The 139,663-nt window shown below is 53.5% G+C and overlaps 3 protein-coding genes across 13 annotated transcripts in view; 1 reads left to right on the top strand and 2 right to left on the bottom strand.

The window, feature by feature from the left end:
* NPR2 (natriuretic peptide receptor 2) overlaps positions 1–51,356 on the bottom strand; it is a 52,719-nt gene extending 1,363 nt beyond the window's left edge. The window contains exons 1-21 of one of the 2 annotated variants that reach the window (XM_084832683.1): positions 50,489–51,356; positions 24,980–25,182; positions 20,781–20,894; positions 11,697–11,832; positions 11,483–11,577; positions 11,132–11,258; positions 10,476–10,560; positions 9,015–9,135; positions 8,737–8,811; positions 8,546–8,623; positions 8,144–8,248; positions 7,855–7,926; positions 7,287–7,446; positions 6,871–7,032; positions 5,688–5,856; positions 3,835–3,981; positions 3,524–3,647; positions 910–978; positions 589–763; positions 365–463; positions 30–121 (exon numbers count right to left, since the gene is read on the bottom strand). In XM_084832683.1, the coding sequence (XP_084688809.1) occupies positions 30–121; positions 365–463; positions 589–763; positions 910–978; positions 3,524–3,647; positions 3,835–3,981; positions 5,688–5,856; positions 6,871–7,032; positions 7,287–7,446; positions 7,855–7,926; positions 8,144–8,248; positions 8,546–8,623; positions 8,737–8,811; positions 9,015–9,135; positions 10,476–10,560; positions 11,132–11,258; positions 11,483–11,577; positions 11,697–11,832; positions 20,781–20,894; positions 24,980–25,182; positions 50,489–51,248 (3,168 nt within the window). In that variant the 5' untranslated portion in view covers positions 51,249–51,356. The remainder of the gene's footprint in view (positions 1–29; positions 122–364; positions 464–588; positions 764–909; positions 979–3,523; positions 3,648–3,834; positions 3,982–5,687; positions 5,857–6,870; positions 7,033–7,286; positions 7,447–7,854; positions 7,927–8,143; positions 8,249–8,545; positions 8,624–8,736; positions 8,812–9,014; positions 9,136–10,475; positions 10,561–11,131; positions 11,259–11,482; positions 11,578–11,696; positions 11,833–20,780; positions 20,895–24,979; positions 25,183–50,488) is intronic. The other variant, XM_084832685.1, reaches the window with a different exon arrangement.
* A 36,810-nt stretch (positions 51,357–88,166) lies between these two features.
* On the bottom strand, positions 88,167–100,574 carry RGP1 (RGP1 partner of RAB6A GEF complex). Of its 7 annotated transcripts, none has more exons than XM_084832740.1 (8): positions 100,412–100,574; positions 96,167–96,303; positions 95,901–95,984; positions 94,985–95,134; positions 94,747–94,896; positions 93,558–93,685; positions 93,231–93,408; positions 88,167–88,896 (listed from the first exon to the last, which is right to left on the bottom strand). In XM_084832740.1, exons 1-8 carry the CDS (start codon positions 100,525–100,527, stop codon positions 88,673–88,675), a joined length of 1,167 nt encoding a protein of 388 aa, XP_084688866.1. In that variant the 5' UTR covers positions 100,528–100,574; the 3' UTR covers positions 88,167–88,672. The 7 variants fall into 7 exon arrangements, with proteins under 7 accessions (XP_084688866.1, XP_084688870.1, XP_084688865.1 ...); XM_084832745.1 differs by having other exon boundaries at positions 88,175–90,100; XM_084832744.1 differs by lacking the exon at positions 95,901–95,984.
* Positions 100,455–135,357, top strand: GBA2 (glucosylceramidase beta 2). 4 transcript variants are annotated; one of them, XM_084832731.1, is made up of 18 exons: positions 100,455–100,959; positions 101,417–101,508; positions 101,689–101,804; positions 102,137–102,355; positions 104,023–104,262; positions 112,063–112,165; positions 112,246–112,399; positions 114,350–114,475; positions 115,314–115,489; positions 115,713–115,817; positions 116,258–116,365; positions 117,174–117,325; positions 117,442–117,548; positions 118,629–118,771; positions 118,903–119,018; positions 119,355–119,546; positions 122,424–122,492; positions 134,445–135,357. In XM_084832731.1, the coding sequence occupies exons 1-17, from the start codon at positions 100,526–100,528 to the stop codon at positions 122,454–122,456; spliced, it is 2,616 nt and encodes an 871-aa protein (XP_084688857.1). In that variant the 5' UTR covers positions 100,455–100,525; the 3' UTR covers positions 122,457–122,492; positions 134,445–135,357. The 4 variants fall into 4 exon arrangements, with proteins under 4 accessions (XP_084688857.1, XP_084688859.1, XP_084688856.1 ...); XM_084832733.1 differs by lacking the exon at positions 134,445–135,357 and adding an exon at positions 122,949–123,035; XM_084832730.1 differs by lacking the exon at positions 134,445–135,357 and having other exon boundaries at positions 122,424–122,687.
* Positions 135,358–139,663: the final 4,306 nt, after the last annotated feature.

Below are 139,663 nucleotides of genomic sequence, written 5' to 3'. Positions count from 1 at the left end.
CTCGTAGCAGATTAGGAGGTGGGCCCCACCTTCATCTCCACGTCTCCCCTCAGATCCAGCTCAAAGCAGCTGAACTCGTCCAAGATCTCCTTGGTGGTGGAGGAGACGTGGATCTTCAAGGCTGCAAGAAAGCAGGCAGCGGAGGGTCAGTTCCTGCAGAGAGCCCCCCACACACACACCTCAAAACAGGGGTGGAGGCTTCTTTGCATAGAGGGCATATGAAGCTGGCTGGGCCAGGGAAGAGATGCCACCCCACCGGGGGCATTTGAGGGCAGCATCCCTGAAGGCTGTGCTGGTGGCTGGAACACCCCGTGGGGTGGTGAGTGCTGCAGGAATGCCAACAAGGCAAGAGAAGGTGGCTCACCCTCGCCATTGGACTCCATGCGTGATGCTGTGTTGACAGTGTCCCCAAAGAGGCAGTAGCGCGGCATCTTGAGGCCCACCACCCCAGCGCACACGGGCCCTGTGGGGAGAGGAAGGAGGGAGTGGTCACCTGGGGAATGCCCCCTGCCCCTGAATGGAACTCTCCAGGGTGGGCCAGGCAGCCCCATTGGAGCGGCTGGTGCTTCCTGCTTCTTTCGGACTCACCTGAGTGGATGCCAATGCGCAGCCGCAGCTGTTCATTGGGCCGGTGCTGAATGCGGAACGTTCTTACCGCCTCGAGGAGGGCGAGTGCCATGCGAACGATCTCATGGGCGTGCAGCTTGCCGTTCCGGACGGGCAGACCAGACACCACCATGTAGGCATCGCCAATTGTCTCCACCTGTGGGTTGAGCCCTGTGAGGCAGTGGCATGCGCTGGCTCAGGCCAGCTTCTACTGAGCAGTAGCACGGTCTCATCCTGGCTCCAGCCAGGGTGGGGCATGCCTGGTAGCCAACATGCATGACCCACAACAAAGTGTATGCTCACCTTGTAGACATCAAAGTTATCAATGATGGCATCAAAGCAGGTGTAGAGATCATTGAGGAGAGTCACCACCTGGGGCAGGGGGGAGAAGACAGTTGGCTACAGAATTGGACTCAGTGCTTATCAATGGGATCTTCTCCAACTGGGGGGAGGTGAGCGGGGTAGCGCAGGGCTCAGTCCTGAGCCCAGTGCTCTTCCACATTTGCATTAATGACTTGGAGGAGGAGGTGCAGGGAATGCTCATCACATTTGCAGATGACACAAAATTGGGTAGGATAGCTAATACTTTGGAAGACAGAAACAAAATTCAAAGGGATCTGGATAGACTGGAGCGCTGGGCAGAAAACAACAGAATGACATTGAATAGGGAGAAATGCCAAGTTCTGCACCTAGGAAAAAGAAACCAAATGCACACTTACAAGTTGGGGGATACGTGGCTCAACAACATTGCAAGCGAGAAGGATCTTGGAATTGTAGACCACAAGCTGAATATGAGCCAACTATGATGTGGCTGCAAAAAGGGCCAATGCTCTTTTGGGCTGTGTTAATAGAAGTATAGCTTCCAAATCTCATGAAGTACTAGTTCCCCTCTCCTCAGCACTGGTTTGGCCTCATCTGGAGTACTGTTCTGGGCATCACACTTGAAGAAGGATGTAGACAAATTGGAGAGGATTCAGAGGAGGGCAAGGAAGATGCTCAAGGGATTAGAAACAAAGCCCTATGAGGAGAGACTGAAAGAACTGGGCATGTTTAGCCTTGAGAAAAGAAGACTGAGGGGAGATAGGATAGTGCTCTTCAAGTACTTGAAAGGTCACAGAGAAGAAGGCCAGGATCTCTTCTTGATCATCCCAGAGTGCAGGACACGGAATCATGGGCTCAAGTGACACGAAGCCAGTTTCCGGCTGAATATCGGGAAAAACCTCCTGACTGTTAGAGCAATACGACCATGGAACCAATTCCCTCGGGAGGTGGTGGGCTCTCCCACTCTGGAGGCGTTCAAGACGAGGCTGGACAGCCATCTGTCAGGGATGCTCTGACTTGGATTCCTGCACTGAGCAGGGGGTTGCACTCGATGGTCTTGTAGGCCCCTTCCAACCCTACTATGATTCTGACAGGTGAGTTGGCTGGGGCTGTTGATTGGGGAGCTTAAGGTAAGAGGCATAGGCAAAGAGGATCTCCTTGGGGAAAGAGGGCTGCTTCACACATGCATAGGTACCACTCCATTTTGTGCCTTGCAGCTTAATGTAGGCATGTGCTTTTAGCTGTTGTGCATGAGGTGCTTTGAAGCCTCTTTCTCTGCTGTTTGATGCTTGTTGGCCCTTTCACACATGCAAATTGTATCACATTGTAGTTACCAAGTGACAAGCAGGCATATCTGAACGAAGCCTTGAGATGCTGCTGCAGGTGCCAGAGAACCTCGCACCTTCAGGGTTTGGGGTGAGAAATCGGTGTGGGACCCTGATCCTGATTGGGAGCGCATGCTAAATTCGGACCCTGTTTGTCTTTCCGTTTAACATGAAAGCAGCTCAAGACCACTTTTAAAAAGACGTGCCTAGTATAATATGAAGTTTGACCCTCACAAATTGCCATTCATTTGTTGAGTTTGGGTTGTTTCAGCCGGGGTGGTTGTCAAAAGGTGGGCAGGCATTGTTGGGCACCAGCTGAGGGCCCACACCACTGCAGGGGCCCACCGACAAGAGCCCCCTGGCACTGCTCCTCTTCACCATTGCAACCTGCCTGTTCAGCTGCCTCTTCTGGCCCAGACAACAGGGGCAGTGAGAAGAAGGAGCAAGAGATGCCCCAAGCGTACTTGCTCACTGATGCTCTTCCTGCCAAGCAAGCAAGCGGTAGAAATGACGCGAGCGTGGACAAGGTGCAGTAGCAGCTGGGGACCATGGTAGTGAGAAGGTCGACTCCTGGAGGAGGAGGAGGCCCCTTGAGGGTGCTTTGCCCATGGACCCTCAAAAACCTGGAGCTGGGACTGGGCTTGGCCCGCTATTCTGCATTTTAAAAATGTGGAGAAGTAACTGGCAAATGTCTGTAGACCCAGGTGCAAATGTGAGATGCCTCAACATCAGAGAAAATTCAGGAGCTTTGCAAGATGCCAGCTTCATCCTGGCATCCCAACTGATGTGCTTTTCTAGCTACCAAAATAGCTTGCTTTCAGGGTTTGGGTTTTGAAAAAGAAGCCATATCACAGCTGCTCAGGAAACGAGGGCTCCCCTGCCCCATCCCCAGTAATAGCATATTCATCCTGGACTTTGTCTGCTCTGGTCACTGGAGGAGGAAGCCCTTCAGTCTGCCCACTGCTATCCAGGTAAGCTGAAGTGAGTGACAAAATCCACATGGCTCAGGCCAAAGAAACGGAAATGCCTACCTCGAACATGCTTCCAGTCAGGCCGCCTTCTGCTAGCCCCACCTGACCTGCTCAAGACCAGACTACAAATGCCTGGAATCAGGTGCCCAGGTAGCGCGCTCTAGGAAGACGCGAGGGCTGGGTGGGGTGGGGCCAAGACCCCAGCCCAAGGATGACCCCCCCACGGGCTGGCCACACCATTGCAGCCAGCCTGGTGGGCCACCCCCCATGGCTCAGTCTGGCCCTGCTTGCCACAGTGACCTGCATGGGGGTGCTTTCTGCCGACAAGGAGGTGAAGCCCACGATGTCGCTGAAGTAGATGGTGACGCAGTCAAAAGCTTCCGCCTGCACCGTCTCGCCGCGCTTCAGCTGCTCAGCCACTGAGCTGGGGAAGAGGAGGGGGCAGTGAGTTGCTGGGCCGTCTGCCGGCACCTACCATCCCAGGGTGTGCTGGGAGGGGTACTGAGGAGGGTGGGTCCGCTGCAGAGATGGCCCCCTCCCCCATTACACCAGGCAGGCAGCGGCAAGTGCCCACCTGGGTCAGTGTATCCCCCCCCCCCAAGACAACTCACTGGGGGAGGATCTGATAGAGCAGGGCCTCTGCCTTGCGCTTCTCCTCCAGGTAGGCCTGGGTGCGCTCCTCGACCAGCTTCTCCAGGTTGTTGGCATACTGCTCCATGCGTGACAGCAGGTTATCCAGGATGCTGGTGCTGCCCTCCCTGTGGAGGAGGAAGGAATGTCGGGGGGTGGCAGCAGTGCAAGATGGTTGTCCCAGGACAGCCACTGCGATGCAGAGAGCGGGAGGAAAAGGTGCACCCCATACTGGAGCATTTCAGCCCCTGGCTGATCCTGCCTGAAAGGCCCAGCGTCAGGGGTCATAGAATAGCAGGGTTGGAAGGGGCCTACAAGGCCATCGACCCTACAAGGGCCCCTCATCAGCAGGCAAGGGGGGGGCTGTGTGCACCTGGCCGCTCCCCGCTTGGTGTGCAATGGCTTCGCAGGCTCCCCCAGGAGCGTGCGGGGCTGGCCACGCTGGGCCAGCCCCTCACCCACCGCCACTGCCTGAGCTAGCTCCTCTCTCTTTAGGAAGGGCAACACTGTTTTGCAGCAGTGATCTCTGGGGCTGGGGGACACGGCGCCCTCCCAGATTATGTGATGAGGTCTCCAGCTAAGGTTGAGGTGAGGGCACCTCTGCCCTTCCGACCCAGAGTGAATTTCTGCTACGAGGCAAGGAAGGGTCGGACTCCCCCATCACACACACCAATTTCGCCTTTAAGTTCACGTTTCTGTTTACTTTTGATTCAGTGTTTATGTCAAGTACTGCGCATCCATTTAGAGGGGAGCTGCGTTACGGGCTTTTCACTGACGCAGAGGTCAAGGCACAAATAAATCGTCCCGAAGTGGCAGCCCCCCGCCCCCGCGGGCAGTGAGATGAGCTGCCTCGCCAGCGGTGGCCCATACCCTGGGAGAGGGAGGGGGCACGCTAGCCGTCTTAGGCAGGGGCTGGAAGTGTTCTTCTCCATACAGCCTAAACCCCTTCATAGGAATAATCCCCAGGCCACAGTCGAAGAACATGTCCTGTGTTTGCACGTGGCTGAGGCATTACATACAAAATCCAAAGAGGGGTAGGGCGTTGCCATGTGGAATGTGTTTCTCTTTCTCGGACACAACCCCCTTTAAAACTGTAGTTCTTTTTTACTTGTGAGTGATACCACGGGCAGAATTTCTCAACAACTGAGTGCCGGGGCCACACAGAAATAATGGTTCATGGGCTGACGTGTCCTTGATGCAAAGGAGAGGAGAAAGATGCGATGGTCCAGTCCGGTGTAACTTGCCATATTGTCATCCAAGAGGCTGGTCTGCAGCAGGTGTCAGAAGGTCTCCCTGCATTTCCGGGCCCTGACAAGTTGGTCAGTGGTGGGCAAAAGACACTCTACACATGTTCAAGAAACTCACTCCCTTTTGATCCTTTCTCAAGTTGTAGACAGGCCTGACATGGAAAAGAAATTCTGGAACAACCCTGGCAGGATCCAACAAGCTGCCATATCCCCAGTCAGATTGACTGTCTCTAGGCCAAGAGGATCCACTTTGACCGGAGAGGCTTTTCAGCGTCTCAGGTAGGCAAGACCCTTTCCCCTCACCTGCAATCAGTGCCTGCTGACAAGATGCTGCTGCCAGGAACTGCAGCCAGGCCCTTCCGCACGCAAAGCGGCTGCTTCGCTGCTGGGCTGGGGCCCATTGCCACCCTTGCATTTGCATGTGGAAATGCAACCAGTTCACAAAAGTGTTCAGAACTGCCCACCTGGGCAGCTCCCCTTCTGTGTGGGTGGGTGGAGACAGCATCTCTGCCCCAAAGGCTGCCCACGCCAAGAGCGGCCCACCCTGCCGCCCCTGCCCGGCATCCCCCCCTGCCTCCAGCGCTCACCTGTTGAAGCGCCGGACAAAGATCTTGATCTGCGCAAAGTCTGGCCGCTCGGTCAGGTCCTGGGCCCAACAACGCTCCATCAGGACAGCCAACTCCTCGCTGTGCAGCCGCGTGTCGATGGTGGGTCGGAAGAAGGGCCTTTGGCTGTTGCGCACCTTCTGCACAATCTCTGTGAGGGGAGGTGGGTGTGGGGTGCACAGGCATGAATGCACAGTGTGGTGGAATGGAGGCACAGCTGGCTGGCGAGAGACAGCGATGGGGTGGGATGAGGACATGAGCGTCCTGGGGTGGCGGAAGGAGATGCGAGGGGACCGGGAAGACAGACACAAAAGGGGAGGCATCATCACTGGACGGCCAACAGCACACGCATCGCATGTGATCACCATCGAGCGGCACCAGCCAGCAGCGTGATCATGCCTGCACTGGAGAGGCGCCTGCATTTCTTTTCCTGAGCTGTGAGCTCAAGACCCCGATTCAGGTAGCACATCTGCAGCAACACTGTGAAGAGTGGGGTGGGCGCGGGCCCTGCTCCTCTTGGGCCATTTCCCCTGACCAGAAGCACTTGCATGCCCTCCAGCCCCTCTTGTTGATGGGAAGGGGGAGCCCATGGAGAGACCCGTGCCCCTGATGCAGCCACAGCCCACACCTGCTCCTGCGGAAGAGCTGTGCAAGCTGCCCCTTCCCATGAGTCCTGACAGGGCATGTAGAGGAGACCCCCCCCCCAACATCCTCTTCCACCAATTCCTGGGTAAAGTTCCCCTCGGTCTGCTGGACCAAGGCTGAGCCCAAACAGACACATGCAAGAGCGTGTCTGCTGATTTGCTGCGCATGATGCCTGCTGGGTTTGGAAGTGCAACTGACATTGTCCCCCTGCCTGTCACGTGGGCGCTGTGACTGCACGAGGGAGATGCCTTGTCTGGTTATGATTCTAAGGGTCTCTCTAGGGAACCACACAAGAGTGGAGAATCCTTCTCCAGAGAGCTCCTGTCACGTCCAGCCTGGCCATGGGCTGGAGTCGAGGAGGAGCGAGGGGGTGTGTCTCTGCTTAAGCCAGCCAGGGGAGGACACCAGCTTGGCCAGAGCAGGCAAAGGCCAGGGTTGCGTAAGCCCAGCAGACTGCTCCAGTGCCAGCCTCCCGACGTGGGCCCCCCGCTGTGTTCCCCGGGTCCACTCTCCTCCTCACCCTTGGGGCTGAGGTCCATGCCCTCGATATAGAAGGCCCCATTGCGCAGCGCAATCTCCTGGAGGATGATCCCAAAGCTGTATACGTCGGCTTTTTGCATAGCGAGTGGGGACAAAACCAGGTGGCCCTTTTGCAGCAGCTCTGGTGCTGTCCACAGCTTCTCTAGGAGGAGAAGTCCAGAAGAGGGGGAGAGGGGGGTCAGAAGGAGATCCTTGGGCTCAGTCTCTCCCCTCCCCACCGGCAGTCCACACAGCCCTCTTCAAACAGTGGTGTGAGTGTGTGTGTGCGAGGGGGGTCTCAGTGCTGCGGTGTGGTCCTTGCTCTTCCAGGGGTAGGAGTGGAGAAGGCGCGTGCTGATCAGGAGAGCGGGGCAGGCCAGGAGCCGCTGCCACTGCGCGCGCGCGTGTGTGACTCACTGGCATAGAGCGCGTGGCTGCCCTCGCTCTCGCTGCTTTGCCGGAAGCTGCCCAGGCCATAGTCCGTGATCTTGAGCACAAAGCGGCTGTCCACCACACAATTGGAGGACTTCAGGCTGCCGTGGAAGCCGATGATGCTGTTGTGCAGGAAGGCCATGCCCTGTGCGGGAGGGGGAGAGGGCCACAGCTGAGGAGGGGGAAGAGGGGCTTCCGAGGCAGGGGGTCGCCTGCTGGCTGGAGGGCTGGGCAGCGGAGGGTGGGGGGCCTGGAGAAGGCCGCAGCAGAGGAGCCCTGGGCTGGGGCCGCTGAGCCTTGTGGGGGAGGAGGGCGCTGCAGCGTCGGCCGTCTCAGGAGCAGCAGCGGCCCGAGGAGCCCGGGAGTTGTGCTGCCTGTGAGGCCAGGCCTGGGCTGGCGTTCTCCCAGGCCAGCTTGGGAAGCGCCCATCCCTGCTGGGGCTAACCTGGAGCACCCCTTTCCAGGCCAGGATCTGAGGTGGAGAGGAGCCCCCTTTCCCTGACCGACAGAGAGCATCTGAGCACAGATGGCTCATAGGCTCACAGGCCCTCACCTTGACAATGTCGTTGATGAGTGAGTAGCGGAACATCCAGTCCAGGTTGATGCTTTCGTTCTCCAGGATGTCCTGGGGGTGGGGGCAGAGGGGTGGTCAGGCCCTGGCCCTGGTTGACGCTGACCCCGGGTCCCGGCCACAGCCGCTGCTGTCCACACCGGGCAGCCAGAGGTGGCAGCCGATGCCGCTTCCTTGCCAATGTGCCCCAGCAGCAGCCACACAGGCCCTGTGGGTGATGGGGAGATGCCACTCTGACTCCTGCGCCACAAAGGGGCAGCTACGTCCTCACCTGCAAGCTGCCACGGGGGCAGTACTCGGTCACGATGCAGATGTTGGGTGGGTCGATGCAGGCCCCAATGAACCGTGTCAGGTGGTTGAACTGGATGTCTCGCATCTGGAGCCAAGCAAGCAACAGAGAGCCCATCAGGCCAGCATCCTTCTGAGATGGCCACAGGAGTGGCCACGGAAGGGGAGATGCTTGGGCAGGGTGGGATTTGGAGTCGGGGGACGCACTGAGCATATGTGATCTGTGTTTGCATTCTGGGATGCTGTCGCCCCCCCTGCACGTGCGCAGATGAGCTGCCCTGGTGGATCAGCAGAGTTCCACCACAGGCGGTCGCAGAGGCCACAAGCCCACCATCTGTGGCACCCAAACCCCCTCCTGCTTAACCTCCCCCCTCCCAATACATACGTGCTTTAGTTCGAAGAGCACCTGCCTCGTCAGCTCAATCCGCTTCTTATTGACATGTTTGATGGCCACAACGTTTCCCTGGAAGGCAAAAGCCAGGTTGGAAGGGGAGCAGGATGGAAGAAGGGGCGTCATGGCCCCCTGCCTTGCCTCCCGAAGAGCCCCAAAGAGGTGCAGAGAAAGCAGAGGCTCACCTTGAAGAGTCCCGTGTTGGCAAAAATCTGGTATTTGCCATGTGCCGTCATCAGGGAGCCATAACTGGACCCTCGCTGGCGGGGGGGGGGGGGAGACAGAAAGTCATACTGTGGCCTGGCAGCCTCCAAAGTGGCAAGGGGCTTGGGGCAGCTGCCAAGGCCAGGACAGAATGGCTGGAGGGGCAGGGGGCCTGGATGGGAAGAGAGCGGGAGGCCTGCAGTGCCTGATGGCAGCCAGAGGTCTCTGGGGCCTCCCGAGGGGAGCCAACAGTACCCACCAGAGACAGGGTGAGGCGGCTGCCAGCCCCCTTGTAGTAGCGCTCGGAGCTCCCAAACTGCAGCTCCTCCCAGCGGATGCGCCACAGCATGCTGGCCAACTCCTTCTCCAGCATGAGCTTCCTAGAGAAAGCGAGGGGGGGGGGGAGTCAGACTGAGGCCCACTTGATCCAGTACCCTTTCCCCAAACCTCATTTCGGGAAACCAACAAGCAGGGCAGAGGGTGATGGGCATGTGTCCCCCCCCCCGATGCTTTGCCCTGGCTCCTGTGCCCAGAGGTAGATGCCTCTGAAGATGGAGGTGGCACCAGGGGCCCTGGCCAAGCGCCACACCAGACCTCTCCTCCAGCAATGCTGCCTTCTCGTCCTGTTTAGGAACCTGCCCAGCAAGAGGCCATTGCCACCTCTCCTGCAAGAGAAGCCCCAAGGGGGGCTGCGGGACCCTTCCTTGGTGCCCACCACAGTACTCTGCTCCTGGCTCTCTCAGCCGCCTCCTGCAAGCAGGCCGCCCCGGTGCTCCGAGGCACTGCCTCCAGCCACGGGTGGTGCGCCGTCCCCTGCCCGCCATGAGGCACCCGCAGGGGCTCTGGTCACATGGCGCTTATTTTTATTATTATTTATTGCATTTATACCCCGCCTTTTTTTCCTCTTGCAAGGCACCCAAGGCGACTTACGTTATCCTCCTTCTCTCCATTTTATCCTCACAACAACAACCCTGTGAGATGGGTTGGGCTGAGAGTCTGTGACTGGCCCAAAGTCACCCAGTGAGCTTCCATGGCCGAGTGGGGACTAGAACCCGGATCTCCCAGCTCCCAGTCCAACACTCTTGCCACTACGCCACACTGGCAGGCGCTTGGGAGGCGCCTGCCTGGCAGTGCCACCATCTGGCCCAAGCAGAGCTGGTGTTCGGCCCTGCTGAAAGAGAGGCAGCCATGCTTCACTGGTGACCTTTCACTGGGGATCTCCTTACCCCCACCTCAGAAGCCCTGACGCATGCCTGGTTGTGGCTGCTTGGTGGAAATGTAAAGGCACTCTACACTTGCTCCGAGCCCCACACAGATTCCAGGGCTGAAGAGGGGCAGGGCTGAGCCTTGACTCAGACCGGGCTTCTCCCCAGCCTTGGATCGTGCTGCGTGGAGCGGGGCAGGAGGGCGCGGCGGGCCGATCCTTGCGCTGCGGAGAAGGACCAGGACAGGAGGGTGCTTGTGTGTGGAGCAGGTTCGAGGCACCGGTGACAGCTGGCGGCAGCAGAGTCCTGAGCAATGCCAGGTGGGTACAGGATCAAGCAGTTGCCCCGCTGCCCTGCCTGGCTGGGGGTCGGCCCTGGCTGGCTCCAGGAGCTGCCCTGCAGCCTCCAAGTGTGGGAGCATCCTGGCTGTCCCACGGCTGCCTTCCTGTCACCCACTCCTCGGTGCCCCCCCCAGCGGGTCTAGCCAGGGAGGCTCCTGCCTGTGGGGCACCTACCTGAAGATCAGGAAGCTGGAAACCCCAAACATGATGAAGGTGAGCCCAGCGCCCAGCGCCACAATGGCCAGTGTGTTGAGCGGGCCTGCAAGAAGCACCAGAGTTGCAGGAGCGAGTGGGGGCGGGAGTGGCGGCATCCTTTTGCACTGTCCAACAATGGCACCCCCACCCCTGCACGGGTCTTGGGCATCTGAAGCGGCACAGCCTGGCATACCTGGGGCCGGGGTGGTGGTGCTGTGGAGCAGTTTCCCTAGATGCCCCTCCCTTGAACCCCTTCCCAGCAGACCAGAAACAGCACAGAAGCAGAGGGGGGCAGGAGACAGAGTGGCGAGAGAAGAGGCTGCCCTGAAGGGGGGGGGCATCCATCTCAACTGGGCCCTGCTTCGCTTTGGCCCACTGTTGAATCGCTGAAATACAGGCGGGAGGGATTTGCCCGCTGACTAGCCCTGAAGGCCAGCTGAGACCAGAAAGAGGAGAACCAGCTGGCCTCATCCAGAAGTGCTCCAGCTGTGGGGGGGCGCTTCTGTGTGCGGGTTCTGAACCACACCCAGGGAGGCAAGACGTGCATGTGCCCCCCCCCCCGCTTTCACCCAGGGGCTGGTTATGGGGCAGCAAGACGGGGGCCCGGCAGCCCTTCCTCCTGCAGATGCACCCACTTTTCTCACAGGAGGGGTCGTCCACGTCGAAGCAGGGCGGGTTATCGAGCGGTGGCCCCCCCTTCACCCAGCGGATGGGCCCCAGCCAGTCCATCTGCTTCTCCGACCCCACGTAGTGTCCTACCACCTGTGGGGAGAGGGGGCGGGGGCGGGTCACGCGGCCAGAGCGCCCCTCCCTCCCGGGGACGCGCCCGGCGCTCTCGCGCGCGCACCCAGCGCCCCGTCAACCCGGCGCGGGCGGAGCCCCCCCGCCCCCCCGGCCAGGGGCCCCCTCGGCAGCCTGCCCGGCCGCCCGGCCCACGAAGAGCCCCGAGGGGCCGCCCGGCCGCCGCCCGGCCGCCCCTCCCGCACCTGGTACTCGCCGCGCCGCGCGTCTGCCATGGCCCACAGGTCGAAGTCCGCGTCGCGGTCGTTGTTGTCGTCCATGCTCACGGTCCCGGTGACGCCTGGGGGAGCGTGCAGCTGAGGCGCCGGGGCGGGGCGGGGGAGGCAGCCGCCCCGCCCGCTCCCCGCGACGGGCCCCGCCCCGCCCCGCAGCAGCCCGCGCCGCCCCGCGCGCCCGTACCGCGGAAGCGCCGGCCCTTCATCTTCTCCAGAATGCGGGCGGTGTCGCGCTTGGTCCCGCCTTCGGCGAGCGTCTCGTTCAGGGCCGTGGCGTACAGCAGCAGCCCGTCGTGGAAGCAGCCGGCCACCAGGTTCTTCTGTCGGGGCCAGAGGGGAGGGGAGGGGGCGGCGGTCAAGGCGCGGCGGGGGGCGCAGGCTGCCCCCTCCGCGGGAGGCCTCGGCGGGCCAGCTGCCCTCGGGCAGACCAGCGCCCGCCCCTCAGAGGCGCCTCCACACCAAGGCATTTTATTTACTTATTTATTCGTTGCATTTGTACCCCGCCTTTTTCCTCTTGCGAGGCACCCAAGGCGGCTTCCATTCTCCTCCTCCTCTCCATTTCATCCTCACAACAACAACCCTGGCTGAGAGTCTGTGACCGGCCCAAGGTCACCCAGTGAGCTTCCGTGGCCGAGTGGGGCCTAGAGCCCGGATCGCCCAGCCCCCAGTCCAGCACTCCTGCCGCTACGCCCGCTGGCTTGGCCTCGCCGCTCCAGCAGGGGCTGGGCCAGAAGCCTGGAGCCAAGCGGGCCTCATCGGCCTCGCCTCGCCTCCCGCCGGACCCGGCTTCAGCAGCGCCTGCAGGGAGCACGGGCGCCGGTTCCCTCGGGCGCCGCCCTTTCAGACAGTCGTGTCCGCCGACGGCCTCCGCGCAGCCACCGCGGGCGTCAGGGGCCCCGGAGAGGGCCACGCCCTGAGCCCAGGCACAGGTTCGGCCGGCTGTGGCAAGCGGCCCCTGGGCCCGCACCTCCCACCGGATTCCTCAGCAGAGGCTTCACAGCAGGGAGCCCGAGCAGGGCTCCCGGGCCAGCGACCCTCAGTCTCCTCTCTGCCGGCGCCTCGCGTTGCCCCTGCCTCCGAGGCGGCGCTGGGGCAACAGATGGCGGGTGGGGCTCGCCTGCGAGGCCCGTCAGGCAGAGAGAGAGCAACTGGCCACCCCTGGCTGGCTGGGGATGTGAGCCTGGCGCTGGCTGGTGACCCCTGAGCTGCCTCGCCTTGTTCCTCCTCCTCTCCTGGCAGCCCCCGGGAAGCTGCACAGAAGGCAGGCGGGGGAGGAGGGAGGAAGCCTGGGAGCAGGAACAGCAGTGCCCGCGGGGGGTGGGGGGTGGGAGGGAGGTGGTTTCCTGTCGGTACAGAGGGGCCCAGCCAGGGCTCTGAGGAGGGGCCCTCGGCCCCTTCCCCCATCTTGGGGCAGCATTCATTACCCCCACCCACCTTGGGGGCGTGGGAAAGGGGATGCCCAGGTCCTTGGCCCACCCCCTAGATAAGGCTTTGCCACACGGGAGGCAACTGTGCTCCTCCCTACGCAAAGACCCTCTTTGGAGGAGGCCGCGGCTCCATCGTGGCCTCCCTTGGGCAGCCAGCTGATCTCTATCGAGCGCACGACATCCTTTCCCACATCAGCACTCTCGGTATCGCCCCTCCTCTCCAGCCCCCTCCCCACAACAGCCCCCTCCCAAGCCCTCTCCCAACTAGCTTGTGCCCATTCTGTGATTACTTACTGGTCACATGCTGGGAAGCGCTCAGGAGCATCCAGATCTACCAGCAAACCACCCTTCACCCAAACATGCCAGTAACCAAGAGCTGTGAGATGGGGGGCTCCTGAACCCCAACATGCAGCCAGGACAAGGTGCAGGAAGGAGCAAGCCCCCTTCACAAGGCTTGCGAGCAGCTCTTCTCTGCAAGCTGGACGTCAAGGAGCCAGAGAGGGCAGAGGCAGATCTGGGCTCAGGTCACCTGTCCCTGGGACTTGGCGGATGACGGCTGCCACTCTCTCCCTGCACACCAGGCACACCAGGGTCCTCGGAAGAGCATCTCGCCAGCTGTGGGCAGAGAAGAACTGCACCCTGCTGGACCAAGGGGAGGAAGATGGCAGGCGGGCTCCAGTGCAAAGCGATGCGCTTCGGGGCAGACCGATCCAAACTGCCTGGAAGCTGATGGGCTGCACTGGCACCGGCCACGGCAGGAGGAGCCGCTGGGTCAGCATCCGGAAAGAAGTGGCTGGCAGAGCATGCAGGGGCTTGCGATTTCTGAGGAACATCTGGCTGGCCACTCTTGGAGACAGGAGGCTGGGCAGATGGGCCTTGGTCTGACCCAGCGGGGCAGGCCTCTCTCAGGCCACGCTGCACACCAACAGTACTGTGCAAAGCTAGACAGGCCAGCTCTGGCGGACGTGGTGGGGGGCTCCAGCACAACACGGAGGTGGGGCACGGGCAGAACCAGCAGGGAGGGGGATGTGGAAGCAGGGCTCTGTGGGAGAATGGGAGGGGTGGGGCTGGGGGGTGGAGAGATGGCCATGCTGACGGGAGGGCCGGCTGCAGAACACAGGCTGTGCGCGTGGACGCCTCCGGCTCTGGTCTCTGAGATTGCTGGCCAAAGGGATCTTCTGGCGTAGTGCTGTGCTTGAGGCCTCTCTCTACTTCTTCCCCACACCATGCATAATCTCATAAACCTCTGTCACCTCACGCTCACCCTTAGCTGCCTTTTCCCCTGGTTCCCCGCCCTCGACCCCAAACACTTGAGACTTTCCTCGGAGGGGAGGTTTAATAATTCTGTGTGTTCACAACCTCAGTTTGAGATAAATTACTTAAGCCATACTGACTTTGGAAATGCCATCATGTTCTGTTTCAGAAAATTTGATAATATTGCAATGTTAACAACATTAAAATTAAAAATATATGAAAGCCGTAGCCCGAGGATCACCAGGGCTGCAGTCCTAGGCACACTTGTCGGGAGGCAAGCACCACCAAATTAAGTGGGGCTCACTTCTGAGTGAGCCTGCTTGGCATCACCATTCATGGGATTTTCATGAGCCGATACTTTGCTGGCCAGCAAGAGCGCAACGCGATGGACTGAGGTGGCAGCAGCTGCCATGTTCCACCCCAGCCAGGCCTCCCGAATGGTGACTGACAGCCCTTTCTGTAGATTTATCACCCAGGGATGGCTGTATCCCATCGAGTCTCTCCATTCCGCAAGGACACGCGCCGCATGTTGTATGGAAGTCAGCCTCGTTTAGCACCAAGAAGCCTTCCAGCACCCTCACCTAAGTTTGGAGGCATCTATATTCAGCGTGCAAGCACCCATCCACTGAGTCCCTCTTGACATGGTGTTTTCAGCATGTGTTTTTTTATACCCTATGACTCTCCTCTGTCTCTATTTTTATTAACTTTTGTCTTCTGTTTGACGTAGCACGTTTAGATCCCTGCCCCTAAGGGGACCAGATGCTTCTCGGCTCTGGTTGGGCTCCCCACAGAAGTCAGTTTAAAGGCTGCTCTGCAGCCCTTTAGCTGTTAAGTGCTAGCAGTCTGGACCCACTGCAGTTCAGCCCTTCTCTTTTGTCCAGGCTCAGCTCATCCTAGAATGTTCCCCAGGGCCGAAATAATCTGAACCCTTCCTCCCACACCACCCTTGCATCGACACACGGAGACCCCTCATTTCTGCCTGCCTTGCTGGCCCTGGAAGTGGAACATGTATGAGAATAACAAAGCGCTTTGTGGCACCTTCAGAGACTAACGCATTGTCATGGCATAAGCTGCAGCTGGCAAGTGATTGCAGATATCGGGCTGGAAGATGAGCAAGTGAAAGAACCCCTGATGGTTGAGATGATGGGAGTCAGTCATGAGGGAAACGTCTTGCCAGGGTAGAGATGGGGGCAGAGATTGCACCTGGCTCTTCCACAGGGTCTGTATCTCCATTATGTGGTCTGTTGCTGCCGGTTAGTAGCAGTTTTAGGTCAGGGAGCTGCCAGCGATGCCCTCCTGCATTCCACGCAGGACAAACGGGCCAGTCCCTATGCAAAGGGATAAATGGACCCAAAACTGACATCAGAAATGGCAATACTCGGAAACCAGTCGGGGAATCGGTCAGCCTCCCAGGCCACACCAACCTGGTTCATACAACGCAACAGCCTGTGGGCTGTGGGGGCGAGCAGAAGAGAGCAGGCATGCTGCCTCCAGCGCGCCTGCCCCTCCCACTTGTACTCAGCAGCCCACAAGCAGCTCCGTCGTGGGTTGTTCAGCATGTTGTCCAGACCAGACTGCAGGATTGTTTCGGGGCTAAGCAACCCAGGCCATGACCCATGGCTTGTTGTTGGGTTAACTGCTGAGTCTGGGTTTGGACAACCCACTAGGCAACCTACAACAGAGCCGCTCATGGGTTGCAGAGAAGACATGGCGGGTGCGCTGCAGGCAGTGAGCATGCTCTCTCCCACCCATCCCCAACAGCCCATGGATTGTTTAACTCATGGACTGTCACGTCGTCCAAACCGGCCTTCAAGAATTACCTTGAGGTGGCCATTCTTGAAAAAAGGATTTCAACAGCTGCCACCTGCAGATCAGGAAACAGCTGATCTACAATTAGAATCATAGAATAGTAGGGTGGGAAGGGGCCTACAAGGCCATCGAGTCCAACCCCCTGCTCAGTGCAGGAATCCAAGTCAGAGCATCCCTGACAGGTGGCTGTCCAGCCTCGTCTTGAACGCCTCCGGTGAGGGAGAGCCCACCACCTCCCTAGGGAATTGGTTCCATTGTCGTATTGCTCCAAGAGTCAGGAGGTTTTTCCTGATGTTCAGCCGGAATCTGGCTTCCTGTCACTTGAGCCCATTATTCCGTGTCCTGCACTCTGGGATGACCAAGGAGAGATGCTGGCCTTCCTCTCTGGGACAACCTTTCAAGTACTTGAAGAGCGCTACCCTATCTCCCCTCAGTCTTCTCTTCTCAAGGCTAAACATACCCAGTTCTTTCAGTCTCTCCTCACAGGGCTTTGTTTCCAGTCCCCTGATCATCTTTGTTGCCCTCCTCTGAACCCTCTCCAGCTTGTCTGCATCCTTCTTCAAGTGCGGTGCCCAGAACTGGACACAGTACTCCAGATGAGGCCTAACCAGTGCTGAGTAGAGGGGGATTAGTACTTCCCGGGATTTGGAAGCTATGCTTCTATGAATGCTGCCCAAAAGAGCATTGGCCTTTTTTGCAGCCACATCACATGGTTGGCTCATATTCAGTTTGTGATCGGCAACTATTCCAAGATCCTTCTTGCTTGTAGTGTTGTTGAGCCACATATCCCCCATCTTGTAACTGTGCATTTGGTTTCTTTTTCCTAGGTGCAGAACTTGGCATTTCTCCCTATGAAATGTCATTCTGTTGTTTTCTGCCCAGCACTCCAGTCTATCCAGATCATTTTGAATTTTGTTTCTGTCTTCCAAAGTATTAGCTATCCCGCCCAATTTTGTGTCATCTGCAAATTGGATCAGCATTCCCTGCACCTCCTCCTCCAAGTCATTAATACAAATGTTGAAGAGCACTGGGCCCAGGACTGAGCCCTGCGGTACCCCGCTCGTTACCTCTCCCCAGTTTGAGAAGGTCCCATTGATAAGCACTCTTTGAGTCCGATTCTGTAGCCAACTGTGGATCCACCGGATCGTTGTTTCCTCTAGCCCACTTTGAGCTAGTTTGCTCATCAGGATATCATGGGGCACTTTGTCGAAAGCTTTGCTGAAGTCGAGGTATATGATGTCCACAGCATTCCCACAGTCCACAAGGGAGGTTACTTGATCAAAGAATGAGCTCAGATTTGTCTGGCAGGAGATGTTCATCAAGATGCTCAAGTCTGACCTCCTGTGGCTTGAATAGGGGACAAGCATTTGTATTGTACTGTATGTGCTAAGCAGCCCACCAATGCAAGGATATCTGTGTTATCACCCAACAACGGTTTTGCAAATGGCCAGTATAAGTAAGGGAATTACCACTGTCTGTAATCTTTGCATTTCAGTTCCCTCTGACCTCACTGTTTGCAAACACATATGTGTGTGCATGTGTGCGTATATATATACACACACACTTGAAACTCAGATAACATCTGGTGAACTGGACTATGATCCATGAGAGCTGATGCCATAATCAATTAGTTAGTTCTCAAGGGGTCACAAGACTCTTTGCTGACTTTGTGCTGCAACAGACTAACACGGCTGCTGCTCTGGACATTTCTGAGAATGTGTCCTTGGATGTCTTGGACTTTGACATCCCATCAGCAACCTAAATGTGCCTTCCAGTACCACATGACCACATTTCCCAATGTGGATGGTGCCCCCTCCCTCAATCAGCCTATGTTAACAGCGTGTGATGCCCACGACCTTTGAATTGGGCAGGCAAGTGACCCTGGTGTCCAGAAACCCATCACACATAAACACATGCTCCTAATGAAAATCTCCCCCTCCAGAGGGCTTCCAGCCTCCACCCCCAGAAGGTTCCACAAAAACCAGCAGGATGGATTTCCATGGAAATGCATTTAAGACTGAAGTGTAAATAAAACATCTGGATGGCAGTCCCGGCAATCAGCCTAAAAGCTGTTGGTTTTCCTGCCCTCCAGTAAGTTGTCTGGCTGTTCTTTGGACTCAGCTGTATCACTAGTCATTGTTTACCCTGATGGCAGAGAGTTCCATGGGTCAGCTGCAGATATATGGGAAATGGCTCCTTTTGTAGGCATTAAACCCCCTGAGTATTCATTTACAAGGGACTTTGAATCATAGAATCACAGAATAGTAGGTTTGAAAGGGGCCTATAAGACCATCGAGTCCAACCCCCTGCTCAGTGCAGGAATCCAAGTCAGAGCATCCCTGACAGATGGCTGTCCAGCCTCGTCTTGAATGCCTCCAGTGTGGGAGAGCCCACCACCTCCCCAGGCAATGGGTTCCATTGTCGTATCGCTCTAACAGGAAGTTTTTCCTGATGTTCAGCCAGAATCTGGCTTCCTGTCGCTTGAGCCCATGATTCTGCGTCCTGCACTCTGGGATGATGGAGAAGAGATCCTGGCCTTCCTCTCTGGGACAGCCCTTCAAGGACTTGAAGAGCGCTATCCTGTCTCCCCTCAGTCTTCCTCAAATGGGCCTTAGCCAAGAGCATCAAGGGCTCTCCTGGTGACTTTGCCCCCATGCTCACAAGGCCAAGTCCCACTCTAGCTGGGGACATGTCTGGCCATCCCAGAAGGGGGCAGGTGTGCCCAGATCTCAATTCAGGCAGCTGCACCTTGAACTGGTTCACACTGCAGGTTCACAGTTGATATCTGTCTGCCACCCCAATCCCTCACCTGCAGCCAAGCAACCCCACCTGGTGGGCCCCAGACACCATTCCTGAGGAACCTGGCCCTTCGGTCACTTCTGGGGAACATCAAGAGACATTGCAGAGAAACACCAATCTGCTACAGTTGTGGGAGCTCACAGGCAAATGGAGCAGAGCACTGGTTGGCCAGAACTGGACACCTGTGATATCGGTCAAGATCACCTTCTGGTCTTCAAAGAAGAATAACTATGGCTCACCCTTTTATTCTCATGGTGACTAACACAGATTAAGATCCTTCCATTGCCCAGAAATACTGCCAATATAAAAACACAGGGAGGTGCCTTCCACCGAGTCAAACCCCCACGGTCCATCTAGCCCAGTACTGTTGACACAGTACTGGCAGCAGCGGCTCTCCAGGGTTTCAGGCCGGAGTCTTTCCTAGCCCTACCTGGAGGTGCTACTGGGGATCGAATCTGGGACGGTCTGCGTGCAAAGTGTGTGCTCTGCCACTGAGCCACAGCCCCTCCCCAAAATCTGTCATTGCCCCACTCCTTCAAGAGAATGGCTATGGGGTAACACACACATTTAGAGGGATTTGCATTATGCAGCCAAACAGACTCCTGGTGAGAGGAAGGACACATAACGACCGTCAGCCCGCTTCTGAGTCACCCAACCCAGAGAGTGTCCACCACTGGCCTTGCTACCTGTTTCCTGGCCAGGAGAGGCCCACAAAGTAGCGTATAAGGATAAAGTCCATACACGGTGTAAACAAATAAAGTCAGAAGCCACTGTCCAGATAGGACCACCAGGCAGACCAGCAGCAGCCTGCTCCCGTGAGAGTCTGTCCCAAAAGTCTCCCCAGAGGCTGATCAGCCCCCTGGGCAGAGGGAGGGAGGGAGGGGCAGCCGGCTGAGCTGCCCTCCACGGTGTGTTCCGAAGAGGGGGCGCTGGCCGCCGTGGGGGAAGCCCTCTGGCCAGTTGCTACCTGTGACACTGCAGATTGCAGGGCCACCACACAAGGCCCCCTCTGTTGAGTCTTAAGGCATGTGGTGGGAGGAGGAAGTCCCTCTGATTATCCAGGGGCCAGACCATCGAGGGCAAGGTCGCGACCAGCACTGCGGACAGGACCCGGAAACCCATGGGTAGCCAGGGCAGTTGCTTGAGAAACAGAGGCCCTCTTGGCCAATGTCAGTTGGCAATCAGGCCACTGCATTCTGGACCAGAGGCAGCCCCAGGTTGACTTCACTGCAGTAGTCTAGTCTAGAGGTTTCCAGGATATGCACTGCAGTGGCTCAGTCCACATTTTCCTGAAGTGGATGTGGCTGATATCTCACCTGAAGTCATACAAAGGCCCTCTCGGCCACAGCTGCCACCTCCGGGTCAAGGAGCAAAGCCAGAGAGGCCATGGTGGGGGTGGAGATCTGCTCCTCTCAGGGAAACTATGGTGGAGCCCCTGCTGGGCTGATGAAGCAGAGGTGGGATGGCCTCCCCCCTCTGTGGATGCAGCCTCACCACCCCTTTCTCAGCAGCCTTTAAACACACCATGCAGGCAGGTCAAGCAAAAGCGGATTTAGGAAATGGGCAGAGAGATCTAGGCTGGAATCACATTGGGCGGATGCACAAGGGTTACCCGGGGAAAAACACCACCACCACCATCATCCTATGTCACACTTGGTGCTCCAAGCCAGCACCAGGTGAGGAGAGTCTCACCCTGGCTTATCAAGGCAATCCTTCCCTGGAGGCTGCCTCCTGGGTCAGCTGTCTCCCTGGACCATCACTCCCTGCAGTTTTCCTCTGCAGGTGTCACCCTGGGAATCTCCCATGCACAGTTCGCTGTTGCCCATTTGTAAAGGTGATGGGAGATTCCAAAGACGCCCCCGACCCTGTTCCCCAGGAAAGATATCTGACCCAGGAATGTGGTCTTCCCTGTCCCTTGGAAGGCACCCGCAACAGGAGAGTGGGGGTGGGGGAAGCAAGCAGATCAGTGGGGGACTTACCAGTGAGTCATTGAGCTCCACCTGAAAGTCCCTCCGGGCACGCAGGATCAGTTGGCTCTGGAAATGCCGGTATTCTGGGTTTTGGGGCTCATGGTAGGTGATCACCAGCACCGTCTGCAGCAAAAGCAAAAGGCTGTGAGGACGTGGGGAGAGCTGGTGCCTATGTGCCAGATGTGGGCCACCCTAAGACAGGCAGCAGGGCAGGCATTCCACAAGACCCACGGCTCCGACAAGGGGTCCCCTGAGGAGAAGATGCAGGGGGGAGAAGGCCAGCAGCTCTGCCTTGTCAGTGTCTCTTTTCCTCCCCGCAGCTACTGCTGAAACCGTGGCTATCCCTAAAGCAGATTCTCTCCCCTCCCGCCCTCCTCTCTGCTCTGTGGCAAAATGCTGCCTGCACCCCTCTGGCTCTCCTCCTTGCCTGCTCTTTGCCCTGCGAAGCACCTCCTCCCCCACAAAGCTCAAGACCTTGCAAAGCCCACCTCCAGCTCCCCTTAAACATACCTCCATCCTCAGCCCTGCCAAAACATCCAGCACTCAGCTCTAGAAAGGCCTGACAGCAGCCCTGCAAAGTGGGAGTGAGGCAGCGGCGGAGGACCCCTTTCCAAGGGGACACTGGGTTTCTGCCAAAGGTGCTCCCTTGTGGCAGAGGGGTGAGCACAGTGTCCTCCTCAGAGCCAGGGCCAGTTCTAGCCCTGCGTGGCCTCCCCATGTCATAGAACCATAGAATAGTAGGGTTGGAAGGGGCCCACAAGGCCATCGTGTCCAAGCCCCTGCTCAATACAGGAATCCAAGTCAGAGCATCCCTGACAGATGGCTGTCCAGCCTCGTCTTCCAACGCCTCCAATCTGGGCGAGCCCACCACCTCCCTATTGAATTGGTTCCACTGTCATGTTGCTCTAACAGTCAGGAGGTTTTTCCTAATGTTCAGCCGGAATCTGGCTTCCCAGTTCTTTCAGTCTCACTTCACAGGGCTTTGTTTCCAGTCCCCTGATCATCTTTGTTGCCCTCCTCTGAACCGTCTCCACACTTTGTCTGCATCCTTCTTCAAGTGCGGTGCCCAGAACTGGACACAGTACTCCAGATGAGGCCTAACCAGTGCTGAGTAGAGGGGAACTAGTACTTCCCAGGATTTGGAAGCTATGCGTCTATGAATGCAGCCCAAAAGAGCATTGGCCTTTTTTGCAGCCACATCACATGGTTGGCTCATATTCAGCTTGTGGTCTACAACAATTCGAAGATGCTTCTCGCTTGTAGTGTGGTTGAGCCACATATCCCCCATCTTGTAACTGTGCATTTGGTTTCTTTTTCCTAGGAGCAGAACTTGGCATTTCTCCCTATTAAATGTCATTCTGTTGTTTTCTGCCCAGTGCTCCAGTCTATCCAGATCACTTTGAATTTTCTTTCTGTCTTCCAAAGTGTTAGCTATCCCACCCAATTTGGTGTCATCTGCAAATTTGATCAGCATTCCCTGCACCTCCTCCTGGAAGTCATTAATACAAATGTGGAAGAGCACTGGGCCCAGGACTGAGCCCTGCGCTACCCCACTTGTTACCTCCCCCCAGTTGGAGAAGATCCCATTGATAAGCACTCTTTGAGTCCGATTCTGTAGCCAACTGTGGATCCACTGGATCATTGTTTCATCAAGCCCACTTTGAGCTCGTTTGCTCATCAGGATATCATGGGGCGCTTTGTCGAAAGCTTTGCTGAAGTCGAGGTATATGATGTCTACATCATTCCCATGGTCCTCAAGGGAGGTGACTTGATCAAAAAATGAGATCAGATTCATCTGGCAGGACTTGTTTTTGACAAATCCATGTTGGCTTCGAGTAATCACTGCACTGTTGTCAAGGTGCTTCCAGATGGATTGCTTTATCACCTGCTCCAGAATTTTCCCAGGGATTGATGTCAGACTGACTGGTCTGTAGTTCCCAGCTTCCTCCTTTTTACCCTTTTTGAAGATGGGGACAACATTAGCCCCCCTCCAGTCATCTGGCACTTCCCCCGTCCTCCATGATTTCTCAAAGAGAACAGACAGCGGTTCTGAGAGTTCTTCTGCCAGTTCCTTTATGACTCTAGGATGCAGCTCATCTGGCCCTGGAGATTTGAACTCATTTAAAGTAATTAGGTGTTCCTTGACCATATGCCTATTGATCTCAAGCTGCAATCCTGCCCCTTCAGCCTGTACTTCGCTTTTGCCAGGGGGGTCATAGACCCTGTTTTGGAAGAAAACTGAGCCAAAGTAGGAATTGAGCACCTCTGCCTTTTCTTTGTCATCTGTTATCATTTTGCCATCCTTATTTAATAGCTGAACCACCATTTCTTTCCTCTGCCTTTTACTATGCACGTAGCTGAAGAAAGCCTTTTTGTTGCTTTCAGCATCCCTCGCTAACCTCAGCTCGTTCTCAGCTTTAGCCTTCCTGACGCCATCCCTGCCTGTACTCTTCCTTTGTTACTTGGCCTTCTTTCCACTTCCTATATGTGTCCTTTTTTGTTTTCAGGTCATCCCTAAGCTTTTTGTGAAGCCACATTGGCTTCTTCTGTTGTCTTCCACCTTTTCTTCTTGTTGGAATTGCTTGTGATTGTGCCTTGAGAATTTCCTTTTTTAAAAGCTCCCACCCATCCTGGACTCCTTTTCTCACTAGCATCGCTTGCCATGGGACCTTACTGATCATTGTTCTGAGTTTATGAAAATCAGCTTTCCTAAAATCCAGGGTACGCGTTTGACTACACTCGGCTTTTGCTTCCCTTAGAACCAAGAACTCAAGTGCAACATGGTCGCTTTCCCCCAGAGTTCCTGTAACTGCTACTTTATCCACTAAGTCATCTCTGTTGGTTAGGATCAAGTCAAGGATAGCCGATCCTCTAGTTCATTCCTCCACTTTCTGTAGGAGGATGTTATCAGCAACACAAGTCACGAATTTCGTAGAGGGGCCATGTTTTGCAGAATTTGTCTCCCAACCAATATTGGGGAAATTGAACTCCCCCATTGCTACTACATTATGCTTCCTAGAAACATTGGCAGTTTGCTTTTCAAAGGTTTCATCCTTGTCTTCCAGTTGATTGGGTGACTGGTAGTAGACTCTGACCACCATGTTCCTTTTACACTTTGCTCCATTTATTTTAACCAGATGCTCTCGATGGGGCTACCAAGCTCCTCCTCCTGTGTTTCTGTGCAGAGATACGTATTTTTAACATATAGTGCAACTCCACCTCCCTTTCTGTTCCTCCTGTTCTTTTTGAACAAGTTATATCCTTCAACTGCTGTATTCCAGTCATGAGAGTCATCCCACCAAGTCTCAGTTATACCTATCAAATCATAATTTCCCTCCTGTATTAAGAGTTCAAGTTTGTTCTGTTTGTTTCCCATACTCTGGGCATTAGTATATAGACATCGAAGACCATGTGCTTCATAGTCTGGCTTTCTTCCTACATGTGTCTGTTGACTATTATTGGGCGCTATCAGAGCTGTTCTCTCCGTTGTGGTGCATACTCCTATGTCCATTGTTACCCCCAACTTTACCTCTCCCTTCCCCATAGGATTCAGTTTAAAGCCCTCCTGATGAAATTCTTCATGCTGTGGCCAAACACATTCTTCCCATCCTTTGTGAGCTGCAACCCGTCCCTTGCCAACAGCCCATCTTCCAGGAAGTGTAGCCCGTGGTCCCAGAATCCACGTTCCTCGAGTCACAGAGTGCCTGAGGTGCAACTCTTATGTCGCAGGAGAGCCCCTTGGCTCGGGGCAACTGCTCTGGAGGACAGAGAAGGGGCCAAGGCCTCCTGTGCTGCAGAGAAGGGGATGGCATAAAACAGGGGCACCGGTGCCAGGCGCACAGTCAGGGCAAATGGGATGCTGGGCCTCATCGGGGTGGAGCAGCCCTGTCAGGATGCCTGGTGCTGGAGCTGGCCGCCTAGTGCTCAGCTCCTAAAAGAAGAGCTGGTACGGTTCACTCCTGACTAACTCGGAAACCCTTTCCCCTAAATTCAGATATGCAGCGAAGGGCTGTGGCTACTCAGACATCAGAGGACAGCTCTCTGTACCTGCTCAGGGGCGAGCTCACCGTGATTGCTGATTCACAGCTTCCGAGGCAAAACCCGCCCTGGCTCACCTCACTCCTCACTGAATCTGCAACAGCCCCCGTCCTCTCCCTCCTCCAGACCTTCCTCCCCCCTCCCGCCCCCCAGCACTGTTTCAGGCTTACCCGGAAGGCCTCCCGCAGGCCTCCTGGGTCCTGGCCTTCCTTGTTCTGCCAGGGCTTGGCAGCCTCCCGGTTGCCCTCAGCTCGCAGGCTTTCTCCAAAGACGTCCACGTAGAAGAAGACATAGTCGCCGTTGGTCATTCTCTCGTACTGAGCCAGGCGCAAGACCTGGTGCAACATCTCCAATGGGCCACAGATGTAGATGACTGAGGGAGGAAGCACACCAGCCCAGAGAGAGGCGTGTCTCAGAAACAGGCTAGGATCAGGACGCGGGGACGGGAGGGCAGGACCCCGGCAGCCACATGCAAGCCACAGCGCAGGAGGAGGGGCAAGAATGATGTTCAGGAAGCTCCCCAACCTTTTAATGTTGTTGGTGATCTATCCATCCATCCATCCATCCATCCATCTATCTAAACACATAAAGCAAACAAACACATCACAGAACTGGAACTAACCAAGAGTGTCTGGATACAGGAGGTTTTAAGAGATCTGGTTCTCTGCAGGTAACTATAATGTTTGGTTGGCAAAAATACCCTCATGTTATATCATTCTGTATTCTATTTGACTGCCATTATGTTGCCTAAACTGAAGCACCTACACATAAGGGACGTATTGGCTGACCCAGCAAATCCCCGAGGGTTGCAGAAGTACAAAAGCATTAGGGAAAAAACTCTAATGGGGGGGCACCCAAAACAGCCCCAGAAGGACTCAGTGGCACAGAATGCTGCTGAGAGCAGCAGCCCCCTCCCGTGTTCCCCAGCCACTGGTGTACACGGCACCCTGCCTCTGGCATGGGAGGCGGCATAGAGCCATCAGTACCAGTAGCCAGTGAGAGCCTTGCCTCCCAAGATCTGCCTCTCATTCCCTTTCAAAGCCCACCAAGTTGGTGGCCATCACTGCATCCTGTGGTAGCACATTCCGTAGTTTAACTCTGCGCTGTGTGAAGAAGGACTTCCTTTGATCTATCCTGAATCTCTCACCGTTCAGCTTCCTGGGATAACTCCATTGGATTCTAGTATGATGAGATGGAGAAAATATCTCCCCGTCCACAATTTATAATTTCATACAGTTCTTCCTTCCTCTTTATTATTTTAAAATTTTCTTTCTAGTTTTTTTAAATTGCAAATACAACAATAACAAGAAAGGGGGGACCACAACAGAGAGGGAGGGGGGAAGAAAAAGGAGAAGGAGGGGTGACAGCGGTGAAAAGAATGTATCATAAAACACATCCATGCACAATAATCATTTACATCTCACCCTTAATATAAAAAGAAAAAGAGGGGAAAAGAAGGATTCAATACTTCCATTTCAAATGTACACCTCAATATAAGCACTCCATATTACTAAATAAACATCCATATGAAATTGACAGTTGCAGGAGATATGCCCAAGTGCGGTAAGAGCAGTCAGATTTTCTGTCTTTTGAATGATTGGTGGTGAGTGTTTATCCTTCCAGGCTTGAAGTATGAGCCTCTTTGCAACTGTAAGGACTCTTAGCATCCACTTTTGCTGTCCACTTATTAATCCCCACATCATAGGGATGTAATTTAAAAGCAAGTGGACACCCACTATTATCACCGATTTTTCACAAACAACATTTATAACAAGCGATAACTTCCAACCAAAAAGAAGCTACAACAGGATATGCCCACATCAAATGCCTCAATGAGGCATTGTCCTCCTTACATGGCCAGCATATGGCAGAGCCAGCCAGCTTCTTCTGAACAAGCCTCTGTGGTGTCCAATATACAAGTAGCATCAATTTTTGTTGAATTAGCCTCCGTTTTAGATGGACAGAAATAGCACACCTGGAAGCAGGGGCAACTTCCCATTGATTAGGCTGCATGGAGCACTCCAGCTCTTTATTCCCTGCCTCTCTGACACTCTGAACATCTACTTTACTACATTCCAAAAGCCTTTTATAAACAGCTATTGTAGGTTTCACTTGCTGTAAGAAACCAATTAATTCCTCCAACAGTATAGGAAGTGCTGAAGCACTCATTGCTAATGGCCCCTATCTAGACTCCAACAAATGCCGTAGCTGTATGTACTGCCAACTAGCACTGGACAAAAATGAAACCTAATCTGCAATACTGAAAATGGTCAAAACTCATCATCTGATCCTAGTAACTGATCTAAAGTATAATTCCACTATCAGCCCAACTCCTCTGTATAAAAGGCCATCTTCCTATTTTCAAACTGGATTCTCCCATAAAGTTAATTTAGCATGCGAATATGGATCATAGAATCATAGAATAGTAGGGTTAGAAGGGGCCTATAAGACCATCGAGTCCAACCCCCTGCTCAATGCATGAATCCAAGTCAGAGCATCCCTGACAGATGACTGTCCAGCCTTGTCTTGAATGCCTCCAGGATGGGAGAGCCCACCATCTCCCTAGGGAATCGGTTCCATTGTCATATTGCTCTAACAGTCAGGAAGTTTTTCCTGATGTTCAGCCGGAATCTGGCTTCCTGTCACTTGAGCCCATTATTCTGTGGGTTGAGTTTTGATTGATGTATAAATTTCAGGTAAGGAAATAAACCCACAGGGTCTCAACGTATCTCTGTGTAAGTTTTGATTGAGACCTAAGCCATCTTCAGATTGAACTGTATCCTGGAAGGTCTTCATCAATCTGGTCCAGAACTAGATGTACAACTGATTTCGTAGAATCATAGAATAGTAGGGTTGGAAGGAGCCTATAAGACTATTGAGTCCAACCCCCTGCTCAGTGCAGGGATCCAACTCAGAGCATCCCTGACAAATGGCTATCCAGCCTCATCTTGAACGCCTCCAGTGTAGGAGAGCCCACCACCTCCCTAGGGAATCGGTTCCATTGTCATATTGCTCTAACAGTCAGGAAGTTTTTCCTGATGTTCAGCCGGAATCTGGCTTCCTGTAACTTGAGCCCATTATTCCGTGTCCTGCACTCTGGGAGGATCAAGAAGAGATCCTGGCCTTCCTCTCTGTGACAACCTTTCAAGTACTTGAAGAGTGCTATCCTATCTCCCCTCAGCCTTCTCTTCTCAAGGCTTAACATGGCCAGTTCTTTCAGTCTCTCTTCATAGGGCTTTGTTTCCAGTCCCCTGATTATCTTTGTTGCCCTACTCTGAACCCTCTCCAGTTTGTCTGCATCCTTCTTCAGGATAATCAGTTGTTGCGGTACATGAGCCTTCGTCCATCGCTACCCCCAACTTTACATCTCCCTTCCCCGCAGGATTCACTTTAAAGCCCTCCTGATGAAGTTCTTCATGCTGTGGCCAAACACATTCTTCCCATCCTTTGTGAGGTGCAACCCATCCCTAGCCAACAGTCCATCTTCCAGAAGTATAGCCTGTGATCCCAGGCTCCAAATCTCTCTCGTCGGCACCACCTTTGTAGCAAGTGATTCACCCAGAGTATTTTCCTTTCCCTTGCTATCCCTCTTCTAACTAGTGGAAGAATGGATGAGAAAACTACCTGGGCCTCAAAGTTCTTGAGTTTCCTTCCCAAAGCTTCAAAGTCTGATGTGATTTCTTTGTAGCTCCGCTTGGTGGTACCATTTGTTCCCACATGGATGAGAAGGAAGGGATACCTGTCAGTGGGCTTTATGAATGTAGGCAGCCCTTCAGTCACATCTCTAATCTGTCCTCCTCGGAGACAGCATATCTGACGAGTCCATGGGTCTTCGCGACATACTTGGGTTTTGATCCCAAGTTTTTGGGAAGTACTAGTTCCCCTCTACTCAGCACTGGTTAGGCCTCATCTGGAGTACTGTGTCCAGTTCTGGGCACCACACTTTAAGAAGGATGCAGACAAGCTGGAGAGGGTTCAAAGGAGGGCAACAAAGATGATCAGGGGACTGGAAACAAAGCCCTATGAAGAGAGACTGAAAGAACTGGGCATGTTTAGCCTTGAGAAGAGAAGACTGAGGGGAGATATGATAGCACTCTTCAAGTACTTGAAAGGTTGTCACAGAGAAGAAGGCCAGGATCTCTTCTTGATCATCCCAGAGTGCAGGACACGGAATAATGGGCTCAAGTTACAGGAAGCCAGATTCCGGCTGAACATCAGGAAAAACTTCCTGAGTGTCAGAGCAATACGGCAATGGAACCAATTACCTGGGGAGGTGGTGGGCTCTCCCACACTGGAGGCCTTTAAGACGAGGCTGGACAGCCATTTGTCAGGGATGCTCTGACTTGGATTCCTGCATTGAGCAGGGGGTTGGACTCGATGGCCTTGTAGGCCCCTTCCAACCCTACTATTCTATGATTCTATGATCCCACACAGCAAGGAGTCTCCCACAACTACTACTCTTCTGGTTGTTGTAGGCCTTGGTTTCATCGCCTCTGCTTGACTGACCTTCAGCCTCTTGCTTGCTCTCATGTGGGTTCCCCTGTAATTCTTCCTCTGCAGGCTGTCCTCCAGTCTCATCCTAAGTACCTGGAAACGGTTCCATAGTTCCACTGTTTCTACTGGTGCAGAGCGGCTTCTAGTTCTTCTGCTCCTAACTGTCACCCTTTTCCAAGGAGTATCCTCTACTCCATTTTTCCTTGCCTCAGCATTTTCCTCTTCTGCCTCAGCTTGCTGTTGCTCTTCTAGCTTCTGGTCTTCACTTTGCTGCTGTAGTTCCATCGTTCTGTCTAAGAACTCTTCATCTTCTATTCCCTGGAGGGTCAACACTCGCCGCTCCAGTCCTCTTACCTTTTCTTCCAGCAGTGCAATCAACGTACACTTGCTGCACGCATAGGCCATGTTGATCTCAGGCAGGAAAACAAACATTGCACAGACCTTGCAGGTCACCACCACTGGAGAATCTTTTCCTTCCATAGTCTCTATTCCCTTTTTGTTTCTAGCTTTCTGATTGTACTGGGATAGCCTGTGCTATTCAATGGGGGTTAAAAACAGAGTCTCACTGGTATGCAAGTGTGTGTTACAAGAAAAAGAAATTTTTTAAAAAGATTTAAAAACATGTTAGGGGCCTCCCCCTTGACCTCCCCTGCCAAACTCCCCTAGCCAACTCCTGTTTGCTGTCCCTGATTGCTCGCTCTGATCGCTTGCTCTTTGGGAGCTTGCTTGCTTGTATAAGCCCTAGACCAGTTGGAGCAGCTTCCTCTGCTCTGCTCTGCTCTGCTCTACTCAGCTAGGAGGCAGGAAACTGAAAACTGCAGCGGATGAGACATTACATGCCAACTCTCTCCTGCTGCTAAAATTGCTAGTGGAGCCATTCCTTTCTTTTTAATATACCTAGATCCTAACACTATCCAGCCAGGAAGAGGTAAAGAATAATTTGACTCCAAAACAACTCATGGAAGAGTATTAAAATAAAAGATGTTTTCCAATAATTGGTATGAGTTAACAAATAAGCCTTATGACATAAACTAAGATCTGAAAAATTAAATCCCTGCTCTTAGATTGACAACTGCATCATCTTCAGAGAAAAATGGGGAGAAGCCACCCCCACCCCACCTAAACTTTTGAAATGCTGCATAAAGATTTTGAAACTACGTTTGGGGAATATTTAAAGGAATATGTAGTATATATATTACCCATGTCAAGACATTCATCTTAAGTATGTTTACCTAACCCCAACTACTTAAATTAAGTGTTGCCCTTCTTTCCAAGTCAAGAGATATTTCCACCTGTAATATATTTATATTCAGTTTAACCATTTGCAAGATATCTCTAGGCACCAATATACCAAGATACTTTATCACATCTGGATACCAATGAAATTGTCATTTAGGGCACGATCTAATGGGGATAGATAGCCCCCTGCAACCTTGGAGGCGGCCAACTACCCAATGCAGGGTGGGAGGAGTGCAGGGGGGACCCCTCCTCCATGCTCTGGCTGCCCAGCATTAGGGGCTAGATGGCCGATTCCAGCTGTCCAGCCAGAGAGGGTCAGAGTGCGGGAGGCCAGATGGCGCACAGGGAGCATCGTGATGATGCTTCTGCTGTCCCCGCCCCTCCCCAGGAACGCCCCCTTTCCCCTGCTCCAAGCTGCTTTGACGAGTGTGGAGCTGGGGACAAACTGCGCCTCTTGCTTAAGGCTTACAGTAAACCTCATTGCTTTGAATTCTAAAAGAACGGACTCAGCTGCGATTATTTCACTTGAAGCTGAGAGAATGTTTGACAAATTACTGCAAGCCTTAAATTATCCACTCCCTGTCTCTGGTGAATTAATCCCACTTGATCAGGATGCACAAATGTATGTATCACATGCTGAAGTCTATTAGCCAGAATTGCCATTAATATTTTAGCATCCACGTTGGTTAAGGACCTATAATTTGCACAGTTGGTATGGTCTTTGCCAGGTTTAGGGATAACTGATAAGCATCCTATAAAGAGACAGGTAACGTTCCTGATTCAAGAGCCATATGATAAAGGCAGAAAAGCTCAGGAGGCAAAAGGTCCACGTGGGTCTTACGGCACTCCGCCAGAAAATCACCCGGCACCAGGGCTTCCCCGTTCCTCCTATTCTCAGTGACACGCTTAGCCTTTTCCATTCACAGAGGCTCTGCAAGCAGTTCCTTCTGAAGGACCCAATCCAGAGAGACTTTCTCAGCTTCCTGCCTCGTAGGCTGCTGGCCCTTCCTATATAGTTCAGAAAATTTTTCTTAACTCGAAATCTATGTTTTGGGGTTGTATATATATTCTTATGATTATCTTTGATCAATGGAATAGAATTCCAATGTTTTTGTTGTTTTAGCTGAACCTAAAACCATTTTGATGCACAGCCCCTCCCCGCAAAGCATGCTCCCACCCCGAAGGGTGCAGCCACGCAATCAGCCCTCGCTCAGACACATAACTGTTCAACGCTGAATGGATTGCAGACTGAAAATTGTGAGGGGGATCGTTTGTTCAGGCGTTCAGTCGTGTCCGACTCTTCGTGACCCCATGGACCATAGCACGCCAGGCCTTCCTGTCCTGTGCTCTCTCCCGGAGCGTGCTCAAGTTCATATTCATTGCATCCGGGATGCTATCTAGCCATCTCATCCTCTGCCGTCCCCTTCTCCTTTTGCCTTCAGTCTTTCCCAGCATCAGGGTCTTTTCCAGGGAGTTTTCTCTTCGCATTAGGTGGCCAAAATATTTGAGCTTCAGCTTCACTATCTGTCCTTCCAATGAGCACTCAGGGTTGATTTCCTTTAGGATGGACTGATTTGACCTCCTTGCAGTCCAGGGGACTCGTAAGAGTCTTCTCCAGCACCACAGTTCGAAAGCATCAGTTCTTCGGCGCTCAGCCTTCCTTATAGTCCAGCTCTCACAGCCATACGTTGCTACTGGGAAAACCATAGCTTTGATTAGACGGACCTTTGTTGGCAAGGTGATGTCTCTGCTTCTTACTATGCTGTCTAGGTTGGCCATAGCTTTCCTCCCCAGGAGCAAGCGTCTTTTAATTTCATGGCTACAGTCACCGTCTGCGGTGATCTTGGAGCCCAAGAAAGTAAAATCTGTCACTGCCAAATTGGGTCCGGAATCCCCTTAAAATCCCCACCAGTTATCAAATGATCATACACGATAGTAGGCAGGTGACCAAGGGCACAATCCTATGCATGTTTAGACAGAGAAAAGGCCTACAACTCCCAGCAGTCTAAACATGCATAGGATTGCGCCCTAAGTCACTCATGAGACGTAGAATAGTAGGGTTGGAAGGGGCCTACAAGGCCATCGAGTCCATAATAAGCAGAACCACATTAGGCCCATAAACATTCACCACAGCAGTCACCGTATCAGTATATTTAACCCCCCCTCTGGATCAGATATTGCTTGTACTGCTGATATCAATGTTTCTGTGTATCACTGCTTCTTTAGGATTTTAGAATTGCCACCAGCACAAACGTCTCCTGCTCAGTCTTTGCAAGGCTTGTCTTGTCTTCTACCAAAAGATGAGTTTCCTGTAACAGCGCAACATTGGTCTCAAGCTGCTTCCCTTCAGTCTGGAACGCACGTTTTCGTTTGCTGGGAGTACCCAGGCCCCCAGCATTCCAAGTAATAACATTCAAGGACATAACAGTACACAGATTAGAAACCACCAAGAAGAATGCAACAAAAACAATTATATATGGAAAACACTTATTTACACCCACCATCCCATCCTTGCCATTCCATTCACAACATATGCAGAGCCTCAAGCATATAGAATCCATATGCTACATGAACAATATCACCATCACATATTCAAAATATCCAGGACTGTACTTATGACGCTTATAACAAGAAGCCAGACAAATCAGCTGACTAATAAGCCTTTATGCTAAGAGAGGTAAGTGAAAAGGGGAGGGGGGAATCCAGAAAACAACCAACCAGCCACATCCTACCCCCCAATAAAAGCAACAAAAATACCAAAAAAATTAAAACAGACCAAAATGCACATAAAGGAAGAAAAGGAAAGAAAACTCGGAAAAGGAAAAGAAACACCCCCACCCCCACCATGCTTTCTGGCCAAATGTCAGCACATCCTGCCCACACAGCCCCCCTCCTGTATCCCCCTGCCAACAAACAACTGTAGATCAAGCCAAGCATGATATTTCATCCCCAATGCCTGAGATATAAATATATGCACATATACATGTATGCAATATACATATATACACATATACATGCAATTCCAGTTCTGAAATGTAAATATCTCAAACTCAGTCAGTAGTAAAAAAAGGAGGGGGAGAATTTCACGTTGACACACACACATGTGCGCGCGCGCAGGGGGACACCTTGAAGGTTCTTGAAGCCTTGGGCACCCGTCCCTTCATTATTAACGTTTTCGACACCTGCCTGTCTCCTTGTTGCAAGCAGGCGTGGCTGTGAGCAATTTTTCCCCTCGGGGAGTATCCTGTTTTGCACTCACATAGCTCACCTCTCTTCCTTAAGTTCCCTCAGTTTGTCTTCTGGGTTTGTGAACTGCCAGCGCCCGAGCTTATTCCCTTTCTTCTTCTTCATCGTATGACGTCTGCATCTGCATTCCTGCCATACCTCCGCTCCCACTTCCGGGTCTTCCTCCGCCTCCTCCTCCTCCTCCTCCTCCTCCTCCGTGGGCCACTTTCTGACTCAGATCACTTCGCCAGGCTTCCCCCCAGCACCAGAAACAGGCCCCCGGCTCAGGCCAGAAGGGCCCTTTCCCCCTCTCGCTTCGGGCCACCCTTTCCCGGCCCGTGGGGCTCCCTCGTGGGACGAGGCGGGCCCCCCCGCACACACAGTCCAGAGGCGGCGGGGCCGCCACCCCCACCCGCTCCTGCTGCCTCCCAGCCTCTGCATGCGGGCCTCCCATATGAAAAGCGGGAGTGCCAAGCATGAGGAAATGGTGGGAAATGCCGGGATTTGCCCGAGTTGTCAAGGCAGCAGCTGTGCGACAGAGGCCCCCATTTCCCTTGAAGCTGCTTTCCTGGGCTTTATTCGGAAAAGTGGGGTTTGCCTACCATGTCTTTGGGTGCTTTTACGGTGCTGTTGCCTGCCTCCTTCATGGACTTCCATGGGGGTCCAGAAACTGTCCCCTCTCCCTTGTAGCCCTCCTGTGTTTTCCCACTCAGTTGTCCATCTTTTTTCTCACCACTTCCAGAGACAGCGCCTAGCGCTATACGTCAAAAGTCCTTGTGCAGCTATTCCAACTTTTTCCCCCTTAACTGATTTTCTGTGGTAAGAAAGAAGATGGAAGTAGTGAGGGGAAAACACAAATGGGAGGGGTACAATAGGAAGACCATGACGTCTGGACCCCCTTTAAAATTCTGTACATGAGGCAGGAGGATTACTGGAGGTACCATATAAAATCTGTGAGGGCGGATCGAATGCAATCATAGGCCGGAGCGCTGGGCGGAAAACAACAGAACGACATTTCATAGGGACAAATGCCCAGTTCTGCACCTAGGAAAAAGAAACCAAATGCACACTTGCAAGATGGGGGATACGTGGCTCAACCACACTACAAGCGAGAAGGATCTTGGCATAGTGGTCGATCACAAGCTGAATATGAGCCAACAATGTGATGTGGCTGCAAAAAAGGCCGATGCTCTTTTGGGCAGCATTCATAGAAGCATCGCTTCCAAATCCCAGGAAGTACTAGTTCCCCTCTACTCAGCACTGGTTGGGCCTCATCTGGAGTACTGTGTCCAGTTCTGGGCACCACACTTGAAGAAGGATGCAGACAAACTGGAGAGGGTTCAGAGGAGGGCAACAAAGATGATCCGGGGACTGGAAAAAAAGCCCTATGAAGAGAGACGGAAAGAACTGGGCATGTTTAGCCTTGAGAAGAGAAGACTGACGGGAGATATGAGAGCGCTCTTCAAGTCCTTGAAAGGTTGTCACAGAGAAAGCCAGGATCTCTTCTTGATCATCCCAGAGTGCAGGACACGGAATCATGGGCTCAAGTGACAGGAAGCCAGATTCCGGCTGAACATCAGGAAAAACCTCCTGACTGTAAGAGCAATACGACAATGGAACCAATTACCTGGGGAGGTGGTGGGCTCTCCCACACTGGAGGCGTTCAAGACGAGGCTGGACAGCCACCTGTCAGGGATGCTCTGACTTGGATTCCTGCATTGAGCAGGGGGTTGGACTCGATGGCCTTGTAGGCCCCTTCCAACCCTACTATTCTATGGTTCTATGATTCTATGCCCTGTCTCTACATTGGTTGTGCTTGGAGTCCTCTCTGTGGAAGCAGCCTTCGAAGAGGTCACCATGTCATGCCCCCACTTGCTCTACAACCCCTTAGGGGCCCAGATCCTGCATCCTGGGGGCCCAGATTCAGCCTCCTCAGCTCAACCAGGCAAATTTCTGCCTAGACCATGAGGCCAAACCAACCCAGGTGTGGCGGCCACATTGATAGTATTCCTCAGTGGGGAAAAGCCCCCCTGGGAGCCCTTCTTCTTCCATTCCTTTTGAGCCTGGAGAACTCCGCCCCATCACCCTTCCATTGGCATAAGAACACAACAACGTCAGAACTGGGCTGGGGGCAGGGGGCTGTCATGTGCCAGGCAAAGGGCCGCCAACAATGTGATGTGGCTGCAAAAAAGGCAAATGCCATTTGGGGCTGCATTCATAGAAGCATAGCTTCCAAATCCTGGGAAGTACCAGTTCCCCTCTACTCAGCACTGGTGAGGCCTCATCTGGAGCACTGTGTCCAGTTCTGGGCACCACACTTGAAGAAGGATGCAGACAAACTGGAGAGGGTTCAGAGGAGGGCAACAAAGATGATCAGGGGACTGGAAACAAAGCCCTATGAAGAGAGACTGAAAGAACTGGGCATGTTTAGCCTTGAGAAGAGAAGACTAAGGGGGGCTGGATAGCGCTCTTCAAGTAGTTGAAAGGTTGTCACAGAGAGGAAGGCCAGGATCTCTTCTCAGTCATGCCAGAGTGCAGGACATGGAATCATGGGCTCAATACGACAATGGAACCAATTACCTAGGGAGGTGGTGGGCTCTCCCACACTGGAGGCATTCAAGCCGAGGCTGGACAGGCATCTGTTGGGGATGCTCTGACTTGGATTCCTGCACTGAGCACAGAGTTGGACCTGATGGTCTTGTAGGCACCTTCCAACCCTACTCTTCTATGATTCTACGATTCTAAGAGCCCTGCGGCTGGATCAGATCCAGGCTCCATCTGGTCCAGTGTTCCGTTCACACAGTGGCCAGCCATCTGCCCCAACAGGAAGCCTGCGAGCAGGACATGAGTGCAGCGTCACCCCCACCCTTGCTGGCCTCCCTGCCCTGCCCCTTGCCCACCTGTGAGAGGCCACTGCCCCCTTTGCCAGGAGGCAGCCACTGGGGGCCAACTCCACAGGGTGGGAGCAGGGTCCTGGGGAGAAAAATTCCCTCTTGAGATGAGCAGCGCAGCATCCTGCAGGCCTGCAGAGTGCTGCCAACGGCCCAGCCTGAGGCCCTCCTCGCCCTCAGTGGAATCACAGACTAGGAGCCGGAGAACGCCAGGAGAGCCCTGAAGCTGGATCAGACCCAAGGGCGCCTGTCTAGTCCAGCATTGCATTCCCCCAATGGCCAACCGCAGCCCCCAGGAAGCCCACTCCCCAGGCACCTCCCCTACTGCCTGGACCCTCCAGGCACTCATCGCTTGGCAGCCCGGCACTGTGCTAGCTCAGCTGCCCTGCATCTCCGCCTCCCTAGACCTTGGGGTCCCTGACAGCACCCAGCCTGCCTGCATGTTTCAGGGGGTGGGTGACCCAGGTGCCTCCATGGGCTGTTGTCTCCACCCCCACAATAGACAGAACTTTGCAGGTCCAGAGGACCCCCCCCCCCGTGTCATTTGTTGAAGGTTTGGCCTGACGACTTCATGGGGGGCTGAGGAAAGCTGCGGGGCCGCAGTTGGGGCTGGAAGAAAAGGACCTCGCCCAGGGAGCCTCAGGGTGGGCGAGCGCAACGTCTGGGTGCTGTAGGGAATCTCTGGCTGCCAGTGCTGCCTGGCACAGGCAATGTGGCTACAAATGGCACAAAAAAACATGTTTGAGTTTGTGGTTGTGCAGAAAGAATTTGCAGGTTCCTGGATTCCAGCACCTTCTGCCTGGCTCTGTAATTGGAAACAGAGGGCCCCACTGGGCAGCTCCAGTTACAGGAAAGAGGGGGCGGCCCTTTGCCTGGCACATGACAGCCCCCCACCCCCAGCCCGCTGCACACGGCCTGCCGCACGGACGTGGGCTGCCGCTCCTCCTGCGACTGGGCCGAGCAGGGGCAGGGGGAACACAGGCCCTCTCAAAACCAGTCAGGAAGCACATACCCCTTCCCCCCATCCCAGGTCCCTGCTATGCTCACTCCAACCTGGTCCAGCTGGCAGGAACATGCTGTTGAGCAACACTTGGGAGAAAGCAAATGCCAGGAGATCAGGCACACTGCAGCCTGGACCAGCCGGAGGAGCCTTTGCATGTACTGCTCTCTCACACGCACAGATGCAGGCGCTCCAACAACAGGAGAACTCGCACTCTGGAGGTGCACACAGCCAAGCAGCAGCCGGCCACACTCCAGGGGCACGCTTGCTCACACACTCACTTGCATGAACGGCACTTTGCCTGGACTGCGCTCCATGCCCTAGTGATGGAATACTTCTCAAAGCCAACCCTCAGTGCAAAGACACAACTGAACAGCCACAGCCACTGGGGCTCAGCCCCTCCGCCCCAGGATGACACGAGAACATTCAGACCCAACCTCACCAGCACACACCATCAGCGCCCCTGAAAGCTCAGGGACTCATTACTGCTTTTAGAGGGGGAAAACAGATGGGAAACATATGAGCTCAGTGGCCAGGAAATTATGTGTCACCAGCACTGGCCTCAGATGAGCTCTGGCCATGTCCAGGCAATTAGAATCATAGAATAGTAGGGTTGGGAGGGACCTACAAGGCCATCAAGTCCAGCCCCCTGCTCAATGCAGGAATCCAGGTCAGCATCCCTGACAAGTGGCTGTCCAGCCTCATCTTGAATGCCTCCAGTGTGTGGGAGCCCACCACCTCTCTAGGTCATTGGTTCCATTGTCGTATTACTCTAACAGTCAGGACGTTTTTCCTGATGTTCAGCCGGAATCTGGCTTCCTGTAACCTGAGTCCATTATTCTGTGTCCTGCACTCTGGGATGATCAAGAAGAGATGATGGCTTTCCTCTCTGTGACAACCTTTCAAATTCTTGAGGAGCTCTATCCTATCTCCCCTCAGTCTTCTCTTCTCAAGGCTAAACATGCCCAGTTCTTTCAGTCTCTCTTCATAGCCCTCCCTTCATAGGGCTTTGTTTCCAGTCCCCTGATCATCTTTGTTGCCCTCCTCTGAATTCTTCCAAGTCCCAGTGGGAGAGAGACCAGAAGTGGGATTCAGGTTCAGCTGGAGGGCTACCATGAAGGTCAGCCTAATCTTCACATGAAAATGGAAAGAAAGCCCTTTTAGGGGCTTACAAGGGTCAAACATTTAGGGGCTTATACTGGTCAAACATATAGAAGGACAAGTCTTACTGTGGAAAAATCAGCATGGCTTCTGCAAAGGGATGTCCTTCCTCACCAAACTTTAGAGTTCTTTGAGAGTGTCAGCAAGCACATAGATAGAGGTTGTATATCTGGACTTTCAAAAAACCCTCTCCAAAGGCTCCTAAGTAAACTTAACAGTCATGGGATAAGAGGAAGGGTTAGAAGAAGCAGAAGCAGAGCGTAGGAGCAGATAGTCAGTATTCACAAGAATATAGTAAGCACTGGAGTTCACCAAAGACCTCCATTGCCTTACCACAAAAAGCACGAATCATAGAATAGTAGGGTTGGAAGGGGCCTACAAGGCCAGCGAGTCCAACCCCCTGCTCAATGCAGGAATCCAAGTCAGAGCATCCCTGACAGATGGCTGTCCAGCCTCGTCTTGAAGGCCTCCAGTGTGGGAGAGCCCACCACCTCCCTAGGCAATTGTTTCCATTGTCGTATTGCTCCAACAGTCAGGAAGTTTTTCCTGATGTTCAGCCGGAATCTGGCTTCCTGTCACTGAGCCCATGATTCCGTGTCCTGCACTCTGGGAGGATCAAGAAGAGATCCTGGCCTTCTTCTCTGTGACAACCTTTCAAGTACTTGAAGAGTGCTATCATATGTCCCCTCAGTCTTCTTTTCTCAAGGCTAAACAGGCCCAGTTCTTTCAGTCTCTCTTCATAGGGCTTTGTTTCCAGTCCCCTGATCATCTTTGTTGCCCTCCTCTGAACCCTCTCCAGTTTGTCTGCATCCTTCTTCAAGTGTGGTGCCCAGAACTGGACACAGGACTCCAGATGAGGCCTAACCAGTGCTGAGTAGAGGGGAACTAGTACTTTCCTGGATTTGGAAGCTATGCTTCTATGAATGCAGCCCAAAAGAGCATTGGCCTTTTTTGCAGCCACATCACATTGTTGGCTCATCTTCAGCTTGTGATCGACAACAATTCCAAGATCCTTCTCGCCTGTAGTGTTGTTGAGCCACGTATCCCCCATCTTGTAAGTGTGCATTTGGTTTCTTTTTCCTAGGTGCAGAACTTGGCATTTGTCCCTATTAAATGCCATTCTGTTGTTTTCTGCCCAGCACTCCAGTCTATCCAGATCACTTTGAATTTTGTTTCTGTCTTCCAACGTATTAGCTATCCCTCCCAATTTTGTGTCATCTGCAAATTTGATCAGCATTCCCTGCACCTCCTCCTCCAAGTCATTAATACAAATGTTGAAGAGCACTGGGCCCAGGACTGAGCCCTGCGGTACCCCACTCGTTACCTCTCCCCAGCTTGAGAAGGTCCCATTGATAAGCACTCTTTGAGTCCGATTCTGTAGCCAACTGTGGATCCACCGGATCGTTGTTTCATCTAGCCCACTTTGAGCTCGTTTGCTCATCAGGATATCATGGGGCGCTTTGTCGAAAGCTTTGCTGAAGTCGAGGTATATGATGTCTACAGCATTCCCACAGTCTACAAGGGAGGTTACTTGATCAAAAAATGAGATCTGATTTGTCTGGCAGGACTAGTTTTTGACAAATCCATGTTGGCTTCGAGTAATCACGGCATTGTTTTCAAGGTGCTTACAAATGGATTGCTTTATCATCTGCTCCAGAATTTTCCCAGGGCTTGATGTCAGACTGACTGGTCTGTAGTTCCCAGCTTCCTCCTTTTTACCCTTTTTAGAGATAGGGACATTAGCCCTCCTCCAGTCATCTGGCACTTCCCCCGTCCTCCATGATTTCTCAAAGAGAACAGACAGTGGTTCTGAGAGTTCTTCTGCCAGTTCCGTTATTACTCTAGGGTGCAGTTCATCTGGCCCTGGAGATTTGAACTCAAAGTAATTAGGTGTTCCTTGACCATATGCCTATCAATCTCAAGCTGCAATCCTGCCCCTTCAGCCTGCACTTCGCCTTTGCCAGGCGGGTCATAGACCCTCTTTCGGGAGAAGACTGAGCCAAAGTAGGAATTGAGCACCTCTGCCTTTTGTCATCTGTTATCGTTTTACCATCCTTATTTAATAGCTGAACAGCCATTTCTTTCCTCTGCCTTTTACTATGCACGTAGCTGAAGAAAGCCTTTTTGTTGTTTTTAGCCTCCCTCGCTAATCTCAGCTCGTTCTCAGCTTTAGCCTTCCTGACGCCATCCCTGCAATTCTGTGCTACCTGCCTGTACTCTTCCTTTGTTGCTTGGCCTTCTTTCCACTTCCTATATGTGTCTTTTGATTTCAGGTCATTCAGGCTTTTTGTGAAGCCACATTGGCTTCTTCTGTTGTCTTCCACCTTTTCTTCTTGTTGGAATTGTTTGTGATTGTGCCTTGAGAATTTCCTTTTTTAAATGCTCCCACCCATCTTGGATTCCTTTTCTCGTTAGCATTGCTTTCCATGGGACCTTACTGATCATTGTTCTAAGTTTATTAAAATCAGCTTTCCTAAAATCCAAGGTATGCGTTTGACTACACTCAGCTTTTGCTTCCCTTAAAACCAAGAACTCAAGTGCAACATGGTCGCTTTCCCCCAGAGTTCCTGTAACTGCTACTTTATCCACTAAGTCATCTCTGTTGGTTAGGATCAAGTCAAGGATAACCAATCCTCTAGTTCCTTCTTCTACTTTCTGTAGGAGGAAGTTATCCGCCACACAAGTCAGGAATGTCCTGGAGGGGCCACGTTTTGCAGAATTTGTCTCCCAACCAATATTGGCGAAATTGAAGTCTCCCATTACTACTACATCATGCTTCCTTAAAACATTGGCTATTTGCTTTTCAAAAGTTTCATCCTCGTCTTCTCCTTGGTTGGGTGGCCGGTAGTAGACTCCGACCACTAGGTTCCTTTTATTCTTTGCTCCATTTATTTTGATCCAGATGCTATCGATGGGGCTCCCAAGCTCCTCCTCCTGTATTTCTGTGCAGAGATATGTATTTTTCACATACAGTGCAAACCCACCTCCCTTTCTGTTCCTCCTGTTCTTTTTGAACAAGTTATATCCTTCAATTGCTGTATTCCAGTCATGAGAGTCATCCCACCAAGTCTCAGTTATACCTATCAGGTCATAATTTCCCTCTTGTATTAAGAGTTCAAGTTCGTTCTGTTTGTTTCCCATACTCTGGGCATTAGTATATAGACATCGAAGACCATGTGCTTCATAGTCTGGCTTTCTTCCTACATGTGTCTGAAGACTATTATTGGGCGCTGTCAGAGCTGTTCTCTCCGTTGCGGTGCATAAGCCTACATCGGCAATGGAACCAATTACCTGGGGAGGTGGTGGGCTCTCCCACACTGGAGGCCTTCAAGACGAGGCTGGACAGCCATTTGTCAGGGATGGTCTGACTTGGATTCCTGCATTGAGCAGGGGGTTGGACTCGATGGCCTTGTAGGCCCCTTCCAACCCTACTATTCTATGATTCTATGATCCATTGTTATCCCCAACATTACATCTCCCTTCCCCGTAGGATTCAGTTTAAAGCCCTCCTGATGAAGTTCTTCATGCTGTGGCCAAACACATTCTTCCCAGCCTTTGTGAGGTGCAACCCGTCCCTTGCCAACAGCCCATCTTCCAGGAAGCATCGGCCGTGGTCCCAGAATCCAAATCTCTCTCGTCGGCACCACCTTCATAGCCAGTCATTCAGCTGGAGTATTTTTTGTTCCCTTTCTAACCCTCTTCTAACTACTCATGACAAAGACTCTTGCCTTAGAGATGGCTTTAAAAGAGGATTAGGCAAACTTATGTGGGACATGAATGGCTGCTAGATAAAACCCCTAAATGCTAGCTCCATATTGAGAGGCATTCTACCTGTGATGGCCACATGCTGGGGCAAGCAACAAGGGACCCCTCTCTCCCTTGTGGCAAGAGGGCCGTGGCCCAGTGCTGGAGTTCCTCTTTACATGCAGAAGGTCCCCGGTTCGATCCCTGGCAGCATCTCCAGTAGGGCTGGAAAAATTCCTGCCTGAAACCCTGGAGAGTCGCTGCTGCCAGTCCATGTTGACAACGCTGAGCTGAGTGGGCCAAGGGTCTGACTCGGTCTAAGGCAGCTCCCTCTAGCCTCCTGCTTGCAAGTTTCCCAGGGGCATCTGCCCATCTTGGCCTGCTCGTGTTCGTTCCTCAGTCCCTGGAAAGGGAGTCTCGCCAAGGCATCCCACTGTGACAGCTTACGGCTCTTGGCAATAAAGGTAATTCTGATTCTGATCTCTCCAAGGCAGGCAGAGGAGCCAGAGCTGCTGCTTTCAGGGGGTGCCGCTGTCAGCCAAGCCCCCAAAGGTGCCGGCCTGTGCAGCAGGTGTGCCGCACACCACGGCCACCTCCGCATGGTGCTGGCCTTCGGGCTGAGCATGCCAGGGTTCAAGGCTCCTGCCGTTGCTGCTGCTCCTGCTGACCAGGTGAGCCCCTGCTCACTTCACGTCAGCAGCCCACGAGGGCGCGAAGCGCAGCAAGGAGCCACTGCCCGCCCAGGGTTGCAGCCTACCGACCAAGCAGGTGCAGGTGCTGTGAGCAGGTGTTTGCCGCATGCACATTTAAAGCGGGGCGGCCATCTACAGCCTGCAGTGAAGGAGTGGTGGGGGACGGAGTGAAGCCCGGCACGCCCTGCACTCTGCTGCTCTGAAGTCATGTTTCCCCAGCTCCGCTTCGATGCTAGAAGTGAGCCGGGCAGGAAGAAAATTGCTTACCGCGAGGTATGGGAGGAAGGGGTCTGGGGTTCACTCCCTTCTCCCCCCGCTCCTTTTTGTGTAAGAGGCAGAACCCACCTGCACTTCATACGCCAATAGGCAAACATGATTGTCCCATGTCTCTAACTGGCCTTATATTAGAAGGACAGGGCAGGAATGGGGGAGGGGGAGGGAAGGTGCAGGGACTGGGCATCACTCCACCCTGGCCTGCTGCCTGGCTCCATCCATCCAGCTCTCCCCCCCCCCCCCGTATGCACACACATATGCTGGCACCTTATTCTAAGCCTGGATTTATATAAGTTCTGCTAGAAATTCATTTTAGTAATAGAATTTGAATACGTAAATTTTATCGCCATGTTCAAAATTTGGAAGAACTCAGTTCTGTATGTTGCTGTGAAAATGGAAATCTGTCATAAATTTGCAGGTCTCAGCAGGAGAATTCAAGCAGCAAAGTGTGGTTTTCAGACATTCTGAATATTAAAGGGGATTCCCAAGATACCTATTAGGAATACAGAGCACCCTATAATGTCAATGGTGTGACAGAAATGAAAAACACGATCACTGCTTCATTGAATAAAAACCACAATTGGTAGGTCAAAGCCTGGATCTTGGGCGAAACGTCTGTAAACTGCAGGACTGCAGTGCTGGTGGAGAAAATGGCTATTCCCACGAGGGTTAGGCCGAGCCCTCCCAGCTTTGGGGTTGAGCAATTCCTGCCTGTCTTGACCAGCAGGGTAGCTTGACTTTTTTTGAGCACCCTCCCTAAGGAAGTCCAATGGGCATCGGCACTGCAACCTTTTCAGTGCCTGGTCATAGAATCATAGAATAGTAGGGTTGGAAGGGGCCCACAAGGCCATCGAGTCCAACTCCCTGCTCAATGCAGGAATCCAAGTCAGAGCATCCCTGACAGGTGGCTGTCCAGCCTCGTCCTAACCGCCTCCAGTGTGGGAGAGCCCACCGCCTCCCTAGGTAATTGGTTCCATTGTCATATTGCTCTAACAGTCAGGATGTTTTTCCCGATGTTCAGCCGGAATCTGGCTTCCCTGTCACTTGAGCCCATGATTCCGTGTCCTGCACTCTGGGAGGATCAAGAAGAGATCCTGGCCTTCTCTGTGACAACCTTTCAAGTACTTGAAGAGCGCTATCATATCTCCCCTCAGCCTTCTCTTCTCAAGGCTAAACATGCCCAGTTCTTTCAGTCTCTCTTCATAGGGCTTTGTTTCCAGTCCCCTGATTATCTTTGTTGCCCTACTCTGAACCCTCTCCAGTTTGTTGGCATCCTTCTTCGAGTGTAGTGCCCAGAACTGGACACAGTACTCCAGATGAGGCCTAACCAGTGCTGAGGAGAGGAGAACAAGTACTTCCCGGGATTTGGAAGCTATGCTTCTATGAATGCTGCCCAAAACAGCATTGGCCTTTTTTGCAGCCACATCACATTGTTGGCTCATCTTCAGCTTGTGAGCAACAACAATTCCAAGATCTTTTTTGCTTGTAGCGTGGTTGAGCCACGTATCCCCCATCTTGTAAGTGTGCATTTGGTTTCTTTTTCCTAGGTGCAGAACTTGGCATGTATCCCTATTAAATGTCATTCTGTTGTTTTCTGCCCAGCGCTCCAGTCTATCCAGATCACTTGGAATTTTGTTTCTGTCTTCCAAAGTATTCGCTATCCCGCCCAATTTTGTGTCATCTGCAAATTTGATCAGCATTCCCTGCACCTCCGCCTCCAAGTCATTAATACAAATGTGGAAGAGCACTGGGCCCAGGACTGAGCGCTGCGCTACCCCACTCGTTACCTCTCCCCAGTTGGAGAAGGTTCCATTGATAAACACTCTTTGAGTCCGATTCTGTAGCCAACATTATCAAGTTGTCAAGACACTTCCATTTGCCCAGGTGTTTTAAACAGCTGCAGTCCTGCCCGATAAATCCAGGGTTTTGTTACATGAAGGCTGTGTCATGTTGTGTTGTTTTATTATGTTGTATTTTACTTTGTACACCACCCAGAAATCTGTCAGGATGAAGGGTGGGTTAGAACATTTTACAATCCATCAGTTTGCTCCAACTACCACATGCTCCACCCAGCATTGTCCTTCATAGAAACCCTCCTTGTGAGCTCCACTCCTAGCCTGCACCAGCTCACAGCCTCCCATCTATGGAAACACAAGTTGGAAACACACTTGCTGAAAGTGCTCCAGGCAACATCTTTGTCATTAGGTAGGAAGGAACCAGGCCCTGCAAAGGAAAGTCCAGCGAAATGGTGATCAAGTTTCTAACTTGCTTCTCTTTAGAGTGTCAGCTGGGGTAAAGTAGACATGATGCGTCTTTCTTTGAATTGAGTGTGTTTCTAAAAATGCAATTAACGACCACTGTAGGGATGGGCTGATCATTACTGGCATTGCACCAGATGGTGGGGGGAGGTTAACCCTCCCCTGCAGTGGTCCCGTAGAAAACTGCGCCCTGAAGAGGCTCTTTGCATGGGGACGAACTCCCCCCTGGATCGCCTGTCAGTGGATGAGGCTAGGCAGGCAGTGTGGGGCCAGCGTAGAGGGCTGCCCCTTCTTCCCACTGCCCTCTCCCCATCCCCTGCCCCTCCCCCTGGTCCCCCTCCCCCTGCTTCTGATGCCTTGTCCATTCAGTGAAGAGGGCAGCAGCCAAGGCATCCTTCCACGGGGCCTCTGCTGCTGCACACGCTGGCGTGTTCCCTGTGCTAAAAGGCGGAGGGGAGGGGAGGGGAGGGGACGGTGGCTCAGTTGCCCTGAGAAGGCATTTGCAAAACACAGCCCCACCCCCCCACGCACTATGGAGACAAGCGGGAACAGCTGCGAGCTCTTGCCTTCCTGGAGAGCGCAGTAGGAAACACTGCTTCAGGCTGGGAGCAGAATGTCAGAATCAGATTATTTTAATGTCAGGCGTTAATCTCAAAACTCAGCATCCAAGTATCAGAATCAAACTTTAAATCAACGTTTCATATCTGCCCAACTGAATGACTTACCAAATGGTTACCGTAACATTTACTTAAATTGCATCACAAATCAGCTGCCAGATATTGCTTGCTATGGCATACTTGCTGTCAGAAACGGTCAAATATGGATCTCTGAACATCTGAGAGCCCGTTGTCAGATCAGGCCAGAGCGTGACAAATTCTGATTACTACTGAAAAATCTTTGGATGTCAAACACTGATGCTGAAGATCCAGTGAAGATTCACCAAATAGCTGTGTACTCCAACCCTCTTTGGGGAAATTTCACCACCAAAATTATCAGGGGAGAATTTTGAAGGGAGTGTTTGCTTATCTAAGCTATTATTTTATAAAAGCCACCCGTAAGACAGATGGTTGCGGTTCAAAGCATGTGAGCACCGAACAAGTGGAGGGAAGGTGGGCATGGGGGCATCGGAAGCTGCCTTGCAGCGAGCCAGACCCTTGGTCCGCTGAGCCCAGTACTGTTGACCCTGACTGGCAGCAGGTGGGTGGCCTGGGGAAGGGCCCGCTCCCTGGAGGCTGGCCGGCTTCTTCTGCGCCAAGTGCATGCTGGCCTCCAAGTGAACGGATACCAGCATGCTGCCGCCATCTTAGGAAGCCCTGAGCCTGGACAGAGGACCAGCACTTCATATGCCTGGATTCTTGAGAAAAACTGAGTGCTTCTGGGCAAAGCACTGATTGTGCAGTCGCCCAGCCCCAGTCACAGAATTTTACAGGTGGTCCGGACAACGTCCTCTTCCGTTTGGAGCCCCGTCATGTCTCCCCCCCACTTCTCCCATCTCTTTTCATACCAGAAGAAATCCATCCGGCACAGTGCCTTTGACTGGCGACACTGGGAGCCTTCTGTCTGGAACCCTCTAGGGGAGGCAGTGATGGGTCTGCAGCAGCGGTGGCAGCAGCAGGTGGGGAGGGAGAGCAGAGCCGCAGGGACGAGCAAAGGGCTGACAGCCCTGCGTGACCTCAGCAAGCCCCCCCCCCCCCGCAGGGAGTCTTGAGCCCCCTCACCTCGGCCTGGGCCATCTCGCTGCCAATCCTGCCTGGGGAATGGGGGCAGCCCCGCGGCTGAGAGCTGGGGCTGAATGCACAGGTCCCCGCCTCAGTCTGACCCCACTGGGTGTTCTTCATGCAGCCCATCAGTGTTCAGCCCCCCCCCCCCCCGTCTTAGAGAGATAATAACACCAGCCAGCCATAGGCAACCATGGATGCGAAGTGCCTACAGCATGGTGGGATTGTTGCCAGCATGATCATGTGAGAGTCTGGGCTGGAGCAGGCCTCTGGGCCTGGCCAGGTCCCTGGGGCAGATGGTGGGGTGGGCCAGCCCAGGCTGGGGACCCTCTCCCAGCAGGCCCTGCCTGGTCAGCCTGTGCCCCTTCTCCTCTCCACAGCACCCAGCTGCTCTTCCCTGCCCCCTTCTGCCAAACCACACAGGACGTGCTCAGGTCACGGAGGACCCCTGGCATGTTTCCCTGGCACCCCAACACAGCCTTTGCCCAGGGACCCAGCCCAGCTACTCTGCGGCGAATTCCAGGCTGCCTCTCTAAGAACATAAGCAGAGCCTGTGGCTGGATCAGCCCAAGGGCCATCTAGGCCCACCAGCTGCGGACCAAGAACCCACAAGGGGACACGAGTGCTGCAGCACCCGCCCGCCCACGTTCCCCAGCAACCGGTGCACACAGGTATCCTGCCGCTGGAGCTGGGAAGGCAGCCGGGCATCAGCTGTGGGAAGGAGGGGGCCTGGCCCTTGTGGCTCAGAGCTGCCGCCAGGCCAGCCCCAAGCGCCTGCACGTGGGCCCCGGTGACTCGGGACCAGGCACACGAGGCCTCGCCGCCGTGGGGCGTTTGTCTGCGCTGGGCAAAGCCTCAGGCTGGACCGGGGCCCCCAGCCTGCTCCCCTCCGCCTGGAGTGTTCTCAGGAGGCGGAAGCGCCGTCCTCCACGGGATCAGGGGCCTGGAGTGGGCAGGAGCCCCCTTCCTGCCCGCCCTGCCCCGCTCTTCTGCCACTTCACAGCAGTCTGCAGCGTGGTTTCAGCGTGGGGGGGCGCGAAGGGACACGCAGTCCTGCTTTCTCACCCCCTCTTCTGTAAGTTGTGTGTGTGTGTGTGGGGGGGGATGCTGCCTCACCGGCTGGACTCTCCACAGCTCCCTGCCAGGAGACTTCAAACGTTTCAACTGACCTTCAAGGAGCCTGAAACTCCAGAAATCCCCACTTTTAAATCTGGCTCCTGCCGTAAAGACAGCAGCCATGAACTGGGGTGGGGGGCTGACAGACAGACAGAGAGACCGATACCCTCTGCCTGCCTCTGGGCAGAGGCAGCCTGACACATCTCGGAGGGGCCCCTGCTCTTTGTGACCCCCACCTCCAGCCAGGCAACAGAGGGGCCTGCGGTGGGGAGAAGGGCGCCTGAGGCCTCCTAGCCTACACAGTCCCTCACAGTGGGCCCAGGGCAAGAAGGAAGAGGGCCACATCGTGGCGCCTGGGGAAGGCAGGCGGGCCAGAGGCAGGTCTCTGGCCACAGCCCCCCCCCCCCCGCCGCCGCTCAGCAAAGCCCCCTCGCAGCACATGCTCTCCACTGATCCCGCGCCCACTGCAGGCTTCTGCCGGGGGGGGGGGGGGGCGGCGGCGGCTCAGCCCTCCGGAGCGGAGGCCACCTCCGAGGCAGCAGCGGCGTCGCGGCCCTGGACTCTCCGGCCGCCGCACAAAGCCGCCGCTCTTTTCGCTCAGGCTCGCCGCCGCCGCCCGGAATGCCGCTGGGCGGCGCTCGCCGCGGACCCACCGGAGCGCGCAGCCCTTGGGAAGCCGCGCAAGGGGGGCGGCGGCGGCGCGCTTTTCCCGCAGAAAGCAAGCGCAGCTGGGCCGCGAGATGCCACTGGGGCGGGCCCGCCTGGGCTCGGCGCCACAGCCCCCCCGCCCTGACCCTCGACGGCGCAGACAGGAGCGAGGAGCCGCACGGGCGCTGGCCGCCGGCTCCCGCCGGGGCTGGCCTCTGCCCTCCCGCGGGCCGGGCCGGGCGCACACCGCGGCCTGCTGGGCAGGAGGCTGCGGGGGAGCCCTTCGCGGGGCGGGGGCGGCGGCGGCGGCGGCGGCGGCGGGGGTCTGGCCCCGCCTCCCCTCCCCTCCCCTCCCCTCCCCTGCGGAGGAGAGGCGGCAGAGCGCAGGCCGAGGCTGCCAGGTCCCCCATCTGGCCGTCCCAGGCTCCTCGCCCGCCCCAATGACACAGCAGCCTCGGCTCCATGAGCAGCAGCCGAGAGGGAGCGCAGCTGCAGGCCCGATCGATAAGCGCCTCTCGCATCAATAACGGAGGAGTGTCAGGCCGCCCTTGGCCTGCGGCTCCCCCGCGGCTTCCTGCCACTCCCCCGCCACTGGACGGGCTCAGCCCGGCTTCTGCGTGTGCGCCCCCGACCCTTCTCCGGAGGCCCAAGCCGGCCTGGCCAAGCCCCCGGGCTGTCTGCGCGCTTCTTCGACTAGTTCGGAAGCGCGCCGGGGTGGCAGTTGGACATCTCCCCCCCCGCTCGGCCACTCAGAGCAGTTTGTCCAGGTCCACGGCATGCCGCAGGAGGCCCCGACGGGCAAACACTTTGGGGCTTCGGCCTGCGAGGGGCGGGCGGCGCGGCGAGGGCCGGCGTGGTCCCCCCTCTCCGGAAAATGCCTGGGGCAGGAGGGGAGGGCACTCCTGCCTTCCCCCGAATCCGTCCAGCCCGAGGCTAGGGGAGAGCGTCCGGGATCTCCAGGCGGGGGGCCCCGACCCCGCTCGCTCCTCGGTTCGGCTCCCGCCCCGCGGGTCCCGCCCGCTCCCCGGCGAGGTGCCCGGGTTGCCCCCGGAGACGCGTGCTGCGGGAGCCGGAGCGGGAGGCCGCCCTCAGGCTCGGGGGCGGCGAGGCGGGCAGCTCTGGGCTGCCTGCGGGGGTTGGGTGGCTCGGATCAGCCGGAGGCGCGCGGGAAGCAGCCCCCGCGGCCAGGGGAAGCCGCCGAGCGCGGCCGCGGGACTCACCTCGCCCGTTGGCCCGGATGAACTGGACGGCCGTCTCCGGGCCGCCCCCCTCGTCGCCGGCGCCGGCGCTGGCGCTGCCGTTGCTGTCGCGGGGCGCGTAGATGTGGTAGCCCACGGCGAGGCTGGCGTGGCGCAGCTCCTCGTAGACGCCCTCGATGGTGAAATAGAAGGGCCGGTCGTCGGTCTTGCGGTCCACGTAGAGCAGGGCGGCGCGGGAGCTCCAGTTGAAGTGCTCGTGCAGGTGGGCCACGAACGCGCCCAGCTTGGGCGCCGACGGGCCGGTGCGCACCAGCGTGCTGAAGTGCTCCTTCTTGTGGCGGAAGTCCGCGGCGACCGCGCCGGCCGTGAGCAGCGGCAGGCGCCAGTGCGCGGCGAAGCGGCCCACCGACGCGGCCGGGTAGACGCAGCCCGGCCCGAGCAGGACGTCCGGGTCGTGGTAGAGCTTCAGGTCCACCGCCCGGAGCGGCGCCACCGACTCCGAGCAGGCGCCGTTCAGCTCCGACGTGGCGAACACGGTGCGCGTCGACAGCCCCGCGGCCCGCAGCGCCGGCGCCAGCGCCTCGAGCGCCAGCCCCACGGCGGGGCCCACGCGCGGCAGGGCCCACGGGTAGCTGGGGTTGTGCTCGGGCAGCACCAGGGCCACCGTCACCGTCGTCGCGGCGGCCGCGCTGCTGCCGTTGGCGCCCGCGGGGCGGGGCGAGGCGGCGGGCGGCCACAGCGCCAAGGCGGCCAGCAGCGGCAGCAGCGGCGGCGAGGCCATGGGGGCGGCGCGGCGCGGCGCGGCTCGGCTCGCGCGGGCTCCTGCGCTGCCTCGCTGCTGCGCCGCCGCCGCCGGATCCCTACTGCGGGGCGGGCCGGCCGCGCTCCCCAGGAGAGGCCGCCCCCTCCGCGGCCGGCCCCAGCGCCCGCCCCGCGCCTCCCCTCGGACGCGGCTCCGGAGCCGGCGCAGGACGCGGGCGCAGCGCCCCCTGGTGCCTCCCTGCGCCTCCGCGGCCGGCGCCGGCCGCCCGGCGCAGGCCGAGCCGAGCCGAGCCGAGCCGCCGTGCGGGGCCGGGGGCGGCCCCGTCCCGCCTGGACAGGGCGCGCTGCCCTGGAGGAGAGGCTTGGCCCCGCCGGGCTTGCGTGCCTGCCTCTCTCGGAGGGCCCTGCCGTCTTCACGGCCATCGAGGGCCGCTCCTGGCCGACTTCTCTGGGCCGGCTCCCGGGAGGGTCCTGCGGGGGCTCGCTCCACTCCTCGTCGCCCCGAGGAGCAAGCTAGTTTGAGCAAACGCGCTCAAAGTGGCCTAGAGGAAACAACGATCCGGTGGATCCACAGTTGGCTACAGAATCGGACTCAAAGAGGGCTCATCAGTGGGACCTTCTCCATCTGGGGAGAGGTAACGAGTGGGGTACCGCAGGGCTCAGTCCTGGGCCCAGTGCGCTTCCACATTTGTATTCATGACTTGGAGGAGGAGGTGCAGGGAATGCTGATCACATTTGCAGATGACACAAAATTGGGCAGGATAGCTAATGCTTTGGAAGACAGAAACAAAATTCAAAGTGATCTGGATAGACCGGAGCGCTGGGCAGAAAACAACAGAATGACCTTTAATAGGGAGAAATGCCCAGTTCTGCACCTAGGAAAAAGAAACCAAATGCACACTTAAAAGATGGGGGATACGTGGCTCAACAACACTACAAGCAAAAAGGATCTTGGAATTGTTGTCGATCACAAGCTGAAGATGAGCCAACAATGTGATGTGGCTGCAAAAAAGGCCAATGCTCTTTTGGGCTGCATTCATAGAAGCATAGCTTCCAAATCCTGGGAAGTACTAGTTCCCTTCTACTCAGCACTGGTTAGGCCTCATCTGGAGTACTGTGTCCAGTTCTGGGCACCACTCTTGAAGAAGGATGCAGACAAACTGGAGAGGGTTCAGAGGAGGGCAACAAAGATGATCAGGGGACTGGAAACAAAGCCCTATGAAGAGAGACTGAAAGAACTGGGCATGTTTAGCCTTGAGAAGAGAAGACTGAGGGGAGATTAGTATTCTTCAAGTACTTGAAAGGTTCTCACAGAGAGGAAGGCCAGGATCTCTTCTTGATCATCCCAGAGTGCAGGACACGGAATAATGGGCTCAAGTGACAGGAAGCCAGATTCCGGCTGAACATCAGGAAAAACCTCCTGACTGTGAGAGCAATACGACAATGGAACCAATTACCTGGGGAGGTGGTGGGCTCTCCCACTCTGGAGGCGTTCAAGACGAGGCTGGACAGCCATTTGTCAGGGATGCTCTGACTTGGATTCCTGCACTGAGTAGGGGGTTGGACTCAGTGGCCTTGTAGGCCCCTTCCAGCTCTACTATTCTATGATTCTATGACAGTGGTTTTCCCCACCTTCCGCCATTCCCCTTCTAGCTGGCGGAGGCCACCGAGAAGCAGGAGCAGCGCTGTGCTCGGATTTGGGCAGGTCCGCTGCCTCCCCCAACAGGGGAGAGAAGGAGCCTCTCCGAAGGAAGCGACCAGGCGATCCTGGCTGCCGTCTGGGGAGTGTGATGCGCCTTGGGCCGCCCAGTGCTGCGAAGGCAGAGAGGACTGGAACGGGTGTTTGTCCATCCACGATGGTCCCAGGTGAATACCCACGGAAGCAAGCCGTGGGAGGCCTGCGTGATTCCTGCCCCGAGCTGCATTCGCGCCTGGAAGCGCGGGGCCCTCTTCCCGTCAGCCCACGCCGAGCTTAGCTTAGGGGCTTCGCCTGCTGGGACGAGTGGTGCAGGGACTTGCCTCCCGCCCCCCACTTGGCTTGAGAAGCTAATCTCGCTTGGTCTGCATTCACAGACACACGGAAGAGCCAGCTGGAATCAGTCCAGAGGCCGGGAGTGAGCAGCAACGATCCCCCGGTGTGCTGTGTCATCTGGAAGAGCTTCTGTGTTGGACTCTCCCTTGACTTTCAGTCAGGAGGCCCAGAGCAGAGAGTCTTGCAGAACCATACAGCGAGGGCAGCAGTTCTGACGACTGTGCATTCTGCCTTGGATGCCCCTTTTGGCCCAGCAGACAGGGGGAGGGGTGGGCCTGGGCGGTGAAGCCCGCCCCACCGCCCACCCCAGAGGCCCAGCTACAAAATGTTTTGGTGCATAAGAACCATACCCTCCTTTTTCCAAGCTAAACAATCCCAGCTGTTGTAACCTTCCCTCATAAGAGAGATGCTCAAGCTCCTTGATCATTTTAGTTGCCCTTTTCTGCACTTTTTCCAGCCTACAGTATCTTTTGGGGTGTGTGGTGACCAGAACTGGACAAGTGTGGTCGCAGCATAGATTTCTACATGGGCAGTATGATGTTGGCAGTTTTATTCTCAATTCCTTTTCTAATTATGCCTAACATGGAGTTGGCCTTTTTTCTTTTCTTTTTCTTTGTACAGCAGCCACACACTGGATTGACATCTTCACTGAGCTGCCCACCACAACCTCAAGATCTCTTTCCTGGTCAGTCACTGATAGCTCAAATTCCATCTGGCTATACGTGAAGCTGGGATTTTTTGCCCCAGTGTGCATCACTTTGCACTTGCTTACGCTGAACTGCGTTTTCCATTTAGATGCCCATTCTCCCAGTTTGGAGAGATCCTTTCAGAGCTCTTCATACTCCTTTTGTTCTAACTACCCTAAATAATTTGGTGTCATCTACAAACTTGGCCACTTCAGTGCTGACTCCTAATTCCAGATCATTGAATCATAGAAGAATAGGGTTGGAAGGGGCCTACAAGGCCATGGAGTCCAACCCCCTGCTCAGTGCAGAATCCAAGTCAGAGCATCCCAGACAGATGGCTGTCCAGCCTCGTCTTGAACGCCTCCGGTGTGGTCATTCATGAACAGGCTGAAAAGCATGGGTCCCAATAGCAATCCTTGTGGGACCCCGCTATTTACTTCCCTCCAGTGGGAGAATTTACCATTTATTCCTCCTCTCTGCTTTCGGTTCTGTAACCAGTTTCTGATCCATAAGAGGACCTGCCCTCTTATTCCATGACTGCTGAGTTTGCTCGGGAGTCTTTGGTGAGGGACTTTGTCAAAAGCCTTTTGGAAGCCCAAGTAAGCAGCGTCTGCTGGATCACCCGGACTACATGTGACCTGACACTCTCGAGGAACGCTAGGAGGTTAGTGAGGCAGGACTCGGCTTCCCCAAAGGCCGATTCTTTTCCAGCAGGGCTTGTCCTTCGATGCGCTTACTGACTTTGTCTTTAATAGTGCCCCGAGAAGGTCCGGCCTTGAGCAGAGCGCAGCGGGGGCTGCTCGGCCCGTCTGCCCGCCCGGCACCCCGCGCCCAGGTGCAGCAGTATCGCTCCCCCGTTTCCTGCGGAAGGCGCGTTGTCTTCCGAGCTTCCAGGACGCCCAGACTCCCCAGGCCTGCGGGGCGCGCGGTGTGGACGGCCCGGAGGCTCTCCTGGCGGCAGGGGCGGCGCCTCCGAGGGGCGGGCTGAACGAAGGGGCGGGGCGGGGGCGAGGCTGTGGGCGGGGCGGGAGAGCCGCCAGGACGCCTCTCCCGCCGCCCCGGCAGCAGCCGCCAGCCAGGGAGGGGCGGGCCGGCTCGCCCGGCGCCGGCGCGGACCCGAGCAGGCCCGGTCTGCCGCCACCGCGAGGCTCGCGGAGCCCCTGCAGCTCCGGCCGGCTCGTCTCCCTGCCGGCCCCAGCCGGACGCGCCCCGGAGCGCGCGCGCGGCAGGGGCGGCTCCGGGGACGCTGCGGCGGCCTCTTGGGCCGCCTCCCTCTCTCCGGCTGGAGCGGCGGGGGCTCTGGGGACTCCCTTCCCGCCCGGGAAGCCGGCTGGGGCGGGAGGGCCCCTGGCCGGGCGGCGGCGGCGGGGCTATTCTGCCGCGGCGCTTGCCCAGCCGGGCGGGGCTGCTCTGCCCCGCTGAGTCCGAGGCCGAAGACCTGCGCCAGGAGGAGGGGCGGAGGCAGCGGTGTAGCTCGGCCCTGGAAAGATCCGGGGCGCAGGCCCAGCACGCATTTACAGATAAAGTACGGGGGGGGGGGGATCAGTGCACACATCTGAGAGAGAGAGAGAGAGACCTGTGTGTGTGTGAGTTGAGATACGTAGATGGACTAGAAGTGTGCACAGGCCCCGCCACCCGCTTCATCTCAGTGGGTTGGAAAACATCCTGCTGCCCCTTGGGCCGATTTGAGTTGGTCCACTTCAGCTCAATACCAAACCCAAGCCAAGGTTCAGAAAACTGAGCCTTTACGCTTCCTGTTGACTCTCATGGGAAATTTCAAAAAAAACCTCTAACTTTTTTTCCTCTTTGTCAGAAATGGATCCGGGTTCTAGTCCCCACTCGGCCATGGAAGCTCACTGGGTGACTTTGGGCCAGTCACACACTCTCAGCCCAGCCCACCTCACAGGGTTGCTGTTGTGAGGATAAAATGGAGAGGAGGAGGATAACGTAAGCCGCCTTGGGTGCCTTGCCAGAGGAAAAAAGGCGGGGTATAAATGCAATAAATAAATAAAATTGTTCAGTCGTTCAGTCATGTTCAGTTCAGATACTGAAGCTGAAGCTCAAATACTCTGGCCACCTAATGCGAAGAGAAAACTCCCTGGAAAAGACCCTGATGCTGGGAAAGACTGAAGGCAAAAGGAGAAGGGGACGGCAGAGGATGAGATGGCTGGATAGCATCACCGATGCAATGAACATGAACTTGAGCACGCTCCGGGAGAGAGCGCAGGACAGGAAGGCCCGGCGTGCTGTGGTCCGTGGGGTCACGAAGGGCTGGACACGACTGAACAACAACAACCATGCTCTCAACTCAGGACTTCTTTCTGAGTAAACATGCAGACCTCCCTGCAAAAGTATTTTGTGCTGGAATCCTATGCACACTTTCCTGGGGGTAAGCCTCATTAAACATAATAAGGCTTACTTCTGAGTAGGCATACATAGGATTGTATACGTGAGCAGTATTTATCTCTCCTCCACTTCAAAAGAATAAAATAATTACTCCTATTTTTATTTAAAAATTCTGTTCATAGAAATATAGGAAGCTGCCTTATGCCTGGTCCATCTAGCTCAGTATTGTTGACACTGACTGGCAGCAGCGGGTCAGACAGGGTTTCAGACAGGATTCTTTGACATTTTGATGCCCATTCTGAGGTGGGGTGGGGGGCAGTACACATGTGGGGCATTTCAGACCACTTGAATCATCTCCAGATCCAGGAGCCCTCCTTTCTCAGTGCTGACACCTGGTGACAACCAATGTAAACACACACCCATTTTTAAACCCTCTCCTTTCTCTACAGTGTAGACTTTACACTAGGCATATATTAGTTTCACATCATAAGTTGTATGTGTGCGCGCTATCAGTTTATATGTTTTTATATAAATGGTTTTTATATTTCGTATAATGTATTTAAATGGTTTTTAATATTTGTCAACTGCCCAGACAGCTTCGGCTACAGGGCAGTGTAGAAATATAGAAACCAGCAATTGGTTCCATTGTCATATTGCTCTAACAGTCAGGAGGTTTTTCCTGATGTTCAGCCGGAATCTGGCTTCCTATAACTTGAGCCCATTATTCCGTGTCCTGCACTCTGGGATGATCGAGAATTGATCCTGGCCTTCTTCTCTGTGACAACCTTTCAAGTACTTGAAGAGCGCTATCATATCTCCCTTCAGTCTTCTCTTCTCTAGGCTAAACATTCCCCGTTCTTTCAGTCTCTCTTCATAGGGCTTTGTTTCCAGTCCCCTGATCATCTTCGTTGCCCTCCTCTGATCCCTCTCCAGTTTGTCTGCATCCTTCTTCAAGTGTGGTGCCCAGAACTGGACACAGTACTCCAGATGAGGCCTAACCAGTGCTGAGTAGAGGGGAACTAGTACTTCCTGGGATTTGGAAGTTATGCTTCTATGAATTCAACCCAAAATAGCATTTGCCTTTTTTGCAGCCACATCACATTTTTGGCTCATCTTCAGCTTGTGATCGACAACAGTTCCAAGATCCTTCTCACTTGTAGTGTGGTTGAGCCACGTATCCCCCATCTTGTAACTGTGCCTTTGGTTTCTTTTTCCGAGGTGCAGAACTTGGCATTTATCCCTATTAAATGTCATTCTGTTGTTTTCTGTCCAGCACTCCAGTCTATCCAGATCACTTTGAATTCTGTTTCTGTCTTCCAAAGTTTTAGCTATCCCGCCCAATTTGGTGTCATCTGCAAATGTGATCAGCATTCCCTGCACCTCCTCCTCCAAGTCATTCATACAAATGTTGAAGCGCACTGGGCCCAGGACTGAGCCCTGCGCTACCCCACTCGTTACCTCTCCCCAGTTTGAGAAGGTCCCATTGAGAAGCACTCTTATCAACTCTCATTAAATCTTATCACTTTAGTTGCCCTCTTCTGCACTTCTTCCAGCTCTATAATATCTTCCAGCTCTATAATATAATATAAGGGGGGTATGATCCCAGTGGCTTTATTTTCAATTACTGTGGCATATGCCTGGTTCGGAGGCACTCTTGAGATGAGTTTCCAGTATGTAGGCAACACAGGGGTACCTGATTAAGCACACATAGAGAAAACCCTCTTAAAACCAAATTCCATCTTTGAGCAAGCTGAATAGTTCTCTCAATGTGGGTCATACAGGATTCCATTTCTTAAGAAACACTCTTTCTGACAAGAGTTGTCTTTTTGTCTTTTTTATTACAAAAATATAAGCATAACAGTAGTAAATACAAGGGCTTATGCATGCACAATTCAAACCCATGAAACATCCAGCCTCATTCTGAAGAAGGCTTCTAAGCAGAATCAAGTACATTTGCCAGTTCTCGATGATAATCAGTATCCTGCTTTACATTGGTCAGTCACCACAGCTCTGACCCTATCAGTGTTAACGTGAAGGTAGGGGGTGTTTTTTGTCCAAATACGCATCACTTTACAGTTGCTTACAATGAACTACATTTGCGATTTTTGTGCTCATTCCTGCATTTTGGGGAGATCCTTTTGGAGCTCTGCACAGTCCCATTTTCATAGAATCATAGAATAGTAGGGTTGGAAGGGGCCTACAAGGCCATCGAGTCCAACCCCCTGCTCAATGCAGGAATCCAAGTCAGAGCATCCCTGACAAATGGCTGTCCAGCCTCGTCTTAAAGGCCTCCAGTGTGGGAGAGCCCACCACCTCCCCAGGTAATTGGTTCCATTGTCGTATTGCTCTTACAGTCAGGAAGTTTTTCCTGATGTTCAGCCGGAATCTGGCTTCCTGTAACTTGAGCCCATTATTCCGTGTCCTGCACTCTGGGATGATCAAGAAGAGATACTGGCCTTCTTCTCTGTGACAACCTTTCAAGTACTTGAAGAGTGCTATCATATCTCCCCTCAGTCTTCTCTTCTCAAGGCTAAACATGCCCAGTTCTTTCAGTCTCTCTTCATAGGGCTTTGTTTCCAGTCCCCTGATCATCTTTGTTGCCCTCCTTTGAACCCTCTCCAGCTTGTCTGCATCCTTCTTAAAGTGTGGTGCCCAGAACTGGACACAGTACTCCAGATGAGGCCTAACCAGTGCTGAGTAGAGGGGAACTAGTACTTCCCGGGATTTGGAAGCGATGCTTCTATGAATGCAGCCCAAAATAGCATTTGCCTTTTTTGCAGCCACATCACATTGTTGGCTCATATTCAGCTTGTGATCGACGACAATTCCAAGATCCTTCTCGCTCGTAGTGTGGTTGAGCCACGTATCCCCCATCTTGTAACTGTGCATTTGGTTTCTTTTTCCTAGGTGCAGAACTTGGCATTTGTCCCTATTAAATGCCATTCTGTTGTTTTCTGCCCAGCACTCCAGTCTATCCAGATCACTTTGAATTTTGTTTCTGTCTTCCAAAGTATTAGCTATCCCTCCCAATTTTGTGTCATCTGCAAATTTGATCAGCATTCCCTGCACCTCCTCCTCCAAGTCATTAATAAAAATGTTGAAGAGCACTGGGCCCAGGACTGAGCCCTGCGGTACCCCACTCGTTACCTCTCCCCAGCTTGAGAAGGTCCCATTGATAAGCACTCTTTGAGTCCGATTCTGTAGCCAACTGTGGATCCACATGATCGTTGTTTCATCTAGCCCACTTCGAGCAAGTTTGCTCATCAGGATATCATGGGGCACTTTGTCGAAAGCTTTGCTGAAGTCGAGGTATATGATGTCTACAGCATTCCCACGGTCTACAAGGGAGGTGACTTGATCAAAAAATGAGATCAGATTTGTCTGGCAGGACTTGTTTTTGACAAATCCATGTTGGCTTCGAGTAATCACGGCATTGTTGTCAAGGTGCTTCCAGATGGATTGCTTTATGATCTGCTCCAGAATTTTCCCAGGGATTGATGTCAGACTGACTGGTCTGTAGTTCCCAGGTTCCTCCTTTTTACCCTTTTTGAAGATAGGGACAACGTTAGCCCTCCTCCAGTCATCTGGCACTTCCCCGGTCCTCCATGATTTCTCAAAGAGAATAGACAGCGGTTCTGAGAGTTCTTCTGCCAGTTCCTTTATGACTCTAGGATGCAGTTCATCTGGCCCTGGAGATTTGAACTCATTCAAAGTAATGAGGTGTTCCTTGACCATATGCCTGTCGATCTCAAGCTGCAATCCTGCCCCTTCAGCCTGTACTTCGCCTTTGCCAGGGGGGTCATAGACCCTCTTTTGGGAGAAGACTGAGCCAAAGTAGGAATTGAGCACCTCTGCCTTTTCTTTGTCATCTGTTATCATTTTGCCATCCTTATTTAATAGCTGAACAACCATTTCTTTCCTCTGCCTTTTACTATGCACGTAGCTGAAGAAAGCCTTTTTGTTGTTTTTAGCATCCCTCGCTAACCTCACCTCGTTCTCCGCTTTAGCCTTCCTGACGCCATCCCTGCAATTCTGTGCTACCTGCCTGTACTCTTCCTTTGTTACTTGGCCTTCTTTCCACTTCCTATATGTGTCCTTTTTTGTTTTCAGGTCATCCCTAAGCTTTTTGTGAAGCCACATTGGCTTCTTCTGTTGTCTTCCACCTTTTCTTCTTGTTGGAATTGTTTGTGATTGTGCCTTGAGAATTTCCTTTTTTAAAAGTTCCCACCCATCTTGGACTCCTTTTCTCGCTAGCATTGTTTGCCATGGGACCTTACTGATCATTGTTCTGAGTTTATTAAAATCAGCTTTCCTAAAATCCAGGGTACGCGTTTGAGTACACTCGGCTTTTGCTTCCCTTAGAACCAAGAACTCAAGTACAACATGGTCACTTTCCCCCAGAGTTCCTGTAACTGCTACTTTATCCACTAAGTCATCTCTGTTGGTTAGGATCAAGTCAAGGATAGCCGATCCTCTAGTTCCTTCCTCTACTTTCTGTAGGAGGAAGTTATCCGCCACACAAGTCAGGAATTTCCTGGAGGGGCCATGTTTTGCAGAATTTGTCTCCCAACAAATATCGGGGAAATTGAAGTCCCCCATTACTACTACATCATGCTTCCTTAAAACATTGGCTATTTGCTTTTCAAAAGTTTCATCCTTGTTTTCTCCTTGATTGGGTGGCCGGTAGTAGACTCCGACCACCAGGTTCCTTTTATTCTTTGCTCCATTTATTTCAACCCAGATGCTCTCGATGGGGCTACCAAGCTCCTCCTCCTGTATTTCTGTGCAGGGATATGTATTTTTCACATACAGTGCAACCCCGCCTCCCTTTCTGTTCCTCCTGTTCTTTTTGAACAAGTTATATCCTTCAACTGCTGTATTCCAGTCATGAGAGTCATCCCACCAAGTCTCAGTTATACCTATCAAGTCATAATTTCCCTCCTGTATTAAGAGTTCAAGTTCGTTCTGTTTGTTTCCCATACTCTGGGCATTAGTATATAGACATCGAAGACCATGTGCTTCATAGTCTGGCTTTCTTCCTACATGTGTCTGAAGACTATTATTGGGCGCTATCAGCGCTGTTCTCTCCATTGCAGTGCATGCGCCTACGTCCATTGTTACCCCCAACATTACATCTCCCTTCCCCGTAGGATTCAGTTTAAAGCCCTCCTGATGAAGTTCTTCATGCTGTGGCCAAACACATTCTTCCCAGCCTTTGTGAGGTGCAACCCATCCCTAGCCAACAGCCCATCTTCCAGGAAGTATAGCCCGTGGTCCCAGAATCCAAATCTCTCTCGTCGGCACCACCTTCGTAGCCAGTCATTCACCCGGAGTATTTTTCGTTCCCTTTCTATCCCTCTTCTAACTACTGGAAGGATGGATGAGAAAACTATCTGGGCCCCAAAGTTCTTGAGTTTCCTTCCCAAAGCTTCAAAGTCTGAAGTCTGAATTAACCATCCCAAATAATTTGGTGTCATCTGCAAATATGGCCACCTCACTGTTTGCCCCCAACTCCAGACTGTTTAGGGACAAGTTAAAAAGCACGGGATCCTTGGGGGACCCCACTATTTACATCCCTCCATTGCAAGAACTAACCATTTATTCTTACTCTTTGCTTTCTGTTCTTTAACCAGTTACCAATCCATAAGAGGACCTCTCCTCCTATTCCATGACTGCTATGTTTCCTCAGAGTCTTTGATGAGGAACTTTGTCGAAAACCTTTGGGAACTCCAAGTAAATAATGCATACTGGTCAACCATTCCCCAATCCATATGCTTATTGACACTCTCAAAGAACTCTAAACGGTTAGTGAGACAGGACTTACCTTTGCACAAGCCTTGCTGATTCCTTTTCAGCAGGACCTGGTCTTCTATCTGCTTCATCATTTTATCTTAAATAATGCTTTCCACCAATTTATCCAGAACAGAAGTGTAGCAGCCATATCGGGGGTCAGACTGAGTAGCCTCATGCAGTCTCATGCTTCATGTTCTTGCTGAGCTCTTTCTCCCTTGAATATATTGGTGTAAGCTGACGAGACACAGGAATTCCTTATCTTGTCAAAGGTCATACAATTGTATATCTTGTTCTCTGCTGTTCTCCTCTGTTCTCTCCTTATCATGGCTACCCTATAACCCAGTTCTTGTATTATAAACAATAGTGCTAGGAGAAGAAATGTTGAGGACTGCAACCCCGCATGGGAGAGAGAGGAGGAGCCGTTTCCTATGTGTCACAATGTCTATAAAACCAATGTGCTGATGTATTTCAGGGCTTCTGGCTCTTTGGAAATGATTCCAGCCTTAAGCCCGCGCGTTAAATAAAGAATCTCTTTTTCCTTCATTCCGTGGTCTCTCTGACTCTGGGTTCTGCAACAGAAGTACACTAACCAGCCTGTCATTTCCAAGTTCCCCTGTAAAAAATTGCTTTGACACAGAGGCTAATCCTGGGGACATGTTACACATTTTTGTTAGGAGATCAGCAATTTCACATGCGTGTTCTTTAAGAACTCTTGGACACATACCATCTAGACCTGGGGATTTGTTTGTTTTCAATTTATCAGGAAGGTCTATAACGTTCTCTCTTGTCACCACCATTTTTATACGTTATGCCAGTAATGACATTAGTGATCTGGATGCTGTTTGACATGCAGAAGAGTGCAGTGGGCCTACACCAAGCCACACGCACTGCTGTGCATTCATTATCTCGTGTTAGTTGACCTCCATCAAAGCTTTTACCCAGATGCCACATGGAAACCGCTCTTTTCCACATAAGGGCTATCCAGGATCTTAGGTCACCTGCAAGCAGATCAAGATGGTTTTCTTGGCCCCAAAGCAGATGTTTGCTTAAGAGTATTGGCATTTCCTTCAGACAACAGCATCTATTCATAAGTTATCAAAAGGGCATTGACTTTGGCCACAGAGCCACAGAGGGAATTCCTGGCAGATGTGGCAACGCCTCTTGTGCAAGTCAGATCTCTGACCTCACTTGCTATTTGTTTTTCTTCACCATGGATGACGCTGCCTTAATGAGGAGTATTTGCATATTTCCAAGGGGAGGAGGAGGAGATTGTCCTCACACTAACAAAGGTCAATGTACAAGGGTTGCCTAGAGCTGAAACATGAGGCTCAAACAGCCCACATTTGATGAACATTTAACCAGAGCCATTTCTGAGATCCTTGTTTGAGTTTTTCTATGGTTCCACTATAGCAATGCCCAGGAAAGAAAGTAGAGCAGCCTTCCCCAACCTGGTGCCCTCCAGCTGTTTTGGACTACAACTCTCATCACCCCTGACCATTGTCCATGCTGGGCGGGGCTAATGGGAGTTGTAATCCAAAATGTCTGTGGGGCATCAGGTCTGGGAAGGCTGAAGTAGAGCCTTGAATGTTGCAATCCCAGTTCAAAGGGAATACTTTTAGTAATGTATCAAGCAGAGACCTGCATTTTGAGCAAGGCCTCTCACCTTGTTTAATCCTCTCACTTTGCCCTGAGTGCCCCTCTTGAGAAGATGCTTGGTGCCTTCTTTAGCACTAAAACTAGAATCCTCCTCCTCCTCCTCAAATTTATATGCCGCTTTCCCACAAAAACTGCCCAAAGCGGCTAACAACACAACAGGAATACAGAATGTGAAGGCAAGGCCAGCCTGTGGAACACCTGGGAAGTAACTCTGCTCAGGCGGAGGCAGGCTGAGTGAGGGGGCGGGCCGTCGCTGTGGCGTTGCTCCAAGCCCCTCTCACAAATCGTCCATGCCTGGCGTCCTGGAGAAAAGCTGCGCAAAGAGGGACAGAAGCTGGGCGTCTCTGTCATCTTTGTGGCTGCGATCTGCCCTTCTGTCCCCTTTTTACTGCAAGTTTGAACTGTGTGAAGCTGACATGGCCCAGGCTGGCAGCTCCCCAGTGCCACAGGTGTGTGCCCCCCTCTTCCTCTCCTCCCTGGCATGATGGATGGATGAATGGATGGACAGCCGTGCTTCCCGCATGGGCCAGGAACAAGCGGCGCTCTCCCAGGGCTCCTTCTGACTCACCACACAGGAAGCATTCTGGGCGTTACGTGGAGATGAATCATGCCCTCATTTCCCCATCGAGAGGACAGAGCGCCTGAGGTGGTAGGGGATTGGGGGGCGCCAGCTTCTCCACCAGGCTGCCCTGCTGCTCGCACAGAGGCTGTCATTTTCCTGCAAGGACAGCCCGTGCCAGGGCTGGCTGGCCTATGCCCGCAAGGCCCCTCAGGTCACATTTCACCCTTCTGAGAAAAGGCAAGCTCACCAGGCCAGGGGGCAGCAGGGCAGCTCTCACAAGCGCCTGAGGTGGGGAAGGGAAGTGCCCCCTGAAGCAGAGGGTCGGGGGAGCTGGATTGTTTTGAACCCAACTGAAGGAATGGAGGGAGGGAGGGAGGCTGCTGCCAGTCTTAGTCTGCAGTGCACCATGTGCATATGCAGAAGGAGGGGAGTTTTCACAGTGGATGACAGGTGTTGTCTGGCATCAAGAAGCAGCTCTGCGCAGAGGATGCCAAGATCTGCCTCTTGTAGTCCTCTGTTGCTAAGTGATAGAAGAGGTGGGACACTTGCGATCAGATCTCCCAGTGTCCTTGGTAGCAGAAGTGAGGGGTTCTGCTCTTCTTCAGACATTTGGTGCCAGGGAGGGGCTCATGGATCACTGCCTTGTTGTGGCGAAGGGGCTTGCATAACTCAGTGAAGCCATAAGCTATGCCGCGCAGGGCCACCCAAGACGGACAGGTCATGGCAGAGAGTTCTGAGAAAATGTGGTCCACTGGAGAAGGAAATGGCAACCCACTCCAGTATTCTTGCCAAGAAAACCCCATGGAACATATCACAAGGCTAAAAGAGATGACGCCGGAAGATGAGCCCCTCAGGTCGGAAGGTGTCCAATATACTACTGGGGAAGAGCAGAGGGAATTTCCAAGTAGCGCCAAAAAGAGTGAAGCAGCTGGGCCAAAGCCAAAAGGACACTCAGCTGTGGATGTGTCTGGTGGTGAAAAGAAAATCCGATGCTGTAAAGAACAATATTGTTTAGGAACCTGGAATGTCAGATCAATGAATCAAGGTAAGCTGGAGGTGGTCAAACATGAGATGGCAAGATTGAACATCGACATCTTGGGAATCAGCGAACTAAAATGGACAGGCATGGGCGAATTTAATTCAGGTGACCATCATATCTACTATTGTGGGCAAGAATCCCTTAGAAGAAATGGAGTAGCACTCATAGTCAACAAAAGGGTGGGAAAAGCAGTACTGGGGTACAATCTCAAAAACGATAGAATGATCTCAGTACGAATCCAAGGCAAACCACTCAACATCACAGTAATTCAAGTCTATGCCCCAACCACTGATACCGAAGAAGCTGAGGTTGATCGGTTCTATGAAGACCTACAACACCTTCTAGAACTAACACCAAAAAAAGTTGTCCTCTTCATCATAGGGGATTGGAATGCTAAAGTAGGAAGTCAAGAAATCACCGGGATAACAGGCAGGCATGGCCTTGGTGTACAAAATGAAGCAGGACAAAAGCTAATCGAGTTTTGCCAAGAGAACACGCTGATCATAGCAAACACTCTTTTCCAACAGCACAAGAGATGACTCTACACATGGACATCACCAGATGGTCAATATCAAAATCAGATTGATTATGTCCTTTGCAGCCAAAGATGGAGAAGCTCTATACAGTCAATAAAAACAAGACCTGGAGCTGACTGTGGCTCAGATCATGAGCTTCTTGTTGCAAAATTTCGGCTTAAATTGAAGAATGTAGGGAAAACCACTAAACCATTCAGGTATGACCTAAATCATATCCCTTATGAATATACACTGGAGGTGAGGAATGGATTTCAGGGATTAGACCTGATAGACAGAGTGCCTGAGGAACTATGGACGGAGGTCCGTAACACTGTTCAGGAGGCAGCAACGGAATCCATCCCAAAGAAAAAGAAGTGCAAGAAAGCCAAGTGGCTGTCTGATGAGGCTTTACAAGTAGCTGAGGAAAGAAGGGAGGCAAAAAGCAAGGGAGAAAGGGGAAGATATATCCAACTGAATGCAGAGTTCCAGAGAATTGCAAGGAGAGTCAAGAAGGCCTTCTTAAATGAACAATGCAAAGAAATCGAGGAAAACAACAGAATGGGAAGGACTAGAGATCTCTTCAAGAAAATTGGAGATCTCAAGGGAACGTTTTGTGCAAAGACGCGCATGATAAAGGACAAAGAAGGCAGGGACCTAACAGAAGCAGATGAGATTAAGAAGAGGTGTAAAGAATACACAGAAGAACTATACAGGAAAGATCTGAATGTCCCTGATAGCCAGGAGAGTGCGGACACTGAACTTGAGCCGGACATCCTCGAGAGTGAAGTCAAGTGGGCCTTAGGAAGCATTAGTAACAACAAAGCTAGCAGAGATGACAGTATTCCAGCTGAGCTATTTAAAATCCTAAAAGATGATGCTGTTAAAGTGCTGCATTCAATACGCCAACAAATTTGGAACACTCAACAATGGCCGCAAGACTGGAAAAGGTCAGTTTACATTCCAGTTCCAAAGAAGGGCAACACCAAAGAGTGTTCAAACTACCGCACAATTGCGCTCATTTCACATGCCAGCAAGGTGATGCTCAACATCCTACAAGCTAGGCTTCAGCAGTATGCGAACCGAGAACTACCGGAAGTACAAGCGGGGTTTCGAAGAGGCAGAGGAACTAGAGATCAAATCGCCAACATTTGCTGGATCATGGAGAAAGCAAGAGAATTCCAGAAAAACGTCTATTTCTGCTTCATTGACTACGCTAAAGCCTTTGATTGTGTGGATCACAACAAACTGTGGCAAATTCTTAAAGAGATGGGAGTACCAGACCACCTTACCTGTCTCCTGAGAAACCTGTACGAGGGTCAAGAAGCAACAGTAAGAACCAGACATGGAACAACCGAGTGGTTCAAAATTGGGAAAGGAGTACGACAAGGCTGCATATTGTTGCCCTGCTTATTTAACTTATATGCAGAGTACATCATGAGAAACACCGGGTTGGATGAATCACAGGTCGGAATTAAGATTGCCGGGAGAATTCTCAACAACCTCCGATATGCAGACAATACCACCCTAATGGCAGAAAGCGAAGAGGATCCAAAGTGCCTCTTATTGAAGGTGAAAGAGGAGAGTGCAAAAGCTGGTTTGAAACTCAACATTAAAAAAACGAAGATCATGGCATCTGGCCCCATCACTTCCTGGCATATGGAAGGGGAAGAAATGGAAGCAGTGACAGATTTTATTTTCTTGGGCTCCGAGATCACTGCAGACGGTGACTGTAGCCATGAAATTAAAAGACACTTGCTCCTTGGGAGGAAAGCTATGGCAAACCTAGACAGCATAGTAAGAAGCAGAGACATCACCTTGCCGACAAAGGTCCGTCTAATCAAAGCTATGGTATTCCCAGTAGTAATGTATGGCTGTGAGAGCTGGACTATAAGGAAGGCTGAGTGCCGAAGAATTGATGCTTTCGAACTGTGGTGCTGGAGAAGACTCTTACGAGTCCCCTGGACTGCAAGGAGGTCAAATCAGTCCATCCTAAAGGAAATCAACCCTGAGTGCTCATTGGAAGGACAGATACTGAAGCTGAAGCTCAAATATTTTGGCCACCTAATGCGAAGAGAAAACTCTCTGGAAAAGACCCTGATGCTGGGAAAGACTGAAGGCAAAAGGAGAAGGGGACGGCAGAGGATGAGATGGCTAGATAGCATCACCGATGCAATGAATATGAACTTGAGCACGCTCCGGGAGAGAGCGCAGGACAGGAAAGCCTGGCGTGCTATGGTCCGTGGGGTCACGAAGAGTCGGACACGACTGAACGACTGAACAACAAAGGGGCTGTTTAGTTCCTGTCTCTGAGCCATTTTTCCAATCAAGATTTCTTCCCTCCTAAAGCTCAGGCATCTGGGGCTTCTCCACATGGGGCTTTTATCCTGTGATTGAGATTGGTTACTCATGGAAGTTTGCGGGTCCTTTTCATGATGTCATCAACCTCCAGCGCCTCTCCCATGGTTTCAACCATTTCTGCAGGTTAATTAGAAATGGAAATAATGAGCTAATAAAAAGAATCAGTTTGAATTAGTTTGTATTTTTCCTTGTAATGAGGAAGTGGTGTTATAATAACAGTGCCATCTAGTGGCTGTAAAATGAAACATAGAAATCGCAGATAAAGGGGTAAAGGGGGGGAGCGCATGTAAAGGGCCAAGCTTAATCCCACAAAGAATCCGGAAGCAGAAGCCCCAGTAAAATCGCAGGATGAAAAACCTCTGTGCAGAGAAGCCCCAGTTCTTAAAGTTACACTTCTTGCAATGAATAATTGGGATGCCCAGTTAAGAGAGCCTGATGGGCTGGCTTCTGCTAGGTGGAAGCTGAGGGAGCCAAAGGCAGTTGGTCTCTCAGCAGAGAAACTTTGCCATGCTCCTTTTGGTGTGGGGTTCAAGCTCTCTGTCAGCTTCCCAGCTTCTGCCCTCCTACCTGCCCATACGATGCCTTCTTCAGAGGAGATCATCTAGGCTTCTCTGACACAATTTGTTGGGAGACAAATTCTGCAAAACATGGCCCCTCCAAAAGATTTCTGACTTGTGTTGCTGATAATTTCCTCCTACAGAAAGTAGAGGAAGGAACTAGAGGATCGGCTCTCCTTGACTTGATCCTAAACAACAGAGATGACTTAGTGGAGAAAGTAGCAGTTACGGGAACTCTGGGGGAAAGCGACCATGTTATACTTGAGTTCTTGGTTCTGAAGGAAGCAAAAGCCGAGGGTGGCCAAGCAACAAAGGAAGAGTACAGGCAGGTAGCACAGAATTGCAAGGATGGCGTCAGGAAGGCTAAAGCTGAGAACGAGCTGATATGATAGCACTCTTCAAGTACTTGGAAGGTTGTCACAGAGAGGAAGGCCAGGATCTCTTCTCGATCCTCCCAGAGTGCAGGACATGAAATCATGGGCTCCAGATTCCGGCTGAACATCAGGAAAAACCTCCTGACTGTTAGAGCAATACGACAATGGGACCGATTCCCTAGGGAGATGGTGGGCTCTCCCACACTGGAGGAATTCAAGATAAGTCTGGACAGCCATCTGTCAGGGATGCTTTGACTTGGACTCCTGCACTGAGCAGGGGGTTGGATTCAATGGTCTTATAGGCCCCTTCCAACCCTACTATTCTATGATTCTATGATTCTATATGTGGAGGAGGAAAGGAGAGAGAAAAAATCAAAAACAGTCTGGTAAAACCTTCTCTGCATGCCTGGGCCCAGTGACCTGATGGGAATTATTTGGTGTTGCTGCCTCCAGTTAAAAAGGCAGTTCGCAGAGAAACAGACAAAAGGCAGAGCAGAATGAGCATGTACCAGTCCCACATGCACACAAGGCTAAAAAAGAGACCATACCCTTCTTTAGTGAAGAAAAGGTAAAATGATTTAGTCACAATATTCTTGCATAAAAGTGCAGATACAACGTAAAGTTTAAAACGGTGTTTGTGCAGTCCATTTCTTTGTTCTATAACACTGTCAGGAGAGAGAGAGAGAGAGAGAGAGAGGGAGAGGGAGAGAGAGAGAGCAAACACAACGTGCTCACAGCAGTGGTGGAAAGTCAGAGGAGGGCACACAAGGGGAGGAGCAGGAAACCGCACTGTAGGCTATAGAGATCCTAAGGCTAGCTATCCCCCAAATTCCCATGAACTAACTGCAACACTGCCCCCTCCCTGTAACTTGCAGGCGAGGTTGCCATATTCCCAACACTTTCCAGCCCCCAATGTCAAAAGAGGGGAGTTGCCCAAGGTGCGCCACTCTCCCATGGAAGAAGTAGAGGCATCCGTGCTCCTCCCACCCACCCACCTCTGTTGTGCAGGGCTAGACTCCAGAGGCAGGAAGCATTGCTCTGGGCCTACATCTCCCCCGTTTCTGTTGGAGCCCATTGGCTCTTGTCCTGCCCTCCACAGGTCCCCAGCCTCCTGTCTCTTCTAAACGAACTGGGCTCCTTCCTTTTAGTGTTGTTATCTGCCCTACTCTGCAGAGGCCTCGTGGTCGGAGCCGTTCTGCTTGGGCTCACTCTGCCTTCTTGCTGTCTTGGAATGGTGCCAGCCAGAATAGAGCAGCACAGTCCTCCCTCCCACAAAGCCCCCCCGCCTGAGAGGGAGAAGAGGGATCTCTGTTGTGCGTGTGCACATTTGCAAACCAATGAAGTTGTGCAACTCCCCCACAAAGTGACAAGCCAGTCTGCAAGTCCACAGAATCCACGTGACTCGGGACTAGCCAGTCAGCTGAGGAATCCGCAGGTCAGATCCCTAGAAATCCAGACTCCTCTGAACCCGCTGCGGACTCCTCTGTCCCTCGCAGCTGCGGCTGTGCTGCCCATGCCGCCTCCCAAAGCGCTCCTGCCCCCAGTGGCTAACAGGAACGTGCCCCTCTCCCTCCTCCAAGGCACTGGTCCCTGGGCTGAAGCGCATCAGAGCAGGCACGGCAGGGAGCAGAAGGCAGAGGGCATGCGCTGGTTGCTGGAGTGGCTGGCCCCCTCTAACAGCTGGCTGGCCTGGCTGGCTTCACACAGGGGCTGCCTACCGCTCTCGGGGCACGCGGATGGGCACCCAGGGAGGCCTCCCCACACCTCTATGGGCGTACCTTGGCACAGGCCTCCGTGGGGAGCCTGGAAGCGGCCCAGCCCCAGGGATCAGGCCCAGCTCTGGGATCATCTGGGATCAAGAAATGAGATCAGATTTGTCTGGCAGGATTTGTGCTTGACAAATCCAGGTTGGCTTTGAGTAATCACAGCATTGTTTTCAAGGTGCTTACAGACTGATTCCTTTATCATCTGCTCCAGAATTTTCCCAGGGATTGATGTCAGGCTGACTGGTCTGTAGTTCCCAGGTTCCTCCTTTTTACCCTTTTTGAAGATAGGGACCACATTACCTCTCCTCCAGTCATCTGGCACTTCCCCCGTCCTCCATGGTTTCTCAAAGAGAATAGACAGTGGTTCTGAGAGTTCTTCTGCCAGTTCCAGTTCCACCTCCTAGGATGCAGTTCATCTGGCCCTGGAGATTCGAACTCATTCAAAGTAAAAATCTTTTTTTACATGATGTTTAACATCAGTGTGATTGGTGCGCGTGCTCTTTTTCTCTGATAGAGTCTCATGCAACTTCGGTTGTCCTCATAAATGTGCATAGTCATGGGCCCAGCAACTCCCAAGTCCTCAAGTAGCAGCTTAAGCCATAAGACCTCTCTGCACACTTCTGCAGTGGATACATATTCAGCTTCCATAGATGAGTGGGTGACCATGGCCTGTTTGTGCCCAACTTGCTCTGCCCCCATAGAAAAATATATGCCCACAAGTGGCTCTCTGGGAGCGTCCACCCATGCTTCCTCATCTGGCTGTGTTTGGGGACGGCCGCTTCTCTGGGTGGCAGGCGACACTCTGCTAAGTGTTTGCTGTTGCTGTCACCTTCGACCCTTTGCAGGCATCGCCAGCACGGCTCTGGCCACTTCCTTCTCGTCCATCTGCATATGATGCAGTCGTCCTTTCTGTCTTTGGGTTTAGGGTCATGCATCCCTTGCTTCCTGGAGCATAGCCAACCGCGATGCCTCCTGCAGCTCTGGAGTCCAGTTCGGATCGCCTTTCCTTTGGGATGTGCATATAGACCCAGCTCCCAAACGCTCTCAGGTGCTCTGTGCTCGGTTTCTGCTCATGCCACAACTCACAGGGAGTTCTGTCAGTGGCCTGGGTTGGCGGTTTGTTCTGTAAGTACTTGGCTGTCATTACAGCTTCTTGCCAATGTCTGTCGGGAAGTTCTGCATCAAGCAGCATATACCTCACCATGTCCATCAGTGAGCGACTCTATCTGCAACCCGTTTTGTTCTGGAGTGCATGCAACTGTGAGTCTGTGTTCTATTCCCTGCTTTCTCATATATGCCTGTGTGTGATGGGATATGTGCAAAGGAAAGCGGGACCCCCGGGCTCGACTAGCCTCCTTGATCCACTGCTGCCATCTCTCCGAGACGGCTCAGCCAGACCCAAGGGGAACCTCCAACCTCCTCCCCATCTTGGGAGGGAAACAGTAGCCACCGTATTTAGCACTGACCCAGGAAAGAAATATCAGCAATAGGCTCAGGTAGATATTTATTTACAAATTAAGGGGTCAGGGAACAGGAAGAGAAACAAGACAAAAGTACAATTTACACTTCCCACAAGTACCAATTCCCTGTTTGGAAACCCAACATAGAATAAAACAATGAAAGGCTACCTGGCTTAGCTACTCACACCTCATGGTAGGATCCTTTGTCATAGCCAGCGTTCCAGCATTTCCCACCCAGACCGAATGAAACCAAAGGACAAAAGAAGGGCTGCGGCTTGCCTCTTTTATCTAGTCCTTTTGTCCCCCCTCCCTTCGCTCAAGGAGGATGAACTGGGTTTTTCACACCTCTCCAGCTGTGCTGACCCTTCGTCAGGCTGAGCTGGTTACAACCTTGAGTTCTCATGAGACCTCTGGACCGATGCCTTCAGTCCTGGGATGGCCCACATCTCCTCCTCCCTCCAGGTGGCCTGAATCGCAAATCTTCCTGCAGGATCCTACTCCCTCCTACCATAAAATACTAAAAACACAACATAAAATCATGCAAGACCGTTCCCACCATATCTTCGGCCCCATGAGGCCTTCTTCTTGACAATATGTACTCCCCACCATCATCGCTTTGGATAGCTTGGAGCTTCCAATTGAACTTGTTGGTCACTTTGGCGACATATTCCTTCAGCATATGCAGTTTGGGACTTCTTTCTTAGCAGGTAGGTCACACAGTAGCTGGGGAAATCATCTGTAAAAGACAGTATCTGTTTCCTCCAGCTGAGGCTGGCTGAATGGGACCACACAGAACTGTGTGAATCTGCACAAAGGCTTGCTTGAGTGTCTCTGACTTGGCATGGGGATGGGTGGCCTGGTGGCCCTCCCTTTTATGCGTGTCACACATTTATGAACACAATCAGTGCATTCTTTTATAGCATTGTTCCCTACCAAGCCTTTCTTCTTCAGCTCCAGAATGCCACTGATGTTGCAATGTGCAACCCGTCTGTGCAACAGTGCGGAGCAGTCCTTGGCGGGGAGGGTACACGTGTCCTGCTTGCAGGTTCCTGGTCGACAGCTGGTTGGCCACTGTGTGAACGGAATGCTGGACTGGATGGACTCTTCTTGTGCTCTTACGCTGGCAGTGCATTGCTTGGCTGCATTGGATTTTTCTTCTTGGCAGTCTAATTCGAGGACTCCCCCCTTCTCAAAGCTTCCGGCGTAGGATTGACCTTCAAAAGAATCATAGAATCATAGAATAGTAGGGTTGGAAGGGGCCTACAAGACTGGGTCCAGCCCCCTGCTCAATGCAGGAATCCAGATCAGAGCATCCCTGACAGGTGGCTGTCGAGCCTCGTCTTGAAGGCCTCCAGTGTGGGAGAGCCCACCGCCTCCCCAGGTAATTGGTTCTATCTATCAAGATCACTTTGAATTTTGTTTGTCTTCCAGGGTATGAGCTACCCGCCCAATTTTGTGTGATCTGCAAATCTGATCAGTATTCCCTGCACCTCCTCCTCCAAGTCATTAATACAAATGTTGAAGAGCACTGGGCCCAGGACTGAGCCCTGCGGTAACCCACTCATTACTTGTCCCCAGTTTGAGAAGATCCCATTGATAAGCACTCTTTGAGTCCGATTCTGTAGCCAACTGTGGATCCACATGATCGTTGTTTCATCTAGCCCACTTTGAGCTCGTTTGCTCATCAGGAGATCATGGGGCACTTTGTCGAAAGCTTTGCTGAAGTCGAGGTATATGATGTCTACAGCGTTCCCACGATCCACAAGCGAGGTTACTTGATCAAAAAATGAGATCAGATTCGTCTGGCGGGATTAGTTCTTGACTGAAAGGTTGCCTGCACTCATAAAGCCCACTGACAGGTATCCCTTTCTTCTCATCCACGTGGGAACAAATGATACCACCAAGCGGAGGTACGAAGAAATCACATCAGACTTTGAAGCTTTGGGAAGGAAACTCAAGAACTTTGGGGCCCAGATAATTTTTCTATCCATCCTTCCAGTAGTTAGAAGAAGGATAGAAAGGGAACAAAAAATACTCCAGGTGAATGACTGGCTACGAAGGTGGTGCCGACGAGAGAGATTTGGATTCTGGGACCACGGGCTATACTTCCGGGAAGATGGACTGTTGGCTAGGGATGGGTTGCACCTCACAGAGGATGGGAAGAATGTGTTTGGCAACAGCATGAAGAACTTCATCAGGAGAGCTTTAAACTGAATCCTACGGGGAAGGGAGATGTAATTGTAGTTGGGGGGTAACAATGGACGTAGGTGCATGCACCGCAACGGAGAGAACAGCTCTGATAGCGCCCAATGATAGTCTTCAGACACATGTAGGAAGAAAGCCAGACTATGAAGCACATGGTCTTCAATGTCTATATACTAATGCCCAGAGTATCAAGTTATGACTCGATCGGTATAACTGAGACTTGGTGGGATGGCTCTCATGACTGGAATACAGCAATTGAAGGATATAACTTGTTCAAAAAGAACAGGAGGAACAGAAAGGGAGGTGGGGTTGCACTGTATGTGAAAAATACATCTCTCTGCACAGAAATACAGGAGGATGAGTTGGTAGCCCCATCGAGAGCATCTGGATCAAAATAAATGGAGCAAAGAATAAAAGGAACCTGGTGGTCGGAGTCTACTACCGGCCACCCAACCAAGGAGAAGACAAGGATGAAACTTTTGAAAAGCAAATAGCCAATGTTTTAAGGAAGCATGATGTAGTAGTAATAGGGGACTTCAATTTTCCCGATCATAGGGTCATAGAATCATAGAATAGTAGTGTTGGAAGGGGCCTACAGGCCATTGAGTCCAACCCCCTGCTCAATGCAGGAATCCAAGTCAGAGCATCCCTGACAAATGGCTGTCCAGCCTCGTCTTGAAGGCCTCCAGTGTGGGAGAGCCCACCACCTCCCCAGGTAATCGGTTCCATTGTCGTATTACTCTTACAGTCAGGAGGTTTTTCCTGATGTTCAGCTGGAATCTGGCTTCCTGTAACTTGAGCCCATTCTTCCGTGTCCTGCACTCTGGGATGATGGAGAAGAGATCCTGGCCTTCTTCTCTGGGACAACCTTTCAAGTACTTGAAGAGTGCTATCATATCTCCCCTCAGTCTTCTCTTCTCAAGGCTAAACAGGCCCAGTTCTTTCAGTCTCTCTTCATAGGGCTTTGTTTCCAGTCCCCTGATCATCTTTGTTGCCCTCCTCTGAACCCTCTCCAGTTTGTCGGCATCCTTCTTCAAGTGTGGTGCCCAGAACTGGACACAGTGCTCCAGATGAGACCTAACCAGTGCTGAGCAGAGGGGAACTAGTACTTCCCGGGATTTGGAAGCTATGCTTCTATGAATGCTGCCCAAAAGAGCATTGGCCTTTTTTGCAGCCACATCACACTGTTGGCTCATCTTCAGCTTGTGATCGACAACAATTCCAAGATCCTTCTCGCTTGTAGTGTTGTTGAGCCACGTATCCCCCATCTTGTAACTGTGCATTTGGTTTCTTTTTCCTAGGTGCAGAACTTGGCATTTCTCCCTATTAAATGTCATTCTGTTGTTTTCTGCCCAGCGCTCCAGTCTATCCAGATCACTTTGAATTTTGTGTCTGTCTTCCAAAGTATTAGCTATCCCGCCCAATTTCGTGTCATCTGCAAATTTGATCAGCATTCCCTGCACCTCCTCCTCCAAGGCATTAATAAAAATGTTGAAGAGCACTGGGCCCAGGACTGAGCCCTGCGGTACCCCACTCGTTACCTCTCTCCAGCTTGAGAAGGTCCCATTGAGAAGCACTCTTTGAGTCCGATTCTGTAGCCAAGTATGGATCCACCGGATCGTTGTTTTCTCTAGCCCACTTTGAGCTCGTTTGCTCATCAGGATATCATGGGGCACTTTGTCGAAAGCTTTGCTGAAGTCGAGGTATATGATGTCTACAGCATTCCCACGGTCTACAAGGGAGGTGACTTGATCAAAAAATGAGATCAGATTCGTCTGGAAGGACTTGTTTTTGACAAATCCATGTTGGCTTTGAGTAATCACGGCATTGTTGTCAAGGTGCTTCCAGATGGATTGCTTTATGATCTGCTCCAGAATTTTCCCAGGGATTGATGTCAGACTGACTGGTCTGTAGTTCCCAGCTTCCTCCTTTTTACCCTTTTGGAAGATAGGGACAACGTTAGCCCTCCTCCAGTCATCTGGCACTTCCCCCGTCCTCCATGATTTCTCAAAGAGAATAGACAGCGGTTCTGAGAGTTCTTCTGCCAGTTCCTTTATGACTCTAGGATGCAGTTCATCTGGCCATGGAGATTTGAACTCATTCAAAGTCATTAGGTGTTCCTTGACCATATGCCTATCGATCTCAAGCTGCAATCCTGCCCCTTCAGCCTGTACTTCGCCTTTGCCAGGGGGGTCATAGACCCTCTTTTGGGAGAAGACTGAGCCAAAGTAGGAATTGAGCACCTCTGCCTTTTCTTTGTCCTCTGTTATCTTTTTGCCATCCTTATTTAATAGTTGAACCGCCATTTCTTTCCTCTGCCTTTTACTATGCATGTAGCTGAAGAAAGCCTTTTTGTTGTTTTTAGCATTCCTTGCTAACCTCAGCTCATTCTCAGCTTTAGCCGTCTTGACACCTTCCCTGCAATTCTGTGCTATCTGCCTGTACTCTTTCGTTGTTACTTGGCCTTCTTTCCACTTCTTATATGTGTCCTTTTTTGTTTTCAGGTCATCCCTAAGCCACATTGGCTTCTTCTGTTGTCTTCCACCTTTTCTTCTTGTTGGAATTGTTTGTGATTGTGCCTTGAGATTTTCCTTTTTTAAAAGCTCCCACCCATCTTGGACTCCTTTTCTCGTTAGTGTCGCTTGCCATGGGACCTTACTGATCATTGTGCCAAGTTTATTAAAATCAGATTTCCTAAAATTCAGGGTACGCATTTGACTACACTCGGCTTTTGCTTCCCTTAGAACCAAGAACTCAAGTGCAACATGGTCGCTTTCCCCCAGAGTTCCTGTAACTGCTACTTTAACAACTAAGTCATCTCTGTTGGTTAGGATCAAGTCAAGGATAGCCGATCCTCTAGTTCCTTCCTCTACTTTCTGTAGGAGGAAGTTATCTGCCACACAAGTCAGGAATGTCCTGGAGGGGCCATGTTTTGCAGAATTTGTCTCCCAACAAATAAACAAAGCCCAGAGTATGGGAAACAAACAGAACAAACTTGAACTCTTAATACAAGAGGGAAATTCTGACCTGATAGGTATAACTGAGACTTGGTGGAATGACTCTCATGACTGGAATACAGCAACTGAAGGATATAACTTGTTCAAAAAGAACAGGAGGAACCGAAAGGGGTGTGTGGTTGCACTGTATGTGAAAAAGACATATCTCTGCACAGAAATACAGGAGGGTGGGCTTGGTAGCCCCATCAAGAGCATCTGGGTTGAAATAAATGGAGCAAAGAATAAAAGGAACCTGATGGTCAGAGTCTACTACTGGCCACCCAATCAAGGAGAAGACAAGGACGAAACTTTTGAAAAGCAAATAGCCAATGTTTTAAGGAAGCATGATGTAGTAATAATGGGGGACTTCAATTTCCCCGATATTTGTTGGGAGACAAATTCTGCAAAACACAGCCCCTCCAGGAAATTCCTGACTTGTGTGGCGGATAGAATCAGAGAATCATAGAACAGTAGGGTTGAAAGGGGCCTACAAGGCCATCGAGTCCTGCGGTACCCCACTCGTTACCTCTTCCCAGTTTGAGAAGGTCCCATTGATAAGCACTCTTTGAGTCCGATTCTGTAGCCAACTGTGGATCCACCGGATCGTTGTTTCATCTAGCCCACTTTGAGCGAGTTTGCTCATCAGGATATCATGGAGCACTTTGTCGAAAGCTTTGCTGAAGTCGAGGTATATGATGTCTACAGTGTTCCCATGGTCCACAAGGGAGGTTACTTGATCAAAAAATGAGATCAGATTAGTCTGGAAGGACTTGTTTTTGACAAATCCATGTTGGCTTCGAGTAATCACTGCATTGTTTTCAAGGTGCTTCCAGATGGATTGCTTTATCATCTGCTCCAGAATTTTCCCAGGGCTTGATGTCAGACTGACTGGTCTGTAGTTCCCAGGTTCCTCCTTTTTACCCTTTTGAAGAGAGGGACAACATGAGCCCTCCTCCAGTCATCTGGTACTTCACCCGTCCTCCATGATTGCTCAAAGAGAATAGACAGCGGTTCTGAGAGTTCTTCTGCCAGTTCCTTTATGACTCTAGGATGCAGCTCATCTGGCCATGGAGATTTGAACTCATTCAAAGTCATTAGGTGTTCCTTGACCATATGCCTATCGATCTCAAGCTGCAATCCTGCCCCTTCAGCCTGCACTTCGCCTTTGCCAGGGGGGTCATAGACCCTCTTTTGGGAGAAGACTGAGCCAAAGTAGGAATTGAGCACCTCTGCCTTTCCTTTGTCATCTGTTATCCTTTTGCCATCCTAATTTAATAGCTGAACAGACATTTCTTTCCTCTGCCTTTTGCTATGCACGTAGCTGAAGAAAGCCTTTTTGTTGTTTTTAGCATCCCTCGCTAACCTCAGCTCGTTCTCAGCCTTAGCCTTCCTGACACCTTCCCTGCAATTCTGTGCTACCTGCCTGTACTCTTCCTTTGTTACTTGGCCTTCTTTCCACTTCCTATATGTGTCCTTTTTTGTTTTCAGGTCATCCCTAAGCTTTTTGTGAAGCCACATTGGCTTCTTCTGTTGTGTTCCACCTTTTCTTCTTGTTGGAATTGTTTGTGATTGTGCCTTGAGATTTTCCTTTTTTAAAAGCTCCCACCCATCTTGGACTCCTTTTCTCGTTAGCGTTGCTTGCCATGGGACCTTACTGATCATTGTGCCAAGTTTATTAAAATCAGATTTCCTAAAATTCAGGGTACGCATTTGACTACACTCGGCTTTTGCTTCCCTTAGAACCAAGAACTCAAGTGCAACATGGTCGCTTTCCCCCAGAGTTCCTGTAACTGCTACTTTAACAACTAAGTCATCTCTGTTGGTTAGGATCAAGTCAAGGATAGCCGATCCTCTAGTTCCTTCCTCTACTTTCTGTAGGAGGAAGTTATCTGCCACACAAGTCAGGAATGTCCTGGAGGGGCCATGTTTTGCAGAATTTGTCTCCCAACAAATAAACAAAGCCCAGAGTATGGGAAACAAACAGAACAAACTTGAACTCTTAATACAAGAGGGAAATTCTGACCTGATAGGTATAACTGAGACTTGGTGGAATGACTCTCATGACTGGAATACAGCAACTGAAGGATATAACTTGTTCAAAAAGAACAGGAGGAACCGAAAGGGGTGTGTGGTTGCACTGTATGTGAAAAAGACATATCTCTGCACAGAAATACAGGAGGGTGGGCTTGGTAGCCCCATCAAGAGCATCTGGGTTGAAATAAATGGAGCAAAGAATAAAAGGAACCTGATGGTCAGAGTCTACTACTGGCCACCCAATCAAGGAGAAGACAAGGACGAAACTTTTGAAAAGCAAATAGCCAATGTTTTAAGGAAGCATGATGTAGTAATAATGGGGGACTTCAATTTCCCCGATATTTGTTGGGAGACAAATTCTGCAAAACACAGCCCCTCCAGGAAATTCCTGACTTGTGTGGCGGATAGAATCAGAGAATCATAGAATAGTAGGGTTGAAAGGGGCCTACAAGGCCATCGAGTCCTGCGGTACCCCACTCGTTACCTCTTCCCAGTTTGAGAAGGTCCCATTGATAAGCACTCTTTGAGTCCGATTCTGTAGCCAACTGTGGATCCACCGGATCGTTGTTTCATCTAGCCCACTTTGAGCGAGTTTGCTCATCAGGATATCATGGAGCACTTTGTCGAAAGCTTTGCTGAAGTCGAGGTATATGATGTCTACAGTGTTCCCATGGTCCACAAGGGAGGTTACTTGATCAAAAAATGAGATCAGATTAGTCTGGAAGGACTTGTTTTTGACAAATCCATGTTGGCTTCGAGTAATCACTGCATTGTTTTCAAGGTGCTTCCAGATGGATTGCTTTATCATCTGCTCCAGAATTTTCCCAGGGCTTGATGTCAGACTGACTGGTCTGTAGTTCCCAGGTTCCTCCTTTTTACCCTTTTGAAGAGAGGGACAACATGAGCCCTCCTCCAGTCATCTGGTACTTCACCCGTCCTCCATGATTGCTCAAAGAGAATAGACAGCGGTTCTGAGAGTTCTTCTGCCAGTTCCTTTATGACTCTAGGATGCAGCTCATCTGGCCATGGAGATTTGAACTCATTCAAAGTCATTAGGTGTTCCTTGACCATATGCCTATCGATCTCAAGCTGCAATCCTGCCCCTTCAGCCTGCACTTCGCCTTTGCCAGGGGGGTCATAGACCCTCTTTTGGGAGAAGACTGAGCCAAAGTAGGAATTGAGCACCTCTGCCTTTCCTTTGTCATCTGTTATCCTTTTGCCATCCTAATTTAATAGCTGAACAGACATTTCTTTCCTCTGCCTTTTGCTATGCACGTAGCTGAAGAAAGCCTTTTTGTTGTTTTTAGCATCCCTCGCTAACCTCAGCTCGTTCTCAGCCTTAGCCTTCCTGACACCTTCCCTGCAATTCTGTGCTACCTGCCTGTACTCTTCCTTTGTTACTTGGCCTTCTTTCCACTTCCTATATGTGTCCTTTTTTGTTTTCAGGTCATCCCTAAGCTTTTTGTGAAGCCACATTGGCTTCTTCTGTTGTGTTCCACCTTTTCTTCTTGTTGGAATTGTTTGTGATTGTGCCTTGAGATTTTCCTTTTTTAAAAGCTCCCACCCATCTTGGACTCCTTTTCTCGTTAGCGTTGCTTGCCATGGGACCTTACTGATCATTGTGCCGAGTTTATTAAAATCAGCTTTCCTAAAATCCAGGGTACGCGTTTGACTACACTCGGCTTTTGCTTCCCTTAGAACCAAGAACTCAAGAACAACATGGTCGCTTTCCCCGAGAGTTCCTGTAACTGCTGCTTTATCCACTAAGTCATCTCTGTTGGTTAGGATCAAGTCAAGGATAGCCGATCCTCTAGTTCCTTCCTCTACTTTCTGTAGGAGGAAGTTATCCACCACACAAGTCAGGAATTTCCTGGAGGGGCCATGTTTTGCAGAATTTGTCTCCCAACAAATATTGGGGAAATTGAAGTCCCCCATTACTACTACAATAGTAGTAGTAATGTTTCATCTTTCATCTCTAAACAATTTATCTAAGCAAATCTCTAAACAAGTTAAACAATCATTTCATCTCTAAACAATAAAACTTGTTTCTGGGTCTCATCTTCCCTAAATAATTTTTGCAGCACTTTAAGCATATTTGCAGAGGATGAGATGGCTAGATAGCATCACTGATGCAATGAATATGGACTTGAGCATGCTCCGGGAGACCGTGGAGGACAGGAAGGCCTGTCGTGCTATGGTCCGTGGGGTCACGAAGAGTCGGACACGACTGAGCGACTGAACAACAACAACAATTCTCCTTTTATATGCACAATCTGATTGTCTGGTAAGCATTGTATTAATACATATCTTGCCTTTATGTCCTTGGTGTCCCATTTTGCAAGGGCTTCTTCTTCTGTCCTGGGTTGCTCTTTACCCAATGCTTGTTTTCCTGCACTGAGCAGGGGGTTGGACTCGATGGCCTTGTAGGCCCCTTCCAACCCCACTATTCTACGATTGTATGATTCTACCCAGTGCTCCAAGCATCCCATCCACCCGGAGTTCGTTTCACCATATGAAGCACCATACATGACAATTCTCTGCATTTAATTTGGGAATCACTGTTTCCTGGCTCTCAGCCATGGTTGCAATTCAAAAAGAACCCTCATTTTGCAGTGTGTGGCTTCAGCCATTGAACTGGCCACACATGCAGCCTCTAGTTATTTAAAGAAGGGACTACTGCTTCCTGGGCCCATAAGGCATGTTGGAAAGCCTGGTGTGACTTACAGTGCAGTTGCTTCATATAAAGAGAAAGTGTGGCAACACAGTGTGTAGGCTAGAGCCAGTTTAAAAAGTTCAAATCAACTTACTTTATTGGTGCTTTTACACACACCATCAGGGAAGCACACTGTCACTGTGCTTGCTGCAGAGGCAAGCAGGAGAAGGAAGGAGGAAGAAGAGGAAACCGGGGACAACGGGATGAGCCGGACAAGTGGCCATTGGCCATGTGAGCGTCCTCTATCGCCTCCTAGCATCTGGAAGCAAGGAAAGCTTTTCATAGTGCCCCGGCCTCCTAGAGCCAGCCTGGTGGCTTTTCATCTCAGAGGCACCCTGTCTAAGGCTCTCTCCCCCTGGCCAGGCCCACCTGGTTTCTCTGTTTTTTATGGCATATCCTTCAATAGCCTTTTCTATGGTGGTGATACGTTAAATCGTTTCATCTGTTCGGTTTGCAGTTTTATCTTGCTGGCTAGAATTGGAAGGCACCTTGGGGCTGTTTTATGGTGTAAGGTGGGTAGGAAAGGTATAAAGACATTAAAACAACCTTGATGGAGACGTTATACATCCTTTGGGTGATGCGAGTTTACATGCATTGGGGGAGAGTGACAATGGCTTTGTAGCTCCGACACGCGTGAGTTGGTCCTATCCTGTGGAAAGTCTCCCCACACCACTCTGCCACCTTGGACACTGCCAGGCATACCCACAAACTCATGAAGCCCACCCGCAGCATGGGGTCTTCCTTCCATGGAGATGAACTATCTCCCCTGCAAAGCTGCTCTTTCAGAAAGCAGGTGCGGGGGCGAGGAGAAATGTGCGGAGCGCCTGGCTCCGGACAGAAACCACAGCAAACAGAGGTGGAGGCCAGCACATGCCAATCCTCCTCAGAGCAGAAGCAGGACGAGCCAGTGGCGGCCATGCCGGGTCTGCTTTGCGCATGTGCGCATGGGGGGGGGAGTGGGCATTCCGCTGCCCTCCCTTCCGCAGCCTGGCTCAGGGTCTTCTCAGCTTGTCACTGGCCCCAGTTCATGTCCTGGGCTGCTGCACTTCACAGAACCCTCGAGGAGAGAGGCACATGGTGGGCAGAGGCGCCACTCAGTACCCGCCGGGTGGCGAGAGGGCAGCCGCAGTGCGAGTGCTCCCCACCACAGCCCGGCCCCATCTTCCCGAAGAGGAGGGCCTGTGGCTCAGAGGTGGAGCCCCTGCTTTGCAGGCAAAGGGTCCCAGATTTGATTCCTCCATAGCCTGTCCTGGAGGTGCCTGGGATCGAGCCTGGAGCCTTCTGCATGCAAAGCACGGGCTGGACCTCTGGGCTATGCTTGCCTGCCCCGCCCCGCCCCGCCCCGCCCAGGACAGACCAGCTCAGTGATCTCTGGCAATGGGCCTCCTTGCTTTGTCCAGGCTCAAGGAAGGAAAGGCAAAGGAGCAGGGCAAGCGGTCAGGCAGCTTATTTGCCGGCCAGAGAGAGACAGGTCCCCAGAGCTGGGGTTGGCCCCTTGGGCCATGAGCAGGGAGAGCCAGTGAGGGTCACCAGAGTGCCACCTCCTCCGTGCCTTGCGGAGCACACACTGGGGCTTCCAACTGGAGACGTTCCTGGAGGGCATGAATCAGCTTTTCGCAGCTTGTTAAAGGTCTGGACTGCAGCCCTTGTTTTAATGCCTCCTCCGATCAGGAAATGGCCTCTGCCGCTCTGCCAAGGGAGCCAGCTGGTGGCCAGGGCCATAAGGTCCCCCTTTATACACACCTGTGGGCTGGGAGGAGCCAGTCCGAGGGAGGCTGCGGGCAGAAGCAAGAGCTGAGCAGTGGCAAGGATGGCCGTGCCAGGGCCGGCGGTGGCTGCAAGGGCCCATGTGAGGACCTGCCCGATCATCTCCCCTCTGGTCCAGTTGCCAGGCACACTGGCCATTTGCTACTTCCACGCCCACGGTGAGCCTGCCAGGGGGAAAGCAGCGAGGATGTGGAGGCCTGCAGCTGGGGGGCTGGGGGAGAAGAGCAACGGAAGGCCCTTGTGCTTCATGAGCTCTACCTCTCTTTCTCATCAAAACCAGGTGAGGCAGTGGCTGTTCTGAACCAGTGCCTGGGCACGGTAATGGACTGGATGAGGGCTAATAAACTGAAACTCAATCCAGACAAGACGGAGGTACTGTTAGTGGGTGGTTCGTCTGCCCGGCTAGGTGATATTCAACCTGTTCTGGAGGGGGTTGCACTCCCCCTAAAGGATCAGGTTCGTAGTTTGGGGGTGCTCTTGGATCCAGAACTGTCACTTGAGGCACAGGTGAACTCAGTGGCACGGAGCACTTTTTATCAGCTTAGGCTGGTATACCAACTACGCCCTTATCTGGACAGAGAGAGCCTAGCTACAGTTATCCATGCTCTGATAACTTCTCGTCTGGATTACTGCAATGCGTTATACGTGGGGCTGCCTTTGAAAACGGTCCGGAAACTTCAGCTGGTCCAAAATAGGGCAGCAAGATTGTTAACAGGGACTGGCCTGCGAGCTCATATTACGCCAGTACTTTTCCAGCTGCACTGGCTGCCGGTCCACTTCCGGGCCCGATTCAAAGTGCTGGTGTTAACATTCAAAGCCCTTAACGGCTTGGGGCCAGGTTACTTGAAGGATCGCCTCCTCCCATATGTGCCTGCCCGGACCCTAAGATCATCGTCAGCGGCCCTTCTCCGTGAGCCCCTGCCAAAGGAAGTGAGGCGGGTGGCTACTAGGAGGAGGGCTTTTTTTGCTGTGGCACCCCGGCTCTGGAATGAGCTCCCTAGTGAGGTTCGCCTGGCGCCTACATTGTACTCCTTTCGGCGCCAGGTGAAGACCTTTTTATTTTCCCAGGCATTTTAGCTTTCTAAATTTTTATCTTTGCTGTTTTAAATCTGTATTTTAAACTCCTGTACTGCTGCTAGGTTTTATTGTGGTTGTATTGTTATATTGTGGTTTTAATGTTCTATATATTTTAAATTGTTTTATTGTGTGTTGTTTGGTTTTAGTTTTTGTGAACCGCCCAGAGAGCTTCGGCTATTGGGCGGTATAGAAATGAAATAAATAAATAAATAAATAAATAAAATGAGTGTCCCGGCCAGCAGAGAGCCAGGGCAGGCTGGCAGTGGTCCCAATGCAAGTGCCCGATGGCTCTTCTGGGCACTAGCAGGTGAAACCGAGGCCACTCGTCCATCTCTCTGCTGCGCGGCTGCGGTGTGCTGCAGGGCAAGAGCCCACCTGGCCAGCTAAGTGCTGAGACAGACACAGGGGGCAGGAGCCTGCCAAGGACCAGCAGGCATGCCGCTTGGCCCAGGCGTGCCTGCCTGCCTGCCCTTAGCTGGGACTGTCTCCTCCTTCTTACCAGCCTCCTGTCTCTACAAGGGGAAGCCCATGGCGCCTGGCGACTCCTGGCAGGATGCCAACTGCTCCAAATGCTTATGTCTGCACCCCCTTGGGGTGGGCTGCTGCAGCACGTGAGCGGAGGCAAGTCAAGGGGATGCTGGCACGCACGCACACAGCAATAGGTGTGGGTGTGTTTGAGTCCATGTTGAAGCCCTGGAAGCAATTTGGGGTGCGGCTGAGGGAGGGGTGGGGCAGACCCTACTATTCTACTACTACCCAACAAAAAAAGGGGCAGTTCACTGGCATGGCCTGCTTTGCCGGAGACTGGTGGGTGGCGGGCTGGCAGTGCAGTTTGGTAAATGCAGGCTTCCTTCCTGGCTGTCTCGTGGGCAGAATTTGCACCTACAACTGGGGGAAACCTCCAGGCGCTGAAGCTGGCCTAAAACCACCTGGAATCAGCGGCTTTATCTGCTTTCAAAATTTCTATGGTGCCTTCAGTAGCTCTCAGGATGGCAAAACAATACACGCAATAAATCTATACCAACAAACCGCAGAACCAGCAATGAACGCGAATCTTAGAATGATAATCAAGACTAGCTCAAATGACTTGCTGAAATACTCTGGGAGGTAAACTGGTGGTCGCCTGGTATTGGCAAGGCCAAGTCGGCCCTCAGCGAGCCTCTCTGAGGAAGGCATGGGAAGGGGGGTGCCATGACTGAAAAGGCCCCGCCCTCCCCAGTCACCAAGCTTTAGATGGCAGGAAATGTGGAGGAGGGACCAGAGCTTGGGAGGCTCAGTGTGGGAAACAGGACCCTGCCCACCTGTGCCAGCGTGAAGCCACCACTTTCAAATTCTCTCTTGGCCTTGGTGTGAGCCTGGCTCAGTCGCACTCTTAGGAAGCCTGCCGGACAGGATTTGTGGAGAACTGGGTGAGGGGAGAACCACGGATGCCATGCAGAGCTCCGGGCAGGATAAAGAGCAGACGAAAGGAAGTATCTCCGTGCGGAGCGAGCGTGATCTCTCGCAATCCCCAGAGCAGGCGGCTGTGGCTGCCCCCACCTCCCCACACCTTGGCACGCTTCCTGCTGCGCCTCCGAGGATCACGCCACGCTGTATGGAGCAGCTGCCATGCTTGCTGCCAGAACCGAGGACTGCCCGTGGCGAACAAGGCAAAGGGCAGGTCTCCACTGTGTGATGACTCCCCAGGCAGTGGCATGAATGTGGCGCCTTCACACCGCGCCAGAGCGGCAGGTTGGAACCCGGGTAGAGATCAAACTGGAGCAAGGATCAGTCCGCATGGGGGCCTATTCTGCACTGTCGGGGGGGGGGGCTGCCTTCTCTCTCGGGTTTTGAAAGGGACCCACAGCATGGCAGAGGCGGCGGCAGCAGCAGGGGCTTTTACAGGGGAAAGGGTTTGGAAGCGTCCAAGAGGTGTCCAGCTCACTCCCTCTCCGCCCCCTGATCTCTCCCCTCTCTTTGCAGGATGTGGCCCCCAGTTGACTTCCCAGATGGGTGTGAGGTGCACTACGACCCCTGGGCCTGCAAGGTCTCCGTGGTGCAGAAAGGTCATCCATCCTGGCGTGTGAACCACCTGGAACGAAGCTGGGGTTCCGGGAGCCCCCCAGCCCAGCCCCCAGGAGCCCCAAACATGGCTGGGCCAGTAGAGAGGCCAGGGCCCCATCGCCAGCAACGCCTGCTGCTCTCCTGTCCCCCCACTGCCCCGGAGACTCCCTGCTGTCACCCCTGACCCCCAAGAACTCTGCCCCCCTCTGTCCCAGCCCTGCTTGCTGCTCAGCTCCAACCCGTCCTGGGCTGGGCATGGCTCCTCTTCCCTTCCTGATGCCAGACATCTGGGCTCCCAGAAAGCTGCTTCCCCCACACCTCAAGCTGAAGGGGCAGCTGTGCCCACTTCCTGCACTCTGGGCCAGGGGAGACACTGCCAAGAATCCACACAGGAGTTGGGATTGGCTGCCCCCCCTCCCCCGGCAGTGTATATATATGTCAGGTATGCCAAGCTAGCATTCCCAGAGTGGGGCAGGTACCTATCCATGGCCAGGTCTGGAGGGCCTGGGCCCATGTATAGCCACTGGCTTCTCTGCTAGCGGGTAAAGTCCCCTCTGGCCCTGAACCTTGAAGCCACAGTCCTGCAACTAGTAGAAGCCTCCTACCGCCCTGCTGCAAGGGAACAGCATCAGAACCACTCACCCCCACGGGCCCAGACCCCCAGACTGAGAGAGTGAGCGGGGGTGGGTCAGCTGAGACAGGGGCCTGCTCCGGATGCTGCACCTGGCTCATGGTGTAATAGAGCCTTTCTGATCTTGCAATAAAGTAACCCATGAAAGACAGGCAGCAAGTGGGTTTTGTTTGGGGGCCCTGCTGGGAGGGGCTGCGAGGGCAGGAGTCAAAAGGACCCTCAGTCCATCTTTTCCAGGCCAGGCCTGAAGAAATCAGGCAAAAGGATGGATGGATGGAAGCCCTCCCCCCTTTGCCCCCGAAGCCCACCCAAGCCTGAAAAGGGATGCCACGTGTGCTGCTGCCCCGGGAGCATCTTTTTATTGACAGACACATAATGCAGCATGGGGGGGGGGGAGAAGCTGGGGGGGCGCAGGGAAGAGGGCCTGCCCCCTCCGTCTCAGCCTCCACGTCCACGGGGGTAGTGGCACCATCACCCACAACCCCTCTGGGTATTACCTGGGCTCGTCTGCCCTCCGCACAGGGGCCACTTGGGAGGGCAGGCAGAGGCCCAGCATGACACAGCAGCGCAGCCTTCTCCAGGGCAGACACAGACACCCCGGACTGGGGTGAGGTGGGGGGAGAGTGCGGTCTGAAGTGCCTGGCAGGGCTGATGAGCCATGCTGCGCCGGAACCCCCGCCAGAGACACGAGCAGCAAAAGCAGCTTTAGGCCGCCACCGCACTCTACGAGCCTGCCTGCCTGGGGCTGGGCCGCGGGAGCTCCCTCCCCGACAGACATGCACCCTCGGAAGCACACAGCCCACCCCCAGCCCGCCTTTCGCAGGGTGGCTGGCTCAGAGGGTGAGTGAGCTGGAGCTGGGAAGCTGGGAGACGTAGGAGGCCAGGAGGGGATTGGTGGGCAGCACTTTGATGGGCAGGTCCCAGCTGAAGGTGTCCACGTCCATCTGCTCTAGCCCCGTCCAGATGACGGCTTCCGATGGGCCCTCAGCAGCCACCCGCATCTGCGCCACGTCGCGGGAGGTCACAAACTCAAAATGCAGCCTCCACTTGAGGGACACTGGAAGAGGGAGGAGGGGAGAGGCGTTCAGAAGACGGGCACAGCTGTGCGCGGAGGCTGTCTATCTGCTCCGCAGCCGCTCTCCCTGAATAAAGGCTGCCCCCTCCCCCCCGTCCTCTGCAGTGGGTCAGTGGTGCACTAGAGGCCATTTTAGAGCCCCGACCTCCTGGTCCTATGGGGACACCGTGGGATGGTCTTGTGCATTACTTCCCCGCCCATCCACAGAGACACATGAAGGTTGCAATCCTATATGCATTTACCTGGGAGTGAGTAAGCCCAACTGAAGTTAACGGGACTTACTTCTGAGTAGAGACGTATAGGATTGCACTGTAAGGGACATAATCAGACCCGAGGCATATTTGCGCTAGGTCCAGCAGAACTCTCTGAAGGCTTCCCACTATGTCCCCTTCGGGCTCCTTCCCTGCTGCAAGCCCAAAGGTTCAGCATTACATCCCAATTTGGTCATGATTTAATCACTTTCACCACCACCACCCCCGGCCACTTCAAAGGATGGAATTTTGCAGAGGAAGCCTAATGTTTTCATTTTTAAATTTCTTGGAAAATATTTTAAAAATAATTTGTTTCACAGGGAAAAAGATACTGTTTTCTATTCTGTTTTTCTCAGTCTGTTCATTAAGACTGGGAAGGTTAAAAGCAGAGTCCCACTGGTGTGGAAGTGTGTGCTACAAGACAAAAAAATGAAAAAAAGTTAGTTAAAAAATAAAATGAAAAAATGAAAAAAAATGAAAAAATGCTAGGGGCCTCCCCCTTGGCCTCCGCTGCCGAACTCCCCTGGCCAACTGTTTGCTCCCCCTGTCCGCTCGCTCTCTGGGAGCTTGCTTGCTTCTGTAGTCCCTGGAGCAGCTTGCTCTGCTCTGCACTGCTCAGCTGGGAGGCGGGACACAGACTGACGCGTCCTGCCCACAGCTGCTGGAGTACTCAGGCCACCCCCCAATTCAGTTTCAGCTCTCAGGAGCACCTGGCGAGCTCCCAGCCACTCAGAAGGATAAAAAAAAACATTTGTATTAATGACTTGGAGAAGGAGGTGCAGGGAATGCTGATCAAATTTGAAGATGACACAAAATTGGGTGGGATAGCTAATACTTTGGAAGACAGAAAGAAAATTCAGAGGGATCTGGATAGACTGGAGTGCTGGGCAGAAAACAGAACGACATTGAACAGGGATAAATGCCAAGTTCTGCACCTAGGAAAAAGAAACCAAAGGCACAATTACAAGATGGGGGATACGTGGCTCAACCACTCATCAGCAGCCCTTCTCCGTGAGCCCCTGCCAAAGGAAGTGAGGTGGGTGGCTACTAGGAGGAGGGCTTTTTCTGCTGTGGCACCCCGGCTCTGGAATGAGCTCCCTAGTGAGGTTCGCCTGGCGCCTACATTGTACTCCTTTCGGCGCCAGGTGAAGACCTTTTTATTTTCCCAGGCATTTTAGCTTTCTAAATTTTTATCTTTGCTGTTTTAAATCTGTATTTTAAACTCCTGTACTGCTGCTAGGTTTTATTGTGGTTGTATTGTTATATTGTGGTTTTAATGTTCTATATATTTTAAATTGTTTTATTGTGTGTTGTTTGGTTTTAGTTTTTGTGAACCGCCCAGAGAGCTTCGGCTATTGGGCGGTATAGAAATAAATAAATAATAATAATAAAAAAAATAAAACCACACTACAAGCGAAAAGGATCTTGGAATTGTTGTCGATCACAAGCTGAATATGAGCCAACAATGTGATGTGGCTGCAAAAAAGGCCAATGCTCTTTTGGGCTGCATTCATGGAAGCATAGCTTCCAAATCCCGGGAAGTACTAGTTCCCCTCTACTCAGCACTGGTTAGGCCTCATCTGGAGTACTGTGTCCAGTTCTGGGCACCACACTTGAAGAAGGATGCAGACAAACTGGAGAGGGTTCAAAGGAAGGCAACGAAGATGATCAGGGGACTGGAAACAAAGCCCTATGAAGAGAGACTGAAAGAACTGGGCATGTTTAGCCTTGAGAAGACTGAGGGGCGATATGATAGCACTCCTCAAGTACTTGACAGGTTGTCACAGAGAAGAAGGCCAGGATCTCTTCTTGATCATCCCAGAGTGCAGGACACGGAATCATGGGCTCAAGTTACAGGAAGCCAGATTCCGGCTGAACATCAGGAAAACCTCCTGACTGTAAGAGCAATACAACAATGGAACCAATGACCTGGGGAGGTGGTGGGCTCTCCCACACTGGAGGCCTTCAAGACGAGACTGGACAGCTTCCTGTCAGGGATGCTCTGACTTGGATTCCTGCATTGAGCAGGGGGTTGGACTTGATGGCCTTGTAGGCCCCTTCCAACCCTACTATTCTATGATTCTAGGACACCCCCCTGGGCTTCCTGCAGCCCATGTACCTCGTCTCCTTTGTCCCCTAAACAGCTTCCTCTTAAATCTTAAACAGCTGGTGCACTTTCTGCAGAGCCTCCCACATTCCCTTAGCTATTTTCTCATTTCTGATGTGGAGCAACTAGTCATTTTGGACTGATAGAGCAATTGTTGCCCTTGCTTTTCTGTCCCTTTTGTCCCTGTCTTGAGGGTTTTCTGTGGGGCGAGCCAATTTGAGAACCTCCTGCAAGTCCTTTTTTGCTGGCATCATTTCCATCTTGAACTTCTGTATCTGGTATTTCCCACTGCCTAGTTTTTTCATGGATGCATGTATATTTCTTTCAGCCATCATTCCACCCTCTGAGATTTTTCTCCCTTGTCTATCTGATGGGCAGTACTCACAAGTTTCTGGGTGATTCTTTGCAAAAGCCTTTTTTTCTTTATTGGCTGCTGGGCCACATAACCTGAAGTCCGAATCAGCCCCCCCCCCCCCCCGCCCATCAGTAGCCACAGATGTAGACAAAAGACACTCTTGCTCCTGTGTAACTTGCAGAGGCCAATTTGTCCAATTTGGGAAAAGCTATGGTTCTGCTCTCTGCTGCCATTTGCCCCTAGTACCCCGTGGGAGGGGGCAGATAATGACCATCTGTCTCCCCACTCCTTCTCTTCCCCACCCCCTGCCACTCTTTTACCCCCCCTCCAACCCCATGCGCTTTCTCTCTCCACCCCACCCTGTCTCACTCAAAGTCTCTCTCTGTTTATCTTGCCAGGCAGCATGTTTCTCTCCCCCACCCCCGTTACTTTCAGAAGACCCCGGGGGCACTGCACAGCAAAGGTATGGTCCCACCCTGCACACTGACTTCCCCAGCATGCCTCTGGAGCCATGTGATGCTCTAGAAGCTAAATGGAGAAATCCACATGCCAGGCACGACCAGCTTCCTTTGTTGGGGCCTGGCCAATTCTAAAAATTGAACGGAGGGGGAAAAGAAGGAAAAGGTGCTGCTGACTGAGGGGAGGGAAGGCTGCGTTTGGGGGGCCCTCGGCGCTGCAGGGACCTGGGCCTCTGCCTGGAGGTCCAACCCCAGCCGCACCACAGAACAATCACAGGAGTGGAACTGGTGCACGGCTGCAAATCTGCGCCTGCTCAGGGCCAGCAAGAGGAGTGGGACCCTCTTCTAAGCAGCAGTCGCTTCTTGTAGAGAGAAGCCCAGAATGTGCCAGGGAAAGGCTCCGAGCACAGGAGAGGGGGTCAGGGAGGAAGCAAGACCCCCCCTTGTGGCCCTCCCCACTTGCCAATGGCATGCCAGTCCCACTGCTTTGCCTGCAAAAGTCTCTAGCCAGGGTGTCTGGACGTCCCTGGGAGCCGCGTGAGGCCCTTCTTGGGGCTTCCAACCCTCACAGCCAACAGCACCACCTCTGTTTCTCAAGAACCCTGGGAGCAGCGGGAGGAGACGGATCCGTCCTCCTGGCATGGAGACCTCGCTGAAGGAGCTGTTTGGGTCAGCGGAAGAGCGTTTGCTCCAGGTTCAGTCCTTGGCAGCAGCTCACCTGAAGGGAGCTCAGGTAGCAAGCCTGCAAAGCCCTCCCTGGCCCCAGGAGCAGCAGCTCATCCTGGCCTGGAGGGCCCCACGCACCGGCTCGTGCCGAGGGAGATGCTGACTCAAGTGGCTCCGGATCACCTCCGGCGGCACAGAGCTCCACACGTGCACCGTTCTGCTTGCAGTGAACTTGGGCCATTTCTGGCTTTTGGCTTGGAGCAAAGAGATTCCCCCCCACCTTGCTATACGTCGCTTCCAGGTGCTGGGTTAATGTGGATCCTGGTGTGGAGCCCAGGGGAAGGGGCTTGGTTAGGGGCCCAGGGTGGGTCTCCAAAGCTGGCTCCCATTCCCAGGGCAGAGCTGATCCACAAGGCAGGTGCCTGCGTGCGCGCAGGTGTGAGGCCAGAGGCGTGTACGCGCATGCGCGAAGGACTCACCAATGTTGGTGCTGAACCCTGGGGCCGAGCCGAGTGGAATGGGTAGGCTGAAGCTGGACTGGGCAGTGTGCAGGCAGGACTCCTGGTGGCGGGCGTGGGTGCTGTAGGAAACAGGCTGCCCGCGCCGGCGCTGGAATGCCTCCTGGACCTGCTCCTCCGTCTGCAGGCTCACCAGGTACTGGCAGAGAGAGCACCACCCATCCCCAGAGCCAGGATTAGTGCCAGGCCGCTCCCCTGCTGCCCTCCTCTCAGACCAGGGGGGCTGCTCAGCCCCCAACTGCTGCCACATAGACCTTCCTCCAGGAGGCGCCCTGGGCCCCGCCTCACCTGCAGGCATGGGATGTCCCCCTCGGAGAAGTTGAATGTCCCCACGACATCCTCACCAAGCTTGTAAATTGCCTTGAAGACGCAGAAGGTGCCCACTTTGCCCCGGGAGTTGCTGATGTTGTACAGGTCTGTGAACAGAAGAGACGCCCCAATGAGAGCAGGCCGGGGGGGGGGTGGCGCTGGCGTTCTCTCACCTGCCAACAACTGGCAGGCACAAGCCCCCTGCAGCAGGGTGCACATGCTCCGCGAGCAAAGACGCAGGCTTTTGCACGGCCGCTCAACGTGCAGATGTGTCCTGTGTTTTCAGCGGAGCACACAACGCCCCAGAAGCCAAAGAGCCCCCCCCCCCCCCCGGAAGCGTCCCCTGAAGAAGAGACTTGAGGGGGAGCAGGGGGCATCCGCCAGCCCAAGGGACGTGGTTCGTGCACACAAGCACATGCGAGGAAGGCGGCTTTGCTGCCTGTACCCTGACAGCTGCAATCTGGTAAAGGGGCCTGGGGACTTGGACGGGTCCAGCGTGTGGGCGGATGGGGCTGGCCGCGCCATTCCACCTTCTGGAATTAGGGAGTCTGCTTGACTGACTCACGTGGCGGCTGCCTGTCCACTAGTAATGATCAGCAACTAGACAGCTTTGAAAGGGGACGAGACAACTTCAGGGAAGACAAAGTTACCAAGGGCTAATAATCACAACAGCTATAGATTACCTCTAGTTGCTGGGGAGCATGGGTGGGAGGGTGCATGCGTGCTCATGTCCTGCTTGTGGGCTTCCCTCAGGGGCATCTGACCTGCCACTGTGTGAACAGAACGCTGGACCGGATGGGCCTTTGGTCTGATCCAACCCGGCTCTTCTTGTGTTGAAACTGCTTGTGCCAGAGACAGACCTCCCCTGTGGCTCGGGGACTGGCCCAGGTACCCGCAACTGGGGTTGGGGGGTGTCACGCAGGAGTCATAGCTGGAGCCACCCGAGTGAAGGCTGGAGGCCAAAGCTGGGCGCCAGGCTGACATACTGGGTCCTGCCACTCAAGGGGGCCTTCATGGCTTGTTACTTGGATGAAAACCCTTCTGCACGCAACTCCAGGGGACTGAGTGCGGAGGCCCAAGAGGCTGGTACGCTGGGCCAGACAGCAGAATGGCCACAGACTCAGCGGCCAGCACCTCAGAGGCAGGGGGGGGCTGGGGGGTGACCTACGCAGGCTCCGTCGCGACGTAGCCGCCATCAGCAGCTCCGTGGCCAGGTCGGCCAGCCAAGAGTCCTTCTTCACACAGCCCTCCTCCTCTTCCAGGAAAGGGTTGGAGGGGGCCACCGCCTCGTCCTGGGGCAGCTGATAGTCTTTGAGCCCTGAGAGGAGGCAGGAAGGGCAACTGTCAGAGGCCCCTGGGCTAGGCCAGTGGCGGCCCGGCCCTGCGCGTGTGGCGAGCGGCCTTACCGTGGAGCACGAGCACTCGGAAGGGGACCCGCAGGAGCTTGATGGGGGAGCTGACGCGCTGGCAGCCGATGGTCAGCTTGTATGCATACTTGACCGCCTGTCCGCGGAAAGAGGGCGGCCCGTCCGCGGGCAGCGTTTCGCAGTAGGAGTCTGGAGGAGGAGAGGCCCGTCAGGTGGGTGCTTCCCGGCCAGGGCAGAGCGCTCCGGGCCTCAGCTGCCAGCCCGGCCACGCGACGGCAGAGGGCGTCTGGCGGGCCAGCTGAGGCAAGTGGAGCCGGAGCCGGCAGGGCTCCAGGGCCGCTGACGGACAGAGGCTTTGCAGGCGCCGCTGACTGTCCGGGGGCCGCCAGCAGAGCCCGTGCGGACACCCAGTCCGGTCCTGCTCGCCGCAAGTCTAGGCGGACCTGGGGCCCCTCAAGGCCCTCTCCGCAGGTGGACCAGGACTCTCTACAGGCCCAGAAAATGTGGCCACGATGCGGCCCTGTGGCAGCCTCCCCAGAAGACTTCCCTGCGCACTCCCAGGGGTCTCGTGCCACTGTTGCATCACCCCAGGGCTGCCAGAACGGGCCTGGGTGGGTGCCACAGAGCTAAGCCGAGCCAGCCCCAGGTGGCACCAACGTGCACACCGCCCCCAGGCCCAGCTTGTTTTGAGGGGCAGCAGCCTGGCTGGCGCAGCCACACTAGGGACTCAGCGCAGAGCTGGGGCCTGTCCACGGTGGACACCTGCCTGTCCCCCTGGGCTGTCTTGGGGAAGGAGTTCCTGCCCCCCCCCCAGCCACCCTGATTGTTCTGCTGAAGAGCTTTGCCATGAAGCCAGGCCTGCCAAGGGCGTGACAGGCCCTTGCCCACCACCGCAGATGCCCCCTCCCCCCTCCCCACGGAGGCCAGGGGGTTGGGGAGGGACAGCGCAGCTCACAGGTTTTGGACTCGCCAGGATCCAGCCTCAAGTCACAAAAGAGGATCTTCGGGGGCGTAGACAGGATGCACTGGCCCCGCTCCCCTGCAGGGCAAGAAGCCCTGTTGGCACAGGTCCACGGGGGGGGCACCTCCCTCCCCGGGCAGGCGCCCCTTTGGCCCCAAGGCACTCTGCTGGGCTACACAGGGCGGCCCCCCCGCCCGCTGCCACCCCACTCCTCCCTGGCCCCCTCTTGGCCAAGGGGACAGCTCCCAGGAGGGGCTCACCTCTGTTGGGGACGAAGACAGTCTCGTTCTCTGCCTGGACATCGTGCCCGCTGTGGTCAGAGGGCGGCAGAGCAACTCGGCTCTCGCTGGCGTGGAACTGGCAGTGGATCTGGGCGCTGGCCCAGGCGAGCATTTCACTGGGGGCAAGGAGACAGGTCAGGCCGCGGGAGGGAAGGCACTGAGCCCCAGGACAGAACGGCCTTCGACAGACCACGGCCAGCACTGCCCCGGCCCCCACCCACCCTCCCTGGGACCCCCAGACAGGGAAAGAAAGCAAAGGATGGGAAAGCACTGCTGCGAGACCCCTCGTTCTCCCCCTTCTTCTTTCACGACCACCCCCCCAAAGTGCTTTCACCATTTCCAGAAACTGGCACGGGCGCTCTCGTGAACAGCAGCCCTGCCCTGGCTCCGACTCCGGACTTGCACGGCGCTGGCCACGATTCAACTGCCACTCCCCAGAACAAAGCGGAGGGCTTGTGCCCTGGGAGCCCCAACCCCTTTTTGCCTGCAACATGCTGCAGTATCCAGTGGAACCCCAAGCCCCCCCTGCCTCCTCCCCAATGCAAAAAAGCAAAGTGACGCCTGCTTAAAAACAGGTAAACGCAACCAATCAAGCCACACTCCCTGCCTGGTTTGTCACACAGATCACAGAGAAAGATGATCACACAGATCATAGAGCTATAAGCCCTCCTCACTGCTCGCCTTTTGGCTCTGCTCTTTCCACAGGCGCTTCGGTTGTCCGTTAATTGGCTGGAGAACCAGCTACCCCATCTGACTTCAGATGTGTTGCAGTGTTTGTTGTCTTGCTGCATTTAACTGCTGTTTTATTATTTCGTTATTAGCCACTATGAAGGCCTTTTTGACTGAAAAGTGGGGTAATTTTAAAAATAAATAAATGAAGGAAACCAAAATTATTTCTACATCCAGATGAAGTAGGAGGCAGGCAGGCAGGGGCCTGAGGATGGCAACCGGAGGCGTGTTTTGCACTCATACAGTGAGCCCAGAGTTGTATCCAAGAATGCAGCCCTGGCTGGACATCATACCCACACCCCTTGAGGCCAAGATGACCATGAACAGCTTGATACAACCCTCTGGACCTGTACCAGCCCTTCACACTTTTCAACTCCCCTCCGGCTCCATTAGCAAAGCCTCCATCCACTCAGGAGAATGCCCTGTGTGCCCTGGCAGCATGAGGTGGCCTGTGTTCTACAGGATCAGCTGATGCCCCCCCCCCCCCCCCCCCCCGGCTGCTGATAGCATCGCACTGCAGCCAGAGCCGACTCCTCTGTCCATCCGCCGCTGCTCTTGCCCTCACTGGCCGTACACGCCAGTTATCAGTTATCAGCCCTCGCCGGCTAGCTTGCTGAAAAACAAAGGATCCCGTTTGGCAGCTTGGGCAGCCAGTTGGGCCCGTTGAGCATCCCTCTCAAACTGGGCCAGCCAGTTCCCCAGTGTAACTGGGCCAGCCAACCGACCGCTCTCGGGACCGGATGGGCAGGGAAGGCGGCCAGCCCAGGTTGAGGCTGCAGCCCTTATGGGCTGGTGGCGCTTGGTCTGTCCGTGCTGCCCCACAAGGCAGTGGTCTAGCCAATCGGGGTGCAGAGACTGTGCCTGGTAATTGCACCCCCTCCTTCCTGCACCTCCTTTATGAAGAGATTAGCCCCCCCCAAAAGCCAAGGACAGACCCAGAGGGGGAGGGAGGCATTGCGAGGGGGAGCTCGCCCCTTCCGACGGAAAGCCAGCATTCCCCGCTTCCTCTCCATCAAGGCCTCCCCTTGCTTGGACGGTGAGGGGAAGGAAACCCACCCTGTGCGGAGCAGCAGAGCCCGTCGTTCCGAGGGCAGGAAATGGGCACAATGGTGGTGCAAGGGAGCTTTAGCCGTGAAACAAGAAGGCATGATCAGAGGGCGCTTTCTAGTCCAAAGAAAACTGAGGAAGAGGGGCTGCTAGCAAGCGATGAGACACGGATATCTGGAAAAGCACTGAAACCAAGCACGGAACTGTTGCTTCTTAAAATACAAATCCCTGATGTCACCCACTGAACGTGACAGAAGCATGTATCGAGTCTGGCCCCAGTTCAGAATTCTCTGCACTGGCCTTCCCTGCCCTGGCGCCTTCCAGATGTAGTGGATTGCAACTCTCATCTTCCCCAGCCAGCATGCGTACAGCACATCTTGAGCACACCATGTTGGGGAAAGCGGTTCTACCCTGACTGGCAGCAGATCTCCAAGCTTCCCGACAGGGTCTGAACCTGCCTGACCAGAGACGCCGCCATGAACTGGACCTGGGGTGCTGAGAGCGGCACAGCAAGTGCTCTGCCCCGAACTATGATGTCCCCCCATTGACCCCTCACGACAGCCTCCCTGCTCAGAGGTAGTAAGCCATGGAACAAAGAGCAGGATCCTGTCCTCCAGGCTTTCCTGCTCAGGGATGTTTTAGCAGCCTCCAGTATGAATGGCACTGAGAACAAATCAAAGAGCTCCCAGGGCAGAAGCCCTGTGGACTGACGCATTCCATCCATTTCTAGGCTGCCCTGCAGTGCAAGACTCTTGGGATGGCGCGCAGTTTAAAGTAACAACGTGTGGAAGTAGAGCACCCTGTGCAGTGTTCCACTGGTGACTCTCCCATCAAGACGGCCACAGAGATGCAGAGGAGGCCCACGCCCCCTGCGGAGAGCCCTGTGGCTGGGTCAGGCCACGGAAGGGCCTTCTAGTCCAGCTCATTCCGGTTTCCCCCCTTGGCTGCCAACTAGATGCCTCTGGAAAACCCTCAAGAGGACATGAAAGCAGGCAGGCAGCAACCCACCAGCAACTGTTCCTGAGCACCATCCTGCCTCTGAACACGGAGGCTCCACGGAGCCACCAATACCAGCCTTTGATATCCTCCAGGAATTTACAGGCAAAAACACACCAAGAACCCTGCTCAGTAAGAACAAACATCGTTTCTCACGGTGGTCGACCAGCTGCCCTGATGGGAAACCCACAAGCAGGACATGAGTGCAACAGCACCCTCCCACCCATGCTCCCCAGCAACTGGTGTACACAGGCATACTTCCTGATACTGGAGATAGCACATAGCCATCAGGACTAGCAGCCAACCCTCTTTTGTCCATTTTGAATTTGTCCAACCCTCTTTTACAGACATCCAAATGGGTGACCATCACTACATCTCATCTGAATTCCATAGTCTGACTCTGAGCCATGGGAAGAACTCCTTCCTTTTATCTGTCCTTTATCTCCCACCCATCAGCTTAATGGGATGGCCCCCTTGGGGTTCTCCTATTTTGAGGGAGGGAGGGAGAAAAAAGTCTTCCTATCCACATTCTCCGCACCAGGCGTAATTTTGTACACCTCTATTGTCTCCCCCTCACTTGCCTTTTCTGAAAACTAAAGTCCCAGATGTTGGCTTGCATGACAGGGCTGGCTCACTGCAGATTATTTAACCCATGGCGAGCCACAGCGCGTGTCACGCGGCAGTGCGAGTACGCGAACCTGGCCCTGGCCGGCGGGGGGTGTCTGATGGTTAAGCAAGGCCCTGGCATGCTTCCGCGGGGAGGCGAAAACGCCTCTCCCCAGCAGGCCTTTGGGGATAGTCTGGCCCTGTGAGAATAGGGCGGACTGGTACTATTCTTTATGTTGTTGTATCTTGATATTTTATGCAATTTTAACATTACTGATGATTTAATTATATTTTTAAGCTTTGCGTATTTCTATTTATATGTTTTAACGGTATACGTTTTAATGCTGTAAAGCTGCCGTGAGTCCCGCTACTGGGAAAAAGGTGGGAAGCGAATAAACGCAACAACGAAAGCACCACGCGAGGGCTGCTTCCCCCTCAGACGGGCGGTGGCGGCTGGGCGCCGCCGCCCCCGAGCGCGCCGCCCTCCTCCAAGGCGCCGCCTGCGGGCGCCGGGGCCGCGGGGGTCACCCCGCCCAGGAGCCCCTCTGCGCAGCAGGCCGCGGGTCCGCCGGGGCTCCGGCCTCGCGCCGCTCGGGCGCCCCCCCGCCCCCGCCAGAGCCCTTCCTCGGCGGCGGGGCGGCGGCAGGTCTCGGGCAGCCCTCTGCCCGCCCGCGGCACCGCGGCCTGCCCTTCGCGGCGGCCCCCGACGCTGCGCCCCGCTCGCTCGCCCCCCCGCCCCGCCCCGCCCCGCCCCGCCCCGCCCGCGGGCTGGGGCTGGGGCTGGCCGAGCCGGCCCTCCGGGCGGCCCCAGGCCGCGCTCGCGCCGCGCGGAGCCCGCCTGCCTACCTGGAGGCGGAGGTGGCGTCGGGCGGGAGCGGGTTGCGGAGCGTGACGAGGCACTCGAGCGCCTCCCCGGCCAGGAAGGCCGCGCCGCGCAGCAGCGCCGCCGACACCTCGATCATGGCGGCGGCGGCGGCGCGGCGGCGGCTCTTCCGCCCGGCCAGGCCCCGCTGCGCCGGCGCGGCCGCGCTCCGGAGGCCCCGCCCGCCGCGCTCCCTCGGGCGCTCGGCTCTTTCCGCCGCCCGCGGCCGCGCGGGGCGGGGCGGGGCGGGGCGGGGCGGGGCGCCGGCCGCTGCGGGAGCGCCGCCCAGCCAGCCCGCGCCACGTCCCGGCATGGCGGCCCGCGGCGCTGCTCCGCGGGCGGCGGGCGGGCGGGGGCCCCCGCCGGGCCCGCCGCTGATGGGCGGCTACGAGGGCGGCGCGGCGGGGCGCGGGGTGCCGCCGTGGGGGTGGCGGCTGTGCCTGGCCCACCGCTTCGCCGAGCGCAGGAAGCCCTACCAGGCCGCCGACGTCCCCGCCGCCCAGGCCCTCCGGCACCTCGGCCTCGCCCTCAGGTGGGCCGCGCGGCGCCGGGGGGCTCCTCTGCCCCGGCGGCGGCGGGGCGCCGTGGGAGCCCGCTGCAGCTGCCCGGCCGGCCGGTGTCCGCGGCGGAGCTGGGCGGGGCGCACCGCCCGTCCTCCGCCTCGGGCGGCGGCGCGCCTCGCACCGCCCGCGGCCCCGCCGCGCCGCGCCGCCTCCACCCGGACCGGGCCGGCCCGCCGGCGAGGCGCGCCCGGGGCCTGCCGAGGGCGGCTCGCCAGCCGCAGGCGCGGGGGTTCGCCTGTGGCCGCAGGCAGAGCGAAGCTGCCCTCGCCCGCCCGCCCGCGGCGGCTCGGCCGGGCGCGGCTGCCGGCGCTCTCCCTCGCGAGGCGCCGGCGGGGAGCGGGGCGGGCCCGGCGCGGGCCCCCGCCGTTGCCAAGGGGCGCCCGCAGACGTGCTTCGCTGACGGCGCTCCCCCCCCGTCTTGCGCAGGTACTTCAGGTGGTGGTACCGCAAGACCCGTGTGGAGAAGAAGCACCCCTTCATCGATCTCTTCAACTCGCAGCCGCTGCGCCAGATCTACGGTGTGCGGGGGGGCGGTTCTGGGCGGCCGAGCCAGGGGCTCCCTCCCACGGAAGAAGGCCCTGAAAGAGCAGGGTGTGGCGTGGCAGGCGGGGGGGCCCTAGGGCTGCTGCCCCGGCAAGGCACGGGTGTGCATGTGCCTCCTGGGGTCACCTGTCTGCTTCTCTTGTGCTTCGCCACAGGCTGCCCCTTGGGTGGGTTTGGGGGAGGAACCGTCACCCGGGGCTGGCGCGGAGACTTCTGCCGATGGCAAATGAACCCTGGGCTCTACCACTACAAGGCAGTTGTCGCCGACCAGGTGCGTGCATGGGCGACTGTGGGCCTTTAGGGCTCCCGGTGCGGTGCGGTGCGTGGCAGCCTCGGCACAGCCAGCCCTTCTCCGGGGCGCTGCTTGGAATCCGGGGGGGGGGGGGGATGTGGTTGTGAGGCTGCTCCTCCGGATTGGGTGCCCAGCCCAGCCTTCCCTGGTACTCAGCCGGCTGTGCCTTGAATGGGAACTCTGCAAGCTGGAAAGCCGCCTCCTGGCCTGGGTCTTCTGGTGCCGCTCCTTCTGGCTCCTGGGGTGGAGGGAGGGAGAGGATGGGTGGGTGGGCGGGCGGGCTGCCTCTCACCTTGCATTCCCCTGCCCAGTTCACCGTCTGCTTGCGTCGGAAGGGCCAGACCGTTTACCAGCAGGTGCTCTCTTTGGAGCGGCCCAGCACCTTGCAAGGCTGGAATTGGGGCTTCTGTGGCCACTATGCTTTCTACCATGCACTCTACCCACGGGCCTGGACCGTCTACCAGCTGCCTGGGCAGGACGTGGTGCTCACCTGCCGGCAAGTCGCTCCCATCATCCCTCATGACTACCAGGTGAGCCTGTCTGGCCCGTGTGTGCACCTTCCCCGGTTCCAGAGCATTCTCCATGGGGGACGGTGGGTTGGGCTGGCTTCCGGCATGGAGTAGGGGTGATGGAAAGAGAAGTCGGGGCCCTTCTGTGCCTTCACTGGCTCTTTCGTGCCAGCAGAAACGCCGTCATCTCTTTTGGGAGGATCTGACAGCACAAGAAGGGAGCTGCTAGTGGCGGGGGGGGGGGGGTGCGTGCCTGGGAAGGCAACAGCCTGGCAGATGCTGGGGCTAACCAGCACCAGCATGTCCGGATGGCCTGGGGGACTGTGGCAGTGGATGGTGGACGTCGCGTCCCAAGGCTGCTTGCCTCCCTGTGCTTCATCTCCTTTGTGGGGTGCTACCCCCATGGCCCAGCTGCCTCAAGGCCCAAGAGGTGCTGGGCCTGGTGATGGTGTGTGGGGGCAGCAGCACTCTGCTGAGCGCCGACGGAGGGGGACTGGGCTGGGCCAGGGGGCCTCCCAAGGTGATGGCATGCTGAGGGCCAAGGCTGCTGGCTCAGTACCGGAGTTCCTCCTGAGGGAAGTACGAGCAGGTGGACACTCTTCAGGTGGTGCAATAACGGATGGGATTCACTGTTGCAAGACGGGGTCTCTCGTTCGATTTTTTTTTTTAGAGCGGGAGCAGGCACATCCCCAGAGTAGCAGTCCACCTGTGGCTATTGGCCCTGTTCAGAGGTCGCGAATGCCACTCCAGACCAGTTGCTGGGGTAACTGCAGGGGAGGGCCAGGGCCTTCCTGTCCTGCTTGTGGGCTTCCTGGAGGTGTCAAGCTAGTCACTGTTGGCAAGGGGATTGTGGGCTCAATTGGTCTGGTCCAGCCAGGCTGTTCTTGGGGTTTTGCAAGTCAGGGTTTGATTTCATGGTTCTGGCACAAGCTTGTTTTCTGGCTCAGACCAGGTGAATCAGGTTACAGCATGCACATCAAAGCTGCAAAAAATGATGAGCTTTCAGGAAGTAGATCGTTTGTTCATGTAGAGAGAGTGCTCTGTCTGTGTCCAGATGCCTCAAGGTGAAGTATCCTTTAACCTAACAGAGACAATTTTGGGGGGACTCTTTCTCTTGGCACGGCTCATGAAGCAGCCCGCTAACACCCAAGCGCTGGCCTGAGCAATTATGTTTGTATGCTGAGTAGCCTCATGGCGCTGTAATGGGAAGAGGTGGAGTCTTCAACTCCCTGAAAGAAGCTTTAGGGGAATGCCCAGCTCTATATTGTCTTTTCCAAAGCACCTTTGGTCATGGGACTATGGGAAAAGTGGTTTCTCTTTGCAACAGGAGCTTCTGCTAGAATAATCTTTCTAGCAAACAGTATCTTCAGCTAAAGTAAATGTTGATTTATATAAACAGTAGCCCTTGTGTGCTTGACAGAGGCTCTGAGTTCAGCATTGCATAAGTCTTTTCGGACAGGCGAACTTGAGATCTCTGGCTTTGGATGAGCCTTGGGAACAGCCATCTCAGGAGGTTCCTGGCCTTTTGTATAAAATGACGTGAAGATATGGCCAAAGGAGATGGATCTGGATCTAAACTCTTGCCGTCTTGTTCTCTGATGAGGTTGCTCACCTAGCCTGGTGACCAGCTTTCTGCAGCCCTTGTGATCCCTTTCCTCTCCACTGTCCCCCCTTCTGTGCATTTCTAGGACACCAGTCTGCCCGTGGGGGTCTTTGTCTGGGAGGTGGAAAATGACAGTGCTGAGGATGTGGAGGTCTCCATCATGTTCACCTTCCGGAACGGCATGGAAACCAAGGAGGACCGGCGTGGGGGCCACTGGAACGAGCCCTTCAGCCTGGAGAAAGAAGGCCACTGTGTCCGTGGCGTGATGCTGCATCACTGCGTTCCAGTGAACCCCTACACGCTGGCCATTTCTGCCCGGGAGGAGGTATGAGTTGGGGTTGGGCGTGGACCGTGAGGACTGTGGTTTGGGGACAGGAGCCTGTGCCTCTGCTGCGAACGGAGCAAGGACAGAGCTGAGGCCAGCGTGGAGGAGGAAGCGTAATTGGAGGGAGGCTTGGGTGGTTCACCTGCTTCAAGCTGGAGCGTAGCAGAAGGAAGGCTGAGCTGTCCCCTCTCTGATACTGAAGGGCTTCGGGTCATAACTCCACAGGGAGGAGTGCACAGTGCACAGCTGAGCACGCTCCATCTCTGGCTAAGGGGTCTAGTATGAGCCTAGGAAAGGCTTCTTCCTCGGACTTTGCCGGGCAGTTGTTAGTTGGCGTGGACGATCTTGGGTTGGATGGATTGAGAACCTGACGAGGGAGGGAGGGATCTTCATGGATTCACCTAGTCCAAGTGCCTGCCTGGAGTCCACCAAGACTCCTCCAATTAGTCTAATGGATTCTGTGAACGTTGTTAGGAGAATTGATGGCCCAAGACTTTCTGTGCTTATAAGGCATGGAAGCATCCAAGGGAATATGGAGGACAAACACTCATAGATTCACCTGCGACATGGGCCTGGGAGAAACTCTTTCTACCTCGCCTCCACAGGGCTGTTACAGACACCTTGGGCTTTCTACGGTGGAAGCAATCGTGTGGCGGTTGCCTGCACACTTACTCAGCATGTACCTGTGTTGTGAAGTCATGTTGGAGTAGCAAGATCAACGCTTTGGAGGAACTTCTGGAATGTTGTAGTGTTTCGGGGGAACCTCTGGGATGAGCAGTGAGATGGCCACGTTTGCTGATGATGACAAATTATTTAGTTTGGTTAAAACAAAAAGGCATTGCAAAGAGCTCCGAAAGGATCTCTCCAAACTGAATGGGCATAAAAATGGCAAATGCAGTTCAATACAAGCATCAGTAAACTGATACACGTAGGGACCAAAAGTTCCAACATCACATATATGCTGATGGGATCTGAACTAATGGTTACTGACCAAGAAAGAGATCTTGGGGTTGTGGTGGACAGCTCGGTGAAAATGTCAATCCTGTGTGTGGCCACTGTAAAAAAGGCAAACTCCATGTTTTTTCTCTGCTTTTAACCTCTACTGAGCAGGCACAGGCTAGTCTAGAACAATCACAAAGCTAGACACAAAAAGGGAAAAGAGGCAATGGAAGGACAGGACTCTCCAGTGGTGGTAACCTGCAAGGTGTGTGCAATGTTTGTTTTCTTGCCTGAGAACAACATGGCCTACACCTGCAACAAGTGCAAGTTGATCACGCTGCTGGAAGAAAAAGTAAGTGGACTGGAGCAGCAACTGTCGAAGCCTTCTGGGACAGAATGGGGGAACTACAGCAGCAAAGGGAAGACCAGAAGTTTGAAGAGCGTCAGCAAGATGAGGCAGTGGGAAATGCTGAGGTGAAGAAAAATGGAGTAGAGGATACTCCTTGGAAAAGGGTGACAGGAGAAGAACTAGTGGAACAGTGGAAGTAGTGGAGCTGTGGAACCGATTCCAGGTACTTGCGGATGAGACTGGAGGACAGCCTGCAGAGGAAGAATCACAGGGGAACCTACATGAGAGTGAGCAAGAGGCTGCAGGTCAGTCAAACAGAGGCGATGAAACCCAGGCCTACAAGAAGAAGAAGAGAAGAGTGGTAGTAGTGGGAGACTCCTTGCTGTGTGGGATTGAGACCCAAGTATGTCACGAAGACCCATGGACTCGCCAGGTATGTTGTCTCCCGGGAAGATGGATTAGAGACGTGACTGAAAGGTTGCCTGCACTCATTAAGCCCAATGACAGGGATCCCTTTCTTCTCATCCATGTGGGAACAAATGATACCGCCAAGTGGAGCTACAAAGAGATCACGTCAGACTTTGAAGCTTTGGGAAGGGAACTCAAGAACTTTGGGGCCCAGATAGTTTTCTCATCCATCCTTCCAGTAGTTAGAAGAGGGATAGAAAGGGAACGAAAAATACTCCGGGTGAATGACTGGCTACGAAGGTGGTGCTGACGAGAGAGATTTGGATTCTGGGACCATGGGCTATACTTCCGGGAAGATGGGCTGTTGGCAAGGGACGGGTTGCACCTCACAAAGGATGGGAAGAATGTGTTTGGCCACAGCATGAAGAACTTCATCAGGAGGGCTTTAGACTGAATCCTACGGGGAAGGTAGAAGTAATGTTGGGGGTAACAATGGATGTAGGAGCACTGCAACGGAGAGAACAGCTCTGACAGCGCCCAATAATAGTCTTCAGACGCATGTAGGAAGAAAGCCAGACTATGAAGCACATGGTCTTCGATGTCTATATACTAATACCCAGAGTATGGGAAACAAACAAAATGAACTTGAACTCTTAATACAGGAGGGAAATTATGGCTTGATAGGTATAACTGAGACTTGGTGGGATGACTCTCATGACTGGAATACAGCAAGTGAAGGATATAACTTGTTCAAATAGAACAGGAGGAACAGAAAGGGAGGTGGAGTTGCACTGTATGTTAAAAATACACATCTCTGCACAGAAATACAGGAGGATGAGCTCAGGAGCCCCATCGAGAGCATCTGGATCAAAATAAATGGAGCAAAGAATAAAAGGAACCTGGTGGTCAGAGTCTAGTACTGGCCACCCAATCAAAGCGAAGACGAGGATGAAACTTTTGAAAAGCAATTAGCCAATGTTTTAAGGAATGTAGTAGTAATGGGGGACTTCACTTTCCCTGATATTTGTTGGGAGACAAATTCTGCAAAACATGGCCCCTCCAGGAAATTCCTGACTTGTGTAGCGGATAACTTCCTCCTACAGAAAGTAGAGGAAGGAACTAGAGGATCGGCTATCCTTGACTTGATCCTAACCAACAGAAATGACTTAGTGGATAAAGTAGCAGTTACAGGAACTCTGGGGGAAAGCGACCATGTTGTACTTGAGTTCTTGGTTCTAAGGGAAGCAAAACCCGAGTGTAGTCAAACATGTACCCTGGATTTTAGGAAAGCTGATTTTCATAAACTCAGAACAGTGATCAGTAAGGTCCCTTGGCAAGCGACACTAACGAGAAAAGGAGTCCAAGATGGGTGGGAGCTTTTAAAAAAGGAAATTCTCAGGGCACAATCAAACAATTCCAACAAGAAGGAAAGGTGGAAGACAACAGAAGAAGCCAGTGTGGCTTCACAAAAAGCTTAGGGATGACCTGAAAACAAAGAAGGACACATATAGGAAGTAGAAAGAAGGCCAAGTAAAAAAGGAAGAGTACAGGCAGGTAGCACAGAATTGCAAGGATGGCGTCAGGAAGGCTAAAGCAGAGAACGAGCTGAGGTTAGCGGGGAATGCTAAAAACAACAAGAAGGCTTTCTTCAGCTACATGCATAGTAAAAGGCAGAGGAAAGAAATGGTGGTTCAGCTATTAAATAAGGATGGCAAAACGATAACAGATGCCAAAGAAAAGGCAGAGGTGCTCAATTCCTGTTTTGGTCAGTCTTCTCCCAAAAGAGGGTTTATGACCCCCCTGGCAAAGGCGAAGTACAGGCTGAAGGGGCAGGATTGCAGCTTGAGATCGACAGGCATATGGTCAAGGAACCCCTCATTCCTTTGAATGAGTTCAAATCTCCAGGGCCAGATGAACTGCATCCTAGAGTCATAAAGGAACTGGCAGAAGAACTCTCAGAACCGCTGTCTATTCTCTTTGAGAAATCATGGAGGACGGGGGAAGTGCCAGATGACTGGAGGAGGGCTCATGTTGTCCCTCTCTTCAAAAAGGGTAAGAAGGAGGAAGCTGGGAGCTACAGACCCGTCAGTCTGACATCAATCCCTGGGAAAATTCTGGAGCAGATCATAAAGTAATCCATCGGGAAGCACCTTGACAACAATGCAGTGATTACTCGAAGCCAACATGGATTTGTCAAGAACAAGTCCTGCCAGACGAATCTTATCTCATTTTTTGATCAAGTAATCTCCCTTGTGGACCGTGGGAATGCTGTAGACATCATATGCCTCAACTTCAGCAAAGCTTTCGACAAAGTGCCCCATGATATCCTGAAGAGCAAACCAGCTCAAAGTGGGCTTGATGAAACAACGATCCGGTGGATCCACAGTTGGCTACAGAATCGGACTCCAAGGGTGCTTATCATTGGGACGTTCTCAAACTGGGGAGAGGTAACGAGTGGGGTAGTGCAGGGCTCAGTCCTGGGCCCAGTGCTCTTCAACATTTGTATTAATGACTTGGAGGAGGAGGTGCAGGGAATGCTGATCAAATTTGCAGATGACACAAAATTGGGAGGGATAGCTAATACTTTGGAAGACAGAAACAAAATTCAAAGTGATCTGGATAGACTGGAGTGCTGGGCAGAAAACAACAGAATGGCATTTAATAGGGACAAATGCCAAGTTCTGCACCTAGGAAAAAGAAACCAAATGCACAGTTACAAGATGGGGGATACGTGGCTCAACCACACTACGAGCGAGAAGGATCTTGGAATTGTCGTCGATCACAAGCTGAATATGAGCCAACAATGTGATGTGGCTGCAAAAAAGGCAAATGCTATTTTGGGCTGCATTCATAGAAGCATCACTTCCAAATCCCGGGAAGTACTAGTTCCCCTCTACTCAGCACTGGTTAGGCCTCATCTGGAGTACTGTGTCCAGTTCTGGGCACCACACTTTAAGAAGGATGCAGACAAGCTGGAGAGGGTTCAAAGGAGGGCAACAAAGATGATCAGGGGACTGGAAACAAAGCCCTATGAAGAGAGACTGAAAGAACTGGGCATGTTTAGCCTTGAGAAGAGAAGACTGAGGGGAGATATGATAGCACTCTTCAAGTACTTGAAAGGTTGTCACAGAGAAGAAGGCCAGGATCTCTTCTTGATCATCCCAGAGTGCAGGACACGGAATAATGGGCTCAAGTGACAGGAAGCCAGATTCCGACTGAACATCAGGAAAAACTTCCTGAGTGTCAGAGCAATACGGCAATGGAACCAATTACCTGGGGAGGTGGTGGGCTCTCCCACACTGGAGGCCTTCAAGATGAGGCTGGACAGCCATTTGTCAGGGATGCTCTGACTTGGATTCCTGCATTGAGCAGGGGGTTGGACTCGATGGCCTTGTAGGCCCCTTCCAACCCTACTACTATTCTATGATTCTAATTACTTGGAGGAGGAGGTGCAGGGAATGCTGATCAAATTTGCAGATGACACCAAACTGGGTGGGATAGCTAATACTTTGAAAGACAGAAACAATTCAAAGTGATCTTGATAGACTGGAGCGCTGGACAGAAAACAACAGAATGACATTTAATAGGGATAAATGCCAAGTTAAATGTCAGAAATGTAAGCAAAAATAAGTTGAATGAAGAGTGCCTCTGACCTTATGTAGAATGCTTTCTCTCACCACGTAAGGAATTACAACCGCTCACCCTCCGCATACTTACAGTGCAAACCTACCCTTGTCTACTGAAAGTAAGTCCTACTGAGTTCAGTGGGGCTTACTCCCAGGTAAGTGTGTCTAGGATTGCTTGCCTCATAGAGATGTTCATATCTCCCACCCAGATTAAAGCCTCAGCAATTCCGTTTAAGAGATTAACCACTGACCACACCTGTTGCAAGCAAACTACAACCAAATCTCATACATTCTTGTTCCCCTCTGTGGTAATCCCTCCTAATTTTTCCTTCCTCATAAAAATAGATTATTTTTTTTTGGAACTCTCCCTTCCTGTCTTTTTGTTATGAGCAGTCTCTCCTTGTCTTCTCTTCACCATAACATAATTTGTGCCAAGACTCTAGGATGTAGCCAAGGAGTCTGTTTTCAATACTAGGGCTAAGCTGTAGAAGAGGGGTGCAGAACCTCAGACCTTGGGTCCCAGTCCAGCCCTCAGGAGATCCCAGAAGGCCACACAACCCTTCTCTCAACCACTGACGGTTTCATGGTTTCCTGGCTTTTGTGCAGTTTCTCCCCTGGCCCCCTGCCGCCCCACTTCTAATAGGTTAAAATGCCCTTCCTGAGGCTTAGTTACTGCCAGTAAGAGCCGTAAGCTAAAATATGCTGGTATTTTTGGCTTGTTGGCCCCACCCCTTTTGCCTTTGGTTCCACCCGGTACTGGAATGCAGCCCCTGAGAGCTTCTCTGAAATGAAATTTGACCCTTGGGCTGAAAGAGGTTCTGCACCCCTGCTGTAGAATGTGAGGAAAGTACTTTTGATCATGTACCAAGTGCAAAAAGGAAGGACGAAATAACAAAACATGAGTAGGATTGGGCTGAAAGTGTAGCCAAGCCAGTAGGGTGGAATGGGCAGGGGCAGGGATTTCTCAAGCCTGCAATACCATACTCGCAACTCAGGACTGAGTTCTGAGTAACCTTGCAGAGTATCGGGCTTGAAAACCTCACCCAAATGTAACTTAGACTGAAATCTTATGCACACTTTCCTGGGAGTAAGCCCCATTGAATATAATGAGACTTACTTCTGAATAAGCATACATAAGATGGTGTAAGTGAGAGGTAGGGATGTCAGGGAAATTGGCAACAGAATCAAATGATTTCAGATTTCTATGAATCCGACCTGCAGATTCCACAGTGGACTGGCTTTTCCCAAGTCCCACGGATTGCATGGACTAGTTTTTTCACTTTCCGGAATTTTTATGCAAATTTAGTCACAAGAATACGTTAAAAGGAATAAGCCGAAAATGTGCATTTCCCTCGTAGGCTAAAGTGTGAATATGCACATTTGGGGGGTGGGATTGTGCCACCAGGAAGGTCCACCTTCCTCCCAGACTGACCTGGCTCTGGAAGCCCTCCCCCCACCTTTTATGCACAAGCTCTCCTCCAGTCACACTGCATTCCGTTCTCACTTGGCCACTCCCCCTTTCTTCCACTTGCCAAACTGTCATTCTTGCCCACACTGCCAAACCTCGCCTCGCACTCGCCCGTCAGTCATTCCAGAGACATACCAGCCACCATACATACACACAAACCGTTACTTTTGCGCTTTGTACATGTGGAATCGCCACAGGCAGCTTAGATGATTTGGGGCACGTGGCCTAGTGGGCACAGACTAGAAACACGTCTTCCCCCATCACAACTCCCCACAGCCCTCCAAAGTACAGGATGTGTGAAGTGTCCCACAGACTCCAGCTGCTGTATGAAAAAGCCCACCGAGCCCCCACAACTGAGAACCATTTTTCCCTGGAGCAACCCCCTCCCCTCCCCAGGATAACCAGTCTAGCTGTAATTGAGTCCACCTTGTCTTAACTAAGCCAGACCTTTCCTCCACCCTCTGGAAACCCCCCCCCCCCACTGATGGGCCTAGAGACTCCTCTAGAACGCTACCCATTGGATGGTCCCTTGGTGCTTTCATAGAGCCCTTTAGCCCTTCCTGGTTGTCCTGTTCAACTCGGCAGCACCATTAAACACCTGCTACAGGCGTGCCCCCCCCATTTAGCTCCTTCAGGCACTTCCCCTCCATTCCTGCCATCAGCCAAGCCCCGGTTCTTGACCTGGTTTGGGCCACATCCTCCACATCAGGCCCCAGCTTCTCCTTCCTCTTCCAGCCAGGGCCTAGCCCACCCCCATCGCCAGCACCCTCAATGGGCTGCTGGCCAGCCCCTCCTCTCCCAAGCCTGTTCATTGTGGGGGCCTCACGTTGTTGCTCTGTTGCCATTGTGGGGCTCTCGCCCGGGCCAGCCCTGGCGGAAGTGGGAGGGCCCTTCCGCCCGCCCGCCCAGGCCTCCTCTGGCTGTGCCTGCTGGAGTTCTCTCCATGAGGCTCCCAGTGCCAGGAGGAAGGAGGCCAGCAGTCACCCTTTCTCCTCTCCCCTCCTGCCCAGGCTGGCACCACCGTCACCCATCTCACCACCTTCAACCCTGCTGGCACAGGGCAGGACGTGTGGCAGGACCTCCTGGCCGATGGCAAGCTGGCATCCCCACTAGGTGAGCCCCAGGCTGTGGGGGGGCAGTGTGGAGCAGCCGAGAGGCTGGAGTGTCTGAGGTGTGTGTGTTCTCTCCTGTAGGTAGTGGCCCCCCCTCAGAGAAGGGGGAGGCTTGTGCAGCTGCAGTGTGTGCCACGTGCATGGTGCCAGCCCGGGGGCATGGGACACTGGAGCTTGGCTTGGCCTGGGATATGCCTCGCATCCGCTTCGGGTCCAGAGAGAAGGAGCACCACAGGTGGGTGATGGATTGCTAGCATCAAGCCTGGGGGGCGGCTTGTGTGGGCCAGGGCCAGGCTATTGGAATGGAGGCTTGTCTCCAGGGGCTGCTTGGAGAATGAGGGGCCAGCTGAGATCCTTCCAGACAGGTGCGCGTCAGGTACATTCTGGCCTTCTCTCCCTAGTAGGGGCCTGCACTGCTCCGTTGCACAGGGTGTCTTCCCCTGGCCAGGAAGCCTTCTCTTAAGTTGGCAGGGTTATTACTAGGGATGTACATCAGATTTGGCCACAGCTTGAGCCGAGTCGGACCCCTTCGGACCGTTCCTGGTGCTTTCTGAGGTGAAGTGGGCTTCGTTCCGAAGTGACCAGAACCGTCGTTGGACTCTGCATGAGGCTTCTGCGATTCAGCTTTGGAAAGGCAGACAGGGTGTCTCCCCAAACAGTGTCTTTTGCTTGCCTTTCTCTAAATGCTGGTGTGGGGGGAAGGAAGGGGTGGACTTGAGCGACCAACAGGTCTGCCCTCTCATCCCAGGGCATATTTTACCAGGGCCTCTCCAATCCCTGTGCTTTGAGCGAGGGCAGGGATGGGACCATGAGATGGCCATTCTTCCAGCGCCACCAGGCTTCACTGTAAAAAAGGCTGTAAACGGGTTCTCTATCCTGCCTCCCTAGCACCTGCACCTATCCTTCTGACACTCTGCAGGTTTCTTGTCTCCGTAAGGTGACCTGTTTCCATACAGATCACCCCAAATCAGGGCTGGACCTGCCATTGTGTGGGGTCATGTGTCTGTGCCAGGCAGCGGAGCAGGGAGGAGCGCTGACTTGCACTTCTGGGCCTGCCCCTGCCGGGGAGCTTTCCACTTCCTCCTCCTGCACCCACCTGCCGTACCTGCTTGGCCAGCTGCTCCCTCGCTTGCTTGGGCAGCCAGCTGGCTGCTTCCTCCTGCCTTGTGCCCCAGGCGCCCACGGGGCTCTTATGAGCAATCCTGAGAAGCTGGCCTTGGCTGACCTTCCACAGGATGTCGCAGGTCCCCTTTCAATAATCGGGGTCCAAGGTGGGAGCAGTGGCCAAGCCGGCAGGAGCAAGCAACCCGCTGCGGTGGCTGCCTCGCTTGGAGCGGCAGGAGACCTTGGGCCAGGCCTGCCAAAGCTATGTAGAGACGGGGAGAAGCGAATCGCCCTGTACTGCTGCAGCTGCCCTGAAACTTTGCAGTGCTATTACTTCAGGCCACCTCTAGGACATATGTCATGTTCAGAAGAACAGTCCACAAGGAACATAGGGGGATAACACACGTCCTGTTTGAATACCTTCAAAATGTAAAGGCTGCTCTTGCATCATATTCCCTGCACCTAGTCATCTGAAACTTAGCAGGCTCACGCTGCCTAAAAGGAGTAACCATCCCTGCAAATTTCATCCAGTTCTGCAAAGAAAGAAAGAGAGTTGCTGTTGGTTCCAAAGAAATGAGCCAGTGCCTTGCCTGCCGGGGTCATGAGTGGATTTGCTTTATACCGAGGGCTGCTGGTGTCCCCTGTCAAGGCCTTTTGGTGGCTCTCTTGAGCTAGATTGGAATGCTGCTCCCTGCCTCCTGCCTGCCCTTTAGAGGGATCTAGCCAAGCAGGGGTGGGGATGGGGCGCATTATCCCACACAGGGCCTGGACCATCTTTGATACAGTCTGCTGCCTCCTGCCATGAAATCCGACCCCCTGCCGTGGAGCACTTGTGGGGAAGACTGGGCTTCTCCTTTCTCCAGCCCCCTCCTCCCAAAGCAAAGGCCTTTGAAGCCAATAGGTTTCTGGGACTGCGGAGGAGCGCATCCCAGGGTTTGTTTAAGAGGGTAGAGAGAACATTCCTGCTCACCAGGACAGCCTGTACCACCCCCGCCCACAGAGGCAAGCAGGCGAGCCCCCTGCTACTCCTGGCCAGCAGAGAGCTCCACAGCCTGTTTGTCTGCTGTCTGTCTCTTTGCAGGCGGTACACGCGCTTCTTTGGCAGGGAGGGTGATGCCTGTCCCGCCCTCTCCCACTACATGTTCACCCACTACAAGGACTGGGAGAAGCGGATCGAGGCCTGGCAGCAGCCCATCTTGGGGAACAGGTACCGCTGTGGCTGGCTCTGCAGAATGCTCCTGGCCAAGCCAGCGCGGGGGGCAGGGCAGGAGGCTCAGCTCCCTTGTCCCTTTGCAGAGCTGCAGCTTTGCACACAGAAGGCCCCAGGCTCTGACCTCTGGAAGTGTCTCCGGGTGGGGTGGGGGAAGGACCCAGCAGAACTGTTGCTGCTGGTCAGAACCAAGCGAGACGGACCCACGGTCTGACCCAGCTCCCCCCCACTGGCCTTGTGTTGGAGGCTGCTCTGGGGGTGGAACCGTTTTCTGAGTGGAACCAGGTTTACTTTTGATGGAGAAAAGTGGGGTGCAAGGGCTACAATAAAGGAGGTGTGTTTGCCTCCCTTCCCCCTTCCGTACGCCAGACTCCGTTCCCCTTCATTTGGCTATGTTCCTGGCTGTGAACAGGGCCTGTTTGGACGCCACAACGTATTAGTTTGGCCTGGCAAGGAAACCCGCCAGAGTGATTAGCCCGTGGAGATGTGTTCTTGCCTGCCCACCTGCCCTCACAACCCTCTGGCGGCAATGCTCCGCAGGCGAGTGGCTGTGCGCAGGCCTGTGCAACACTCCCTGGCCCATGCCACACCTGCCATGCAGTCCTGGGCCACCCTGGCGGTGGTGCGGCCCCCTTCCTGCAGCCCTCCCCCTTCCTTCCTTCCCTGGGGAGGGCTGGAGTCTCAGTCCAGTATGCCGCAGCGCCCTTTGGGGAGAATGCTGGTGCCCAGGAGAATTTGAGGATGGCACAGTGGGAGTGAGGTTGGCCTGGCTTCTAGGGTACATGCGTGTCTTGGGGTTGCTGATGTGAGTGCCCCCCTTTGCCCTCCCCTCCAGCGACCTGCCCCCTTGGTACAAGTCGGCCCTCTTCAATGAGCTGTATTTCCTGGCTGATGGAGGCACCCTATGGGTGGAGCTGCTTCCAGAGGACGCTGCTTCCCTGGGGGGCTCCCAGGGACTCTCCCAGATGCTTCCAGTCCTGCAGGAATATGGGAGGTTTGCTTACCTGGAAGGTACGTGGTTGTCCGGGCATTCCCTCCCCCTGTTACCACTGGAGGGGGTGCCTGCGGGGCTGGAAGTAGCAGCTGGGGAGGGGGGCATTGGAGACAGTGCAGCTTTGCCACATCAGCCTCGAACGTGCTGCTTGGGGGCAGCCGGGGCGGGGGCTCCGCTGGCGCCTCCCTGGGCAGGAGGCAGACAGCCCCCGCTCACGGGCTTCTCTCTGCTGCCTTCCAGGCCAGGAGTACCGGATGTACAACACCTACGACGTCCATTTCTACGCCTCCTTTGCTCTGGTCATGCTGTGGCCCAATCTGGAGCTCAGCCTGCAGTACGACATGGGTGGGTGAGCAGCGACTATGCCAGACCTGGGCGGTGCCGCTTGCGGCCTCCGTCTGTCTCTGCTAGAGCCAGGTCAGGAGAGTGCTCCATGGGCGACTGCCGTCCCTGCGACGAGGCGGTTTCCTCTCCAGGAGGCAAGGGCCCACTGAAGCACCGCCCTGTCCGGCTGCCTTTTCCCTTCCACTGCACTTGCATGACCCTGGAGGCCCTGCGCCTGCGGCAGGCCAGGCCTGGCATACAGGACCCCTGTGAGCCTCCTGGGCAGGGTGCGTGCGTGTTCTGAGCAGGGGGATGTCGGGCAGCGGCCGTGTGCCTTGCACGGCACCCCTTGTCGTGGAGGGCGCAGCCCTGCCCAGGCACCACTTGGAGGACCGAGGGGGGCGTCTGCCTGGCAGCGCTCGGGAGCATCGCCTTAGAGTGTCTCCCTTTGACACCCCCAGCTGCTGCCGTGCTGAATGAGGACACGCGCCCCCGGATGTACTTGATGAGTGGGCAGACAGCCCAGGTGAAGCTGCGCAATGTGGTGCCCCATGACGTTGGGGAGCCTGGTAAGGCGGCATCTGCCTGGATCCAGGCCGGTCCTGGCTCTCTCAACGATGGGGCTGTGTGCAGGGCAAGGTGATGCACTCGGACCCCAGATCACTGTGCTCCCTCCAGGGCAGCTATTTCCAAACTTGCACGGTACTTTGAATGGTAGGAAAATATGCTCAGCAGTCTGGCACAAGTTGATCTCATGACAGATGCAGGAAAAGTCCCTCTTGAGGTCCTGCTTCCTTGCAGGATTGTGTCCCTGCCTCATATTAGCTGCCCAGCCTTCCAGTCATGGACTGGGAGCTCCGTCTAAGACAGAGTCTTGCTCCTTCAGGAAACAGAATTTCTCCTGAGCTGCTCTGGAAAAATAGGGCAGCCTGGGAAAGTCACAGCTGCCCCTGTGGTCAAGGGTCCCAGCCTTGCGTTGCAGCAGCCTCCACTGGATGTGTTCCTGGGCCAAGGCACTTCTGGAGTGGGGCTGTCTGTTCACATTGTTGGCCTTCCTCTGTTCCCATGGGATATTTTGGACTGCAACTCCCATCCTCCCTGGCCATCAGTCGTGCTGGCTGGAGCTGGTGAGAGCTGCTGCCCGAAATGTCTGGAGGGCCCTGGGCGGCTGTTCGTGTTTGGGGATGGCTTTCAGACACGCCTGGAGATTCCCTCCAGCGTGTGTCTTCTCTTGCCTGTTCCTCGCCATTTCTGGTTCACACACAAGCGTGCACACGCATGCACAGGTTTGGTACTGTAGCTCTTGAGACGGGGGGGCACACAGCCATTGCAGGGTCTGGGCCCTGACTCAGTCTCCTCCTCCGCCGCCACTGCCAGATGATGAGCCTTGGCAACGAGTCAACGCCTACCTGATCCATGACACAGCCAGCTGGAAGGACTTGAACCTGAAGTTTGTGCTGCAGGTGTACCGGGATTACTACCTTGTGGAGGACCCTGCTTACCTGCAGGACATGTGGCCCATCTGCCAGGTACAGCTTGGTGGGCGGGGGGGCCTTCACTTTGGCTGTGTGGCAGATGGAGGGTGGGGGCTAACTGTAGGCCCCCAGCCCCCCACCTCCAGCCCCCTCCCTTCCACCCCTCGCAGGCTGTGATGGACTCAGAGCTGAAGTTTGACATGGACGGGGATGGCCTCATTGAGAACTCTGGCTTTGCTGACCAAACGTACGATGCCTGGGTGGTGACAGGAGCCAGGTGAGGGTGTAGGCAAATGGCCTCGGCCACCCACCAGTCTCTGAACGTGAGCAAGCCTGTTCCCCCACACCCAGCACCCCATGGAGAGGGAGGGCTGCCACCCTCTCAGAGGCGAAGGCAGTGTGCACGCAGCACCCAGCCCTTCCCAGCCGCTGCTGCCACGGTTGGCCTCCAGCACTCAGCTACCTCGCTGCTTTGGCCTGTGGGTGGTGTGCAGGTCCTGAGAGGGGGCTGGGGGGGGGGGGGGTTGAACGGCTGAGCCAGGTTCTCATTTGGCTGTCTCATGGGAAGTGGATGGCCGTTCCTTCCCCTGGCACGGGGCCTTCTTGGCGTGGTCTCAGCTTCCTCTTCATCGCAAGAAGTCATTTTGAAGGTTACCTGAACCCCACAGGCGGTACTGATGCCCCCGAGCTGACTGCTCTGTCCAGGGAGCCTTGGAATCATTGCACATCTGGCAAGCGAGTCCCATCCCCCCCCACCTCCGTCAGCAAGAGACCTGCGCCAGGGTCTTGCGCCAGCCTAGTTTCGGGAGCGTGGCAGGACGCCGACGCGCAGTTCTGGGGGCTGCTCGGCCTGCCACTGCGGGGGGGGGGGGGCTGTAGCTCCTCACACACTGAAGGTCCCAGGTGGATCCCGGCAGCATCTCCAGGTGGGGCTGGAAAGCCTCCTCCTGAAGCCCTGGAGAGCGGCTGCTGCTCGTCAGTCCTTGTGTGCCTGCGCCCCACTCGGTGCCAGGCGGCATCCTCGGTTCCTCCCCGTCAGCTGCTGCACGCGGTCCCTTGTCTCCCTCCCTCCCTCCCTCCCTCCCGAGAAGGGTCTCCTGCAGGCATGCCTGTGAGTGGCGCAGGAGCCAGGGAGGGCTCCGACGGGCCAGGGCTGCCGCCGCCGCCCACCGCCCCTCGCTGCCTGTCCAGTCCCTGGTGCGCTTGGGCCCTTCCTTGGCCGCTTGCAGAGGCGTCCTGCCGCCTGTCAGTAGCTGGAGTGGTGGGGCGCGTGTCTGGCTGTCCCTCTCTCTGGACAACCTGCTCCCTGCCTGGGACTCCCTGCTTATGCCAGTCTCTGTCTCCTTTGCTTTGGCAGCGCCTACTGTGGCAGCCTGTGGCTGGCAGCCGTCTGCATGATGTGCAGAATGGCCGAGATCTTGGGTGAGGGTGAAGCCCTGCAGAAGTACTCTGCCATCCTGGCAAAGGGCACGGCGGCCTTCGAGAGGCTCCTCTGGAATGGTACGTCTGGGCAGGGTGGCGGCTGCCCGCCTGCTTTGCTCATGGCCCCTGGGCCAAAGGCGGCACAAATGGGTGCTGGCGCCTGCCAGGCACCCGGCCCATGCAGACCTGTCACTCCTCCCCTGCTCTAGGCAAGTATTACAACTACGACAGCAGCAGGAGCCCCTCATCCAACAGCATCATGTCAGACCAGCTGGCCGGGCAGTGGTTCCTCCGGGCCTGCGGCCTGGGCGAGGGCAAGTCCGAGGTGAGCAAAGTCAGAGGGCAGGGCTGCCGAGGACGCAGGGCACAGGCTTTCTGGGCTCAGTCTCGCGGAAGGGCAGGAGGGTGGCCCCCAAGGACTGCATGGCCCCCAGCTTATGACCCCTCCCAGCCTCTGTGCACACCTGCTGCATGGGATGCAGTGCCTCCCCTGCACACCCTGGCAGGATCCTCCGGAGGGGAGTCACCAGCCTGGCCCCCGAGAGCCTCACCTGGGTGTTGCTTTTGCGGCCAGAGTGCTGCCTGGTCACGCCTGATGAGGCCCTGCCCCCGTTCAGCGGGCCTCAGCCCTGCCTGAAGGCCCTCCCTCCCGGCTCTGCAGGTTTTCCCCCGGAGCCATGTGCTGAGTGCTCTGAGGACCATCTTTGAGCTGAACGTGCTGGGCTTCTCCGAGGGCACGATGGGGGCTGTGAACGGCATGCGCCCCAGTGGGGTGCCGGACACTTCCAGCGTGCAGTCAAACGAAGTGTGGGTCGGGGTGGTGTACGCTCTCGCAGCCACCATGATCCAGGAGGTAGGTGCCGACTGGGTGGAGCCGGGCGGGTAAGAAAATAAGGACGCAAGAGGCACGTTGGATCAGGCCAAGGGTCCATCTGGTCCAGCAGCCCGTTCACATAGTGCCCAGAAAAAACCCGCAAGCACGGCACGAGTGGAGTAGCACCCTCCCACCCATATTCCCCAGCAGCAGGTGTTCATCAGCATGCAGCCGCTGATCCTGGAGGATAAGAGCGGCGTGACGGGCAGCAGGCAGGGCCTCTGGGTGGGCATCGACTCTCACTCCCCTCCCCCCAGGGACTCTTGCAAGAGGGCTTCCGCACCGCCGAGGGCTGCTACCGGACCGTGTGGGAGCAGCTGGGCATGGCCTTCCAGACCCCCGAGGCATACTGCCAGAGGAGGATCTTCCGCTCGCTGGCCTACATGCGCCCCCTCAGCATCTGGAGCATGCAGCTGGCCCTCGAGCACCGGGCTGTGCACGGGCCTCCTGCCCCCACAGATGCAGCGGTGGTGGCCAGCTCCATTAGGCCTTGAGCCGCACCTGGGCTGAGAAGCCTGGGGGCGGGGTGGCTGTTGCTGCCTCTGGAAGGAGGTTTCAGCAGCCAGCTGTCGCTGCGCAGCTTTGTTCCAGAGATCTTCTGAGGGCTTGGGGGCATTGTGCAGGACTACCCTTGCGTTCCTGGCGGGTCCAGGGCCCACTTCTGGCCTTGTGAGGTAGGGAGTGGGGCCAGAGCTGGCCAGGGCCACTCCCTGGTGTGGTATTGTGCACGGGGGAGGAGGGGGCCCTGCGTGGCTGCGCCTCCCTCTCAGGGCTGTGCTGCTGCATGGTGTATATGAAGGACCCCTTCCCTTCCTGCCCATGCCCAGCTGGAGCTGAGCAGTGCCCCTTTACAAGGGGGCGGGGGTCTCCAAGGGGCTGTAAGGTCACAGCAACCTAATCACCCCCACCCCCATGCTTCCCCCCCCCCCCCGATTTGCACACAATCAAGCTCTACACAATCTGGGTTGCACCAGACATATTTTTTGATGCTGAATGATTTTAATTTAAAATAAACTGTTACTGGCGAGGGTCTTCTCGCAGCCTTTTGTTGCGCTCTGCTCATGCGTGAGGTTCCGCCTTCCACGGCCACCCCCGTGGCCTGGTGCTCTGTGGGAGGTGGAGGCTTCTGGGGCTGCCTCAGCAGGGGCGGAGGGCTGGTCCTTGACAGGCGCTCTGGGCCCAGCTCTTCCCAGGCTGAGTTCCCAGCCCCCCCCCACACACACACACAGCTCCAGGGCCTCAGGGAGTCTTGTGCTGGGTCCAGAATGACCCCTGCCCCTAGGGCCGCCTCCCATTGCTTTGTGTGGCCCATGCATCCGCGATCCCAGGCTTAGGTGGCGAAAGGGGCACACGGCCGTGGAAATCGGTGCGTGGAGGCATGGCTCCCCAGGAGCTGCTGTGTGCTCTGGCCCTGATGCACAGACTTTGCTTTCCCCAGAGCAGCAAGGGGAAAGGCAGACGGCCCCGGTCCGAAGCCGCTCCCCCATGGGCTGCGCCTGCTGCTGCTCCCAGGCACAGGCCTCCCCTCCGGACTCTGGCCCTTGGCCCTTCTCCCTCCCCCAAATCCACACCCCTGGGCTGGCCACAGCGAGGGTCACGGCAACCCAAGCTCCTGGCTTGCAAGCAAGGTCATGCTCAGCCTGACCAGCAGCGGGACTGCTGCCAGAGGCTGCTGGCTCCTGCAGGAGTTGGGGAGGCAGCGTTCCCCTCCTGCCCTGGTTCCTTCTGCTGAGAAGAAGAATGTGACATTCTTTACGTCAGCAGAGATCACCACTGTCCCCAGTTCTAAATCAGAGCTGGTGGGCCACCCAAGTGAAGAATGGAACCGGCCAAGTGCCATTGCCACCCCACCCCACCGATCCTCCCTGCACCGGTCTTGCAGGAGTCATTCCCGTGGCCAGAGGCCCCAAATGGCCCAGCACCCATCCTGCTCTGACACCTGTTCCCCACAGCAGCCGCCCAGCCCAGCCCCTGCTGCCAAGTCCCTCCTTCCTGGCGGTCCCCCTGGGCCTGCTTTGGGCATCCGGGTTAGCCACCTGCGCCTCCCGTGGAGTGACCTCCTGGGCGGGAGGGGGAGGCCATGGCTGCAGCTTCTGTGGGAGGGGGTAGCCCCCTCCCCCCGCAGCTTTGCTTTGCTTTGCTGGGTTCACCACAGCCCAGCCAAGGTGAGCGATGGGCATTTCCAGCTCCTGCCACTCGGGGATGCAGCTGACTGCACACGCGGGCTGGGCACAGCGCCCATGTGCCAGTCTGGGAACCAGAGGCAGTTGGCAGCAGCCCAAGGGATGCTGGGAAGTCCCACACAGTAAGGAAAGCAAACCCTCCAGCCTTGTTTCCAAAAGCCCAAGCACCAAAAGCCCAGATGGTGCAAGAACCGCTGGCCTCCCAGAGCGGATGAGCGGCACCCTTTTCTGGAGCCTCCATCGGCCCCACCAAGAACAGCTCCCGATGAAGCCATAGTCCCGGCAGCATTTGGCCCCTTGTATGCAACAGCCTGGTTGCTTAATGCCTTAATGCCTTCGCTCCCTGGGCTGCAGGAACATACTTGCATAAGGTTCAAAGAAGCTGAACATCTGCCAGGATCTGCTCCACAGTGCAGGGACAGGAAACTGTCTGAGCCAGCATGTATTTTCCACAGCACAAGTCTGAAATCTCTACCTCAGTTGTGCACCTCGCTAGAGTAGAAGAAGTCTGCTGGCTGGGCGGGTGGGGGGGACACCACTGCAGTGAGCTAGGAGCTCAGAGAAGATTCCCTCCCCTCCTCCCATGTGTCTCTTGGCCTGGGGCCCTGCCCTGGGGGGAGTTTTAATGTCCAGAAGACGCATAGGTTAAGCAGCTTTTCCTCTGGCATTTCAGATGAATGCACCATTTTGCCACAGATGTAGGTGAGGATACCTGCTCAGCACAACAACACCTGGAATGAAGGTGAAAGCTGCACCCGTTTATTTAATTTAAGGGCTTTGGTCTCTCAGGCCATCATTTGAAAAGCTGTTATGCAAGTCGGATTTAATTAAGGCATTTGAGGCCAGAAGGTCTAGTTCAGCCAATGCAAAAGTTTGGTGGAAAAAGAAAAGAATAGCCCATTAATCCCATAAGAATACCCTACTAAACTAGAAATTGAAAGGGCTGTACGTGCCAATCTTGGGTGCTAGCAAGAATATTGGCAGTGTATGTTTGAATGCAGATGCCCTTTCTCCAAAAAATTTAGTGACTCCTGGTAGCTGCGGGCGGGGGCGGGGAGGGGAGTTCAGGCACACACAAAGCATATGGAAGGAGAAGCCCTGTATTCGTGCGTGTGTTGGGCAGAGGACATTTGAGACAGCTGTATGGTTGTCATGGCAGCCATGATGTCCTGAGCCACCCTATATCTGGCATCCTCAGAATGGAAGTTGAAATCCCCCAGACCTTCACTCTGGGGTCCTCGATGCCAAATCGAAGATCATCTCCATCGGCTCAGGCAGAGAGACCGAAGGGTATCGGGGTGGATGGCGCCCCAGCAGGTTCCCTAGTCTGTCCTCGGTATCCAATGCGAGGTACGTGCACACGAGCTGGTGCTTGAATGCCCAGGAAGCCTGGAGAGGGAGACGGGATTCCCATGGATCACAGCGACCCCTCCCCAGTCCTCGAGTTGATGTTGGTGCTGCACAGAGTACCCAGGTGTGCACAGCTGGGAGAGACTAACCCCTGCCAGTTTCCCCACCCAGGTGTTGGCCATGAACACCAGCTCAGCCCTCAAATCATGGACGAGGGAGATTTCGTTTTTGACTGTCCTGGCATTCAGCAACAGCACCACCAGACCCGAGGTCAAGCTGGTCAGGCACCCAGAAACTAGCTGGTTAGAGGAAGAACTAGAAGAGAGAATAGGCATAAGGCATCCAGCCCCTCTTCGCAACTGGCCTGTTAATCCCCCAGTGCTGTACCTCCCCCCAGCCGTGACCACACTACGAGGGGCACCCCACCTGCCCACAGGTAGCACAGTGAATATTGAAATACATACAAAACAGTGCGGGCCGTCAGGGTGAGCGCTAACAAGGGGCAGGCGCTTGATTTGACTGCTCGCAAGGGTTCCTCTGCTCTCCCAGCTGCTGCCCTCTGCTGCTGCCGGGTGCTGAGGTGCATTGAGCTGGACAGCTGTGGCGTGCCCAGCTCTGCTGGCATCTGCGTCTTTCCTCAAGCAGGCGGACAAGGCTAAGGCTGGGCAATCTTCCCTGCTGCCCAGCCTGCTCTCTCCAATGATGCCACAGGCCAAGAGCCCTTTGGCTCGTGCCTCGCAGCGCGTGCCTCTGCTGGGAGCTGCCTTTGCCTGGAAGGGGAGAAGGAGGCAGGCTGTGCTGGTAGCCAGCCCTCCCTCCAGCAGGCTCCACCCAAACACTGCTTCCGCCATGAGCAGCCTTTGAATACCGGGGAGGGGTGGGGAGTGGAGGAGGCAGACCGCCTCAGCCAGGTATCTCGGCTGGCAACACGCTCTCCAGCAAGCTATCGAGCAGCCTATACTAGAAAGAGCTATAAGAGCCAAGGCCAGCACCATGAAGTGCCTGCAGCTGGGCCCAAAGCTAGCGCACCTGTCTGGCAAACACGTCTCAAAGCCTGGTCCCAGTTAGTTCCAAATACAGTTGCTAACCTCAGTTTCCAGATACCCTTCCCAGGCAGGCCTGTTGTGGTCATCAGATCTGGGCGTCACAAGAGTGCGCACGGCTGTGTTGCAGAACCCAGAGTCAGAGAGACCACGGAGTGAAGGAAAAAGAGATTCTTTATTTAACGTGCGGGCTTAAGGCTGGAATCATTTCCAAAGAGCCAGAAGCCCCGATTTACATTAGCACATTGGTTTTATAGACATTGTGACATATATGAAATGGCTCCTCCTCTCCCTCCCGCATGGGGTTGCAATCCTCAACATTTCTTCTCTTAGCACTATTGTTTATAATACAAGAACTGGGTTATAGGGTAGCCATGATAAGGAGAGAACAGAAGAGAACAGCAGAGAACACGATATACAGCTGTATGACCTTTGGCAAGATAAGGAATTCCTGTGTCTCATCAGCTTACAACAATATATTCAAAGGAGAAAGAGCTCAGCAAGAACGTGAAGCATGAGACTGCATGAGGCTACTTAGTCTGACCCCCGATATGGCTGCTACATTCCCCCCTTAAATGCATAATTTTATTACAATTATAGCATTTTTGATAACTATACAAAGCTTTTTGTGACATACATATTACTTAGCCTCTTGTTGGGCTATTAAAGCGTGGAGGGCAGCAGTTTTATTAGCTGAGACATAAAACAGATTGGTTAAACAACTCATAAGACAAGGAACGCAGAGACAATAACAGTATCTCTATGAACAACACTGGTAGAATTAGGATGAACAACGCTTTTAAGCTAGCTAAGATCTGGAAGCCAAGGGGTTAACTAATTTAGCTAATTGTTTTGTCTTATTGTTTTGTTAGCTACTATATTGTGCAGCTTGTTGATCTGTTCATCTACAGCATTGCCATTATCAGTTAAGTTAAAACAACAGAGCTTTTGGTGTGTCTCACAACTTAAATGATGAAGAAGGAAGAGGTAATCTATACCAGCTCTGTTTTCTAGAACTGCACCTCTTAGATCACGCAACTCTTTATTTAACAATGACAATGCTTGTGAGGTGGCATTTATGCTTTTGGCTAAGCTGCAAGCTAACCGGTTGATTTCCAGACCATCAGCCAAGGCTAAACCTGGAACCTTAACCAGTGACATCGCTAAGGCCAATTTTTCTGAGTCAGAATATAACTGCACATGACTATTACAATTTTTAGTTAGTTGGAGCGCTCAAGGCTGCCGTCGACGGATTTTCTCGGGCCACGGGGGAAGAATTGGCACCAATTTAATTGGCGGCTGAGGCAACATGGGTGGTTATTAGACAAGTTGGCAGGAATGAATGACCAAGTGCGGGAACTACATGTCTAAAACCATCCATGAGGCAAAAGTATGTGGGCATCATTAAAAGATATGTTTTGAATTTTATTTCAGTGGAAGGGGGCCAGGGATAGCTTTATATTTTCTGGAAAATTTTTGACAATTAAGCATTCGTGCACACGTAGCATTTGTTTCAGCAACGATGGGGGTGCATAGAGTGAACTCTGTAGGGGGTAGGATCTTTGCAACCACGCCCCAATTAGCATTTTGGAAATAAGTTAAACTTACCCCATAAACTCTTAACATGGTATCTTTTTGAATGTTCCCAGGATGTCTACAGACAGGTATTAGGCAAGAGCTAATAAGCCTGTTTGCAGGTATACCTCTTGGCAAACAAAAATGTTTTATTTTCGTGATGTTAGCCAGGTGGAGCCAGTAATTATCAGCAAATCACTGGGGCAAACTTTTTTTTCCAGGGGCAGACCCCCCTTTTGCATCTTATTAAGGAAACACAATGTAACACTACTAACACTACAACACTACAACACGCATGTTTGATCTTTTTTGGGATCTGACCGTACGCCGGGCAGCTATTCACCTGGCAAGCTGCAGTAGGGTCTAGTCCCCTTCTTCAATTCTCCAGTTGCGGGTCTGACCGTACGCAGGGGGACAGTTTCCCGGTATGTCCACAGTAAGGTCTAGCCTGAGTCTTCTTACTGCTTTTTCAGAATGATTTTTAAAGGATTTTCAGGATTTCTGTTTATAGTCTACTTTCCCCCTCTCGCTCTCTTGACTCGTGTCCAATGTATCTAGGGTTTAACTCTAGCTGCTTTCATAGCTGCGGGGGTGGAAAGTATGACAGTTCTCAGTTCTCTCCATCTGGGAGTCAAAGGGTTATTTTTCCCTCTTTAACTCATACTTTAACTCTTGGTTGGAAAGGATGAACTTCTGTGATGGGAATTGGGGGCTTATTTTCTAAGACAAAGCGACGCTGGGCTTGAAGAACTTTGTTCAGTGTTTGGACTTCTTGTTTAAGGCTAACGTTTGATTGCTCTTGATGCTGCTCCAGTGTCAATTATGAAGTCAATGTCATGGCCCCTCACAGTCAATGTCACGGCCCTTCTCAAGCTGTCTCCCTCTTCGCCCATTCTGGCCCTTTGTTTTTTTCCTTTGTGTATTTGATTTATTTTATTTGGGCATTCATGCCACTAATGTCCATCTTGTCCACACTGGGCACACTGGTTCTTTTTTAAGAATCTTCTGCCTCTGCCGGGTCTTCTTTTCTTTTTTCGTTTACGTCTTCTTGGGCCTCTGGGTCGAGGGAGGTGTACTGGCGATAGGCATCTGAAAGACGCTCCAAGTACGCTCTGGGGCCTCGGTGGCACCTTGCAGCACTTTAAACACTTTGGTCATATAAATTGACTTTTTCATACCTGCTTTCATGGCTTCTAACAGCAGGGTTTGATACTGGGTGAGGCGCTCTAGCCCAACTTGTGTTTTGGGATTCCAGCGAGGGGGAGATTTATTTACAAGGAGACTTTATTGGGTAACTTACAGCACACAGGCGTACTTAATTGTTGGATCAGACAGCTTCTCTGAACCACGAGCTATTGGGCTAAATGGGTTTTTATACTATACATGTTACCCATGAGGCAGCACAACACTAGCAAGCATTTTCAGCATAGGCTAGAAGTGTTTGGTTCTCAGGCACAGCTTCCTGTAAACAATTTCGCTTCTCAAAGTGCTTGATAACACTTTTATTTATTAGTATGGGAAGACAAATTTTTTCTCTTTCTTTTGCTTTCTTTTTCTTTGCTGATCTGCCTGTATTGCAGATCATGTTTCAAACTTTTTACACAAAACTTTCTGCTCCATGCACCAGCCTTGTTTCTTTATTTGTCTTTTTCAAGTTAAACTCACTTACTTAAACCTTTCTGCCTTACACTAGTCTCAATGACACACATTTGGGATAGGCTCTTCTTCTCCTTCTAGTTACATTTTCTTTATCTTAAAGAACTATTACATTATTGTGGCTACTTTACCCCAGGCAATAAGCTCCAGGCACAATCAGCTGCTTTTAATTTACCCTGGGGGCAACTATGGCCACGCTTCTTTTCTACTTGCCTCTGTCTTTTCTCCTTGTTATCCATCGGGAACCACACTTAGTATTATTTGGAGTTGCAACTAACACTAATTTGCAAATATCACATATATTTCATGATATTTAAGAAATCATAAAATATACACAACAAACTTTTTTTGCAATTTAACACAATGAATGGAAAGCACTTTTTGCATGGTAAGGCATGATGGAGCAGATCCAGCAATTATACTGCTCTTCTGGCTGAAAGCTCAGGGCTCATTAAAATCAAGGGACGGGCGTACCCACACACGCAGAGTTCTAGGTCACCATTTTTGCATTGGCAACTCTATGCTGCATGAGTTCTGGCAGAAGGAAATTTAAAAGTTATAAATCAAACTCAGCCTGCTGTACGCTGAGCTGACTACAAACACAGACACACGGTCCACAGCGATGAGAGTTCAAGTTTATCAAAAGCTTCATAGCACTGTCCATGGCAAGTCTTTGACAATTTAAAATTTTAGTCCATGTGCAGAGTGTCTCTAAAAAGCCCAGACATTGATGGAAGCAAACAGATACGGCTCTGGGCAATGAAGATGCGATGTTTCCAGCAAAGGCTCTCCACTTTTGCATTAGTTTAAAAAGGGAAAGTGTGGCCCTACACCCCTTCTGACAGACAAGGGCCTTTAACTTTTTAGCAAGGCCTGTGTCTAAACAGAGCGGCACAGCTCAGCTCTCTAGCCATGACACTTTAACTTGGGCAACTCCTCTGTAAATTTTATTTTACTTCTGTCAGGTTCTCTCACAGACATTTTAAAAACTTAGTCTTTTTTTTTTTTCCTTCTAACCTGGTACACGAAAGCACTGAAACACTGAGTGCCGAAACTCAGGACGCTGGGGGGTGATGGGCATCGCCTTATACTTGCATTTTTCAAGCAGCCATTAATCTTCGGGGAGGCGGTGGGGTGATTTGCAGGACTTTAAAGGCAAGCTTCTCAGTTTGTTTGTATTTGTAAATCCCAAGCTTAAAACAGGACACGATGAGGTACAGAGCAGCCAAATTCTTGCTTTGGCAGGGGCAACAAATAACTCGGTTCAGCTTTCTTTGCTGGGGTCTCAAACAGGAAAACAGTCTTAATTTAAAGTTGTAGCATCACTGACAGCGTCAGCCAGCCAGCTACACAGATCTCATTGTTTTTCAAGACAGTTGCTCCAATATCTTCTTTTCTTCTCAATCAGGTTGGGTCTCCCAGCTTACACAGTTTATTGCAGCTTTCAGGAGCATGGTAGAAGAGCGATTTTGGCTTGGCCAGGAACATGCTGTCTGGTTTCTCGGTCTCTTCAGCACACACTTAGGCAGTGTAACACTGGACACTCAAATCAGTGAGATTTCTTCATTGCAGGGAATCCCACGGCAAAAGCTTAATGGTTACGCTCTTCAGAAATCATATAGCTGATGGTCAGTAGCTACAGGCTCTATGCAATTTTAACACAGTTCAAAGCTAAACACGGTTACCTTGACAGAGATCTTCAACGTGGTCTTTCCGCTTCATTCTGCTTTGGGACAGTCTTATGGCACACTTTTCACTCGAAGAGGGGTCTAGCCTGTGCTCTGGGGCTGATTCTTCACCTTTGTTTTCTATTTTGCCTTCATCTTCTGGGTCTTCATTTTCAGTTTCCATTTTTTAGGGATTTTATCTCAATTAGGCGAGGTGATGATGTTGCACAACTCAGAACGTTGTGGGCAATTTTCCTGCCCCCCTCTCTCGGCGCGCTAGGCTAACAGCTACTTCTTCGGCCTTACACTCTCACGCTCCCATGCTTTGTTAAAAGCCAGGCTGTCCTGCAACATTTTTCTAATTAACAGCCTCAGATCTTGTTTTTTTTTCCTCTCAGCTCGACCTTGAGCTTTTTGCTGTTTTCTCTTTTAAAAAAACCTTTTTCCTTCTTTGTTTGACATACATCTCAAGGGGGTGCAAGGTTTGCTTCCCCCACCACCCATAGCCTCCCTCTTAAATTGAAGACAGACACAATTAGGGAATGGGAATTGGTCAGTGAGGAAGGGGTCTCACTGGCCGACACAAGAGAATTTTTCACACCACGCACTTTGCTACTGGCCTGGGCACCCGGACGGTCAACGGTATGCGTCAGAAACCGCAGTAGCCACTCACACAATCATCAATCTCTCCACTACATCCATATGTCCCTGCCACCCACTTTTCCCACTTTTTACCAGAGCAGAAAACGGCTTCCCCAGCTTCCTCAGCTTCCTACTGAGTACTGGCGTGCTGGGTACTGGCGCCCGCTCGGGGGTGTGATCAGGCCCCCCTTCTACCCGCAAGGAGTAGGTTCTTTTGTATACGTATACCACCAACACTGACCTTCTTCATGAGGCGGGGCCCTCTTTTTTTCTGCCCAGTGGCCTTTCTCCCTAAAGGCGGGGCCCTCTTTTCCCATATACTTGCCTTTCTCCTGAAGGCTTCCAATGTGGGTTTCAACTCAATTGCAGCTGTGATACAGGCAGGGCTCAAGTTCCTTCCTCCGCTTCCCAAGGTTCTCTTGCCGCTTGCTGCCGTTTGGGCGATCCCGGCGCAGGCTTTCTCCCATTCACTCGACAAAAAGGTCGGTGACGCCAAGAAAGGGAGGCATGCGCCGAGCTCGTCTTCCCGGTGCGGCGATCAAGAGCAGGCAACTGCCACCTGTCTGGCTCAGAGCCTGCCACATCCGAGTCACGGCACCATTTATGTTGCAGAACCCAGAGTCAGACCACGGAGTGAAGGAAAAAGAGATTCTTTATTTAACGCGCGGGCTTAAGGCTGGAATCATTTCCAAAGAGCCAGAAGCCCCGATTTACATTAGCACATTGGTTTTATAGACATTGTGACATATATGAAATGGCTCCTCCTCTCCCTCCCGCATGGGGTTGCAATCCTCAACATTTCTTCTCTTAGCACTATTGTTTATAATACAAGAACTGGGTTATAGGGTAGCCATGATAAGGAGAGAACAGAAGAGAACAGCAGAGAACACGATATACAGCTGTATGACCTTTGACAAGATAAGGAATTCCTGTGTCTCGTCAGCTTACAACAATATATTCAAAGGAGAAAGAGCTCAGCAAGAACGTGAAGCATGAGACTGCATGAGGCTACTTAGTCTGACCCCCGATATGGCTGCTACAGCTGTAGCCACAGCGAGGCCCAAGGCACGGCAGCGTCGTGCTCCGCCTACCGCCAAGCTGGCTGCAGCACCCCCATCAGCGGCGCTGGGGCCACACCCTGGAAGACAGGCAGCAGCTGAGCCAGGAGGAATATTCCTGCAGCGGGCATCCACTGGAGCTGGTCGAATTTCAAATTGGGGCGAAGCCTGGATTTAATACCCATTCATTGATTGATTACATTTCTGTACTGCCCAATAGCTGGAGCTCTCTGGGTGGTTTACAAAGACTGAAAATATAAAAATACATTATACATAGTAAAAAAAGCACACCCCAATTTACATACAAACGTATAAACAGACAGCACTCATACAGACACACATAAACCTAAACTATTTTAGACAATAAGAAAAATCCAGGATCTGATTAAAACCACATCATATGCTGCTAAATCCCTGAGAGAAGAGAAAGGTCTTAACCAGGTGCCAAAAAGACAACCATGTTGGCACCAGGCACACCCTGCTGGGGAGTTCATTCCATAATTAGGGGGCTGCCACTGAGAAGGCCCTCTCCCTTGCTGCTACCTTCCAAGCCCTTCCTCAGAGGAGGCACTTCAAGGAGGGCCTTGGATAATGAACTAAGTATTTGGATAGGTTCATGGTGGGAGAGGTGCTCTGTCAGGTATTGTGGCCCTGGGTCATGCAAGGCTTTATAGGTTAAAACCAGCACCATGAATCAGGCAAAGAAACATACAGCGAGCAAGTGTAAACTGGCCAGAATCAGTGCTACATCTTCAGATCTTCTTGTCCCTGTTATCAGTCTGCCCACTGCATTTTCCAGGAGCTGCATCTTCTGAGCTGCCTTCAAAGGCAGCCCCACATAGAGCACTTTGCAGTAGTCAAATTTGGAGGTTATCAGAGACAACTGAAGCCAGGTAATCCCTGTCCAGATATGAGCATAGCTGGGCCACCAACTGAACTTGATAGGAGACACTATGTGCCGCTGAGGCCACCTCAGCCTCAAGTGACAAAGATGGCTCCAGTAGAACCCCCAAGCTATGAACCTGAAGAACATCAGGAGGGCCTTAAACTAACTCCTGCAGGGGAGGGAGACATAAAGTTGGGGGTAACAATGGACGAAGGCTCATGCACCACAACGGAGAGAACAGCACCCAATAATAGTCTTCAGACACATGTAGAAAGGAAGCCAGACTATGAAGCACATTGTCTTCTATGTCTATATACTAATGCCCAGAGTATGGGAAACAAGCAGAATGAACTTGAATTCTTAATGCAGGAGGGACATTATGACTTTATAGGTATAACTGAGACTTGGTGGGATGACTCTCATGACTGGAATACAGCAGTTGAAGGATATAACTTGTTCAAAAAGAACAGGAGGCACAGAAAGGGGTGTGTGGTTGCATTGTATGTGAAAAAGACATAGCTCTGCACAGAAATACAGGAAGGTGGGCTTGCTAGCCCCATCGAGAGCATCTGGATCAAAATAAATGGAGCAAAGAATAAAAGGAACCTGGTGGTCGGAGTCTACTACTGGCCACTCAAGGAGAAGACAAGGGTGAAACTTCAAAAGCAAATAGCCAATGTTTTAAGGAAGCAAGATGTAGTAATGGGGGACTACAATTACCCTGATATTGGTTGGGAGACAACTTCTGCAAAACATGGCCCCTCCAGGACATTCCTGACTTGTGTGGTGGATAACTTCCTCCTACAGAAAGTAGAAGAAGGAACTAGAGGATTGGTTATCCTTGACTTGATCCTAACCAACAGAGATGACTTAGTGGATAAAGTAGCAGTTACAGGAACTCTGGGGGAAAGCGACCATGTTGCACTTGAGTTCTTGGTTTTAAGGGAAGCAAAAGCTGAGTGTAGTCAAACGCGTACCCTGGATTTTAGGAAAGCTGATTTTAATAAACTTAGAACAATGATCAGTAAGGTCCCATGGAAAGCGATGCTAACGAGAAAAGGAATCCAAGATGGGTGGGAGCATTTAAAAAAGGAAATTCTCAAGGCACAATCACAAATAATTCCAACAAGAAGAAAAGGTGGAAGACAACAGAAGAAGCCAATGTGGCTTCACAAAAAGCTTAGAGATGACCTGAAAACAAAGAAGGACACATATAGGAAGTGGAAGGAAGGCCAAGTAACAAAGGAAGAGTACAGGTTAGGTAGCACAGAATTGCAGGGATGGCGTCAAGAAGGCTAAAGCTGAGAACGAGCTGAGGTCAGCGAGGGATGCTAAAAACAAAAAGGCTTTCTTCAGCTACGTGCATAGTAAAAGGCAGAGGAAAGAAATGGTGGTTCAGCTGTTAAATAAGGATGGCAAAATGATAACAGAGGACAAAGCAAAGGCAGAGGTGCTCAATTCCTACTTTGGCTCAGCCTTCTCCCGGAAGAGGGTCTATGACCCCCTGGCAAAGGCGAAGTACTGGCTGAAGGGGCAGGATTGCAACTTGAGATGGATAGGCATATGGTCAAGGAACACCTACATACTTTCGTGCAACCACTTCCATATTGGATCCTTGCCCTTCTTGGCTAATAAAAACTAGCAGGGAGGGAACAGCCAGCTGGGCTAGGGAGGTTATTAATGCCTCCTTGTGAGAGGGAGTGGTCCCAGGCTGCCTGAAAGAGGTGTTGGTGAGACCACTCCTGAAGAAATCCTCCCTAGACCCGGAAAACCTTAATAATTATAGGCCAGTTGCAAATGTTCCATTCCTAGGCATGATCCTTGAGCGAGTGTTTGCCAACCAGCTCCAGGCACTCTTGGATGAGACCAATTATCTGGATCCAATGCAATTGGGCTTCAGGCCAGGTTTTGGCATACAAACACCCTTGGTCGCCCTGTATGATGACCTATGTTGGGTGAAAGACAGAGGGAATGTGACCCTGTTGATTCTCTTTGATCTCTCGGCAGCTTTCAATTGACCATGGTATCCTTCTGGGAAGGCTCTCTGAGCTGGGACTGGGAGGCACTGCATTGTGGTGGTTTCACTCCTACTTGGAGGGTCGGCTCAAGAAGGTGGTGCTTGGGGAACTGTATTGGCCCCAGGAGTGTAACCAAGTCACCTATAGTGTTAGAGGGGCCTAGAGATCCATAACGACTTGCTTAAGTTCATTATTAGTGCAATTCCCTTGCTAGTAAGCCTCTGAGCATGTGAAGATGAGTCAAAGGGCCGATACTGCGGCCTAGCACATTCCATACTAGTGAGTGAGAGTGTTATCAAGCACTCTGCCTGGGAAGTGAAGTTTGTTTACCTTAAAGCTGCAGGTGGCTGTGCTGAGAACTAAGCCCTGCTAGTCTATGCTGGGAATGAACGCTAGGGGGCGCCTGCTGCTGTTATGCTGCCTCATTGCTAACATGTATGGTATAAAACCCATTGTACCCCATGGCTCTGGGTTCAGAGAAGCTGTCTGATCCAACCATTGGGTATGCCTGTGTGCTGTAAGTTACTCAATAAAGTACTCCTTGTAAGTAAACCTGAGTCTGATTTATCACTATCTTGGCACCTCTAAATTAAGAGGTCGAAGCCCACAGCCGGGGCAATACAGGAACACTGCTCAGCCCCATGGATTCTCCAATATGGGGTTCCACAGGGGTCACTTTTGTCCCCCATGCTGTTCAGCATCTACATGAAATGACTGAGTGTAGTTATCTGGAATTTCGGAGTGCATTATCAGTATGCTGATGACACGCAGCTCTATTTCTCCTTTTCATCTTCTTCAGGTGAGGCTGTGGATGTGCTGAATCAGTGCCTGTCTGTGATAATGGACTGGATTATCCTCCTGAAGGAGCAGGTCCGTAGCTTGGGGGTCCTCCTGGAACCATCTTTGTCACTTGAGGCTCAGGTGGCCTCAGTGGCACCGAGTGCCTTCTACCAACTTTGGTTGGTGGCCCAGCTAAACCCCTATCTGGACAGGGATAACTTGGCTTCAGTTGTCTATGCTCTGGTAACCTCCAAGTTAGATTACTGCAATGCACTCTACGTGGGGCTGCCTTTGAAGACGGGTCGGAAGCTGCAGCTCGTGCAAAATGCAGTGGCCAGATTTATTTTTATTTATTTATTTATTTATTTATTTATTTATTTATTTCTATACCGCCCAATAGCCGAAGCTCTCTGGGCGGTTCACAGATGGTTAACAGGGACCAGAAAGTTTGAACATATCAGACTGACTCTGGCCTGCTTGCACTGGCTGCCAATATGTTTCCAAGCTCAGTTCAAGGTGCTGGTTTTAACCTATAAAGCCCTACATGGCTTGGGACCGCAATATCTGATGGTACGCCTGTCCTGAAACAAACCTACCCATACTCTACGTTCAGCATCTAAGGCCCTCCTCCAAATGCTTTCTCCAAGGGAAGCTCAGAAGGCAGCAATGAGGGAGAGGGCCTTCTCAGTGGTGGCCCCCCATCTGTGGAACCAGTTCCTTGATGAGGTCCGCCTGGCACCAACATTATTATCTTTTCCGTGCCAGATTAAAACCTGCCTCTTTTCCCAGGTATTTGGCAGCACATGATGAGCTTTAATTGATCCTTGATGTGTCTTTAGTTATGTCTGATAGTTCAGTGTGGTTTTTAATTATATGTTTGTGTGCTTTTATGTGCTTTTTTTTGTAAATGGCTTTTAAACTTTTTTATATTGTATTTTATGTTATAACTTTGGTAAACTGCCCAGAGAGCTTCGGCTATGGGGCGGTATAGAAATGCAATAATAATAATAATAATAATAATAATAATAATAATAATAATAATTCTTCACACAGTGCATAGTTAAACTATGGAATTCACTAGCACAGGATGTAGTGATGGCCACCAATTTGGTTGGCTTTAAAAGAGGGACAAATTCCTGGAGAAGTCTATCAATGGCTACTAGTCCTGATTGCTATGTGCTCCCTCCGGTACCAGAAGCAGTGAACCTATGTGCACCAGGTGCTGGGGAACATGGGTGGGAGGGTGCCGTTGCGCTCATGCCCTGCTTGTGGGTTCCTCCTGGTCAACAGCTGGTTGGTCACTGTGTGAACAGAATGCTGGACTAGATGGACCCTGGGTCCGATCCTTATGTTCTTAATCTCTGTCCCATAAAATAAAACGTGAATATCCCAACAATGGAAAAAACATGGAGTCACTCTGGTCCTTTATATTGACCCCCTGATGCCCCAAGTGCAAAACCTGGCACATATTGTCTGGATTCTGTTCTTATCAGTAAAGAGGACCAATGAGCCAACCATCGATTGCTAATCGCCTCATATTTCTGTCTCCCATTTGGGAAGCCTGAAACATAAGACAAATTAAATTACTCCCATGCCAAGAGGCCAAGCTGTGTTACACTGTCTTTCGGAATCCCATATTTTAATTTAGAATTTTCTTGGTGGTCTCTAATTACTGAATTTTCTAATTGTTCAGTGAGGGCAGGCAGTGCAAATCTGGAAGATTTCCCTGATTTGCAACACCCTGGGGGCTTCCACACCCTCAAACAGTCCCAGGCCACAGGCCATGGTGTCACTTGGCACTTGCCCCAGGACTTGGCACAAGAAACCTCCCTCCCATGGGGTTCAATGGGAGGCTAAAAAATTAAAAAGAGCTGCTCCTGTGTCAACAAGCAGCCCATCCACGTCACTACAACACAGCACAGGACACCGTGCCCTTCAGGACTCAAGCATAGCACAGCACCACCCATACACAAAGCCCGCCCAGGGAGCCCACAGCTCCGGGGACAGGGTGGTGCCATGGCGTCTGTCTCTCTGGCCTCATGTCACTCACGCCTGGAGCTCACGGGGGGAACTCTGCCAATGGGGACTGTGGGGAAAGGGCCGTCTGCACACAAAAGGAGCCCTCTGCACAGAACAGCCTGTCTCCAGAACCTTGGGGCAGATGGTGACTATCCCTCTTCCTAGCACCTTGTGAGCACCTCGCCTTGGGATTGCGGGCACAGGCTCCAAGTCCACTCCACTCCAGCACCCCACAGCTGGGTGTCCTGAGGCAGAGCACCCCACACAGGAAAGCAAGGCAGGGGGCCAGCATGTGCTGCAACCATCCCCACCCCATGCTCTGCGTGAGTCCTGTCTTGTCCGAGAGGCCCTGCCCAAACACCAGCCCCCACCCGCCAAATACACTTCCACTGCAATGGCAGGGACTGGTCTCCCACACACAGCGTGAGGCATTCACCCCACAGGCAAGCAATGCTCCACCCAGCCATTGCCACTGCTGGCCACACACTCATCAGCACATTGCCTTGCAGGAGCAGAGCGAGGGACCACTGCATGTACAGCGCTCCACTGCAACTCCACCCCAGGACAAGGGTGCCTGGACTCTGCCGCCACCCCCCCCCCCTGCCCACAGGCATGAGTGCTGGCTGGGCCTTCAGGCAGCCTACCCTCTTTTCCCTCTGGCTCCCTCACGAGCACCTCCCATGCATCCAGGCTCAGGGACTCCTGCCCCCTTCCAAGCAGACGATGTGAGAGGCTCCCCGCCCCCACGACCACCAGCAGGGACCGGCATGCTGATGGATGTTCTTCTGTGGGGTTGTGAACTGATGCATTCCTGGCAGGCCTCTGCACCCTTGCCTGCTCCACGACAGACAGTTATGCCAAATTCTGCACCTAGGAAAAAGAAACCAAATGCACACTGACAAGATGGAGGATACGTGGCTCAACAACACTACAAGCGAGAAGCATCTTGGAATTGTTGTCCATCACAACCTGAATATGAGCCAACAATGTGATGTGGCTGCAAAAAAGGCAAATGCTATTTTGGGCTACATTTATAGAAGCATAGCTTCCAAATCCTGGGAAGTACTAGTTCCCCTCTACTCAGCACTGGTTAGGCCTCATCTGGAGTACTGTGTCCAGTTCTGGGCACCACACTTGAAGAAGCATGCAGACAAACTGGAGAGGGTTCAGAGGAGGGCAACGAAGATGATCAGGGGACTGGAAACAAAGCCCTATGAAGAGAGACTGAAAGAACTGGGCATGTTTAGCCTTGAGAAGAGAAGACTGAGGGGAGATAGGATAGCGCTCTTCAAGGACTCGAAAGGTTGTCACAGAGAGGAAGGCCAGGATCTCCTCTCCATCATCCCAGAGTGCAGGACATGGAATCATGGGCTCAAGTGACAGGAAGCCAGATTCCGGCTAAACATCAGGAAAAATGTCCTGACTGTTAGAGCAATACGGCAATGGAACCAATTACCTGGGGAGGCGGTGGGCTCTCCCACACTGGAGGCCTTCAAGACGAGGCTGGACAGCCATCTGTCAGGGATGCTCTGACTTGGATTCCTGCATTGAGCAGGGGGTTGGACTCGATGGTCTTGTAGGCCCCTTCCAACCCTCCTATTCTATGATTCTATGATTCTCTGGGAACTGCAATGAGTGTAAAACGTGACAGCCAGTATTTATCTATCTATTTACTTACTTACTACATTTCTATACTACCCAATAGCCAAAGCCCTCTGGGTTGTTCACAACAATTAAAACCACAAAATACAGTATCCTTTCTGTTGCCTGCTATTTCGATCATTTTACACTGATCCTGTTCCATCTGCACTGGCTTCCTGCTTGTTTTTCTGTTTCTGGGCCCAATTCAACGTGCAGGTTATTACCTATCAAGCACTAAATGGCTTGGGACCAGGTTATCTGAAGGAACACCGCCTCCCAGACCTTAGAATGAAAGAACAGTAGGTTGGAAGGGGCCTACAAGGCCATCGAGTCCAGCCCCCTGCTCAGTGCAGGAACCCAAGTCAGAGCATCCCTGGAAGGCGGCTGTCCAGCCTCGTCTTGAAGGCCTCCCGTGTGGGAGAGCCCACCACCTCCCCAGGTAACTGGTTCCATTGTCGCATTGCTCTAACAGTCGGGAGGTTCTTCCTGATGTCCGGAGGCAGTGGCGCGCAGTGGGCAGAAGCGCGCTGCGAGGGTTCCGAGGGCGCGCAGGCGACAGGTGCCCGGGTGCGCGCTCGAGGCAGCGGCGCGGCGCGGCGCGGCGCTCCTCGCGTGCGGCGAAGGGCCGTTCGGCACGGGCGCCCGCTTGCTTGAGCTGCTGCCGCCGGTTCCGCCCTGCTGCCCGCGCGCTTGTCTCGTCTTGCAGGCGGCGGCTGCTCTTCCGCTGCGTCTGTGCGAAGCACAGAAGCCGCGCGGGGGGGGGGGGGAATGCCGCGCCTGATGCACCTTTTGCCGCGGGGAGCCGGTGGCGCGGCCCGCTGCGGAGGCCTGGAGAGCGGCCGCCGGGCGCAAGGTCGCCTTCCCGCGGGGAGGACAAAGAGACGTCCCGGGCCGCCCACTGGCGCCGCAGCGGGGCGCGGGGAGGAGGCCGGGGCTGGCCTGGCGCTCCGGTCTCCGCGGGGAAAGGCGGGACACAGCCGGACGGAAAAGCCCCGCCGCCAGGGCCGAGGCAGCGGCCAGCCGCGGGGCCGGCAGGTCGGATCCAGCCTCGAGGGAGGCGCGGCCGCGCACCCGCCCCGCACGCGGAGGGCCCGGCTCCATCCCGGCTCCCCGGGCGGGGCTGGGAACCCCCGCCGCCCGCGCGGCCCCGGCACGCGCTCAGCCGCCTGCATCCCGCCCCGCCGCCCCGCCGCCCCGCAGCGCGGCCTGGCCCGGACGCGGGCGGCCGAGCTCGGCGCCGGGATGGTCTTGGCCCCGATCAACGACGCCGGGCGGCGGAGCTGCCTGCCGGGTGGCAGCCCCCCGGAGCCGCATGCGAGAGCCAGCCCTGGCGGCGTCCAGGAGCGCCCAAGCGGGCGGCCTTGCCGCGGACCGGGCCTCCTCAAGTAGGGGCTTGCGGGGGCTCCCCGGACAGAGGCAGCCGCGCAGCCCGCCGGAGGGGCGGGCCGGGGCTCCCCGGGCGTGAGAGGCTCTGCAGCCCGGGGCCAGCGGGGGCCCGAGCCCAGGAGGGCGGGAGCAGGGAAGGGCCGCCGGGCTGGCTCCGCAGCCCCCGCGGCAGGGATGGCCCGCAGGGGCCTC

This window comes from Heloderma suspectum, chromosome 2, assembly GCF_057233095.1.
Source record: "Heloderma suspectum isolate Gila_16-S chromosome 2, 16-S_ref, whole genome shotgun sequence".
NCBI classification, from domain to species: domain Eukaryota; kingdom Metazoa; phylum Chordata; class Lepidosauria; order Squamata; family Helodermatidae; genus Heloderma; species Heloderma suspectum.
Note: the sequence above shows the minus strand (reverse complement) of the source record. Positions and strands in the feature narration are given on the sequence as shown.

Excerpts from the sequence above, each read along its gene's own strand:
- RGP1 (XM_084832739.1), bottom strand. The coding sequence starts at position 96,680 with ATGTTGCAGGCAAAAAGGGGTTGGGGCTCCCAGGGCACAAGCCCTCCG. Across the intron at positions 94,897-94,984 it reads CCGAGTGCTCGTGCTCCACG|GGCTCAAAGACTATCAGCTG; the intron begins GTAAGGCCGCTC and ends GCCTCCTCTCAG. Across the intron at positions 93,686-94,746 it reads TACGTCGCGACGGAGCCTGC|ACCTGTACAACATCAGCAAC; the intron begins GTAGGTCACCCC and ends TTCTGTTCACAG.
- GBA2 (XM_084832729.1), top strand. The coding sequence starts at position 100,526 with ATGGCGGCGGCGGCGGCGCGGCGGCGGCTCTTCCGCCCGGCCAGGCCC. Across the intron at positions 112,166-112,245 it reads CAAGCTGGCATCCCCACTAG|GTAGTGGCCCCCCCTCAGAG; the intron begins GTGAGCCCCAGG and ends TCTCTCCTGTAG. Across the intron at positions 115,490-115,712 it reads GAGGTTTGCTTACCTGGAAG|GCCAGGAGTACCGGATGTAC; the intron begins GTACGTGGTTGT and ends GCTGCCTTCCAG.